The sequence below is a fragment of the Crotalus tigris genome, unplaced genomic scaffold, assembly GCF_016545835.1.
Source record: "Crotalus tigris isolate CLP2741 ecotype Arizona unplaced genomic scaffold, ASM1654583v1 scf7180000019189.1338056, whole genome shotgun sequence".
NCBI classification, from domain to species: Eukaryota; Metazoa; Chordata; class Lepidosauria; order Squamata; family Viperidae; genus Crotalus; species Crotalus tigris.
This window is the reverse complement of record NW_024097425.1, coordinates 407,854-550,684: the sequence shown is the minus strand read 5'-3', so window position 1 is coordinate 550,684 and position 142,831 is coordinate 407,854. Positions and strand designations below refer to the sequence as shown.

General features: G+C 40.5%; 8 protein-coding genes, 1 long non-coding RNA gene and 5 other non-coding genes across 22 annotated transcripts; 5 read left to right on the top strand and 9 right to left on the bottom strand.

Annotated features, from left to right (window-relative positions):
* The first annotated feature begins 4,446 nt into the window (after positions 1-4,446).
* TRNAL-CAA lies at positions 4,447-4,556 on the top strand. The gene is made up of 2 exons: positions 4,447-4,484; positions 4,511-4,556. It is a non-coding gene; the product is annotated as a tRNA-Leu (tRNA).
* Positions 4,557-11,830: 7,274 nt separating this feature from the next.
* LOC120315946 (L-amino-acid oxidase) lies at positions 11,831-36,887 on the top strand. Its single transcript, XM_039361015.1, has 7 exons — positions 11,831-12,306; positions 20,820-21,034; positions 24,703-24,815; positions 25,712-25,913; positions 30,558-30,626; positions 33,462-33,598; positions 34,960-36,887. Exons 1-7 carry the CDS (start codon positions 12,294-12,296, stop codon positions 35,759-35,761), a joined length of 1,551 nt encoding a protein of 516 aa, XP_039216949.1. The 5' UTR covers positions 11,831-12,293; the 3' UTR covers positions 35,762-36,887.
* Positions 36,888-41,247: 4,360 nt separating this feature from the next.
* LOC120315973 (histone H2B.2-like) lies at positions 41,248-42,108 on the bottom strand. Its single transcript, XM_039361063.1, has one exon. The coding sequence runs from the start codon at positions 42,058-42,060 to the stop codon at positions 41,611-41,613; it is 450 nt and encodes a 149-aa protein (XP_039216997.1). The 5' UTR covers positions 42,061-42,108; the 3' UTR covers positions 41,248-41,610.
* A 3,960-nt stretch (positions 42,109-46,068) lies between these two features.
* On the bottom strand, positions 46,069-46,140 carry TRNAE-CUC. The gene has a single exon. It is a non-coding gene; the product is annotated as a tRNA-Glu (tRNA).
* Positions 46,141-46,577: 437 nt separating this feature from the next.
* TRNAL-CAA lies at positions 46,578-46,687 on the bottom strand. Its single transcript has 2 exons — positions 46,650-46,687; positions 46,578-46,623 (listed from the first exon to the last, which is right to left on the bottom strand). It is a non-coding gene; the product is annotated as a tRNA-Leu (tRNA).
* A 1,173-nt stretch (positions 46,688-47,860) lies between these two features.
* Positions 47,861-48,708, bottom strand: LOC120315974 (histone H2B.2-like). The gene has a single exon (XM_039361064.1). It carries the CDS (start codon positions 48,675-48,677, stop codon positions 48,228-48,230), a length of 450 nt encoding a protein of 149 aa, XP_039216998.1. The 5' UTR covers positions 48,678-48,708; the 3' UTR covers positions 47,861-48,227.
* An 8,061-nt stretch (positions 48,709-56,769) lies between these two features.
* On the bottom strand, positions 56,770-56,841 carry TRNAE-CUC. The gene has a single exon. It is a non-coding gene; the product is annotated as a tRNA-Glu (tRNA).
* Positions 56,842-57,333: 492 nt separating this feature from the next.
* On the bottom strand, positions 57,334-57,443 carry TRNAL-CAA. The gene is made up of 2 exons: positions 57,406-57,443; positions 57,334-57,379 (listed from the first exon to the last, which is right to left on the bottom strand). It is a non-coding gene; the product is annotated as a tRNA-Leu (tRNA).
* A 573-nt stretch (positions 57,444-58,016) lies between these two features.
* On the bottom strand, positions 58,017-58,906 carry LOC120315975 (histone H2B.2-like). The gene has a single exon (XM_039361065.1). It carries the CDS (start codon positions 58,854-58,856, stop codon positions 58,407-58,409), a length of 450 nt encoding a protein of 149 aa, XP_039216999.1. The 5' UTR covers positions 58,857-58,906; the 3' UTR covers positions 58,017-58,406.
* Positions 58,907-61,664: 2,758 nt separating this feature from the next.
* On the top strand, positions 61,665-82,766 carry ZNF692 (zinc finger protein 692). Of its 3 annotated transcripts, none has more exons than XM_039361001.1 (11): positions 61,665-67,485; positions 68,603-68,797; positions 69,478-69,509; positions 70,641-71,168; positions 71,966-72,017; positions 74,951-75,091; positions 76,397-76,459; positions 77,651-77,729; positions 78,732-78,846; positions 80,324-80,423; positions 80,950-82,766. In XM_039361001.1, the coding sequence occupies exons 1-11, from the start codon at positions 67,424-67,426 to the stop codon at positions 81,266-81,268; spliced, it is 1,686 nt and encodes a 561-aa protein (XP_039216935.1). In that variant the 5' UTR covers positions 61,665-67,423; the 3' UTR covers positions 81,269-82,766. The 3 variants fall into 3 exon arrangements, with proteins under 3 accessions (XP_039216935.1, XP_039216934.1, XP_039216933.1); XM_039361000.1 differs by having other exon boundaries at positions 68,598-68,797; positions 71,969-72,017; XM_039360999.1 differs by having other exon boundaries at positions 68,598-68,797.
* A 74-nt stretch (positions 82,767-82,840) lies between these two features.
* On the bottom strand, positions 82,841-86,705 carry LOC120315977. Its single transcript, XR_005558833.1, has 2 exons — positions 86,603-86,705; positions 82,841-84,041 (listed from the first exon to the last, which is right to left on the bottom strand). It is a non-coding gene; the product is annotated as an uncharacterized LOC120315977 (long non-coding RNA).
* A 24-nt stretch (positions 86,706-86,729) lies between these two features.
* On the top strand, positions 86,730-95,272 carry LOC120315935. Its single transcript, XM_039360980.1, has 3 exons — positions 86,730-88,087; positions 91,226-91,352; positions 92,744-95,272. The coding sequence occupies exons 1-3, from the start codon at positions 87,242-87,244 to the stop codon at positions 94,438-94,440; spliced, it is 2,670 nt and encodes an 889-aa protein (XP_039216914.1). The 5' UTR covers positions 86,730-87,241; the 3' UTR covers positions 94,441-95,272.
* Positions 95,273-105,058: 9,786 nt separating this feature from the next.
* Positions 105,059-131,008, bottom strand: LOC120315942 (zinc finger protein CKR1-like). Of its 6 annotated transcripts, none has more exons than XM_039361005.1 (3): positions 130,991-131,008; positions 117,524-117,645; positions 105,059-108,946 (listed from the first exon to the last, which is right to left on the bottom strand). In XM_039361005.1, exons 2-3 carry the CDS (start codon positions 117,609-117,611, stop codon positions 107,379-107,381), a joined length of 1,656 nt encoding a protein of 551 aa, XP_039216939.1. In that variant the 5' UTR covers positions 117,612-117,645; positions 130,991-131,008; the 3' UTR covers positions 105,059-107,378. The 6 variants fall into 6 exon arrangements, with proteins under 6 accessions (XP_039216939.1, XP_039216937.1, XP_039216936.1 ...); XM_039361003.1 differs by lacking the exon at positions 130,991-131,008 and adding an exon at positions 122,760-122,774 and having other exon boundaries at positions 105,059-108,949; XM_039361002.1 differs by lacking the exon at positions 130,991-131,008 and adding an exon at positions 120,200-120,638 and having other exon boundaries at positions 105,059-108,949.
* Positions 131,009-135,924: 4,916 nt separating this feature from the next.
* On the top strand, positions 135,925-140,854 carry LOC120315954 (zinc finger protein 501-like). Of its 2 annotated transcripts, none has more exons than XM_039361032.1 (2): positions 135,925-136,247; positions 138,883-140,854. In XM_039361032.1, the coding sequence occupies exon 2, from the start codon at positions 138,890-138,892 to the stop codon at positions 140,078-140,080; it is 1,191 nt and encodes a 396-aa protein (XP_039216966.1). In that variant the 5' UTR covers positions 135,925-136,247; positions 138,883-138,889; the 3' UTR covers positions 140,081-140,854. The 2 variants fall into 2 exon arrangements, with proteins under 2 accessions (XP_039216966.1, XP_039216965.1); XM_039361031.1 differs by having other exon boundaries at positions 135,926-136,247; positions 138,863-140,854.
* The last annotated feature ends 1,977 nt before the right edge of the window (positions 140,855-142,831 follow it).

Genomic DNA, 142,831 nt, shown 5'->3' with positions numbered 1-142,831 from the left:
AAAGACAAAAAAGTGAAAAAACACCGGGACCAGATGGACTCCCAGCAGAGTTTTATAAATGTTTATAAGATATATTAAGTTCACCATTGAAAAATGTATGTAATTAACTTCTATTGGAGGCAAAACTCCAAATACCTGGACAGAAGCTAATATTACTTTGATACCAAAAGAGGACTCAGATCTGACACAGATCAAAAACTATAGACCGATATCACTACTGAATGTGGATTATAAAATCTTCACTTCAATAATAGCTGAGAGGCTGAAAAGATTTTTGACTGAATTTATACACCCAGATCAAAATGGATTTTTGTCAGAGACAAATAAAAAACAGTTTGAGGGTAATACTAGATACATTGGAATATTATGAACTTCATCTAGGGAAACAACTGGCACTAGTATTTTTAGATGCCCAAAAGGCATTTAATAATGTTTCTTGGCAATTTATGATTCAACAACTTAAAACAATGGACTTTGGTCAAAACTTTATAAATACGATTCATACAATATATCAGAAACAATCAGCAAAAGTAATTGTAAATGGGGATTACACAGAGAATTTTGATATACGAAAAGGCCCAAGACAAGGATGTCCATTATCCCCATTGCTATTTATCTTAACTTTGGAAATTTTAAATAGAAACATTAGGCAAGATCCAGAAATTATAGGATTGAAAATAAAAGGTGAAACCTACAAACTGCAAACATTTGCAGATGATTTGGTATTCATTCTAGAGGAAACTTCAGAGACGATTCCTAAACTGTTGGAAAAGATAGAACAATTTGAAGAGATAGCAGGATTAAAGATAAATAGAGAAAAAACTAAAGTGATAGTTAAAATTTTTACAGATAAACAAAAAAAGCAATTATCAGAAAAAATAGAATTGCAAATAGTCAAAAAGGTCAAATATTTGGGAATATATTTGACAGCAAGACGTTCAACAATAAAAGAAAATAATTACATTAAATTGTTAAACCAAATAAAGCTTGATTTGGAAAAATGAAAGAATCTTCAACTGTCAATTTTAGGAAGAATTGCTATGGTGAAAATGAATATATTACCAAAAATATTATTTTTATTTCAAACGATACCTATAAAACTGGAGAAAAAATTCTTTGAAGATATAAACTCTCTAATTCAAATGACAGGAAAGAAAGCTAGAATTAAACTGAAAATGTTACAAGAAGCCAAGGTGAATGGAGGCTTTGGCTTGCCAGATTGGGTTTTATATTATCAAGCATCAGTGTTAACATGGATGAAAGAATGGATAACTGTTAAAAATAAAAGATTGCTGTATTTGGAGGGACATGACCTGCAACTTGGTTGGCATGCTTTTCTATCATACAGAAAAAATAGAATACATAAATACTTCCAAAACCACTACATTAGAAATGCATTATTATTAACTTGGGAAAAAATAAAATGTAAAATTTATTTGAAAATTCCAGGATGGCTTTCAACAATGGAAGCATTCATACATCCAAATCTAGTCAGTTTCGGTAAAATATGGACATACAAAGATATTCTAAATTCTGAAGAGAACTTAAAATCCAGGCAAGAGATGGAAAATCAGGGCATCGATTTAACATGGTGGTCACATTTACAAATGCAAGTCATATATGATAAAGTTATTAAACAGTATGGATTTTACAAAAAACAGACTATGTTTGATTAGATATTATTAACTTCTGATGAAAAGTTAATCAAAAAAATGTACAATTTCTTATTAAATTTCAAAATGAAAGATGAACAAGTAAAAGAGACAATGATAGTATGGGCAAAGAATTTTTGATATAATATAGACTTAGAAAAGTGGCAAAGTTTGTGGGAAAGAAACTATAAATTGACAATGTCAGCTTCATATAAAGAAAACTTATATAAAATGTTTTATAGATGGCATTTACCACCAACAAGATTAGCGAAAATGTTTAAAAATATGTCAGAGAAATGTTGGAAATGTAATCACAAACAAGCTACTTATTATCATATGTGGTGGACATGTGTTAAAGCAAGGAGATATTGGACAATAATCCATACTTGGTTAGAAAAAATGTTAGAGAAACACATAGACTATAAACCTGAATTTTTTTTACTAGGTATAATGCCAGTAAAACTTGATAAGCAAAGTATATACTTGATTTTACATGTGATAACAATGACAAGAATTATATTTGCACAATACTGGAAGAATGAAGAAACACCACTAGAAGAGGAAATAATAAAAAATACTAATGAAAGAGCTTTAAATTTTACGTAATAAGGAGATTTTAAAAGATATTATATGATTTAATATTCAGGATTTATATCTATAAGAGAAATAAATTAGTTACTTAAATAATTATAAATAGAAGATGGATTTAGAGGATAAAAGTTATTTCATGAGTAAGCGATGATATTAGCATGAGAACTAGAATATGATTGTGAATAAACTAAGAATGTACTGGAACAAATAATGTGTATTTTAGACATGATATTATTTTGTATGAACTAAGGGAACTGTGGGCTATCCAAAACTTAAACATTATTGGACACTAAGCCAACTGGAATATTGTAATTGAAAACAGACAAAAGTTAAAAACAGGATCTGAAGACATATAATTTAAAAGTTGTTTATAAATGTTTTAAATGATTGAGTTATAACCAGCAATTTATTAATTTGAATTTGGTATAATATCTAAGGGAAACAGAGGAAAATATTGATGATGTAAACTGATATATGTATGGATAAACGTGTTCTTGGACTATGTATCACCCAACTACCATATTGCTTCCTTAAATATCTGAAGTTTTGTAAAAATGGAAAACTAATAAAACTTGTTTAAAAAAAATACTAACTAGACAGTGCGGAAATGGACAGACTTACTTTAAGGTTGAAAGAAAAAGAAGGAACAGAATATTTTCAAACTTGGGACCTATTTTATCAATGGTTAGAGAAAAGATTTAGGGATTAGGAATTTAATTTGTATTAGTGAATAAGATACTCAGACAACACGCTTTTGTTGAATATTATTGAATGTTAAAAAATAAAACTTCAAAAAATGTTTATAAAATAAAACACACACATCATATATATATATATATATATGTATATGTATATGTATATGTATATGTATATATATATAAAATAAAATGAGCACCAGGGTAGTTAAAACTATAAAAGTTTAATTAAACTGACCTTCCTCTATCTAACCCAGTGGTTCTCAACCTTTTTAATGCCGCGACCCCCAACCGGTCGTAAGTCGAGGACTACTCAACTGGTGCAGCACCGTTTGCAGAATGGGACTTTTGACGGGCTCAGCAGAGCAGAGACAGCCTGGACAATTCCTATTGGCTTTTGAAAGCCAATAGAATTAGACTCTATTCAAGAGAGTCTATTCTATTGGCTTTCAAAAGCCAATAGAATAAAAGGGAGTAGCACAGCTAAGGAAAAGGGGGGAAAAAATGGCGGACTGCGTTGTTTGGCGACCCCCGTGAAATGGTCGTTCGACCCCAAATGGGGTCCTGACCCACAGGTTGAGAACCACTGCTCTAACCCATGAGAGGGACACCTTCAGGTCATCCATACCTGTACTGAAATTGACATAGCCTTTTCCTCTTATCCCACATCTCAAGAAAGATGGAAAACATGCTAAGCTTCCTCACCCATTTCCTTGGGAAACAGATTGTCATCACTTTTTTTAAAAAGGACTCAATCAGAAAAAAGATTGGCAATGAGCACAGTGAGTTCATAGCAGCTTCTCCACCCATTCAAGGGTGTGTGACTATAATTTCAATTCCAACGAAGAATGACAAATATTTATGTAGATCAGCCTTTCTTTCTTTCTTTCTTTCTTTCTTTCTTTCTTTCTTTCTTTCTTTCCTTCCTTCCTTCCTTCCTTCCTTCCTTCCTTCCTTCCTTCCTTCCTTCCTTCCTTTCTTGAACCCTTCCCACTTTTAAAAATTATGGAGGATCCCAAAGGAACTTCTGTGTGCGTGGGTTATATTTATCGATATTTACTATATTAAAAATTAAAATTGACACATTCAGAGAAATTTGCATTGTGTAAAATCAATAACATTAAATCATAAGTTATTAACATAAATAAAACCGTACATCCTGTATTTTTAAACAAATAAGTCTAATAAGAAAACTGCCTTTGTTTTAAATTTTTGCAAGTATCTTCAATATCTAGCAAATAATTTTGATTTTGCAAATTTATATAATGGAGTAAGAGGAAAGAGCGGTTAGCCAGGCCGCGTTTTTTCCCCCTTTTGCTCACAAGGAAGCGACTAGATTTGTTTGTGCAACACAGACGCTGATATTTTTTTTCCCGTAATATGCCAAAGGCGACGCCTTGTAACATGAAAGGGGAGCGCCTCCAAATTACATGAAATCCGCAACACGTACACGAATGAATAGCAAGGGAACAATTAGAATCAAGTTTCAGAAGCCGATTCTCCCAGATGTCAGGATGGCCGAGTGGTCTAAGGCGCCAGACTCAAGGCTTCGCTCCTTCCCTGTGCTGGGTGTTCTGGTCTCCGAATGGAGGCGTGGGTTCAAATCCCACTTCTGACATAATTCTTTTTTTTTTCTTTTTTGGGGCAACTCCCCCTTTCAGGATTTGTTATAAACTTCCGCAGCAAACGCGAGTAACCATCTGACCCATTTCCCCTCTTCCGAATGGAAATGTTTAACATTAAAAGCTCAAATCTCTCGCCCCAGACTCAACTTCCTCGCAAACGCCATTGTAGAGGCTGGAATAGAGCAGCCTCTCCGTTTCCAAAGAAAGCTACAGTATTTTTATTTCCCGATCATACCTGCCGACTCTTACTCTCTTTTACCGGTATTTAGCAAAAAGCTCGAACGGAAAAGCGACTCTCGACTTATGAATGGCCAGTAGCCCCACAGCAGATGCCGCAGCTGAAGCTCTCGTTCAGACGAGGCTCGAGTTAACAAGCTGTAAATTCGCTCCTGTCTCAAGTGATCCCAGCGATGCTTTCGGGGGGGGGGGGGAACAGGTGATCCGGAGGCATTGGATCTCTGAACATGGATGGTTGAGTGAGCTTCATTACCTTCTTTTCCAAAGAGAGAGAAAAAGTGGGTTCAGGATCTAGGATCTTTTTGAAACAAAAGAAGTTAACGAACCCAATGCATTGCAACCGATGGCTCTCTAGCCCAGGGGTCTGCAACCTTGACAACTTTAAGACTTGTGGACTTCAGCTCCCAGAATTCCTCAGCCAGCTTAAAGTTGTCTTGAAGTCTTAAAGTTGTCAAGGTTGCAGACCCCACTCCCAATTCATTCCAACGATGGTTGGAAACTGACCAAAGAGAGAAGCAACCTGGAATTGAGGAGAAACTTCCTAACAGTGAGGACAGTTAACCAGTGGAACAGCTTGCCTCCAGGAATCGTGGTCACTCCATCACTGGAGAATTTTAAGAAGAGACTGGACAGTCACTTGTCTGAAATGGTATAGGTTCTCCTGCTCGAGCAGGGGGTAGGACTAGAAGACCTCCAAGATCCCTTCCAGCTCTATTCTATTCATTCCTCCGGAGAAATGATTTTACTGCTAGGGTGTTTGGTTCCCCACTCCACACCCCCACTTAATTTGCCTGCTTTCCTAAAGAAAATCAACCCTGACAGTCCTTTGGAAGAACAGATGCTGAAACTCAACTACTTTGGCCATCACATGAGAAGAGGGGACTCACTGGAAAAGAACCTGATCTTGGGAGAGATTGAAGGCAAAAGGAAAAAGAGACGGCAGAGGATGAGACGGTTACATCGTGTCACCAATATAATGAATATGAGTTTAAGCTAACTTCAGGAGACAGGGAAGGACAGAGGGGCCTGGTGTGCAATGGGCCATGTGGTTGTAAAGAGTTGGATGCAATGTAGTGACTGAACAACAACAAAATTTGCCTCCTTACATTTCAAACCCATCGTTCCATAGTCTGAACTCTCGGAAAAGAAAGTAGCTCTCCATCTGCTGTGGCTGTCATTGCAGAGATTGATGAATTGTTATAAGTGTATATTTGCAGTTCTGTCTCATCTCTTTTCCCAGGATTTAGTTTCTTGCAGTTTGGGATGCTTCAGATTGGAAAGAAAACGATGCTCTGGATTGCAGGTAGCCCTTGATTTATAACCATTCGTTTATTAACTGTTCAAAGTTACAGTAGCTAATGAAAAAAGGGACTAGTGATTGTTTTTCACGCTTACAACCATTGCCGCCTCCCCATAGCCATGTGATCAAAACTCAGATGCTTGGCAACTGACATGTATTTATGACGGTTGCAGTGTCCTGAGGTCACGTGATCACCTTTTGCAACCTTCTGACAAGCAAAGTCAATGGGGAAGCCAGATTCACTTAACAACCATGTTAACAACAGCAGTGATTCACTTAACCACCGTGGCAAGACAGGTTGTAAGATAGGGCAAAATTCACTTAACAACTGTCTTGCTTAGCAACAGAAATGTTGGGCTCGATTGTGGTCATGAGTTGAGCTCACACAGCACTTCTCAGCCCTCTTTGAAGCAGCCACCACCAGTCTTCTCAGGACATATTTTTTACTGTAAAGAGTTCCGAACTTATCCTTTCAAAGAACCTTTTTTATTTTTTTCATCCCACACTGCAAGGTGTAGTCAAAATGTCAAGATGATGTCCTCAACGGGGCAACTGAAGCTCTGCAAATAAAAACAGAGTTTTGCTAGCCACCAACTTGACTTTTTTTGACCGCACTTTGCTGCCCCCTCTCTGAGATCTACTTTCTAGTTCCCTGATTGTCCTGGGTGCCCTTTTTGTAATGTTTTCCAATCATCTGAATCCTTCTTAAAGAGCGATGCCAAATGGATCATAGTACTTGAGGTGGGAGTTGGACTATTAAAGTGAAGGAAGTTATTACCCATTGGGGGAAGCAAAAGAAAGGGAGAGGTACCAAGTCAACTGATATCGATTGCTTCAGCTACAAAGTTTCCAGGAACACCCTGGCCCAGTAAGATTTGGAAAGCAATCATGGAAAGACCTTTTACAAAAGAAACTGATGATGTTTTCCAGTTGGGAAATGCATACTAGGTAAACAACCAAGAATTCCCAAGGCCAAGTAGTCTATTTTCCCAGGTAGGGACAATAATAATTTATTAAATCTATAGGCTGCTTGATTCCCAGTTACTCTGAGGGTTATTTGGGAAATAACCCAGGTTATTTGAAACCTGCAATTACGGTCATAAGTTATGAAAGTCATTAAGTGGGTCACAACATGACTAGATCTGATTTTTACAACTCTTTTTGTAGCAGGTTTGAACACAATCATTAAGCAAACACAGTGGTTAAGTGAACACCGTGGTTGTTAAGCGAATCCATTGTGCACTATGGGGTGCTATTTGCCAGAAGCCAGAAGTAAATGCTGATTCCTGGCAAAAACAGTGTAAACTGTGGTCACGTGACCAGAGGATGCTGCAAATGCTGATAAATGACTGATCATAAGCAATTAGTCATAAGATGAGGACTCCTGGTATAATAAGGATACACAAAGGACTAGAGACTATCATTAGAATAATTGCCACAAAACAATCTTTCTTTTGCAAATGATCATAGTGTTAGGCACTGAGAGATGTATGATTTAGATAAAGTTTACTGAGTTGATCTTGGCTTTATTTCAAACAGCTAAGCAGCGTTAGGCCTGATGACTATTTGATGGGAAATTTCCAGGCAGTCCTAGGAGGTAGCATCATTAATAGTGCTATGGTGATAAGTAAATACCCACAGGGAAAAATACACAGAAGAATGATTCTGATCTGATGAATTGGCATTCTTTAATTGTCATACTTCACTTTATAATATTGAATCAAAGGTTATTGGAGAAGGCAATCACTTTCAAATAAGTTTTTTTTTAAGAATTACAGCTGACTATTTTCTATCTATTAAAACAGAACCACCCTTAGCCTGATTTTGATTGCTGACTTCTTAATTGCCATAAATCAAATGGTGAAGTTTTGTTCCAATATTGTTGGAATTTCATAATGATACTCCTTTGAATGAATGTTTTCTAGTTTCCTTTATGTTTGTGTATGTGTGTGTGTGTGCGTGTGTGTTTCTGATTCCTAGTGACTATCTGGGCTACTCCCTGCTCCTTTGGCAAGGTTTTTCAGAACTGGTTTGCCATTGCCTTCTTCCTAGGGCTGAAATAGTCTGGCCCAAAATCATCCAGCTGACTTTGTACCTAAGGTGGGACTGGGACTCTCAGTCTCCCACTTTCTAGCCTAATGTCTTATGAACTAAGCCAAAGTAGTTGTTCTTTACATGCATTAAAAACTGATTTGGAAAAATCATAGTGTAGTTTTAACTGCCTGGACAACTTTATCTCCTGATTTTCTTCTAAATGTAAACGCCAACATTTTGGCAAAGCTTTCTTTGTCCAACCTCTGCAGTCTAGTTTTAAAAAGTGAAACCAGCTTTTAATAATGATAGAATTTTGTTGTTGTTAATTGCGAAGTCATGTCCGACCCATCGCGACCCCATGGATAACGTTCCTCCAGGTCTTCCTGTCCTCTACCATTTTCTGGAGTCCATTTAAGTTCACACCTACTGCTTCAGTGACTCCATCCAGCCATCTCATTCTCTGTCGTCCCCTTCTTCTATTGCCCTCAATCTTTCCCAGCATTAGGCCCTTCTCCAGTGAGTCCTTCCTTCTCATTAGGTGGCCAAAGTATTTGAGTTTCAACTTCAGGATCTGGCCTTCTAAAGAGCAGTCGGGGTTGATCTCTAATTTTGAGACTCTTTCAGAAAAAAAATAAATTTATCAGTGGCCTTCTTAAATACATTGAAAATTTCTGGAACATGTTTCTGAACCAAATATAGAGATCTTTCTATTTTTGTCAATTGGATTAAAACATATTATTCTAATCCTTCAACCAAGATAATTTATTCACCAATTAAGATGTCTCATGGAATTTATCAAGGAAATCCTTAATCTCCTCTTACGTTTAATATGCTTATGTTAGGGAGCCAGTTTGGTCTAGGACAGACATGTCAAACACAAGGTCCGGGGGCCGGATGCGGCCCACAAAGTAGTTTCATGTGGCCTGCAAAGCCATCCTGGAAACAGTGAGGGAACGGCCCCCGCTGCCTTGGCCTGGCCCAGGCCAGCCAGGAGCCAATGTACAATTTTGTGGTGGCCATCTATGCTGAAATGCACTCAGTCTTAGCTCCACAAGGCCATCTGGAAACAGCGAGGAACCAGCCCCTGCAGTGTCGGCCCACCTCCTGAGTGCATGCTGGGGAGGTGTCACCCTTTATGAGGAATCAAGAAATGCACCATCGTCTGGAAGTGGCCAGCAAACGGCCCTCGCCTACTTCACATATCCGGCTTGATAGGCTCTGCCCTGGTCCCACCCCTTTCTGCCAGAGACCCTCAGATCTGTCCCACTCTGCCCAGGACCCCACAGGTACCCTTGACGTGAATGATGTAGAGCTGGCCACACCCACCCAGTAGGGCCTCCCCCCCACACACACACACATGAGGGCAACCGCAATCCTGATGTGGCCCTCAATGAAATTGAGTTTGACACCCTGGTCTAGGAGTTAAGATTGGAGTACTAGTTCTGCCTTAGGCATGAAAGCCAGCTGGGTGACTCTCTCTGTCAGCACAACCCACCTCACAGGGTTTTTATTGTGGGGAATATGTATTAGGTATGTTCTCTGACTTTAATTATTTATAAAAATATTAAAGGCAGAATATGTATAAACAAATAAATGTTCAATATAGCAGTGTTTATCAATGTTAAATTATGTTTAATTCAATATTGACTGGTTTTGTCTGATCAGACTATCAAAGCCCCCTTGAGCATAAACAAGGCTGAGGATTGTGGAGAAGAATTCCCCCTCTCACCATCCACAACCCGGGAGTACTCAGACAGAACGCAAACAACGATCAAGACCTCCCCCCACCCCCAGAACGGTTAGACATCTCCGAGCATCTGAAGGAGCGTCGGGAGACATAGGAGCACTAACGTGTGGACTAGGAATCTGCACGCACCCCCCAGGATACCCGGAGAGGAGAGCGTCGCCTGATAAGAGGTCCACATCTAAAATACCCTTGGCGGGGACACTGAATTGCCTGCCGTGTTTGGGAGAAGAAAGGGTAACTTCTCCAGCCCTACTGCCTGTAAGAACTCGATCACTCCATTCAGCAGCACCAACCCAAATGCGCCAACGGGAGATGTGGAATGAACCCGATGAAGATGCACGTGGGAGGAACACCGAGAGTGGAGGGGAGAGAGCAACGAAGACTGATACTCCTGATTGCCGTACAGAGAACATCCAGGGCGAGTTGGTTAAAACTAGGATGGAATGCACAAAGATCGGAGATAAGGAAAGGAGACACCTGGGAGCAACAACTACCAGATCGTACTCTAAAAGGGGAGAAACAGCCTCATTAGCATGTTTGGGGAATACGACCCGCCCACTCCACCTTGTAATGCCGATCCATCGTATCAACAGACAACACGGAAAAGCCCTCAAGGCGACACCGTGCAAGCAAGGAGTAAGGAGGAAACAAGGGGTGTGACAGTAATTAACTGGAATAACATCTGCGGAGACCATGACTGGGGAAAATACAAAGAAAATAAGAGACAGTGCGTTGCAACGGGGCAATCAGAACAGAGTGGGGAAAGGGGAGGAGGGAGGGGTGCAACTAAACAAAGTAGGTGTAGCAATAAAGCAGAAAAGGAGAGGGGGGATATTCTGTTAAACCCCGAATTTGGGAAAGAGAAAACACCTGATGACAGCTACACAAGCAAAAAATGCAGGAAAGCAATTATTGCTAATAAGAAACCAGCAACTGAGAAACAGCCTATTGCATCAGGCCCAATGACAAGATCTAGGAGCCGAGTGCAGACTCTGACCAATCTATAAAGAGGACTCTCCCACTGACCGGCATTTTGAGCCCTGATGATGTCAGCAGTTGCGGACGAAAGCTAAGCGTTTTATTGATTTTATTGTAATTTTATTGGTATTTTATTAAATTTTACTAAATTTTTAAGCATTCCCTGGTGCTCACATTTATTTGTTTGGTTTTAAATATGTGTGTGTGTGTGTGTGTGTGTGTGTGTGTGTGTGTGTGTGTGTGTGTATAGATTTGGAGGAATCCCCATATTGATTTATTGATTACGTGCCATCAATTTAATGGAAGGACAACCCATTACATTTTCTATATCTTAATTATAGCTAGAATACACTAAAAGGATTTCTTATCTTTATTGCTTTTATTTTTTCTGACCTCTATTTCTCTAAAGAATCCAAGCAATTAAGTTCAAAACCCACTATGGACACAATTAGAAATATATTGTATGATCTCTCTTGAATAACGTCAGAATTTAATCAAAATTGTTCTGTATTTTCTATATTAAAGTTTGCAAAGAATATTTGGAGGACATTGGAACAGAGGTACAATTTTGACCATTATCAATATACTAAATTTCCTTTTGGATAATCCCAATCTGAAAATTGAAGGGGGAGTTTGGAAGGAATTCATAAGGTATTAATAGTTCAGCCTTCCTCATCTGGGATTCTTCAGACCCAGAGATTTGGCAATAGATTGTGACAGAAAAAATACCGTAAATCTGATTTTTAAAAAACTTTATACATTGCACTATGCACCTGAGGGACATTTTTAAGTGTTAGCCTGTTGCTACGCTGGAGTTGTAAATCTTGTAAAACATGTATTATCTAGGTTAAAAATTAACTCTATTGTGATGTCTTTATATTTTTTATGATCTTTATGCAAGGGTTCCTCAAGACTTGAAATTTATTATAAGGGTTCCTCCAGAATAAAATGGTTGAGAAAGGTTCCTGTAGATCAGTGTTTTTCAACCTTGCCAACCTTTAAAATATGTAGACTTTAATTCTCAGAATTCCCCAGCCAGCTTGCTCAATCAAGTTTTTTGAACTATTTAGATTATTGCAAGAGGAATTTGGATGTGAAATGACAGGATGGTCAACTGAAACATCTTTTCATTTTACAATTAGATCCAGATGCATAAGCAGCATCTAAAATTCTTGGATAATTTTCAGAACTGATATGTTCCTTTCATGTGGGTTCCTCATGGGTGTAAATCCAAAAGAGTTGATTTCCTTGTTCCTTGTTTTATGTATAATAAGAATGGGAGGAGAGGATAAAAGTGTAGGCGAGAAGGTTAGGGTATAAAAGCCTTCTCCAGTGCATTTTCTCGACACGTGAATCAAAGTGTTTTGAGCACTTTGCTTAGCATCAGTAACTTTTCTTCCAAGCATTGCCATCCACAGTCTTCAAGCCAATAAGATGAATGTCTTCTGTAAGTATCTTTTTGCCTAAGATGCACTAACTGAATTATGGTTTGAAGGAAATGTATTATTTAATATATTATGGCTCGAAGCAGTCGGGCGAATGTTTAGACTGGATTAGACATTTTTTATTAAAGGTTTATCGCATAGTCAGATGTTCAGATTGGATTTGGCATTTTTGTCCTCCTGTCAAGTCCTTCCCAAGGACCTGGGATAGGCAGACGTGGATGTTTTATGATGTTAGAGGTATTGTCACAGGATGTAAGCTGTTCCCTGTAAAGCTGCCTGTTGCAATTGACTGATGGTGAATTTATCAATTATTATTGTTATTCTTTGTTCACCACAATGTGAAGTCACAGATGTATTATTATTATTCCATGATTAGATTTCAAGATTTCATAACATTTCATCCTTTAAAATTAGTTGCCATTTAGGGAATTATTATCAATCATTGCTGTAATATAGATGATTGCTTATACTTGTGGTGAGGATAGGGAAGAAGAGAAACTGCGTAGTCCAATATAACTAAATCTTGATGAAATTAATTACTGAAAGCCAATTTTGATCAAGTGGTCAAGTTCAAATTAATGAGATGGGTGATAGCCAATTTGCCTTGATACATTTCTAATATTTGTAGTAAATGAAAAGAGCATACTAAGAATTAGTAAGTTAAATTTGTCACAACGCAAGTTCATAAAAGGTACATACGTCCTGACTTAACCACCATTTGTTCAGTAACTGTTTGAAATGATGAAGGTGATGGATAAAGGGAGTTATGACCCATGCTGCCTAGAACTACGTAGAACTAAGGAGAAATTTCCTGATAGAACAATAAATCAGTGGAACGACGTGCTCCTAGAAGTTGTGGGTGCTCCAACACTGAAGGTTTTTAAGAAGAGGTTAAGCAACCATTTGTCTGAAATGTTATAGGGTTTCCTGCTTGAACAGAAAGTTGGACTAGAAGATCTCCAAGTCCCTTCCAATTCCGTTATTCTGCTCAGAGTTACGGTGTTGTAGCAACCCTGCAATCTTGTGATAAAAATAGGGCCCTTGAAGGTAGGCAGCGTGGAGCGGAGGCAATTATTAAGGTGACCAACTTTTTTACAATGAAAAGGAGGACACAAATAAATTGAAGGAAAAAAAATATCGTAAATAAAAGAAGCATTTTATTCATTGCAACAATAATACAGAATACACTATAATATGATAAATGCATAATAAAAAACATTTGTAACAATAACATTTTATATTGTAATTATGCCACACCCCCGCCTGCAGCCGTCCCGCCAGCACTGCTGCCCCACCATGTAGAGCGGGCCCCACGGCTCCCAAAGCACCAGCTGCGCCAGCTCCGGCCCCAGGGGGAGCCCACCATTGACACACCCCTCCTGCAGCCGCCCCGCCAGCACCACCGCCCCCCCTGCACATCCCCATGTAGAGCAGGCCCCACAGCTCCCACAGCACGGGGGACAGCCGACCACTGCTGTCCCTCACACCCCCACCCCGCAGCAGCCCCGCCACCCCTGCCTCTTGCGCCCGCAGCCATTATTGCCTTAGCAGGGCCGAAGATCAAGAGAAAGTTACCGTGGCATTGCCGCTCCAGTCTCCTCCAGGTATCTTTGGGACTAACTAGGAGATGATGTAGTTGGGTAGCAGGGAGGGGTGCAAAGTTCCTGCCAATTTGCCTTCGCTGCAGACAACTTACATGTGCAAAGTTTGCTGGCCAGGTGTTTTGGCGTGCTCAGCAGCAATTCCTATTGGCTTTCGAAAGCCAATAGGGGGAGTAGCACAGCTCATGCAGAAGTTGAAAAAAAAATTTAAAAAAAGGTGCTGGAATGCCGTTCCGAGCGTTCTATGAGAAAAAAAAAAGCCCTGCAGATTAGTCTTCAAATATCGAAAAGGAGGACATGTAGGAGGACATTTTTCGAAGGAGGACAGAAGTCACAAAAGGAGGACAGTCCTCCCTAAAGGAGGACGGTTGGTCACCTTAGCAATTATGCCATTCTCCATAAGCCTTTCAAAACTATGTGATTGCCCCCACTGCCCAGTACTCCCCAAGATCTGCTGGGCATTGCTTACCTCCAGGCAGTTTTCTCCTGCTGTTGAGATGCCCATGCAGTCTATCTGATGCTTTAGAAGACTTTCAAAGTCCTGTTGGAATTGGCTCCAAGGCGGATTTGGGAAAGAAGGCTTGGTGCAACCAGGAGCTGCATTGGATAGGCCACGTGGGCCTCTCAACAGCAGGAGAAAAGCACCTGAAGGTAAACTATGCGGAGCAGATTCTTAGGAGTGATGGGTGATGGGGCCAATCACACTATTCCCCAAGGGTCAAAGGCCTTGGAGAACAATGTGAGCTGGCATTCCTGAGTGGCAATGGTGATGCTAGGACTAATGTTGAGGCCTGGGTAGTGGCAGCAGGCTGAGACTGCAGCAGGCCCTAAAGCCAAGGACTTTTCTGCTGGGTGGCCTACATAGGAGAAACATAGGCAGATATGTGGAATTGGGCAGCGCTCCTTAGAGGCAATGGTGGTGCTAGAGCTGAAATCGAGGCCTGGGTGATGGCAGCTGAGTGAGACAGCCGAAGACCCCAGGCCCCTACTTCAGGCCTAGGCCCAGTGCTTCCACCAACAAGAACTGCATTGCAGAGCCAGGCTGGGGCAGCTGAAGCTTTGTACCACACTGCAGCACCTTTCCAGTTCATGCATGGTCTGCGCTGGGCCTCCCAGGGACTGGCCCACCCCTGAGGCACCCTGCGCAACCGCTTGCATGCTCGCTTACAAATGCTAGGAATGCAATTATTGAGCAAAGCAGTTGCCTGGGTGTCTCACTTAATGACCGCAACAACTCACAACTGCGGTTCCAATCTCAGTTGTGGTTGTAAATTGAGGACTACCAGTAAACAATTAGAAAGCCAATGACCAATTAACCAGGCATTCTTTGATGAGCATCAACTGAACAAGGGAGTCTTTAAAAGTAAAATGGCTTAGCAACCTGTTCACAAATTACATTTCAGACAATTAAATCAAATTTTTAGAGTAGTGCTTCAAGCTGAGCTAGAAAAACAATCAACAGAGAAAACATGTAGTCATCTGCACAACGTTGTACCAGCTGTTTTCAGATTCTCTTTCCCACATTTCTACTTTTATGCTGAAGAATCAAACCAGTCTTGCAGGAAGTCTTTTAATGCCCCCATAGCTTTACAGTTCTGTTTGTAGAGTAAAATACAGCTTAAAGGATGTTATTTATTTATTTTTATTCATTCATAGTCGTTTGAGGTCATTCATAGCCATTGGCATATCCATCCTCCAGTTTGGTCATGTATCTATTCCAGGATTTCTCAAGCTTGGCAACTTTAAGAAGTGTGGACGTCAACTCCCAGCATTCCCCAGCCAGCATGGAGTTCTGTGGTTGAAGTCCACACGTCTTAAAGTTGCTAAGTTAAAAAACTAGCTTATTCTGTTAAGTAGATTATTCAGTGAAAGACAGCATGGCCTAAAACAGGGGTGTCAAAGTGCCAGCCCGCGAGCCAGATGCGTCATGCCAAAACCACCCCACCCCATTGCCGGTAATGGGGAAAAAGTCGCAATACGTCTCGACAAGTCACATGACGTTGCGATTTTGTCACCCCTGGCCTAAAGCATCCATTAAGCTTCATGACTGGATGGCTATTAACCTCTAAGGGACAGCCACTTAAGTGTGAATTCTGCTTTTTTTTATTTCTTTTCTCTTTCTTTTTCTTTTTTCCTCATCCTCATTCTCAGCCTTTTGCCTATTCTTTGTGGCCAAAATCTGGAATCAAGCTATCCCTGCAGATCCTTTTCAAACATTGAATTGAAGTAAGATCTTATTTTAAATGGGATTTTTAAAGGTGGGTTTTTTTGTATCCAATTTGCCTTCCTGTAGGTTGAATCTCCAATTCTATTAATTAATTTTTATTTATGAATGTAGAAACTGGTTCAGTAAGGCAATTCTAATTGTTATGCAAAAGCAACTCTCAATGCAACAAAAGCGCAGTAAACTACTAATAAATATGATACAGAATTACAATTAAGCATGACTTAATTAATATGATCCCAGAAGCTGAGCAGACTTCAAATTCTAAAGACCTTTATCTTTTAGTTACATTCTGAGAATGTTTCTGTGCTTTGTCGAGGGACACTTTATCCAGACACGGGTGATTCCCATGGGTGCCCTTGGCTTTAGCATGTGTATCTCACAGGAGTTAATTTGATGATTAAAGTCAACAATCAGGAAAAGGATTTAGACAGCAGAACACGAGGAAACAGGGTGGGGAATGCAGTTTTAGAATTACAGACTATAAAAATTCTAAGTTGAAAAAAACCAGAAGTCATAAATATTCTTTAAAGAAATATCTTCCTCCGGGCTTTTGAAGTAACTTCTCCAGGTCTGGCATATTCCAGGCGCCTCTAATTAAATTCTTTTAAGAAAGCAGTTGAGTTAATCGGCATCAGCAGCAAGAGGGAATAGTCATCATTTCAGTTCACAGTCAGGTCACAAGTGGGAGCCTGCGGCGATTTTCTGGCAAAATTCAAAATTTTCTTTACATTTGTAGGCAAACGCCATCTAACTTTGCTTATAAAGCGAGTATATGACTGAAGAAGCTGCTTGGATAAGCAGTGAATTATTTCCAACCAAAAAGAAAAGAGGTCTAGCTGTTGTGATTCAACTTCCAAACTTAAAAAGTGAGATTTATTTAAAAAAAAAATGCAGAAAGCAATTCATCTCATGGAGAAGAAGAGATGGGATAATTCCCAGAACAACCATGGAGAAGAAATATAGTTATTTTTTTAACTTGGAAAATTTTGATAGAATTACCATGAACATAGAAGGAAACATTTCCAAGGAAACAGTGTGCATTCCACATTGGGATGCTTTGGAAAAACATTTGGAGCCATCAACAGGTCCAAAAGCTGCACCTCTATTTGTGATCTCAAGCTATATGTAGCAGACCTTTAAGAATCACATTAAGAGCGTGCTACTTTAAAGCAGAGCCTTCTTCTTTACACCCAGCAATAGACTGAAAAAGTAAAGTATAATTTAAGCAAGAGCCTAGCATATTTTAAGCCCAGAAGTAGCTAGAGGAGCCCTTTGGGATGCATGTATGTATATATAAAATGAATAATCTCATCCAGATAAAGATCAGCTTTCCAACTATAGCATGTTGACCAAAGACACTAAAGATCCTCATATCCAATGCTCAGTGCCCTGAGCAATTTCCAGGTAGAAAATGACTCTGTCTCCATTCCTTTAGATAGATCAAGGGGGAGGGGTACTCAGGAACTCTGAGGGCCTTATTGTTGCTACATCCCAGCATCCCAAATCAATGCCCCTCATTCAGCAATATTTGGAAGGCCATTGGTTCTCTTCTTCTATTTTAGGTACTGAGTCAGCAGCTTCTAATGGCATTCTTATTGCATTGTCTCACCTTTCCATGCCAGGCCAAGCCTAGCAGTACATTTGACCCTGTGTTTGTGTATTATGTGATATCAAGAATAAGGATATCACCAGATACTCATCATAATGGATAGATATTATCAGCCTCCGTGAAGCTTCAAAAAAAAAAAGGATTTGATTTCACCCCTTGGAATGGAGACTCCAGTAAGCCATAATCCTACAAGCTTTCAAAAAGGCAGACAAAACCTGGCTCTTTCCCCAGACTTTTCGGTCAGGATGAGCAGAATTTCCAATTTCCAGGAGCTATATAGATGGTCCTCAACTTATAAATGAAACTGAACTAGCAAATCTGGCCATAAGTCATGACAGTCATAAAATAGGTCACCACATGACTGAACCTAATTTTTGAGGTTTTTTTGCAGGAGCCATTAAGCAAATGCCATGGTCATTAAACAAACCCATTGTTTGCTATCAGGTGTCTTTTCCCAGAAACTGGAAATAAATGCCAGTTTCTGGGAAAAAATGTAAAGCACAGTCATGTGACCACATGACAGTGCAAATGATCCTAAATGCAGGCTGGTTGCCAAATGCCCAAAATGTGGGCATGTGGATGTTAAAACTTTGAATCCAAGTCACAAATCCCTTTTTCAGGGTCTATCATAACTTTGACAAGGACTATCTGTAATATATTTCAATTCTAATCAACATGTAATTGTTTCATTAGATTTTGATGTTGTGTGTTGTTTTCTTTTTTGTTTGCTGCTTGATACTTTTTGTACATCTCCCAGAATCTCAGCTCTGTCTGATATGACAGCCATGTATTTCAGTGCTTTAAATAAATGTAGTCTGAGGAATCACATCAAATCCAGATGCTTTTGAATCTTTTCTGAGAGATGTCAGCAAGTGTTCAGGGTAAGGAAAATTTTGGTGAACAGCTCAATGAAAATACCAGCCCAGCTGAACTGCATGTATGGGATTTGTTAGGAAAGGAACTGAAAATACAACTGCCTATATAATAATGCCATTGGCTAGATCTATGAAGAAAAAAAATGGCATATCATGTACAGGTTTGGCTAGCAACCCTTTAAAAGGTAGCATAGAGGTAGAAAATTGTCTACAAAATCAATTAATGTCAGTGCATGGGCAGTTTGAATGACAGTGTTGGAAGAGCATCGGGCTAGCCAAATATCCACTTGGTGAGAAATATTTGAAGAGAAAGATACTTTGAATGTTGTAATCTTTGCAAAAATCTGGGAATCAGGATTCTCCCACTAATCAACATTCAAGTATTATACACTAGATCCGTGGTGGCGGACCTATGGCACACGTGCCACAGGTGGCACGCAGACCCCTCTCTGTGGGCACACGCACCGTCGCCCTAGTCCTAGGCCTTCAGCTGGATTTTATAAAATGTTTTCACTTTAGGCTTTCGCCACCATGTGCAAAAAAAAAAAAGTTCAATCAATCAATCAATTTCAACTTGCACAAAAAAAAAAGATCACGCAAAGTTGGAATTTATTGATTGAACTTTTTAGCCCTACCCAAACTGCCATTACCATCACAGCCATGCCCACCCAATGGGCCACATCCACCCAATGGGCCACGCCCACCTGCCACCCAATGATACATAAGTGGGTTTTGGGTTGCAGTTTGGGCACTTGGTTTCTAAAAGGTTCGCCATCACTACACTAGATGGCACAACACCGTGAGACCTAGCCAACCAGAAAATCTCCAGATATAGCAGAATAATAGAGTTGGAAGGGACCTTAGAGGTCTTCTAATCCAACCCCCAGTTCAAGCAGGAACCCCTATGACATTTCAAGACAAACGATTGTCCAATCTCTTCTTAAAAACCTCCAGTTTTGGGAGCACACACAACTTTCAGAGGCAAGTTGTTCTGGAGGCAAGTTGTTAATTGTTCTATTAGGAAATGTCTCCTTAGTTCTAGGTTGGCTCTCTTCTTGATTAGCTTCTTGTTCTACGGTCAGATGCTTTGGAGAATATGTTGATCCCCTCTTCTTTGTGACAGCTCTTTAGACATTGGAACACTGCTATCATGTCACCCTTATTCCTTCTTTTCATTAAACTAGACATATCTAATTTCTGCAACCGTTCATCATATATTCTGGCTTCCACTCCCCTAATCATCTTTGTTGCTCTTTTCTGCACTCTTTCTAAAATCTCAACATCTTTTTTATATCATAGCAACCAAAACTGGATGCAATATTCCAAGGCATTATAAAGTGATATTAATATTTCACGTGATCTTGATTCTACCCCATTCAACCCATCCTGAAGGTACTAGGTGGCAGAAACCTGACATAGATCTATATACTTGGAGTTGTACTTTTTCTCTGCATTATTCCTTAACACTGCGGTAACATCCATGTCAACCTTCCTTAACCTGTTTCCTTCCTCCATAAGGATGATGGGAAATGCCTGGTCCTACAGCGTCTCAATGGATTTTGTTTCTGTAACAGAATTATTAACAAAATATTGTGTCTGAACACAAAGGGAAGTAATTTGGAAGCACGTTTTTCCTTACTGTCTCTTCTGTCTGCCAGTAAACCCCCCAAAAGATGACAGAGGTTCACATATGGAAGCATATTCTGTGAAGCACTAACATTTACTTGAGTATAATTTTCAGGCCAGATTAATTTCATTACAGGTATTATAACAGCTACTTGGAAGGATTATCTCAAAAAAGTAAGCAAGTAAGAATTTGAATAAGAGTCCACCAAGAAAATGCTTGGGACTGGGAAGCAAAACCTCTTCCAAGTGGCAACCCCTTTCCCACTGCTGCCAGGAAAAGAAGAGGGATGTTGAAATCAAAAGGAGTTAAGCTTGGGTTGAAGAGGACTTATTTGTGATGAGATCCTTTATGTGACCAGAGAAGCAGAAGGAAAGCCTCTTTGTCCATTTTTGGTCATTTTATTGCAGTTTAGATGTAGTGTAGGAGGCCTCAGTAACTCTGGTTAGAAGGTGGTTCAATGACACATATAAAAGAATGGAACAAATAAACAGAACCAGAGGCAACAAATCCAGAATAAGAAAAAACAGGAAAATGCCATCCTTATACATATTCCACTTTTGTATGTGTTTTATCCAGTTATGTTCTCACTGCTATTCTTGGCTGCCTTGGGAAGCTGTGCAGATGACAGAAACCCCATAAATGAATGCTTCCGAGAAACTGACTATGAAGAATTTCTAGAGATCGCCAGAAATGGTCTGAAAGCGACATCAAACCCAAAACATGTTGTGATTGTAGGTGCAGGAATGGCTGGGCTTAGTGCAGCCTATGTTCTTGCAGGGGCTGGACATCAGGTAAGCCACTGATTTTTGTCTATCAACAATTTGCTTGGACAACAACAGCACCGTTTAGCGAAAAGTCAAGTTGGCACCTACAATCATGCAGTTGAAGCCCCATCCTTTTTATGTCCATCATGATGCAAATAGAAAAGGACAGGTTTTCGCTGCACAGTTGTAGATGCCATCTTGACTTTTTTGGCCCCCAGTCCCATTGATGAGTGCCTCAGTGGAGAGAATATGTAGATGACATTGTATAGGCTGAGCAAGCCTTGGCATTTGCTCCCTCCATTCCATTCTTGTACCTAGCAGAATTTCTAACCCTTACCCTCACCTGCCTTCACAGATACTTCCTTGGGGTACAAGATCCTAGGAATCTGACAGCATCCACCCATTAAAAAAATGTATTCTGGACAGAGATATTAATCTAATTTGAAAAGCAGATCCTCACTTTTTTTGCACATGGCACCGGAGGTCTAAAGCGAAAAGGTTTTATAAAACCCAGCTGAAGGCCAAGGACTGGGGTGACGGCACATGTGCCCACAGAGAGGGCTCTGAGTGCCACCTCTGGCACCCGTCCCATAGGTTCACCACCACTGCTTTAGAGCAATCCAGTCTGTTTTTGTCACGAGCCTGAGCCTGGACCCCGGCTGAAAGGGAGCTAGATAATCCATTTTCTCTAGGATCCTATGTAACTAATCTCTTCCTCCTTTTAAACATCCTTCCTCACAATGTGAAGGTGGTAGACAGTGCAAAAGTCATCGCATATAGCCAAGTCAAGTGCGGGTTCAAAAGCACTCAGTCATCTCCACTTTTAGTTTTGTGCTATTTATACTCTTAAGTGTCTTCAGTTGCTTCATACCTATAGGAACCTGGGAAACCAAAGTGTTGCATGGCCTTAGAAAATAGAGAGTGATTGGAGGGGCAATCTTATCCATTGCCCTGCAATCTCCAGGAATTCACAAGTGCAAAACCAAGCTGTCCAACAGATTGTCAGGAAAATTCCCAAGCATCCTCTGGAAACCCTGTTGGACACTGAAATGGACATAGACCAGGGGTCTTCCAACTTGGCCCTTTTATGACTTGTGGACTTCAACTCCCAGAATTCCTCAGCTAGCATGCCTGGCTGAGGAATTCTAGGAGTTGAAGTTCACAAGTCATAAAAGGACCAAGTTTGAAGACCCCTGACATAGACCATTCGAATAGGACATCCTACCTAACAGAGATCCAGAATACCAAGGATAATACATTTTGACCAGAAAGTGATCTGAGCACAGCAAAAGGGTAGAGTCTGATGGCTGATTTTGAGGTGTTAACATAGAACTTTTTTTGTGGCTGCAGTGGTCCATCCTGATATGGGCCATGAACTTCACAGAAGGGAGAAACTCAGTTTGTATTGCACAGTGACTGCAACTGTCATCGTGCTGTTTAGAATACTTTTCAATAAATAAAGAAAATGTTACTAAACCAAGTTTAAACAGATTAAAACAAAGAAGACAAAGAAAAGAAAAAGTCCTGATTGCAAAGAATAGATCTCCTTTAGATTCTAAGACATATTCAGGTGAGACAGCTGAAGATCAAATGCTATTTCACACAAAATATTCACTGCACAAAAAAAGGGTGGGAAGCAAATCAATGGGATAGAACTTCCAATAATTGTCAAGCATAACACATTTCAACATTGCAATTCTGCTATTTGAACTGTTGGGACTCTATTGGGAGAAAGCAGAACTATTTAACTCGTTTTTTGCATCTGTCTTTACACAAAGGGAAAAAACAAGTCAACCTATCAAAAATAGTGCCATAAAAAACAGTATAGAAACACAAGTTAAGATAGGCAAGAAAATGATAAGTGAGCATCTGTCCAGCCTAGACGAGTTCAAATCACCAGGACCAGATGGATTACACCCCAAGGTTCTCAAGGAACTGGCAGATGGGATCTCAGAACCACTGAACTATATTTTTCAAAGATCTTGGAGCACTGGGGAACTACCAGAGGACTGGAAAAGAGCTGATGTAGTGCCCATCTTCAAAAAAGGGGAAAAAATGGATCCAGGAAATTACAGACCTATCAGCCTGACCTCAATACCTGGGATGATTCTGGAAAAGATAATCAAACAATGAATCAGCGAACATCTAGAGGCAAACAAAATCACTACTAAAAGCCAACATGGGTTTGTCAAAAACAGATGATGCCAGACAAACCTTACTGCATTCTTTGACCAAGTGACAAAATTAGTGGATCAGAGGAATGCTGTGGATATAATTTACTTGGACTTCAGTAAGGCATTTGATAAAGTAGATCACAACCTACTACTCAATAAGATAGAAAAATGTGGGTTAGACAGCATCATCACCAGTTGGATTCGTAGCTGGCTGACCAGCTGTACTCAGTGTGTGGTCCTCAATGGAATTGCATCTACATGGAGGGAAGTGTGTAATGGGGTGCCCCAAGGCTCTGTTCTGGGCTCAGTACTCTTCAACATCTTCATCAACGATTTGGACAAGGGGATAGATGGGGAACTCATCAAATTTGTGGATGATACCAAGCTGGCAGGAATAGCCAACACTCCAGTAGACAGGCTTAAGATACAGGAGGACCTGGACAGACTTGAACACTGGGTGCTATCTAACAAAATGAAATTCAGTGGTGAAAAAAGTAAGGTTCTACATTTAGGCAAGAAAAACCAAATGTACAGGTATAGTATAGGGGGTACCTTGCTCAATAGTAGTAACTGTGAGAGGGATCTCGGAGTCCTGGGGGACGATCACTTAGATATGAGCCAGCAGTGTGCTGCAGCTGCCAAAAAAAGCCAACACAGTGCTAGGCTGCATTAACAGAGGGACAGAATCAAGATCACGTGAAGTATTAATACCACTATACAATGCCTTGGTAAGGCCACACTTGGAATATGGCATCCAGTTTTGGTCACCACGATGTAAAAAAGATGCTGAGACTCTAGAAAGAGTACAGAGAAGAGCAACAAAGACTGGAGGCTAAAACATATAAGGAATGGTTGCTGGAATTGGGTATGTCTAGTTTAACGAAGAGAAGGACGAGGGGGGACATGAGAGCAGTGTTCCAATATCTCAGGGGCTGCCACAAAGAAGAGGGAGTCAAGCTATTTTCCAAGGCGCCTGAAGGCAGGACAAGAAGCAACTGATGGAAACTAATCAAGGAGAGAAGCAACCTAGAACTAAGGAGAAACTTCCTGACAGTTAGAACAATTAACCAGTGGAACAACCTGTCTCTAGAAGCGGTGAATGCTCCAATACTGGAAATCTTTAAGAAGAGACTGGACAGCCATTTGTCCGAAATGGTGTAGGGTTGCCTGCCTAAACAGGGGGTTGGACTCGATGATCTCCAGGGTTTCTTCCAACATCATCATCATCATCATTGTTATTATTATTGGGGAAGGTGCCTCAAGGAGCACTAACGAGAAAGGTCTCTTGAGTGTCAGAAGGGAAAGATGACACATGTTGAGAAGAGCAGTTACCATAGAAAAATGCCAACTTCTGGTAAGGAACCTTAGGGAAGGGAAGAGTGGCCACAACCATAAAATACTGACATCTCAAAGTCAATGCTATGAAGTCTCCCCAAAATAAGTCACAAAGCAGCCGAGCAGAGAAGTTTTAATAAGAAACCATTGTCAAAATGATGCAGTGACTTTCCTATTTGCCTTCAGGTGACAGTTCTTGAAGCCAGTGAATGTGCGGGAGGACGAGTGCAGACTTATCGAAATGACAGAGAAGGCTGGTATGCCAATCTCGGGCCCATGCGTTTACCTGAGAAACACAGGTGAGATATGAGATGATCATGTGTACTTGTCTCTTCTCCCTGCATACTAAGAAGACTGGAGGGTCGTGGAGGTATGTCCCGTAACAACATTGCTATTTTAGACTCTGGGAATGTCAGCCAGCATTAAATTCCACATATTTGTAAGGGTGGTTCAGTGGCTATTTAAAAGTTGGCAGCAGAGCTTACAGCAATTTATACTACATGGACAAACGTGATAAGGAATGGAATGGAGTATCGCTTTGGAGCATTCACAGGGTTGGTTAAGCTAATTTCCTTTAGAACTAAGAGGACAAATTAGGTGGAAACATCTAGCTTGGCTTTCAAAAAAGCTAAGCAGGCCCAACCTGATATTGCTTAGTACTTGGATGGGAGACTACTAGGAAATCCCAAGAGTGTAGGCTCCAGTGAGAAGTCAAAAAAAGTGTCCTAGAAGTCAGGGCAAATAATTGGGAATAAAATAAGTTTAATTTGGATTGGAATCATTCTCTTTGATCTTATCTTTCTTCCAAGTATCTATTCATATGAGAAAAATAAGCCCGAATCATTTTGGTAAGACAATGGTTTGTAAGGGTTTATCAAGCAATTTGAAAATTGTTGCTGTTTTTCTGTGCTGTTTTTTTTCTCTCTTCTCAGTTGGTAGCTCTTTCTTTTCTTTTTTTTTATGGAGGGGGAAAACTGTGTTGAAACTGGAAATTCTGGCTAAATGTGCGCAGTTTTTCTTTCTATGTGTAAAGCAAAGTGAGATAGTGATACTCCAGAAATGATGACAGAATAATTATTTGACCTTTACATTTGCCCCTTAATTCTCTCGATAATCAGATACAATCTTCTGCACAGAACTATACATCATTCTATTTATTTTTTTCTTTCACTGTTTTCTCCTTTTCTCTCCCCAGGATTGTCCGGGAATATATCAGAAAGTTTGGTCTGCAGTTGAATGAATTTTTTCAGGAAAATGAGAATGCATGGTATTTTATCAAAAACATCAGGAAGAGAGTATGGGAAGTCAAGAAAGACCCTGGCGTCTTAAAATATCCAGTGAAGCCTTCAGAAGAAGGCAAAAGCGCTGGACAGCTATATCGAGAGTCCCTCCAAAAGGTTCAGATAAGTCCTAAAATTTATTTTTAGTTAAGAAATTTACACTATGGCTTGTTTCAAGCAGTGAATCATAGAGACAGAAGATTCCAAAAGAACTCTCCAAAACTAGTTTATAATCCAGAGCTGTCCTCAGGGTATGGTCAAAAAAGTCAAGATGGAGGCCATCATAGAGTGATTGAGGTTCTGCCTGTTTTTTAATGTGCAGGGAGGGTTCCCATCTTGACAAAATGATAATTGTTGAATTCTTGATTGCTTTCCTGCAAGTGTTTTGTTATCAGCTTGGGTAACCTGATCTCTGCAAGGGGAGTGTGGAGTTTGTTGGCTGATTATAGATGGTAGTTAGCCCTACCAATCATGGTTGGGATGTGGTTTTTTTCCTTGATAGTTCCTTGATCAGGTTATTGTTTCTTCTTTGCTAAAGTTTATCTGGTCCTGTTTCGGTTTCTCTAGGTTCATTGCTAGGAAAGAATTATTCTGGGCTATTTATTTCACTTAAAATGCATAAACTAAAGTCAAGGAAGGCATAGTCTGTCTTCTTGATTTTGGCCCAACTCCTCTCTCTCAACCCATCCCATTTCACAAGGTGGTTGTGGGAAAATGGGAGTGTTGCATTAAATACCCTGCCTTGAGCTGTACAAAAATAAAGGTAGTATATAAATATAAGAATAAATAAAACTATTAATAAAATAATGATAAATTGGTTCCTATTTTAAAAAAATGCTACACTTGCTAGAATGCATGTATCAGTACTATGTCTTTTTAATAAATCTTGCTCAAGAAAGCTCGGAGAGCTCTTGCTTAAGAATAAACCGTTTTATTTCAGAGCAATTCCTAAAAATCAGCTTTTGAATGTGAAAAGAAAAATGGCCTTCAGAAACTAAGGCCTCTCAGCATCTGGAATTTCTACACCTCTTAAGATTGAAAAGGTTGGGAAACTCTGGTCTAGCCACTCCCTTCATCTGATAGATTTATGCCTTTTAATAAAATATGTCAGTCAGAAATGATGGTATCAGACTCCACCTGATTTTTAACATTAGCCCTAGGTGTTTCTTGACAACACAACCCCATCTACCATTTGAAGGCTTATGTCATCCTAAATACACCCTGAGCAATTGAGAACAATTAAAAAGGCAACTCCTAGACTCATCTCGCTTTTCTGGTCAGAATATTCCTACAACTGCTGGCCAGGCCAATCTCCAAGACTCACAGAGGAAAGTTAAGAGAGTTGACCAGTCAATGCCAATACAATCTGCTCTTTGAACCCTCAGCAGATTAAAAATGATCTGACGTGGATGAAGTTATTCAAGCAGACATCAGGGGTATTTGCGCAGCTCTCAACCCACTTGCTGAATTAACCCATTTTCTGAATGAGTTTCAGTTTGATACATTGAAAAGCAAGTTACCTTAATGAGCTATATTTACATAAATATGGAAAAAAATGAAATATGCCTGAATTTCCCACCTGTATGCATTGGCTCATGTGCAGCAACCATCATAAATGTGCATTGGTTGCTAAGTGTCCAGATCATGATCATGTGATTGCAAGGATGCTGTGGCCAGTATGAGGACCTATTGTAAACCATCTTTACATTTTAGTGACCATTCAAACTTTCACTGTAAGTTTGAATGATCACTAAACGGTGGAATTGTTAACTACAGACTACCTATAATAGCCATGTGGAATCTTTAACCTTTTCTAAGCTTGATTGTTTGCTTGCATCATTATCTGACTAGGTAATATCATCAGTTCTAATGAGTGTGTGGTTTGCTCCCTGTTTATATACAGAACTGTGTCCTGCCAGTATTTGTTCTTGGAATACTGGGTGTTTTGCTTTGTTTAGGATGTTTTGGAGGGCTTTATTTGGCTTATGGCAATGTCATGTGATTGGAACAGTCTTTTGGTTGTTTCTGAGATATTATTAGGGTGTGGTAGTGTTATCCTTTTCACAACCTTTTCACAGTTTATGTCGATTGTGTCAACATTGCTAATGTTGATATTCTTGCTTTGACAAAATATGCAGAACTGTCTGGTATTTTTAGAGTTAACTTAGAAGATACTGGGAGGGGAGGAGAAGGAATGTGTGTAGGGAGTAATTAAGATAAGGAATACTGCAGGTTGCAGAACGGAAGTGAACCTTTGCCCTTCGGGCTGATTGGAGAACGTGATTTATGACAGCAAAATAAGGGAGGGAAAATGCTAGCAAAATAACTGCTCAAGGGAGGAGATTTCAGATCTTGGCATCCCATTCATGGCGTGCCGATATTCTGTTACATGAATAAAGACTTTTTAGGATAAACAACGCTTGGAAGTTCTTTGAAGTGTTCCATTAGTTGGAACCTTGACATCATGCCAAGATCTGCAAACTTTTCAACACATCTGGAGTCCTGAACTCCCCCCCCCCCCTCGCTGTCTCTAGGTTTGAGAGAAGCTGGCAAAGATTCAGGAGAAGATTTTAAAAATGGAGAATGGGAAATTGCCTGAAGCAGACAGCCTGGCATCAGCTGCTACCCTGGGGGGGGGAGTGACAGCCAAGATGCCGGGGAAGGAAAAGCTTTGGCAGAATTCCCGGCTGGAGGAAAACCCCAAGCAGCTAGGAAAGCCTGTTTGGTTGTCAGGCTGGAACCAGCCCAGCGGAGACTCCAGACGCCTGGAGACTGCCTTGCCACCCTCAAAGACTCGCAAACAGCTTCAGAGCTTTTTACGTTTTGCCAACTTCTATCATCAATTGATCCCCCCTTTGCCAAAATTGCCCTACCCCTTATAAAACTACTCAAAACAGGCAAAGGAGGAGGAAAACCACAACCGGGCCAGCCACTTACATGGACTATGAACTGTCAAACAGCTTTTGAGAATTTAAAAAGACTATTTGCTGCTGAACCGGTCCTAAAGCACCCCTGCCCAGAGGAACCCTTTGTAATCCAAGCTGACGCCAGTGACGTGGCAGTCGGAGCTGTATTATTGCAAAAGAACAAAAGTGGAATTCTACAACCCTGTGCCTACACCTCTAAAAAAATTACTGAAAGTGAGAGGAGATTGCCTATCTCCTCTCACTTTCAGTAATTTTTTTAGAGGTGTAGGCACAGATAGGCAATCTGGGAGAAGGAGGCCTTCGCAATTAGGTGGGGGCTGTTAAACTGGCAAGTTGGGGAAAAAGTTTATCTGTCAACTAAATATTTATGCCTCAAATTGCCCAGCAAGAAATTGTGACCAAAATTCTTGGGGCCTTTCCCCATCATAAGAGTCATCAACCCCATCACAGTAGAATTAAAACTCTCTAGGCTTTTAGGGAGGATTCACCCTGTCTTCCATTGTAGCTTGTTAAAACCTTGTCGTGCTCCACTTTAAGATCTCCCCCTAAGAAGGCACCTGGGCCCCTCGTAGTAGCAGGCCAGACTCACTATGAAGTGAAACATATTTTTGACTCTAGAATTTTTAAAGGGAAATTGCAGTACCTAGTACAATGGAAGGGGTACTCATTGTCGAAAGCTACTTGGGTGAAATCTAGTGATGTGAAGGCTGACCGACTCATCAGAAAGTTTCATGAGAAAAACCCCAACAAACGAAGAAATAATCCCTGACATATGCTTTTGTTTACATACAGGACCTATCCTTTTTGTAAGAAGGTCCGGAAGTCAATGCTAATATTGGATATTTTTGCTTTGACAAAATATGCAGAACTGTCTGGTATTTTTAGAGTTAACTTAGATGATGCTGGGAGGGAGGAGAAAGAATGTGTGTAGGGAGTAATTAAGATAAGGAATATACGGGCTGCAGAACAGAAGTGAACCTTTGCCCTTCGGGCTGATTGGAGAACGTGATTTATGACAGCAAAATAAGGGAGGGAAAATGCTAGCAAAATAACTGCTCAAGGGAGGAGATTTCAGATCTTGGCATCCCATTCATGGCCTACCAACATACTGTTACATGAATAAAGACTTTTTAGGATAAACAATGCCTGGAAGTTCTTTGAAGTGTTTCATTAGTCGGAACCTTGACAGGTTGTGCCGTAGTGGATTGAGTGGTCAGGTACTTTTTGATAAAATTGCACAAGTATCCATTTCATTTTCCTGATGTTCAAGGTTGTTGCAGTGTGTTTGTGCTAATCTAAATAGTATTCTTACACAGCTTCTCTTGTGGGAATCACTTGTTTATTATAATAATGGATCACTTGTTTAGTGTAGGTTGTTTTTCAATAGACCTGCATTTTTAATTTGTCATCATTTCCTGTGCAGTTGAGGATATCCAGGAAGGGTAGCATTTTGTTGTTATTGTTCCCCATGTGAATTTTATTCCTTGGAATATGTTGTTGATTGTTTTGTGTGCATTCTCTAGTTGTTCCTTTTTTATTATGAAAAAGCTGTTATCTTCATATTGGATCCATACTTTTGGCTGTATGTATGGGAGTAGCTTAGTTTCAATATAGTGCTATAGTTCTATTATACCATACTGACTTTAATAATTTTTCCCATTTGTCATAAACTTAGTTCTAATCTATACATTATAATACTCTATCAATATTGATTCTGCATTTGTCCTTTTTATGTGTGTCTTTTTTCTTTTGTTTGATGTAATACCTTTTTATTGACAAACACTTGCTTTTCCTTTCTCCTATGTCTCCTTTATCTTTTCCAAATCATTCTCAGGTTGTAGAAGATTTAAAAAGGACTAACTGCAGCTACATACTAAATAAATATGACACCTACACAACGAAGGTATTTGGATTGTGCCTTGAAACCATGTCTCCAAACAGTACAGTTTGTGGCAGGGTGCGGTGGGGTGGAGTAATATTTAAGACATATTGTCATATTCTTCTTAGGGTATTATTAGAATATGAGACAAATTACTTACTGAATCATCTGAGAGTTTCAAATACTAAAATGAGCTGTGATCCAAAGAGCAAGATGGCAGTCAATGACAATGGTGACATTGAAGATCCACCTGTTTTTAATGAGGTTTTTATTTGCACATGCAACACAGTAAAACACAGGTTGGAGGGGTCTCCTTGTCATGCAGGATTCATGGCAATTGACTGTGTCCCCCCTAAAGCCATGCAATGGCCTTCTTAAACAGTATCCAGACCCAACTCAGATAACAGTCAGAGATACTGCCTGTTTGGCCTATTTTTTTTTATTGAAAATTTTTACAGTTTTACAATAAAATTCTCCCCCCCTCCCACCCCCCTCCTTCCCAGAGCTGAATACAGAGTTAGAAAAAACAAGAAAAAACATACAACTTAAATAAACATCAAACAATTAAAAATACATTCAAAAACAGAATTTTAAATACTTTAACTCCAATACATAAAAACAAAACAAAAATTCTAATCATTACCCTTAAACATAAATTATTCAAAAGCTAAATAATACTTTCTAATCTCATATTTCTTCTGTATAAAATTCACCCATTTTTTCCACACCAAAATATATTTCTCTTGCGATTGATCTTTCAGATTAGCCAAAATTTTTGCCATTTCAGATAAATAAGAAACTTTAAGAAACCATTCTTCTAAAGTAGGCAAAGAATCCTTCTTCCAGTATTGCCCTATCAGCAATCTTGCCGCTGTAATTAAATTCAACATTAAAATAATTTCTTTATCATTACAATCAACAATAATACCTAACAAAAACAATTGTGGTGTAAATTTTATCCTTCTGTTAAAAATTTTCTGAATATTCCACCAAATCTTAATCCAAAAAGCCTTTATGTTTTTACATGACCACCAAATATGATAGTACGTTGCATCCAAACAACCACATCTCCAACATTTAGGCTGCAAATTTGGAAACATACGAGACATCTTTTGTGGATCAAGGTGCCACCTATAAAACATTTTATAAAAATGTTCTCGTAAATTTTGAGCTTGAGTAAATTTAACATTCCTCACCCAAATTGTCTCCCATGTATCTAATAAAATCAGCTCATCAAAATTTTGAGCCCACTTAACCATACAATCTTTAACTAATTCTGTTTCTGAATCCAATTCCACTAAAACACTATAAACTCTTTTTATATGAGTAGGTCTTTGATCTTTAATTTGTTTCATCAGATTCTCATCCTCCCTAATCAAACCCACTTTTTGATCTATCCTCCACCTTTCTAATAATTGTCTATACTGAAACCAAGAATAATTAATATTTTCTTGCGCTAATTCATCCGTAGATTTTAATTGCCAATTTTTCCCATCCCAATTAAGCAATTGTTTATAGGAAATACTATCCATTTTCACTCCTATCCTTATTCCTTCTATTGCCTGCCCTGGAATTCCCCACAACGTTATTCTGGAGTCTGATCTATAATATTTCTTCCAAACACCTGTTTGGCCTATTTTAACTTAGTTCTTCGTGGTGAGTAAGAATTTGACACTCCCCAAATCAATCTGAATACTAATTGGACTGATTGCAACATGCTTGCCTGACCGTTGATGATAAATATAGGAAAGCACAATCAAAAAGTTATTAAGGGCATCACAGAAGTACCATATTTTCTTCTTAGGACATACAGATTGCACTACATGCTTAACTTTGTCCTATTCTGCACTCATGCTGATTTAACTCTAAGCTGGCTAACAAGCATTTTGTTTGGACTGAGACACTTGGACTACAGTCTGTAAAGGATTTGGTCTAATGGAGAAGGTGGCCATATTATATTTAATGAACGGGATGAAATGCAATTAGTTCAAACAGCAAGCTACCATGTTGTCCGACTGGACAACGCTTTCTTTCCTGTGGGTAGATCTTAATAGGCATGTACACTTTTATAAGTGTATCATTAAATGTATATGTGCAAAGTTAAAGCACTGAAATGCAGGTATATTCATGAATGCACAACGACAAACTTTAAAATTTGAAATCCCTTCCTATTATAACCTTGCTTGAGATTTTGCCAGGCATTGCTCGTATCATCTCAAGCTTTATCCTTTTTATTGAACATCATGTACAAGTAGTCCTCAACTTACAAGAGTTTGCTTAGTGACCGTTCGAAGTTACAACAGCAGTGAAAAAAGTGATTTATGACTATTTTTCACACTTATGACCATAGCATCTCTGTGCTCATGTGATGAAAATTCAGACACATGGTAACTGACTCATATTTATGACCTTTGCAGTGTCCCAGGGTCATGTAATCACCTTTTGTGACAATCAGTCAATGGGGAAGCCAGATTCATTTAACAACTGCAGTGATTCACTTAACAACTGTGGCAAGAAAGGTCTAAAATGGGGCAAAACTCACCTAACAATTGACTCGCTTAGCAACAGAAAATTTGGGTTCAGTTGTGGTTGTCAGTTGAGGACTACCTGTATATTGCTTTCAACAACATGGAAGTTATTTAAAAGACAGATTATTCCCCTGGAGGTCATTAAGTAGAACAATAACAGAATGATTCTGCTTTGTGCTTAAACCCCTAACTTAACACCTCCTCAAAATTAGAAGAATTTGTCCTATTTGCAGCCCACTGGTTACAATCTGAAATCAAGCTCCTTGCTCTGAAAGGATGTTCTTGGACAATACATTGGAGACAAATGTCAGAATTTCTCTCTCCAAAACAGGAATATCTACTTAAAGAAGGAAATCTGAGTCGTGGAGCTGTAGATATGATTGGAGACTTACTGAATAAAGATTCTGGCTATTATTTGTCTTTTATTGGGAGCCTGAAAAATGATTATGTCTCTTCTGATGAAAAAAGGTAAGCAAACCTGTATCACTTGGATTAAATGACTTCTCAACATTGTCCCATTTTAAAGATGAAATCCCTTGTTTATCCATTGAAGGATCCATGGGAATCTGCAAGGGTCTGGAGATAAAAATCTGCAAGAGGGCAGGCTCATAAAACAGTCAAATCCTCCCCTCATTGGTGTAGGAATGCATACAAACCCTTAACTCTTTGCTGCCAACTAAAATCCTGGCAGCAGCTAGGAAATCTGGCATGGCTAGGTTGGGTATCTGTTAACCCAAACCACAAGCTGGCAATTGAAACCAAATCTAACATAATATTGCAGTTGCAAGAAATGCCAGTTATCAATGATAGTAACATTATCGCTAGATATTAATTTTTATATCAGTTAGAAATGGCATATGAAGATTGCCATTTGTGCGGACTTGTTCTCTATGTAACATCTCCTCTGCTTTAATTAAATCATTAGGTTCACAGTTGCTAGATATTCTTTTTGAAGCATCCTGTAAAAAAAACCTTGGGATTAACGTTCTGGACTATAAAGATAGCATTTCATGTTAAACCATTCTACAAGGGACAAAGCACATTATGCTTTGTATTTCACAGTTAATTCTAAAAAAGTATCAGAATTTTGCAAACTTTGCTTAGCGTTGCAAATATTCACACAGTCAGTTTCTATATCAAGGCTTGTATAGTGTTTGCTTATCCAAGCTATGCACAACTAAATAGGAACTATGTTGTTCATTTCAGCTCAGGTATAAATGTCCCTTTTTACATTCTCCCTCAGCTCAGATTTACGTAGTCATATTTGACAGATATTTCTGAGTAGACAACTTGAGATAATGCCATCTTCTCTTTCAAACATAAAATATTTTTACATAAAATATGTTAAAAATGTAAAATTATTATATCAATGTATATTTTCCTGAGATAAATTTGTATAGATAAAATGATATTGCCAATAATTTTGAAAGGCATTCCTTAATCAAACTTATTTCATATTTCAGATATTTGCTTATCTAAGAATTAAACAAAAGCATTATGGCAGTAATATCTTTTGTTTAATGGCCCTTCCTGATGAGATCCCTGATATGGTATCACTAGATATTGTAACGCTGTAAGCCGCCCAGAGTCACCTCATGGTGAAATGGATGGCAAACAAATCTGATAAGCAAAAACAATAAATAATAGAGAGCGAAGTCAAAATAAGAATAAAGAATGTTTTTTGCTTTCTATCAAATCTGCTGCCAACTTCTTTCCAGAACTGTTTTCATTTCATCATCCTATGGCAAAATGTCTTTTTATTCACTAATATCATTATCCAATTTTAGCAGAGCAGGTTTTTACTTCCTCTGTCCCACTTGGTCTTCCAGATATGATGAAATTGTTGGTGGATTTGATCAGTTGCCTATATCCATGTATCGAGCCATTGAGGAAAAGGTGCATTTCAATGCCCGAGTAATCAAGATACAGCAGAATGCCAAGAAAGTCGCAGTGACATATCAAACCCCAGCAAAGAACTTGTCATATGTGATAGCTGATTATGTCATTGTGTGCTCAACGTCAAGGGCCACCCGTCGCATCAAGTTTGAACCACCCCTTCCGCCAAAGAAAGCGCATGCTTTGCGGTCTGTCCACTTCAAAAGTGGCACCAAGATCTTCCTCACTTGCACTAAGAAATTTTGGGAGGATGATGGCATTCATGGTGGGAAGTCCACAACTGATCTTCCATCCCGATTCATCTACTACCCTAACCATAACTTTACTAGTGGAGTTGGGGTTATTATAGCCTATGTCCTTGGTGATGATGCCAAATTCTTTCAAGCTCTTGATTTCAAGGACTGTGCTGATATTGTCATTAATGACCTTTCATTGATTCATCAGCTGCCCAAGAAAGATATCCAGGCATTCTGTTATCCCTCAATGATTAAAAAATGGAGCCTGGATAAGTATGCTATGGGTTCTATAACCAGCTTCACTCCCTACCAGTTTCAACAATTTAATGAAGTGCTCAGGACACCTGTAGGCAGAATCTTCTTTGCAGGGGAGCATACGGCCCAGTTTCATGGTTGGATAGACGGCACAATTAAGTCAGGGCTGACAGCAGCAAGAGATGTGAATCGTGCTTCTGAGAATCCATCAGGAATCCACTTGAGCAATGACAATGAACTTTAAGGAGGTCAGCAATATTTCAGACTAAAATTCCCAGAATACCAATTGGTAATTCTAGGAGCTATAGTCCGGGGAGGTTGGAGCCAGAAGGAAGTGGGGGAAGTAAGCTGGCTAAATTATCAAAAGTGATCTATATCAGCCAAAACATGTCAAAATATAGGAGAGCATTTTAGAGGAAACAGAAATAAACCACAGAATGAAAAGGATTATTAGCATGCCACCCCAATTTGGAAAGGAAGTCCTCTCAAGACAATCTATATATACTACTAAAACTCTCTTTTCTGTAACATTTTACTGGGCAAAACAGTGCATCATAGGGCAAGAAGTTTTGAACCAAAATACCTCTAATGGGCTACCTTACAAAATGCATCCAAACTCTAGAACCCATGACTTTCCTGGAATTAAAATTTAGCAATTTTTATGAAAGGTTTTATGACATTTGTCTGAAATGGTATAGAGTTTCCTTCTTGAGCAAGAGGTTAGATCAGAAGACCTCCAAGGTCCTTCTCAACTCTGTTATTCTTACAAAAAATATATCATAAAACAGTTTATGTTGTGTTATGTTATATATCATAAAACATTTCCTGGGCTGATGTTTTACTGTGCTGTATAGTTCGCCATGGGCTATTTTCAAGGCAGAAACATCTTTGAACATATCCCAACTTTTCAGGGAAGGTAGCACATTATTTTTGCTCTGCCATTGTTCAGGTGATTGAGGAATCTGGTAAAGAATTATCTCTGAAGTGATGACCAGAAAGTCATGGATTGTCTAGTGTTGCAATAAAGATAGGATCCTTCTGTTGCCCTTTCCAAAAAGTAATGGAAAAGAAACATGCAATTGTTGTTAACGTGGCTTTGTGAGTTTATTTTAAAGGGTCTCATATGTATGACCATATTTCTTTGGGACGTCAAGCATCTAGTGGTCCTAAGCTATGATTCTATATTTCCTATAACCATCAAAAATTGTCAGTACTACAGTGTCACTGATGGAGAAGAAAACACATTATGGCATCAAGCAGGCCTGTAGACAACCTTAATTTGTAATTTATCCAGTTTGCCACCCTCCTCTGACTAGTGTTCCGAAAAACCGGGGATACAGATAATTATAATAAAAGCACATATTATAATTTTTCTGCCTCTTCCATTTGTTTGTTTCTGTCTGCTTTAGCTTCGACCTGGAGATGGAGAAATCCCTGGGATTCTAAACTAGCTAAATCAATCTGGTTTTAAATTAAATTATTAAAATTATTTTTTAAAATTAAAACCACTATAACAAAAATGCAACATGCTTTGCATTTAGAACTGCTAATGAATAGTTTATGGGTGGGAAGAAATCTTAAATGAATGAAGACTACACTCTCAAAAAGATAAAGTTATCTGGTAGTAGTGCATTTTGTCAATTTTCACAATCTAATTGTGCAGACCAACTGTCAGAATTCCCAGGAATGGACAGAAGTGAACAGCCAAAATAGAAGAAGCTACTGTCTCCTTGAAGTTTCTCCACACAATCATGTATCTTCTTGTTAACTTTCAACCACAGAATCATGATGGTGACTGGAATAATCGTTTTTATTGGCACATAAACTTTAGCATATGAACAACTGAGAAATAATTTTGTAGAATTAACCTAACAGTACAGAGACATGAAGAGCTGCTTCATACCAAAGGAACTGCTTTATGAACAGTTCTTTGCCATTCTTCATATGGAAGATCATACAAAATATCTATGAAAATTACAAAGGTAGCCATATAAAAATTCTAATGCAGGGTACTTGTGAATGTAACCCTATACAGGTAGTCCTCGACTTAAGAGCATAACTGAGCTCAAAATGTCTGTTGTTAAGTGAGACATTTGTTAAGTGAGTTTTGCCCCATTTTACAGTCTTTCTTGCCACTGCTGTTAAGTGAATTACCTCAGTTGTTAGTAACCTGGTTGTTAAGTGAATCTGGCTTCCCCATTGACTTGGCTTGTGAGAAGGTCACAAAAGGTGATCACATGACCCCAGGACACTGCAACCGTCATAAATATGAACCAGTTGCCAAGCATCTGAATTTTAATCACACGATCATGGGGATGCTGCAAAGGTCATAACTGTGAACTATTGTAAGTTGAGGACTACCTATATTAGCAGCCCTTGGTTCTTCACATTAGCAAAAAGTCAGTTCTCCCTGAAGTCAATCTCAACTCCTGACGACAATACGGATAGCCCATGTAAATTTTTTAGTAGGTTTATGGAAGAGGTTTACCCCCTTTTTTTCTTAGATTTTTCAGTAGTCTCCCATTCAAACATTCATCAAGTCCCAGCTTTCTTAGCCTGTCTGAGATTAGCCAAGATTGGCTGGGGGCTGCTGTGCCTCATTTGACAGCAACGTGATACATAATTTATTGCCTGGACACCAGCTACTCCATTTTAAAAACTCCCCTCATGTTCTCCTGTCTTTGAATGGCTTGAGTTCAACACGTGGTTAAAAAGAAGTGGACAAACTTTGGACAGCTAATAGTGATCATTCGTTTATTCACTGCAAACGCAGGGACTATGATGAGCAGGCCTCGATAGTCCCATATTACACCTCTGCTTTGTGAGGTTCAGTGGTTGCCAATTTGCTTTCAAGTACAATTAAAGGCGTTGGTTGGTATCTATAAAGTCCTACATGGCCATTTGAGAGACCATTGGTCTCCCTTAGTACTGATCTGGTAGGGCTGGCACACTCCGAGTTTCTTCAATTAATCACCCTGTACAGTAAGATAGTTTGGGGCGAGGAGAGAGAGAGAGAGGGAGGGAGGGAGGGAGGGAGGGAGGGAGGGAGGGAGAGAGAGAGAGAGAGGGAGAGATTGCCCAAAGTGACCCATATACACCAGTGCATTGTTGTTGCCACTTTGCCATGCTGTTTGTAGTCAGTCTGTGTGATCCTGAAGCAGATAATTAGGTGGTCCACCGTTTCATCAACTTCTTTGCAGATTATTAATGTTATTCTTCATGCTTTGGGTGGCTAAAGACTGAATTAACAAATGGCATGAAGATAACTATTATACAGACCAAGTGTTTCAGCAGGTTTAAATTTACTTTAAAAAACTGCTGGCTAGATATCTTTACTAGATATCAAGGTTGATTGTATGTGGGTGGGTGGGAGTAGACACACACAGATATACATATATACATACACATACATTATGAATTGAAGGATGACTCTCAAAAATCTAATAGTTATACATAATTCTGAAATGCTTGTAGGTAAAAATGCTTATATTGGAGCAGAAAAACTAGAACTACTAACCAAGGGGAATTACTGCATTTGTATACTTTTGTTAGATCACCTGCTACAGGAAAAATGCCTGCATTGTATGCAAACCTAGCCATAGATTTAGCTCTCCTTTCTTTTTAGATATTAAGTGGCTATTAAGTACTGTTGCTTTGGTGTTGGATTCTTTATCTTGCTACTTCCTTTTGTGTGGTGAGTTCTGGCAGGAAGGAGTAATAAAATTGTAAAAAATAAATTCTGCTGATAAGGGAAAAGACAATCCATCGTAACCTAGCTGTATAAATTGTATACATTTAACAAATGAACTCTTCAGAAATCTGTTGAAGTAATTATTGATACTTGAAGAGAAAATGGAAAAGCAATTCTTACGTTTCTGAAAACAGCACCTCAGAGAATTACTTCATTTTATAAAACGTAGGTTCGCGCTGGGGGTCTTGAAGGATTATCTCTATTTCATAAAAATATAGCTTTCCAAAATGTATTCCCTGACAGGGAATCGAATCCAGGCCATGGCGGTGAGAATGGTGAAATCTAACCACGAGACCACCAGAGAAGTTATATAATTTTTTTCTTAAAGCTCTTAGCAGGCAATATTGCCATATTTTTAAACCTGCCTTTCAATAAATAGTATCCCTAAAATTCACTATCCCCTAAAACATGATTTTTCAACCTTTTCACCAATTGTACCACTTTTAGGATATGGCAACATCTGAATACCATCAGTCGCCTAGCAAGGTGTCAAAAACTTGATGATCCAAAAAAAAAAGAAAAAAGTGATAAAGTACAGGTAGTCCTTGACTTACAACAGTTCGCTTAGTGACTGTTCAAAGTCACAATGGCACTGAAAAAAGTGCCCCCCAAGCCACAGCCGAGCAAGACACCTGCCTGCCCATCCAGCGGCGCTCTTCCTCCTGTCCGAGGTTTTCATTGTTGTGAGCATTTCTGTTGAGGACTGGCAGCAGGGGTGTGGTGGGTGTGTGTGGTTTTTATTCCCCCCATCTGCTGGGTGGTTGCAGCAGGTTTTGGTCACCTCACATGACCCTGGGACATTGTGACTATCATAAATATGAATCAGTTGCCAAACATCTGAATGTAAATCACAAGACCCTGGAGATGCTGCAACATTCCAGCTGATGGTGCTTCTTCAGGGCTCAACAGGATTAGCGCCGAAGTCCAGCTGGAGCCTGGCACTGATCCTGGCACTTCCACTGAGCTCTGACAGCCCCAAAGAAGCGCCAATCAGCTGGAAAGCAGCACTGATCCTGGTGCTTCCGCTGAGCCCTGACAGCCCTGCAGCTCCAGCCATCTCTCGCTCAGGCTTATGTGGTGCTGCTACCGGTTCAGCTCATTCCCCTCCCCTGCTACCACTTTTCTAGGATGGTCGCGTACCACCTGCCAGGTGCCAATGTACCACAGGTGGTACCCGTACCACTGGTTGAAAAGCCCTGCACTAGACTACCAGAGAAGATATATAAATTTCTTCTTAAAGCTCTTATCAGGCAATATTGCCATTTTTTTAACCTGCCATTCAATAAATAGTATCCCTTTTTATAGCAACATTCCTCTAAAATTCACTATCTCCTAAAACATTTCTTTTATAGTATAAGTACGTAACAAAATAAATTTCTAACCAAGGCCTTGCCGGTTTAATAAATTCACCAGATTAACTACTAACACTGTATCTTTCGTTCTGGGAATATTACGTTAACCTACAAATTAATGGAAAGAGATGCTTTTTTTTATCCATCCAGGAGATTCTTGCTGATTTTTGCGAAGGCGGCTACGTCCATTCCCTCATGGATCGACTGAAAAAAAAATCGATCAGGAAAGACGTGGGCCCTATAGAGGTGGCGATTATCTTTGCCAAATAAGTTTCAAAAGTAAATATTTTTTAGAACCCCCATTTCTCAGTATAACATGTTGAGAGTATTTTAAGACTTGAATTTGTGATTCCCATTTCAAACCTTTCCTATATTTCCTATTCTCATTTTTTTTTTAAAATTATACGTTTATGCCTCAATATGAGAACACCAAAGAGGCCGCCAGAAGGACCACCTGAACGAGTCCATGCCGTCTCTAGGAATCGAGGACACTTTGAAACAGGCTTTTATTTGTAATTAAATTTTAGTCGTCCTGCTCCTATTTATGATCAATCAGCAGTCATCTTTATCTTTCAGCATGAAGTATAGATTTCCAGTAATTAAGGAAGAAAAACCAAACACAATAAATTAAAGCTGCTAAAAGCCCGATTTATTTGGAAGACATGAATAAAGTCACTCGAATCCTGTTGACCAGAAAACCCATACTACAACTCCTTTCTCTCATCTTCTACGTCGGTTTTTCCAGAGCAGCAGTCTCTCTGCTCAGCTGATTCCATTCAACAACAGGGAGTATTTGCTGGCATCACCTTAAATGTGGCATTTGTATTGTCTATGAAGATGATTGAAGATGGGCATCTTAGGCAGTGATGGTTACAGGATTCAGTGGATTTCCTAAGGCAGCAAAATATTTTAAAGTCTCTAAGATATTTTTTAAGGTCTTTCTTTGGTCTTCTCCCTTCGGCTCCCTGCAGGAAAAGGGAGAATGCTTCTCTAAGCACATTCAGTGCTGGTGGGTTCGGCTGAGTGCTTGGCCAGCTCCTTTGTCATGGCTTCCTTCAAGGCAGCTTGCACATCTGTGCCACTGAGGTCGGACAGCTCGTTCTTCTGGCTCAAAGTCTCCACCTCTGTGGCCACATGGTCGTAGACATCGGTCAGCAAGGTCTTCATCAGGCTCCTGGCCTTGGCCTCCATCCTCACCTTGGGCATCTGCCGAAGGACCTTGGAGGCAAACAGCCTTGGGGAGCAGACCCTCTCTGGACCACTGTCCGCTGACTTGGTGGCGGAGGCCTGCTTGACCCGACGCTTAGGACGAGCCTGGTGCTTCTTTTGTTTCCTAGGCTGCCGTTTCTTCTGCTTCCGCTTAGCTGGCTGATGCTTCTTTTGGATTTTCTTTCTCTTTGCATCTCTGACTTTCCTTTTGCCTTGCTGTCTGGCAGCCATTGTTCTTTTCTCTTGAAGCCCTGCCTGAAATGTCACCAGGCTTTTGCCAGACAAAGTCACTCATAGACAATAACATGCAAATGAGGGGTCTGTAGAGAGTATGCTGATTGGGTAGCCCTACCTCCATTGTATCCATGAAACCATTGTTACACCGGACAGGATTGTGACCTAATTTTTGTAATCTTCAAGAAATGAAGTTAATTCTGCCACCATTTTCTGGTTCAAGGATTTCCTGACCGTATTTAAATTTTGCAATGAAAATTCATATTTATCTCTTTCACTGACTACCTCAGCTCCCAGATTGTTATCCTCACCCTCAAATCTTGCTCTTATTCCCCAAAACCTTTTGATTATCTTTAAACGCAAAATAATATTTTGAGTTTATGGGGTCTTTATCATTTGTTTACCATTTTCTTGGCCTGGTAGAAATGGAGTCTGCAGTAACCTAATATTGGGTTGAATGCCATTTTACCATGGGTCTCTGCTATATTTCAGTAGTTTTCAACAGACAAAGCATCTTCTTAGAAATAAATTAGAGATAAAATCCATAGAAAACAATTTTTCATATGGGAAAATTCCAAGAAAGGTATTTGTTCTTCCTTCATGAGGAACTGAAAATGAGAGACAGGAGCTGACCCCAGTGTTTATCCTAGATTTCATATACCTTTAATTCCATTTTTGAAGATAATTTTGTTCTTTTGATAGCTATACCATGAATGTGTGACATAATTAGATTTGTGACCACAATCTGCCTGCCCACAATTTCTTAGATCCTATTGTTTTAATAGAATATTTTAATCTCTAGTGATCACGTCAAGATTTTGAAACTGGAAATGGTACATCAGATTTTAAACTAGAAATAGCATAAGAGACGTTAAATAATAATAAATAAATAAATAAGAACATTCAGATTCAGCCAGTTTCATTCCATACCGCATTAACCTTGCAAACTCTCAAGCTTCCTCCTTCCATTATATATTCAAGATGGGCAATATTTAATATTTATTTGCTACGTATATGTAGGGATGTAGGTCTATACATATGTTGTTCATAGTATGTTTAGGTGTGTGTCATGTATGTGTTTCACTGTGAAAGCGGGCAATAAATTTCATTTTTGATGTGTGCCATTGTGCCCACAGTATAAAAATGACAATAAAGGTTATCTTATCTTATCTTAAATGCAATATACACATGAGAGTAATTAATGCTGCTAAAATCCTGATTTATTGGAAAAACAAGATACATAATATACGATGTTCCTTTTCTTTTTTAAAAAAATATATTTTATTGGTTTTATAATTTTAACAAAAAGTGTTTGAGACACACCGTGGTATTTGGGTACACAAAGATTCCAACATAAAATCACAAAATAACAGCTCAACTTAATACATTCACTATCATCTCTCTATTTCCCTCAAATAACATAATAAATTTAATATATTTCATTTCTATCCTAAATTTCTATTACTACTAAACCTGTTTATTAAAAGCTTATCAATTTCAATTACCATAATCAAATAATTTTACAACAACATATTACCCCTTCAAATATCTCTTGCAAATATATTCAAGTTCTTAATCTCTCTCATCCCTTTTATTTATTTCTTCTTTCAATAATAGCTAATTTAATTAAAAAAAACAATATTATCATATCTTATCAAATTGTATTATTATACACAAATATCTCTTAATTAAACACTACACATATATATAGTTATAATTTTCTTACTTCTAATCTAGATTATTATCTCTAACCTTTCAGCCAGTAATTGCTTATCATAATCATTGACTTAATTCATTTCCATTCATTAAACAAACCAAATTCCATCCATTTAATTACCATATCGAAACATATTATTATACACAAAAATCTCCTAATTAATTAAACATTTCAAAATTCCAGTCTAAATCAATCTATTACTCAAAGAAATGCATTCTTAGTCTCTGTAAAGCCAAGTTTCTTTTTTCATTCCACATTTAACTTTTATATTTCCATACCAAACAAACTTCCATAAAACAACAAAGTCATCAAACTAATTTAAACACACATGAATATAGTTGTAAAACAATCCATAGACCCAACATTGCCTTTTAATCCATTCAAGAATTTTTATTAATTTAAACACGCATGTGTATAATTGCATTTTTCAGCTTTGTATTTTGAAGTCTTAGTGTTTGCTTCTTCTGGATTTCTTAAATTGCTGGAAAAGGGATTGTCAGATGAAATAAAATCCACATCTATCTCTGTAAATTCCTCTTCTGGCACATTTTGATTTATGCCATAATCAGTTGCATCCTGGACATCAGTTTGGGCAAATATAGTAGAATCTCTAGATCAGCAGTTCTCAACCTGTGGGTTGGGACCCCATTTGGGGTTGAACGACCATTTCACGGGGATCGCCAAACAACACAGTCCACCATTTTTTCCCCCTTTTCCTTAGCTGTGCTACTCCCTTTTATTCTATTGGCTTTTGAAAGCCAATAGAATAGACTCTCTTGAATAGAGTCTAATTCTATTGGCTTTCAAAAGCAATAGGAATTGTCCAGGCTGTCTCTGCCCTGCTGAGCCCGCCAAAAGTCCCATTCTGCAAATGGTGCTGCAAGTTGTCTGCAGCGAAGGCGAGCTGTCTGGAAGTTTCCACCCCTCCCTGCTGAGCAACTACTAAAAATGTAAGTAAAAGAGGGCCAGGGTGGGAGGTGGGAGGCCGGCGGGCGCAGGGAGGGTTGCTGGCGTGCATGGGGCCCAGCGGGTGCCTTATCTCCCTTGGGCTGGGCCAGCTGGTGGCCCAGCCGGTGGTCAGCCTGTGCCATCTCTGCCACTTGCCAGCTACGCCTCGGCCGGCGCAGGGGGCGGCACCATGCATGCGCGGCGCTCCCAGGCAGGGAAAGTCCTCGATTTACGACCAATTGGGTTTTCCTTGACTTACAACCGGTTGGGTAGTCCTCAACTTACGACCGGTTGGGGTCGCAGCATTAAAAAGGTTGAGAACCACTGCTCTAGATCTTAATTCCGAAGTACAGCTTTTAAATGTAGCACAAATTTCTGCAGTGGCCTCATAAATCTTTTCCAATATAAGTGCACAATTCAGTTGTATCTGAGGTTTCTCCATTTTAGTAATGCTTAAAAGGAGATCTCTTTTTCTTTTTTGTAGAGGCTTTGTTTAATGTAGAAACATCCACCCCCACAGCTTCACAGGTGCACAGCTTATCTTTAGTGTTTTAAAGTTCATAAGAAATAATAAGCAAAGTTGCAGTATTAACTTCTCGCCACTAGATGTCCTCAGTAAAGAAAGCCCTTTCCAAAAATCAATTCTTTTTTTTTCTTTTTTTCCTAATAAATTTCTTAAAAAGGAAGGAGAGAGAAACCTTTTCCTTTTTCTTTTTTCTTTTTAGTGTCCCAATAAAAATAGATTATAGCCTTTCAGTGTATGTGAAATGCCTTTCTTCCCATAAAAAAGCAGAAGCCGCCTTTCCAAACCAGGGAAATAATTTCAAAAGCTCTTTACAGGCACGATGTTCCTTTTCTGATCAGAAGCCACTTCACAAATAATTGAAGTCAGGTTGAGTGTTCTGATTCCTCTTTGTAGCATGGGATATCTCTAGTGCAGGCAGCACAGTCCAACCTTTGCTTCATCACCAGGGAGTTCAGTTGAGTTTGAATATGCACAGTGGTGTTTACCACATCCCACAAACTGCATTTCCTAAGCTGCTGTTGCAAGTGAAGCCGGAAGTTTAGCAAATGGGAGATCACAGGATTTCTTGGGTATAATAAGGCAGCAAATATTTTAATGTTTCTTAGGTCTTTCTTGAAATGATTCTCTTCCTTTCTTCCCCTACATGGGGCCCTTCCAAGGAGAGGAGAGGGCTGTTCCTTCTAAGCACTGCTGATGGGCTCAGCCGTGTGGCTGGCCAGTTTTTTTAGAAATGTCAACTATGAAAATAGCTTTTTAAAAATAATATAAAAGAGATTTCTCGTTAATGAACTATTTGATTCGGGAGGAAAAAATATTCCCTGACCGGGAATCGAACCCGGGCCGCGGCGGTGAGAGCGCCGAATCCTAACCACTAGACCACCAGGGAACTTGCAACATTTCCTTTCCTTAGTCTTAACATAGTCAAAAGTGAACTTTCTGTATTTTGTACTGATAAATGTAATGATCTTCCGTCAAATCACAAGGAGACCCAATGAAATATATTATAATGATTCAGAAATTTTAAATTGAGGTTTTTACCAGCAGTCAGAAAAATAACCTGAAGTTTATTTTCTATGAAACGCTATGATAAAGCATTCAGGAAGAGCCGGCGGTTTTCATTTCTAAAATTCAGAGATCAGGATCTTAAAAGGAAAGGGGGAACGAACGGAGAGCGGGAGTCTCTTCTATGCATCCGGCCTTAAATTATCTACCCCGCAAAATGCTTCTTCGGTAGCAGAGGGAAATTGAAAGTGAAATAAAACGTGAACGCGTCCATAAAATAACCAGGATGAAAAAATGTTTAAAATCTAAGAAAAAAGGATGTGTCAGAAGTGGGATTTGAACCCACGCCTCCATTCGGAGACCAGAACACCCAGCACAGGGAAGGAGCGAAGCCTTGAGTCTGGCGCCTTAGACCACTCGGCCATCCTGACACTCGCGAGAAAAGCCTCCGAAAAGACGCCCTTTATACTTCCATTGCGTCCCATCAGCACCACGAGCTAACATTTCGTTTTGCAAAGCAATTTTTACGCAAGAAACTTCTTTCACGTTTCCTCGGGAAATTAATGCGCCGGGGTAAATAGCGAACTATTGAACTCCAGCAAGCCACAAAGTGTAACTGCACCACAATTGGAAAGCTAAACATCCACTCAAGCCAACAGACGTTTGGATGATGTTTATACTTCTTGGGACCAAATAGTTCCAGTTCCAACTGGGTTCATATAATAATAATGATGATGATGATGATGATGATGATGATGATGATGATGATGATGATGATGATGATGATGATAAAGTTGGAAGGTACCTTGGAGGTCATCTAGTCCAACCCCCTGCTCAGGCAGGAAACCCTATACTATTTCAGACAAATGGTGTCCAGTCTCTTCTTAAAAACCTCCAGTGTTGGAGCATTCACCGCTCTGGAGGCAGGTTGTTCCACTGGTTAATTGTTCTAACTTAGTTCTAGCTTGCTTCTCTCCTTGATTAGTTTCCATCCGTTGCTTCTTGTCCTGCCTTCAGGTGCTTTGGAGAATAGCTTGACTCCCTCTTCTTTGTGGCAGCCCCTGAGATATTGGAACACTGCTCTCATGTCCTCCCTCATCCTTCTCTTCGTTAAACTAGACATACCCAATTCCAGAAACCTGTTTTAGCCTCCAGTCCCCGAATCATCTTTGTTGCTCTTCTCTGTACTCTTTCTAGAGTCTCAACATCTTGTATACATCGTGGTGACCAAAACTGGATGCAGTATTCCAAGTGTGGCCTTACCAAGGCATTGTAAAGTAGTATTAATACTTCACGTGATCTTGATTCTATCCCTCTGTTAATGCAGCCTAGCACTGTGTTGGCTTTTTTGGCAGCTGCAGCACACTTAATTTTTTGTAAAATTAACTGACTCCTTTTTTAAAAGAATACTTACTGCTGCCACCTCCTAATTTGCTGATATTTATTATTATGTGTAGTCGGTCACAGCCCTAGTTTAATAGGCAGTAGGACAAACTCAATGAAAATTCATTTTTGATACAACTGTAAGTCAAAATTTTAGATAACCCAGAGATAAATCCCCTCTAAAAAAACTACATCCAATTCATTGAATATAGTTGCTAAAATCCTGATTTATTGGAGAGACATATATACATACTGTACATATGATGTTCCTTTTCCTTTTTGCAAATACCTCACAAACAATTATGTCAAACATTTAATCATGGCTCATCTTTCTTAGCCTTGACCTTGAAGTTCTGGCTTAGATGCTGATGAAATTGTCTTCAAAAATACAGTCTTCACTTTAACTTCCTTCCTATTGTTTGGGAATAACAGTTGTGGAGGTGAAAGTTGGTGCCTTCTTAGGAAAGGTAGACCACAGGATTTTTTATGCTTAAAAGGGCAGGAAAATATCTTAAAGTTTCTTGGATATTTTTTAAGGTCTTTGGTCTTCTCCCTTCGGCTCCCTGCAGGAGAAAGGAGAATGCTTCTCTAAGCACATTCAGTGCTGGTGGGTTCGGCCGAGTGCTTGGCCAGCTCCTTTGTCATGGCTTCCTTCAAGGCGGCTTGCACATCTGTGCCACTGAGGTCGGACAGCTCGTTCTTCTGGCTCAAATTCTCCACCTCTGTAGCCACATGGTCGTAGACATCGGTCAGCAAGGTCTTCATCAGGCTCCTGGCCTTGGCCTCCATCCTCACCTTGGGCATCTGCCGAAGGACCTTGGAGGCAAACAGCCTTGGGGAGCAGACCCTCTCTGGACCACTGTCCGCTGACTTGGTGGCGGAGGCCTGCTTGACCCGACGCTTAGGACGAGCCTGGTGCTTCTTTTGTTTCCTAGGCTGCCGTTTCTTCTGCTTCCGCTTAGCTGGCTGATGCTTCTTTTGGATTTTCTTTCTCTTTGCATCTCTGACTTTCCTTTTGCCTTGCTGTCTGGCAGCCATTGTTCTTTTCTCTTGAAGCTCCTGCCTGAAATGTCACCAGGCTTTTGCCAGACAGTCACTCATAGACAATAACATGCAAATGAGGGGTCTGTAGAGAGTATGCTGATTGGGTAGTCCTACCTCCATTGTATCCATGAAACCATTGTTACACCGGACAGGATTGTGACCTAATTTTTGTAATCTTCACGAAATGAAGTTTAACTCTGCCATCATTTTCTGCTTCAAAGATTTCCTGACAGTATTTAAATTTTGCAATGAAAATTTATATTTATCTCTTTCACTGAATATCCTAGCTCCCAGATCGTTATCCTCACCCTCAAATCTTGCTCTTATTCCCCAAAACCTTTTGATTATATTTAAACGCAAAATAATATTTTGAGTTTATGGGGACTTTATAATTTGTATACCATTTTCTTGGCCCGGTAGAAATGGAGTCTGCAGTAGCCTAATGTTGGGGTGAATGCTATTTTACCAAGTGCCTCTGCTATTTCAGTAGCTGTTCAGCAGACAAAGCATCTTCTTAGAAATAAATTAAGAGATAAAATCCACAGAAAACAATTTTTCACATGGGAAAATTCCAAGAAAGGTATTTGTTCTTCCTTCATGAGGAACTGAAAATGATAGGAGCTGCTATGTTTATTCTGATATATTTAAAATAAACAAAAAGCAATAATTGCAAGACAATTTATATGCCAGACTTTGAAAAATTGCTGTCCTTATTTGCTTTAGAACAGCGTTTATTTGCTTCAGAACAGGCTGTTCTTCTTTCCAATTGTTAATTGCTATGAAGAGCAAGTTTATACCTCAATTAAGTATTTGAAATATGCTAATTTGTAAATGAGCAACAGCTATAATGAGATTCTAAATAACTACATCAAAGATCTGATCAAGCATTCCATTCTTGATAAATATTCCAAAAGCACCAGGTAATTTATATGAAAGTGCAATTACAACTTTCATTATACCATCTATAATCGTCAGCTTTATCACTAACTATACACATTAGCTTCCTGGAGAATTTTGGCAAATATTGTGATTGTATCATTTTGAAGAAGTGTACACCCAATTTGTATATCTAGCAAAGCTTTGTTGATTCTAAGTAAGACCCCAGTGTTATCCTAGATAGAATTGCTTGTGTATGGATGTTCCTTTACATTTCATGACCCAGGCAAAAGAACTACAAGACTTCACATACCTTTAATTCCATTTTTCAAGATATTTTTGCTCTTTCGATAGCTTTACCATGAATGTGTGACATAATTAGATTTATGACCACTATCTGCCTGCCCAAAATTTTTTAGATCCTATTGTTTTAATTGAATATTTTAATCTTTAGTGATCATGTCAAGATTTTGAAACTGGAAATGGTACATAAGATTTTAAGCATGAGATATTAAATAAATGCAATATACACAGAGTAATTAAAGCTGCTAAAATCCAGATTTATTGAAAAAACAAGATACATAATATACAGTGTTCTTTTTCTGATCAGAAGCCACTTCACAAATAATTGAAGTCAGGTTGAGTGTTCTGATTCTTCTTTGTAGCATGGGGTATCTCTAGTGCAGGCAGCACAGTCCAACCTTTGCTTCATCACCAGGGAGTTCAGTTGATTTTGAATATGCATAGTGGTGTTTACCACATCCCACAAACTGCATTTCCTAAGCTACTGTTGGAAGTGAAGCTGGAAGTTTAGCAAATGGGAGATCACAGGATTTCTTGGATTTAATAAGGCAGCAAATATTTTAATGTTTCTTTGGTCTTTCTTGAAATGATCCTCTTCCTTTCTGCCCTTACATGGGGCCCTTCCAAGGAGAGGAGAGGGCTGTTTCTTCTAAGCACTGCTGATGGGGTCAGCCGTGTGGCTGGCCAGCTCCTTCGTCATGGCTTCCCTCAAAGCAGCCTGAACATCTGTGCAGCTGATGCTGAAGGGTTGGGTTTTCTGGCTCAGGTCCTGCATTTCTGTGGTTACATGATTGTACACATCTGTTAGTAAGGTTTTGACCAGCCCCTTGGTTTTTGCTTCAATGTAAGCCTTGAGCATCTGTCGAACCATCTTGGAGGCAAACAGCTTAGGGGAACTGAATCTCATCACCTTGCTGCTGACAGTGTTGGTGGCATACGCATGCTTGGCCCCGTGTTCTAGATGAGAGTGGGGTTTCTTCTGATTTCGAGTCCTCTGACTTTGCCAGGTGTGTTTATATTTGCCCCGGAGCTGGATTCTCTTCACAGTTTTGACCCTTCTTTTCACTTGCTGTTTGGCAGCCATTGTTCTTTTTTTACGTTATTGTTTTGGTCCAACTCTCATCAAGCTCCTGCCTTCAAATGTCACCAGCCCATTGTGAACAAGGCCATTTATAGCCAACATTATGCAAATGAAGGAATTAAACTGAAAGTGCTGATTGGACAGCACAAGACTTTGCTGTAACAAAGAACTCATTATCACTCCAGATGTGGTTATGATCTGGGCGGTTATGAGGTCTTGTGATGTCACAACTGAGTGATTCATAGCAATACTTAGTTCCAACTAAGTCAAATTAGCACCAAAATTAAAGGTATAAGTCACGAATTCAATTTTTTTAACAATCATACACATGTACAAACTCACTCACATAGATATATCCAACAAAATATACTCCTCAAATAATCACCAATATACACGACAGTAATTAATGCTGCTAAAATCCTGATTTATTGGAAAAACAAGATACATAATATACAATGTTCCTTTTCTGATCAGAAGCCATTTCACAAATAATTGAAGTCAGGTTGATTCTGATTCTTTTTTGTAGCATGGGATATCTCTAGTGCAGGCAGCACAGTTCAACCTTTGCTTCATCACCAAATAGTTCAGTTGATTTTGAATATGCACAGTGGTGTTTACCACATCCCACAAATTGCATTTTCTAAGCTACTGTTGGAAGTGAAGCTGGAAGTTTAGCAAATGGGAGATCACAGGATTTCTTGGATTTAATAAGGCAGCAAATATTTTAATGTTTCTTAGGTCTTTCTCGAAATGATCCTCTTCCTTTCTGCCCTTACATGGGGCCCTTCCAAGGAGAGGAGAGGGCTGTTTCTTCTAAGCACTGCTGATGGGCTCAGCCGTGTGGCTGGCCAGCTCCTTCGTCATGGCTTCCCTCTGTGCAGCTGATGCTGAAAGGTTGGGTTTCCTGACACAGGCCCTGCCCTTGTGTGGTTATGTTATTGTACACGTCTGTTGGTAAGGTTTTGGCCAGGTCTTCATGGCAAGCCTTGAGCATCTGTCGGACCATCTTGGAGGCAAACAGCTTAGGGGACCTGAGTCTCTCCACCTTGCTGCTGACAGTGTTGGTGGCATACGCATGCTTGGCCCCATGGTGGGGTTTCCTCTGATTTCAAGTCCTCCAACATTTCCAGATGTACTGACATTTCTTCCGGAGCTGGATTCTCTTCACAGTTTTGCTGTTTCTTTTCACTTGTTGTTTAGCAACCAAATATATTCCTCAAATAATCTATCACTATTACAAATCAATCAATATTTAAATAGATTAATCTTCCCATAATTCGCTCCAGAAGATAATTCATGGGACCTCTGCTTTCTGTTTCAGAAATCACTGAAGTCTTTAATACTATTTGAAATGTCAATGGAGATTCTCAGTCATCCAGGACATAGTTGTCCCGAAGGTGTTTTTTCAAAAAGCATCTGGACTTTCTTTACTTTTTCTTGAAAATGTGAGCGTGCAAACAACCAAATACCCACAAGGAATATAAATCCTTCCATTCTCCACCGTTCAGTCAGAACTGAAGAAACATCTTGCATGGGAAGTGAAACATCTTCAAGCAGAAACAAAGAAAGTCCAGCTGCCTTTTGAAAAAGCACCTTTGGGACTATTCATAATGGGAAATCACCTGGGTCTGATGGAGTGTCAGGAACAATATGGTTTTACTCCAAGCAATAATATATCTATCCCATCAGGAAACTATTAAATATTATAGAAATTAGTAAAATTAATATATCGTCATGTGCCTTATGTTCTTTAGATATATTTAAAGCCATTCACTCTCTTGAAATACAATATTCAAAGCAAATACCAAATAAATTAAAACTTGAATTTACTTCTGTAAGATGATTGAACATATCTATAGAGACCAATGAAAGCTCAGATAAGGCTTAACAGTTATGATTCCAATCCAGTGGTGGGATTAAGCTGGTTTGCACCAGTTCGGCAGAACCAGTAGCTAAATTTTGTTCAATTCAGAGAACAGGCTGAATACACACTGCTTCTGGAGGCCTCAAAGTCCTAAAGAAGGCCTCTCAGGCCTAGAATGGCCCGCCGGAAGTGCATGGATGCCACTTCCAGAAGTCCTTTCTAGGCCTCGGAGGCCCAGGTCTGCACCCACACAGAGAATCATTTGTTAAGGTATTTAAATCCCACCACTCTTCCAATCCCATTATGATTTTAAGACGTACTAAAAAGTGTTGTCCATTATCAGTTTTACTATTCATCTTAACTATAAATGTGTTGACAACAGTTCCAAAAAGCAGACTAATGGGATAAAAATGGAAGTTAAGACATATCTTTTAAATCTCTTTGCAGATCATATTATTTTGATTCTCACAAATGCTTCTTATTCAGCCAGCTATTTTAAGGTTAGTGGAATTTGCAGGGGTGTTAGTAGGAATATCAATTAATTTTCATAATATCACAATTTAAAAAAAATTCATACACCATCCCCCAAAATTTAAGAGGAAAATTCCACAGTTTTAGGGGTTCCAATAACATACAAATCTTTAAAATATTACTATAAGTAAAGATTCACTGGTTGAGATAGGTGGCTATAGAAATTAAATAAATCAATAAAATGTTAATAAAATCTTCACGCATAATTCTGTACCAACTTGGAAGAAATTAAATAAAGAAATAAAAACTGGGCTTCAAAATATTTCAATATTTTAGGGCAAATTACAGGGGTTAAAGTGAAAATTCTTGGCCAGCTTAATTTTTTTATCTCAGCGTCTCTTAGGGGTAATTTAAGATCAGGTTTGCGCAAATACTGGAATACTGCTATCATGTCCCCCCTAGTCTTTTTTTTCTCTAGACTAGTCAAACCCAAATCCTGCAACCATTCTTCATATGTTTTTGTCTCCAGGCCTTTAATCATAAGGTGACCAACCGTCCTCCTTTAGGGAGGACAGTCCTCCTTTTGTAAGTTCTGCCTCCCTCGAAAAGTGTCCTCCTACATGTCCTCCTTTTCGATATTTGAAGACTAATCTGCAGGGCTTTTTTTTTTTTCTCATAGAACTCTCAGAACGGCGTTCAGGCACCTTTTTTTTTGATTTTTTTTTTTTCAACTTTTGCATGAGCTGTGCTACTCCCCCTATTGGCTTTCGAAAGCCAATAGGAATTGCTGCTAAGCGCGCCAAAACACCCAGCCAGAAAACTTTGCACATGTAAGTTGTCTGCAGCCGAAGGCGAATTGGCAGGAATTTTGCACCCCTCCCTGCTACCCAACTACACCATCTCCTAGTTAGTCCCGAAGATACCTGAAGGAGACTAACTTCCATTTAGGGATGGAAAAATCAAAAAAGAGGAAATGCCATTTCAACAATAAATTGAATAAGGAATTTCCATTCAGCACATCAAAGAAGGATAACATTGTTTTCTGCAATATTTGCAGCGGAGAATTTTGTATTGCAGTTGGGGGCAGAGCAGCTATTACGAAACACTTGACCACCAAGAAACATAAGCAATCATCAGATGCATCTGCTTCCAGTTGTAAAGTAACAAGTTTTTTTAAAACTTCAAAGTATTCTGAAGATGAAAAACAGTTAGCTGCAATGGAGGGAACATTTGCATTCCATACCATACCATAATTCATAATCAAAGTTTTCATAGTATGGATTGTACAACTAAATTATTGAAAAAGTTTCACAATGCTAAATTTTCATGCGCCAGGACAAAATGTGAGGCTATTATTAAATCAGTACTTAAAAATTACTGTGACAAAATACTTACAGAAGACTTGGAAACTGCAGCATTTGTAACGGTTTTATCTGATGCATCCAATCATAATGAAACTAAATTGTATCCAATACTAGTAAGATATTTTAATGTCACCAAGGACATTCAAGTAAAAATTTTAAATTTATAATCCATTGAGGGCGAAACTGCTGAAATTTTGTCAAACCATCTATACAAAGTAATAAATGAAAACAATTTGAAATCCAAAGTTGTTGCACTAATAGCTGATAATACAAACACAAATTTTGGTAGCTGAAGACGCAAAGGGGTGAATAATATGTATGTAAAATTACAAGATTTACTCCAAAAGAAAATACAAGGAATAGGTTGTAATACACATATTTTGTCAAATGCAATCAACACGGTATCATGTGCCATGCCAGTTGATGTAGAAGTAATAATAACTACAATTTATTTGTATTTTAGTTGTTTTACTGTTCATGTGGCTACTTTAAAACAATTTCGTGAAGAAGCGAATGTTCAATTCAAAAAACTTTTAGGATATTCAAAAGTTAGATGGCTTGCTATAACACCTGCTATAGAGCGTGTTCTACAATTATTTGAGCCTCTCCGTTCAGATTTTTTAAGTTTAGACAAATGTCCTAAAATCCTGGAATCGTTTTTCAATAATGAAATATCTGAGATATTAATGTATTTTGTTTATAATCAAGCATCTATTTTTCACAAAACGATTCAAAAGGTTTAAAGTGAACATATTTCAGCTACAGAAGTTAGTCTTATTTTGAATGACTTTATCCTTCAATATAAAACTTGATTTGAAAAAAAAATTCTTCCTTTAGTTATAAACAGAAAATTGTCAGACTTAGAGGAATCAAATCCAGGCATAAAGGAAAAGTTTATCAAAGAGTGCAGAATTTTTACCAAATATGTTTTCAATATATCGAAGAATGGTCTGAAAGAAACATCGCAGGAAATAACAGTTTTCAATGGTCTTTTTTGACTTCATTGCAAGTATATTGGACAGATATTGAATATTGTGTTGAGTTTTTATCTAAAGAAATGCCAGACATTAAAATAGACGACAATTGTCTCTTTGAAGAAATTAGAAGACTGAATGTATTTTTAAATTCTGAAAAATTAATACAGTGGGAAAATAAACACGTTGAAATTGATAAAAGATGGGTGGAAATATTCAGCCATTTCAAAAATGAACATATTCCATGTGAAAACGTATTTATTCTTGTTCAATTTACGCTGAATGTTGATACTCTAGCTGCAGCACTTGCCGTAAAATTCAATATGAAGGATATTTCTTGTTCAGATATTTCCAATATATTGTTAGAAGATGATACATTGACAAAAAATATTCATTCAATGTAAAAGTACTCATTTAAATAATAATTAATAGGCATGTAAGCATAATTACAATATAAAATGTTATTGTTACAAATGTTTTTATTACGCATTTATCATATTATAGTGTATTCTGTATTATTGTTGCAATGAATAAAATGTTTCTTTTATTTACGATATTTTTTCTTCAATTTATTTGTGTCCTCCTTTTCATTGTAAAAAAGTTGGTCACCTTATAATTAATCACCTTAGTTGCTCTTCTTTGTCCTTTTTCCAAAGTCTCAACAGCTTTAATTTAATTCTATTAAATAGTGTTATTTTTTTCTTCTTTAATGATGTTTAAAATATTTTCTTACTAAAACATTTATTTGTGTCTATTTCCATCTTAGTATGCACACAGACATCCATTCATTTCATATTTAATTTTAATTTGCTTCATTTTAAAATATGTATGCTTATTCCTGAGGTTCAAAATGTAAATACAAAGTTTTAAATACAAATCTGAGGACTTTTCAAACATTATCGTTCTTCATTCGTCTTAAAAAAAAACTTTTGATCAGTCTTCTCATGGATAGTTCTGGTTAAAAAGATAGCTAAGCTACCATTTCTAGAAAGACAAGAAGTCTTGTGATGGTTTTTGTTTTGTTTTGTTTGGCTGAAATTGAGGCAACTGCTACAGCAGTTTTTTTAGAAATGTCAACTATGAAAATAGCTTTTTAAAAATAAAATAAAAGAGGTTTCTCATTAATGAACAATTGATTCGGAAGGAAAAGATATTCCCTGACCGGGAATCGAACCCGGGCCGCGGCGGTGAGAGCGCCGAATCCTAACCACTAGACCACCAGGGAACTTGCAACATTTCCTTTCCTTAGTCTTAACATAGTCAAAAGTGAACCTTCTGTATTTTGTACTGATAAATGTAATGATCTTCCGTCAAATCACAAGGAGACCCAATGAAATATATTATAATGATTCAGAAATTTTAAATTGAGGTTTTTACCAGCAGTCAGAAAAATAACCTGAAGTTTATTTTCTATGAAACGCTATGATAAAGCATTCAGGAAGAGCCGGCGGTTTTCATTTCTAAAATTCAGAGATCAGGATCTTAAAAGGAAAGGGGGAACGAACGGAGAGCGGGAGTCTCTTCTATGCATCCGGCCTTAAATTATCTACCCCGCAAAATGCTTCTTCGGTAGCAGAGGGAAATTGAAAGTGAAATAAAACGTGAACGCGTCCATAAAATAACCAGGATGAAAAAATGTTTAAAATCTATCTTCCACTTGTTTTCTAGATACATGTTGGCACATTTTGGGAGAAATAAAGATTAAGAAAAAGAGATGTGTCAGAAGTGGGATTTGAACCCACGCCTCCATTCGGAGACCAGAACACCCAGCACAGGGAAGGAGCGAAGCCTTGAGTCTGGCGCCTTAGACCACTCGGCCATCCTGACACTCGCGAGAAAAGCCTCCGAAAAGACGCCCTTTACACTTCCATTGCGTCCCATCAGCACCACGAGCTAACATTTCGTTTTGCAAAGCAATTTTTACGCAAGAAACTTCTTTCACGTTTCCTCGGGAAATTAATGCGCCAGGGTAAATAGCGAACTATTGAACTCCAGCAAGCCACAAAGTGTAACTGCACCACAATTGGAAAGCTAAACGTCCACTCAAGCCAACAGACGTTTGGACGATGTTTATACTTCTTGGGGCCAAATAGTTCCAGTTCCAACTGGGTTCTTTTTTTTGTAAAATTAACTGACTCCTTTTTTAAAAGAATACTTACTGCTGCCGCCTCCTAATTTGCTGATATTTATTATTATGTATAGTCGGTCGCAGCCCTAGTTTGATAGGCAGTAGGACAAACTCAATGAAAATTCATTTTCATGGCATAACTATTGCAAATTATCCAGTTTCTTCCTAATGTTATCTTTTTGAACAGCTGTCAAATTTTTAGATAGCTGTTTAAAATAAAAACCCAGAGACAAATCCCCTAAAAAAAGAAAACACTAGAAAAACACATCCAATTCATTGACTGTAATTGCTAAAATCCTGATTTATTGGAGAGACATATATACATACTGTACATATGATGTTCCTTTTCCTTTTTGCAAATACCTCACAAACAATTATGTCAAACATTTAATCATGGCTCATCTTTCTTAGCCTTGACCTTGAAGTTCTGGCTTAGATGCTGATGAAATTGTCTTCAAAAATACAGTCTTCACTTTAACTTCCTTCCTATTGTTTGGGAATAACAATTGTGGAGGTGAAAGTTGGTGCCTTCTTAGGAAAGGTAGACCACAGGATTTTTTATGCTTAAAAGGGCAGGAAAATACCTTAAAGTTTCTTGGATATTTTTTAAGATCTTTGGTCTTCTCCCTTCGGCTTCCTGCAGTAGAAGGGAGAATGCTTCTCTAAGCACATTCGGTGCTGGTGGGTTCGGCCGAGTGCTTGGCCAGCTCCTTTGTCATGGCTTCCTTCAAGGCGGCTTGCACATCTGTGCCACTGAGGTCGGACAGCTCGTTCTTCTGGCTCAAATTCTCCACCTCTGTGGCCACATGGTCGTAGACATCGGTCAGCAAGGTCTTCATCAGGCTCCTGGCCTTGGCCTCCATCCTCACCTTGGGCATCTGCCGAAGGACCTTGGAGGCAAACAGCCTTGGGGAGCAGACCCTCTCTGGACCACTGTCCGCTGACTTGGTGGCGGAGGCCTGCTTGACCCGACGCTTAGGACGAGCCTGGTGCTTCTTTTGTTTCCTAGGCTGCCGTTTCTTCTGCTTCCGCTTAGCTGGCTGATGCTTCTTTTGGATTTTCTTTCTCTTTGCATCTCTGACTTTCCTTTTGCCTTGCTGTCTGGCAGCCATTGTTCTTTTCTCTTGAAGCCCCTGCCTGAAATGTAATCAGATTTTTGAGGCAATGTCACTGATAGACAGCATCATGAAAATGGAGATACACCTGATTGGTTGACCATCTTTGCCTTTATTACAGCTGATGTGTCATTGTTACATTAAAATGGTCTATGATCACCAGCTTGATGACCATTTCTGTAGACAATATAATGCCAAGCAGTTTCACCCCTTCATCAGCTATCCTAAAATACATTCTAAACTACAACATACTTTGCTATTTATTCAAGAATTACTACCCTTATGTTCTTTAGCTCTCAAAAAAGGAAGCATTGAATTGACAATGACACTGGGAAATTATTACAGTATTGGCAAGCTTCCTGTTTTCTGGGTATTGCGAGATCCTGCCCCAATCCTAACTATTTTTGATAAAGTTTTGCTATTTTTTCAAACCCAGATTGCACAACTTAACTTGGAAATCTGGTCTGGGTGCAGGGTCTGAATAGATATGTTGACTATGCAATGGTAACTAATGTAGACTTATGTAAGTATAATATAAAATATGAGATAAACATATTAGCAGTTAATTATAGTTTCAGGATAAGTTCAAGTTCATGGTGGTATGAATTTGGATTTAAAGAAGATAAGATCAATTTAGTAAATGGATTGTGATCAAGATGGCCTCCGTCTCGGAGCTGAGGTATCCTCATTTTCCACCCATCCCATAAACCGGCTGAATATAGATGTTTTTACATGTAACACATATACAATGTTCATATAAAAGGCAAGGGCTTCACCATCTTGACTTTTTTGAATCCCCTGCAGACGCCCCTAGTTCTCAATGCAATATACTGTATAATTTGCAAGTCTCAATTAGTTTGTTTCAAGAAGCCATTTAAGATTGTAATCTGCTGTAGCATAGCTTTAATACCAGCCATCAGTACCCCATTCTTTTCTGGAAATTTCATCATCCTGCTTAATGAAGTATTCTTGAAAATACAAAAGTGTATACAGAATGTTTTAGCTGGCTTAAAATTATTGACTCAATACATGTTATTGATTACATGTTCATTGTCTTTTACCTCATGGTCCACACTGCTAATTTTGCTATCTATAGATATAATCATGCTTAAAGTTATAAAATTTTGACAGAAGCCATTTCTTCAAAAGTATCTTTTCTTATTTTGTTCATCAGAACTGAAACTGTCTTATTTTATCTTTGTTTATGTGGTCACCTCAACTTTAGATTGATTGGGTTTTACTCAAAAATCTTTCTGTATATATTTGGGGATGTTTTCTCTGAATTCCTATCTTTTTATTGTGTTTAAATGTTTATACAATGTGCATGCATGTTATAAAAATAAAGTTAAGACAAATATTCCCATACTTAGAAATACATTTTGGTTGGAAGCTGCATGAAGTTGGTTATGAGATGGCAACTATATAAAAGTTTTACATAAGGAAGAGAGGGTCAAGTTATTCTCCAAAGCACCTGAAGGTAGGACAAGAAGCAATGGATAGAAACTAATCAAGGAGAAAGCCAATCTAGAACTAAGGAGAAATTTCCTGACAGTGAAGACAATCAACCAGTGGAATGGCTTGGCTCCAGAAGTTATGGGTGCTCCATCAGTGAAGATTTTTTAAAAAGAGATTGGACAATCATTTGTCTGAAATGGTAGGGTTTCCTGCTTAAGCAAGTCTCCTGCTTGAGCAGGGGGTTGAACTAGGACAGTGATGGCGAACCTCTTAGAGACTGAGTGCCCCAAACCCACCCCACCTCCCAGCCCACCCGCCCGCTCCGCCACCTGCTCCACCCCTGCTCCACCCCCAGCTCTGTCCCGCCCACTCGCAGGACCCACACCGCCTCCTTGGCCCACCGCAGATTGCCCAGGCGGCCCTGCAACGCCATGGCGGCCACGCCCTCCACCCATGCTCAGCAGCAGGATCTGGGCACATCGGGCACAAAGGCAGAATCTTGTCCCTGCTGCCTGGCTGCCATGTCCTTAGCTGGCACTGTTCTGTGCAGGCCGCACCCGGGGGCAACTCTCCAGGGGGAGGCAGAGCTGGAGCAATGGCACGTGTGCCCACAGAGAGGGCTCTAAGTGCCACCTCCGGCATGCGTGCCGTAGGTTCGCCACTACTGAACTAGGAGATCTCTAAGGTCCCTTCAACTGCATTATTCTGTAATCCTATAAATAAACAAATAAATTATTCCCCTTGAAGTGAGGTCGATGCCAGCCCTGCTAAGCCACAATCTACTTCAACAAAGTTTACTGAATGGAATTGGCTAAGATTGTACATCAGGATAAGCCACCCCAATCGCATAGCATGATATGTAAAGCTAGCCTAAGGATGAATAAGCTTGAACCCCAGTCCTATATCCAGTATTTTCAAGAGTTCAGGGGCACTCAGCTGTGTCCTCTAGCTCTTTTTGTGAGTGAAATGTTTCATTAGGGCTGGCACTGACCTGGGATTGTTTCCTAGAAAGAACATTGGCCTTTCTGAGATACACCAACCATTTTCATTCACAAACAGGCTGTGTTTGAAGGGCTCAAAGCAGTAATTACCTAGTAACCCCATTCCTGTTTCTAAATAAACCGATATCCAAGTTATGTTGCAAGTATGAAATCTTCCATTTGGGTAACCATCCTAAACTCCTTAGGGGGTGACTGTAACTAAACCTCCAAATCTCATAACAACTCTCAGGTGTGCTACATCCAACTTTTTCTCCCTGCTCTCTAATGTTCAGTGTGCAAGAGGGTTTGGGTTCAAGTCACACTGTAGCAACCCCAGCAGCCAACATAATTTAAAAGGAAAGAAAACCATATGAGAATTAAGTGACCTGATAAAACCCCATTTTATTATACTCCTAAGAATAAGATGTTTCTTTTCCAAAGATTTTTTTTTTCCAGTGATGTGAGGAGTTTACTGCAGGTCAGAAGGTTGTTGATTCCTGTGCTTATGTGAGATGTTCCTTAAAACGGAAGAGATTCTCAGTATCTTTAGAGTATTGTCAGGACTTTTCATCAGGTGGAAACCAGATTTGGGGGGGGGCGCGTTGTTTTGAAGGCTGGCTCACTCTCCCCTCCTTTTGTTTGTAGATGTCACAAGGGCCAACCAAAGGAGATAGGAAGAGCAGTTCTATTAGCGTCGCGGCTCTTTGCGTACAGTTTGGACCAAATCCATGGCTTGTTTTTTGCGCATCACTTTCTTTAATGCATTTTGTAGTTCCTTGGAGCCGATGATACAGTTGTGCTTGGCTCTCTTGCTGCACGTGGCCTTCTCAGACACATTGTTGTAGAACTTCCTTATGAAGGAGATCATTTTTCCCTTCGCTTTGGTTGATATAGGTATTCTGTCCCGATGCAGCCGACGCAAGACTTTAGAAATAAACTCATCATAAGGTCGCTTCAGACCTGACTTTTGAGGCCCACCTAGTTTTCTCACCACCATTGTTCCCTGCTTGCCTTGTTTTCTACGTTGCTTTCTGCACTTCGGCAGCAGCTTCCCTTGTGTTCTCTTCCTGCCTCTGGTCTGCTTCTTTCTCCTTGAAAATCGAGTCCTACGCCTTGGTCTGCGAGCAGCAGCCATTTCCCCTGTGTCTCCAAGTTATTTCAGTTTTTTCCACCTGAGAAAGCCACTGTGGCTTTGAGTTTGGGTTTCATTGAGCTCTAGTGCTCTTCATCCCACTGATGGTCTGCTCGGGTACTAAGAGATGCAAGTTCTGATGTAGGAAGGATGTCCAATCAGGTTCCAGCACCTCACAATGTACCTCCTGAGCTTTCTCTTTGCCAAGGGCCAACAGAAGACTTTGTGACACCTTACTTGCTCATTGGCCCTGGGCAGGATCAAGATGAAACTCAAACAGGACCATGACAAGTGTTAATCAATCTTCACAGATCATAAAGGAATGTTAATTTTTAGTTTCCAGAGCAATCCTCTAGGAATAAATAACTAAATTATTATGGTACAATGTTAGACATTTTTAAAAAGACACTCAAGTGGTAAAATATAAATGTTAAGTTTCTAAGAGGGTTGTACTTTCTATTTGAATCGAGAATGACTTGCAAGCAGAACATGAGTTTGATTACTGAATGATCGTCTTACCCTAGACTTCTTTCGAAGTTCCTGCTGCAAATTTCATTCTACTTCAGAACTGACCTAGAAATCCAAATTGCAGGCTAATACTTGAAAACAGAATAAAACATCCTTTATTTTACTGACAAGCAGCATTGTTTAATGCTGGTTTCCCTGATTCTAAGACTTCCTGAGCATATTCAATGAAAAAAGTGAAATTACTATATTTCTAAGAACATCCATGCAGCTCTGGAAAGACTGAGTGGAAAGATATTTCTATGAAAGTACCGTATTTTTCTGTATAAGACGCTGTTTTTTCCTGCAAACATCCTGTTCAAAAATCAGGTGCATCTTATAGAAGTGCAGCGTATTATACACGGAAAAATAATGGTAACCTCCGCAGCCCAGGGCATGCCCATGTGGGTTGCCATGCCGCCAGGTGCAGATGTCAAGCCCTTGTGGGCTTGCCATTAACCAGAGGGGGGAGGGGGCAAGATCGTCGGCCGGCCAAACTTTCAGATATGCCGGTTCAGCTGTTTGGCACTCTGCCGAACAGCTGATCGGCACAGTGAAACCCGCATGCCAGAGCATCTTATACAAGGATGCATCCTATAGACGGAAAAATACGATATCCCTGTACACTATACAAAGTTTTTACTTGAGTTAAACTTTGTGTGAGACCCCTCCCATCTTTGTTGTTTAGAAGAGCCGGGAAGACCTGCCTTTTTACTCCGGCCTCTGGTGTGGGAGAATAAGACCCCTTATTTCATCATGCTTGCCATCTTTTGTCTTTACTTTTTTATTTTATTCAACTTTATTTTACTGTACCGTGTTTCCCCGAAAATAAGACCTGGACTTATATATATTTTTTTTGCCTCCAAAAGAGGCAGCAAGTCTCATTTTCGGGGGATGTCTTACCCAGTTATCTTAGGACCGCCGCAGCCAGGCCTCCCATGCCCCAACACCTGCCTCACCTCGCTGGCCCATTTCTGTGGCCGCTTGCACGCATTGCCCCCAGGTTCTGTTTTGCTAGCAGAGGCTTTAGGGAAAGGCCTCTGCAGCCAAGAAACAAGCTTTGGATTGACATGCGCGTCGCCCCTGGCCTCTGCTTTGCTGGCAGAGGCCTTCAGGAAACAAGCTTCAGATTGACACGAGCTGCTCACCTCGGCCTCCATTTCATCATCAGAAAGGCCTCTGCCAGTGAAATGGAGGCCAGGGGTGCCACATGTGTCAATCCAGAGCTCGTTTCTCGGCTGCAGAAGCCTTTCCTGAAGGCCTCTGCCAGCAAAACAGAAGCAACGCATGCAAGCAGCAGCAAGCGGCCTCAAATGTGAGCCAGTGAAGCAAGGCAGGTGTCAGGGCGTGGAAGTCCTGGCTGCAACTGTCCTGAGGTAAGTGGGTGTAGGGCACATGGGGCAGGTCCACCCCCAATCCCCACCCTAGCTTGATTTTTATCTGTGCACCTTGCCCCACCCCGTGCAACCAGGTGCAATGAGTGAGCAGTGTCTTAAGTAGGGCTTATTTTGTGGGTAGGACCTATATTGGGTGCACATGTAAAAATCAAATTGGGGCTTATTTTCAGGGAAACACAGTAGAGTCATTGAGTCATGCAGCATACTTGTTTAATAAATTATTGTTTGTCACACCCAGTCAGCCAGATATTCAGACTGCATTTGGAATTTTTGTCCACCTATTGAGTCCTTCACAAGGACCTGGGATAGGCAGATATGAATGTTTGATTAAATTAAGGGTATTGTCACAGAATGTAAGCTGTTTCAAGTAAAGCTGCCTTTTGCAATTAACTGGCGGTGAAGTTGTCAATGCTGATGGTGTTCAATTGGTGGTCCAGTTGTTTTGGGTGCGTATTACTATTGGTACTTCCGTTGCTTTTTTTTTTGCCACCATCGTTCTATTTTTATTTGCAGGTCTTTGTATTTTGTTATCTTCAATAGTTCTTTCTCTTCTATTCTGCTGTTTCCAAGTAATGCCCCATCCACTATTCAGATTTTTTTGTCTTTCTTATCAACAATTATTATTATGACAAAGGAATGTTTCCACACTTCCAAAAATTACAATGAGCAGCAGAAATCATAATCTTTCTACATCTTGCTTATCATCCATCTGAAATTATGGATCTTGAAAAGGCATTGTCCCATGGCCAGATAGAGAACAAAGCTATGGGACACACATCAGTTATTTACAAGTAACATACTTACCTCAATTTATACAAGTAAAAAGAAACACGAGGCAATAAAATTGTGGAAACTTTTGGATTAAAAAATATCTGGAAATTTAGCACTGAATCTGTTTCAGATGCAAATAGTTCTTGACTTACTACTAGTTATTTGACGACCATTCAAAGTTCCTACCTTAGGGCTAGTTAAAACTTGGATTTGAATTTCCAATGGCCATCCTCCCTCCGGCCATGTGACCAAACTTTGGGTACTAGGCAACACGGCTGCATTTACAGCCGTTTGCAGCATTCATGACTACATAATTACGTTTTACAACGGTTTGGGCTAAAACTGGCACTTACGTCTGGTTTTCGGCAAAACTAAACCCATAGCAAATCATTGCTTTGCTTAACAACTACTGCAAAAAAAGATTGTAAAATTGGGTCAGATATGCAGGCTCCATTATGATCATAAGTCAGAATTCTTAAAACTAACAGTATGGAAAGAAAGTAATAAAAGTGTTCAAACTATATAGGAAAAAATCCCTGTCCATCAATCTAAGCAGTAGTTTCCCCACACAGTGAAAAGCATCTAGTCAAGCTGAATATTTGTACATATCAGCTCTGTTGTATGGCTGAGCATCTCCAGACTTCTAAAACTAGATAGAATTGTTTTGTTGCAAATGACACTGTGCAGAATGATTACAAGACAATACTTAAAGGATCCACAGATAGTCCTGAACTTACAACTTTTCATTTAGTGACAATTCAAAGTCACAACAGCACTTGTGACTTCTGACTGGTCCTCACACGACCATCACACGACCATGGTCACGTGATAAAAATCCAGGCACTTGGCAACCGGCTTGTATTCATGATAATTACATCGTTCTGGGTCATGTGATCACTGTTTGCTTCCCAGCCAGCTTCCAACAAGCAAAGTCAATAGGTGAAGCTGGAGTCACTTAGTAACTGCATGATTCACTTATCTGCAGTCATTCACTTAACAACCATAGCAAAAGAAGTGGTAAAATCTGTGCCAGCAGTGGCTGGAATGCAGTATTTCAGGCTAATTTTGCCAACTGCCAACAGTTCAATCCTGACCAGTTCAAGGTTGACTCAGCCTTCCATCCTTCTGAGGTTGGTAAACTGAGGACCCAGATTGTTGGAATATGCTCATTCTATAAACCACTTAGTGAGGGCTAAGCATTATGAAGCGGTATATAAGTCTAAATGCTAAAATCAAGTATGACTCACTTAACAACTGCCCTGCTTAGCAATGTAAGTTCTGGTGCCGGTTGTGGTTGTAAGTTGAGGACTATGAGGCAATGTTTTCCCCTAAATTGCTACTTTTCATACATGCCACCATGTATGAAAGGCTGTGAATATAAACAGTGAACTAACTCTTTGAAATGTGAGGTTCTGATACATTCATTTAAATAATGAAAGCAGAGCTTGGTGGACATATTGATAGTTACAATTGTTAAAAATAAGACCGTTATCTTGATTTCAAAAATGGATTCAGTGACTTTATACTTCAAGGCATCAAAGTTAGCCTGATTTAAAAAAAATACAGAAATATTATTTGAAGGACTAGCCTTTTTCTTCTCTTTTTTGCACCAAGACACTACCAAGAAAGTCCTAATGATTGTGGTCTTTTCCACCTGAAAGGATATTACAGTTTACACAAAGGATGTCCTTGTCAGAGCAAAGTTCCGACTTTTATGTCTTTCCTCCTTTCTAAATGATAACTTCGAGTGAGTGGCTGTCACGACTTAGTTGGAGTGTTGAAACAATCCAAACCTAGTCCAGGATGCGGAAGTTTTCACTCTGGTCGGGCTCGCGGTTGAAAACTGCCAATCGGACCCTCCGGAGGAAATGTACTTGAGCGACTGAACCTCTCCAGTGGAATAAATTAACGCTGAATTAAACGCACCCACAGCTCAATTTACCGCGGCCCTCCTTTTGCCGCTTCTTCCGATTCGCCCGCCGAGGCAGGCCACGCACAGCCCTTAACCGAGAGCTGATCCAGCCCCTTCCTGTGCCGTTGCCGTTTCCAAGCCGGGCAGCAACTGTCTCCGCTTCAGCGGTGTAGCGGCTTTTCAAGTCTATCCGGGATTTGCAACCTGATCCTCAAGGAGCTGCACGGTGGACGGACATCCTCGAGGTTGCCATAAGTGAAACCTGGGATCACTCCTGGGGACGCTCGTTTCATTCAGCGGCAAAGGAGCCACGCGCCCGCCAGGTATTTTGAAACTATCCAGAAGAGAGGAAAGCTCGCCTGGGCAGGCGCTGGAGAGTCTTGAGTCAACGTAGGATTTCCGCCTGTAAATGCATGGAAACGTGTGGAACGAAGTGGAAAGCCAAAACTGCTCGTGCATCTCCGGTTTTACTATCGTAAGAACTGCCGTCTTTTCCCTCTTTCTCTTTTTTTTTTCTCCTCCTCTACTTCTGCGCACGACTTGCTTATTCTGCAAATTCCTCTTGGAAGGCGAGACGGGAGGACTGGAATGACCGCCGAGATTTGAAACGAACAAGCGCGGAATTGGTATTCATTGCTTGTGTTAGTACCGTAGCTCTTGGTACAAGTTAAAATCTTGTCTCCTGATTAGGATCGCGAGTTTAACCACGTCGACCTTATCCCCGAGTTAAATACGCCTCTGACGGTGGAAAAAATAAAAGAATTATGGATTCAGTAGAACCTGGTCCTCCATAAATAAAAAAAACCCTCATCTCCCTGTTTATTGCAAATATCTAGTATACCTTATTTTAAGACTAACAAAAAGATTTTGAAGCTTTTCTACTATACACTGGAACATCCTTTTCAACTTCATCTTGTCTTTTGTTTTAGCTCACTCTTAATAAAAAATAATAAAAAAGAGGCCGCTGATGATTATCATTAGGCACTTCTTGAAGATTCATCTCCCTTGCAAAAAAGGAGGGTCAGATAAATTTATAGAAGTGATATTGCTGACTTTGAAAAAATATTCAATTTTGCTGCCATATCTGTCTAGCACATAACTCCAAAGGTTTCCATTTTGCTTGCTGCAAGTGAATTTTATACATACATGTGCAACCCAAAAAGGAACACGTTTTATGTACTGATATTATAAATAGTTCTCTTCCATGATCATGGAGTGCTCTTAAATCAGTTTATAAAAAATTATTACAGGGACAAAATTCCAAAATTGGGGTCTGCAATATGGAACAGAGATCTTGATGTTGATGTGTGGCCAGGAACACGGGATAACATCTTGTCCTCTTCCTCAGCTAAGGGTTGCCCACTGATCACCTTTTTCTAGGCCGTGGTGCCATCTAAAATTGTCTAATATTGGAATCACAGCTGGAATATCTACAACCCCTGAAGCAGAAGGCAGAGCTGTCCATGCTGGCCAGAGCCACTGGACCCTTCAACTATGGCTGGAGACAAATCCCACTTTGTGGGCATGTAATGTACTTATGATCCAGTGGCTGTTCTATGCGGATTCCTAATCTGCCAATCTGTCTAGTTCAGTGAGATGATGGAGCATGGACGCCAGAGCCGACAACGGGCTTCCGAGATTATTCGCAAGCAGAAACGTAAAGAACTGGATGCCCGACGCAGCAAGTGCCGAATCCGTATTGGAAGCCACCTGGAGCAGTGGTGTCAGCTCAAAGAGCAGCTGGGTTTTTCTCTCCATTCCCAGCTGGCCAAATACCTGCTTGACAGGTGAGATTTTGTGCGCAATGACTATTTCTATCTCTGTTAGTTTTGTCCAAATATGAAGTAAACATTCAACATTAGACTGTATGAATTTAAGTGAAGGGCTGTGTGACAGGTCTCATGCTACTTTAATGGGAGGTTGAACTGCTTGATTTTGGACAAATGTTGCAACCTTTCTGCTATTTTAGAGGAAGAGAATATCAAGCTGAGATTTCACAGTGTAGAAAATAAAATGGCATGTTAATAAGCATGCTTACCTCCTTCTCACAAGAGATTTCGCTCCCATCATCAGCTACTGTACTCCCATCATCATTTTGGGTTATTCTAATGCCTTTCTCCCTATTCTTATTTTGGCCCAATCTTTAATTGGCCAGGAGAACCTTAAAAGAGAAGCTGGCAGAAACAGTAGAAAATGTTTGGTGTAGTGCAGTGTTTCCTAAACTTGGCAGCTGTCAGATAAATGGACTTCAACTCCCAGAATTCCACAGGTAGTATAGTCACTCCTCAGAATTCTGACAATTGAAGTCCATACCCATGGAAGTTCCACATTTGAGAAGGTTCTGATCCTGCTCTTTTTATTATTAAAATTATCTTGTATGCTGGATGCCGCTTACAGATTATTCTTGCTCATGTGCGAGCACAATTTAGTCTGTCTGCTCACTCTACCTCTTATCTTTCTTTTGTAGGTACAGTTCACATGCCTCAGTATTGAAAACAGGTAAACACCCTTACAGGTTATCTATCGTCTAGGTTAGAAGAGGCTTATACTGGTGGTCCTTGGCTTACGACTGCAATTGAGCCCAAAATTTACGTTATTAAGCGAGAGAGTTGTTAAGCGAGTTTTGCTCCATTTTACGCCCTTTCTTGCCAGAATTTTTAAAAGAATCACTGCAGTTGTTAAGTTAGTAACACGGCTGTTAAGTGAATCTGGCTTCTCCATTGCATGTCAGAAGGTCACAGAAGGGGATCACATGATCCCAGGACACTGCGGCTGTCGTAAATAGTTGCCAAACCTCTGAAATTTGATCACGTGACCATGGAGAGAGTGCAACGGTCATAAGTGAAAAATGGTCATTAGTCACTTTTTTCAGTGCTATTGTAACATCAAATAGTCACTGAATGTTATAAGTCAAGGACTACCTGTAATTATATAGACCCTTGAAGTGAAATTCAGTTTCTCCTTTTGAGATGCTGGGCTGCATTAACAGAGGGATAGAATCAAGATCACGTGAAGTATTAATACCACTTTACAATGCCTTGGTAAGGCCACACTTGGAATACTGCATCCAGCTTTGGTCACCGCAATGTAAAAAAGATGTCAAAACTCTAGAAAGAGTACAGAGAAGAGCAACAAAGATGATTAGGGGACTGGAGGCTAAAGCATATAAAGAATGGCTGCTGGAATTGGGTATGTCTAGTTTAATGAAGAGAAGGACGAGGGGGGACATGATAGCAGTGTTCCAGTATCTCAGGGGCTGCCACAAAGAAGAGGGGGCCAAGCTATTCTCCAAAGCCCCTGAAGGCAGGACAAGAAGCAACGGATGGAAACTAACCAAAGAGAGAAGCAACCTAGAACTAAGGAGAAACTTGCTGACAGAACAATTAACCAGTGGAACAACCTGCCTCCAGAAGCAGTGAATGCTCCAACACGGGAAGTTTTTAAGAAGAGACTGGACAGCCATTTGTTTGAAATGATATAGGGTTTCCTATATCGGGGTTGGACTAGATGACCTCCAAGATCCCTTCCAACATTATTATAGGGTTGAGAACTTGGAGTGGGGAATTTCACACTGAAGTTTTGCTTCCCTGTTAAAGCCGAGTCTCTTTTCTTCTCTCCTCCTTTCTTCAGGATCAGACAGCTTCAGTGCTGAGCCCATCGCTTTTCCTTCTGAGGCATTGCAGCATCTGGTTGTCCTTTCTCACAACCACAGCCAGGAATGTGCTTTCATCCCCAATGTGAAGCCTGCTTTGCTGGAGCAGGAGACAGTCTGCAGCCAGCTGGAATGGGAGTGTCTAGCTGGCCATACTTTTGCCTGGAGTCCCCCTGCCTCAAACATCAGCCTGCCACCCTTTGGCCAAAAAGCCTCTAGTGACAGGCAAGAGCAAGAGGAGGAAGCAATCACTTCCAAGCTCAGCCCCCCACCCTCCCCGGTCATCAGATGCCGGCGCTCCCTTCGCAAGGCAGCAGCAGCCCATGCCATTTCGTTAGCACTTGCTTCCAGCTCGCCCTGTCCTGTGGACGAGCCGGAGTCGTCTTCCCAAGAAGATGAGGAATGTGGTATGGACAGAGAGAGGACCACATGTAGGTCTCCTGCCAATGGCACAGGTCTGGACAAGGAGACAGAATTATTGTGCAATACAAACTCGGATGAGACAGGTGAGGGGGAGAGGCTGGAGGAGCCATGGATAGAATTGGGAGGGCAAAGGTGGCAAATTGGTAGGATATGCAAAACACTTGGGGGGGGGTGAGAGGCTATGGGGCAGAAGTGGGCCAGGGTAGGGTTTTTCTTGTGGGCTATCTGGATTGTGGCTAGAAGTTTATTTCAAGTTTTTGAGCCTTGATATATTTCAAGGTTTTGAGCCTGTCAATAACACTTTTACTATGTATCTGGTAATCCTGAATAATCTTAGTCCAAAATTCTAAGAAAGAAAAAACTCGGCAAAATAGCAATGAGGAAGCTAGATCTTTCTCCTTCCCTCACTAAAATTAATTTTACAATAATGAGGGCAAGGGAACGTACATTTTGCAAAAGAAAGGCAGCCTGAAGATGGAAGTGAGATATATTGAAACCAGAAGGAATGTCACTGCTCTTGAATAAAAAAAACAAATAAATGAACTTACAGGTAAAACTAACCTGTCAAGGCTTACTAGCCTCACTCACCAAAATATATATTCTGGGGGAACAAGAAAGAAAGGGAGTCCTTTGTAGTTTTCAAAAACACCTGTCTGATCCCCTGAATGAGACTCTAACCAGGCAAGAGACTATTAAAAGCGAACCAAGTAGAGGCCTATATTTTTTAAAAAAGAAATAAACATGATCTGGGGAAATGGTCTTGGGAGTGATTTATGTCTACCGTTGAGCTTCAGGGTCCAGAGTCCTTTTAAATGGCTACCTTAAAAAGTCTTGCTGATCCACGTCTCTCAATCCGACACTGCCATGTTTTCTCTTGCAGCAGCTGTAACAGATGAGATTCCAGGTAGCACCGAAGTTCCAAGGCCTGAAAGGTACATTTCTTCTCTCGTGCCATCATAGCAGGGTCCAAACGGACCTTGCTTGCTACGTACTGAGGGCAAATGGCTTTCAGATTCACTTGATTGATGGTATCTTTTGTTAACAGTGACATTTGTCAAAGAAACCTGGTGCAAAAGACAGCTTGGAAAGTCATTGAGGAAAATAATGATCCCAGAGATTTGTTCTGAGCCTCAGTAGTGAAGGGAGATCACCATTTTATACTAAAATCTATTCCTGGTTTTCCTGTGTGTGTGTGTGTATGCGCGCGCATGTGTTGGGCTGGTAGAATAAATTCCTGAAATTTTCTGATGTCCTTAAATTATTGGGGTTTGGGCATTTTTAATGATTGATGAAGTGGCTATGTGCTATCTAATTGATATCAGCTTTTAGCGACCACATACATAGACCTTTCCAGAATGATCTGTCCTCAGCCTGATTTTTCAGAAAGTCCAGGCATTCATTACTACAGTAATCAATAAGCCGATATGTCCAACCTCAGTTTGGACATCTTTTTTTCCTTGTTTTACTGTGCTTAATTCCATCTTCTATGTCTACAGATGTTGTTGTAATATGGTTTCATGCCTCTTCTAACAGCAATATAAAATTCTTTCAATTTTTTTAATGAGATCTTTATTTTCTTGGTTTGGACATCTTTTCTCGGCAATTTCCACCATTTGTTCTGACACACAGTGTTCTTATTTGGTCACTGACTGCACTGCTGTATCCTCCCTGCCTCTGAAAGCTATGCCAGGCCTTCTTTGGTTTCAAGCCCTGAGTGACAAGCAGTGTAATTTTCTGACTGAAAGTGTCCAATTCTGGTCCATTTCAATCTGCTGGTGTCAATCTATAGTCAATTTGTTTCAGTGTTCACTTCATTGAGCTTTTCCATGTTCATGGTTCTTTTGTTCCATATGCTCACCATTAACTCTCTTTGCAACTTCAGATTTTCTTTTTTTGTACAGCAACATCTGCAACTAGATGTCCTGAAGGCTTTAATCTAGCCCAGGGGTAGGCAACCTTGGCTCTTTTGTGATGTGTGGACTTCAACTCCCAGAATTCCTGAGCCAGCCATGCTGAGGGGAAAGGGAGAGGTTTCCAAGCTGAGCCATGCTGGCTCAGGAATTCTGGGAGTTGAAGTCCACGAGTCCTAAAAGAGCCAAGGTTGCCTACCCCTGGGCTAGTCACATCATAAATACCATTAGTACTTAGAAAGATATACTGAGTGCCGTCTGACCTGAGAGACCCATCATCAATCATGTTATCTTGCTGCCATGTGATTTTCTTTGTAGAACACCATTGCCTTCTCCCACGCAGTACCACCTTATGCCAGGGGTGTCAAATTCGCCACGTCACATGATGTGCCGCAACATATCGCGACTTTTTTCCCATTGCCAGAGCTGGGGTGGGTGCAGTTTCGGCATGACGCATCTGGCCCGTGGGCCGGCAGTTTGACACCCCTGCCTTATGCCATTGTCACTAAAGTGATCATCTGCCTGCTGCATTTTATCATATTATAACTTCCTATACAGGTAGTCCTCGCCTTACAACAGTTCATTTAGTGACCATTCGAAGTTACAGCGGCACTAAAAAAAGTGACTTGTGACCATTTTTCACCCTTATGACTGTGGCGACAGCATCCCCCTAGTCACGTGATTTACATTTGGATGCTTGACAGCTGATTCACGTTTATGACGGTCGCGGTATCCTGGGATCATGTGATCACCTTTTGCTACCTTCTGATAAGCAAAGAGAATGGGGAAGCCAGATTCACTTAACAACCGTGTTACTAATTTAACAACTTCAGTGACTCACTTAACAATTGTGGCAAGAAAAGTCATAAAATGGGCCAAAACTCACTTAACAACATAAATTTTGAGCTCAATTGGGGTCGTAAGTTGAGGACTACCTGTCTTGCTTGTTTTACCTGGAAGCTAGGATGACCTTCATGTCTTGAATAATCCTGCGGAGAATATATTCTTTCGGCAAATAGTCTCAGTGTTCTTTGTTCATCCTTCCAAAAACGCACACAGACCCACCACCCCTTGCCATAAGGAGGCAGCATAGCAGGATTTCAGTTCTCCCAGATTTTCCACACACACCCCATTTACCATCAACAGGAGAAGGTAGGAGTGCAACTAATTTAATAACTCTTAATTGCTAGTGCAAGAAATCAGAACTACTCCTCCAGCATTGTGCTTGCAGCATCTCTGACCAGCTGCACAGAGGAATTCCAGATTTAGTTTTTAACTCAGACTTTCCAAATTTCTTGTTCTCTAGATATTCCAGAAAGTTCAGCAGTGACAACATATTGGCAGAGGAATTCTGGGAGTTGAAGTCCATATATCTGAAGGAAGACCACTAGGGGAAAGCTGCTTCAGATCTCTTAATTAAAATAGTGTGAGGCTTGACTTGACTTACAACTCCTACCATTCTTGATCAATAGCCACATCAGCTGAAAAAGGAGGAATGTACCAAACTAAACAAGCCAAGATTAATCCAGAACAGTGGTTCTCAACCTTTCTAATGCCGTGACCCCCCAACCGGTCGTAAGTCGAGGACTACTCAACCGGTCGTAAGTCGAGGACTACTCAACTGGTGCAGCACCGTTTGCAGAATGGGACTTTTGGCGGGCTCAGCAGGGCAGAGACAGCCTGGACAATTCCTATTGGCTTTTGAAAGCCAATAGAATTAGACTCTATTCAAGAGAGTCTATTCTATTGGCTTTCAAAAGCCAATAGAATAAAAGGGAGTAGCACAGCTAAGGAAAAGGGGGAAAAAATGGTGGACTGCGTTGTTTGGCAACCCCCGTGAAATGGTCGTTCGACCCCAAATGGGGTCCCGACCCACAGGTTGAGAACCACTGATCCAGGATGAAGGATCTTTGTGGACTGAATCTTGGCCTTTCGTTTTTTTGTACTTTCTTTAGGATTTTAACCCTACCAGGGGAGACACCAGAATCAGTGTCTGGTCCACCAGAGGAGGAAGAAGCAGAAGATTTCACAGAGGAGGATAATATGATGTACATGGATGACCTGCGAGATGAAAATTATCAGCCTTCCTTGGATAGGTAATGAAATTAGAAGATTTTAAATTCAGCAGAGTCCAGTTCAGTATGGATAATGAGAGATCAACAAGGAAGTATTTTCTGTAATCATTTGTATACCACTTCACATGCAACTCCTACCAGGTGACATATGGAATAAAAGGGTTCTTCCCAGTCTTAGCAACCTAATGGCATGTGGACTTCAACTCCCAGAATTCTTGGAGGCAATGTCCACATATCTTAAAGTTGTCAAGGTTGGGAAACATTGGAAGAGAACACCTCAAATGAACCCTCAAGCTAGGTGATTTTAACAATACACACTGTACCAGTTAAAATTAAATAAATCAATAGCAAGGCAGAAAGTGGCTTAGCATTGCCTGCATTTGGGATATTTCACAACTTCCCATTTTATTTACACTCCTGAAGTTTCTTGATAGACTTCTATCCAAATATAACCAGGTGTTTCAAAAATAGTCAAGATCAAATTGGTACTGTCATCCTATAGCAGTGTTTCTCAACCTTGACAATTTTAAGGCATGTGGACTTCAACTCCCAGAATTCCACAGCCAGCAACGCTGGCTGTGGAATTCTGGGAGTTGAAGTCCACATGCCTTAAAATTGTCAAGGTTGAGAAACGCTGTCCTATAGGAAATCCTTTGACACTTACCTGGAATATAACAGGGTTACGATAAGACACTTGCATTACAAATGTCATTGGAGTCAAATAGTTATCTGAAATGCTCTGGATGTGTGTCTTTTCAGTTGTTAGGCACTAAAGATGGCCCTAATACTACTACTTTATACTTATACTTTATGCTGCAACATTTTTTTCAGATTAAGGACTCTGTGGCCCTTTATAGCATAACCATTACACCAAACTGACTCTTAAAAATATAATTATACTTTTCAACACAATATGATTACCTTTCACATAGTTAATAGTTTTCTACCATTATTGTCTTAAGAATTATAGTGTGGTATCAAGGAAAAGTCTGGGCTATAACCAAAGCATTTAGAACCATGTTCTGTCCTAAGGTTCAGGTTTTGCACCTCTGTCTTAAAGAATAGAGTACCCTAAAAGTAGAAATGCAGACTAGTCTACAGTATGGTTTAACCCATCCAGGGTTAAACCTAAAAAGGTTTAATCAGTTCCTTCATTTTTCTATCAGCTCTCCAGGCATTTCCTTTCCCCATATTTGTCAGCCCAAAACCTTGTGTAGAAATGTTTGTTTTTATTATTGACTGATTTGAGTCATTGATTGATTCTATGTTTTTTATTGCCATTTTAGCCCAGTTTTCATGAAAAGCAATCCCAATCTCTCTTTCTAGCTGCAAGAAGCAGGTACAGCCAGGAGATGAAGATATGTCCCAAATTGGTCCTAAGAGAATCAGGTAAGTTCAGGTCCATGGTTGCTCATGATATCCTCAGCCTATGTGGACCAAAAGAAAAAGGAAACCTTATAGGGAAGTTTAGGTAGGTTGGTTAAAGCTGCAAGACTCGCAGAGATTACCGGCTTGCCTATTTATTGCCTCTCTATTTATCTATTTATCCATCCATCCATCCATCCTGCTTGCAAACTGCAATTTATATGCTGCTTAGTCCAACAAGCTCAAAGCAGCATACAACAATGAAAATAATGCATCATTAAATTAAAAAAACATCATTAGCAATAGCACTTAGACTTCTATACCGCTTCATAGTGCTTCACAGCCCTCTCTAAGTGGTTTACAAAGGCAGCATATTGCCTCCAACAATTTGGGTCTTCATTTTACTGACCTTGGAAAGATGGAAGGCTGAGTCCACCTTGAACCGGTCAAGCTCAAACTACTGGCAGTTGGCAGAGTTAGCCTGCAATACTGCATTCTAACCATTGCACTACCGAGGCTCTTGCTCATTAGAAAAAGAAGGAGCAGCTGGACCCCAAGGAACAGCTACAGCATTCAAAGAGGGAGAAGAGCAGCTAGCAAGGCTCACCATAGCTTTTCAGGATTAGCAAAGCCAGAAATTATAAAAAAAAATCATATGCATGAAACCTTTATCTGATAATCAAAAAGTTATTAAAAACCTAATGGATTGTTTTGATTACCTTTTCTTTGGAATCATGGAGACTTCAAGAGTTACAGACGTATTTTGGGAAAAGCTGCTTCCCCAAAACTGTTAATTAATCTATTTTTCTATCAGATGAATTGGATTAAAATCACACTGGTTGCAATTTAAGTCAAATTATTTTTGACCCATCAAGATCTCTAAACAATCCAGGTTTGTTTACTTTGAGGTGGGAGAGATGTCTATAAAATACTTCTGTATGTTGACCTAGAGTACCCAAAAATTGTGTTAGATCAGGGGTCTGCAAACCTGGCCACTTTAAGACTTGTGGACTTCAACTCCCAGAATTCCCCAGCCACCCATGCTGGCTGGGGAATTCTGGGAGTGGAAGTCCATAAGTCTTAAAGTGGCCAAGTTTGAAGACCCCTATTTTAGATAGTTCTATAAATCGGTTGTGTATCTTCAGCCTGGAGATTTGATATGTTTCCTCTTCCTTTTGGCTTTCCTGTCTGTTCTGTTTTTGCCTTTCTTCACAGGAAGGCAGCCAAGCGAGAGATTCTCCTTTGTGACTATGATGGTTGTGGGAAGATTTTCTCCAATCGCCAATACTTGAATGTAAGTGAAGGAGGACCAGCAGTGGCCACCAGTCTCTTGGGTTGCATACAAGTGACTGACAAAACTTCTATCTTTCATTTAAATTTTCCCAAGTGTCAGTACTTTAGAGTCAAGCAACAGGGTGACGCTTTCTATAAGGCCCTGTTTGTTGGCATCTGGTTGGACCAGAAGCACCGAAGTTAATAGAAAACTACAAATCTTAGATTTTATACCAGAAAAGGTTCCCCCCTTTACTTTAGAACAGGGGTGTCAAACTCAATTTCATTGAGGGCCGCATCAGCATTGCGGTTGCCCTGGGGTGTGTGTGGCTAAAGTGGGTGCAGCCTAATGAGTGGGCGTGGATGGAGTGGGTGTGGCCTGCTGGGTGGGCGTGGCCAGGTCTACATCATTCGCGTCAAGGGTGCCTATGGGGGTCTGGACAGGAGTGGGACAGATCTGAGGGTCTCTGGCAGAAGGGGGTGGGACTGGGCAAGTGCCAAGGCATGGTCCACTGGGGCAAGTGCCAAGATGACCACCAGAAAATTGTACATTGGCTCCCGGCTGGCCTAGACCAGGGCCAAGGCAGCGGGGGCCGTTCCCTCACTGTTTCCAGGATGGCTTTGCGGGCCACATGAAACCACTTTGCGGACCGCATCCAGCCCCCGGGCCTTGAGTTTGACATGTCTGCTTTAGAAGCATCATCCAGAGAAATAGAAGGGATGCAAGGTCCAGCTACTACAGAATCTCATCATTGCGTACCCCTTATGTTACTAAAAAAAAATCTTCCTTTGGATTATCTAAGCCAGCGGTTCTCACCCTGTGATTCGCACATCCCTGGGAGCCATGATGTCGTTACAGGGGGTCCACAAAGGCTTGAAGAAATGTTATGATTTAAATCTTGAGTGAAGTCTTGGGGGTCTGTGGTGAAGAAAAGGTTGAGAACCACTGATCTAAGCTAAGGAGCGATACAGATTTTAGAGCCTGATATTCTCTCTCTGGGTTATTTTTTTCCTCATCTTCCAGCACCACAAGAAATACCAGCATGTTCACCAAAAGACCTTTACCTGCTCTGATCCCGGCTGCGGCAAATCCTTCAACTTCAAGAAACATCTCAAAGAACATGAGAAACTGCACAGTGGTGAGAGAGTCTAACAATATGCTTTTGTTCCATTTGGTGCCTGCTAAACGTTTTGAGCCACAACTTTCATTGTCCTGGCAGTCTGTCTAACCCAGGGGTGTCAAAATTGCCGGCCCACAGGCCAGATGCGTCACGAGGAAACCGCACCCACCCCATTGCCGGCAATGGGGAAAAAGTTCCGATACGTTCCGTGACGTCACGTGACGTCGCGAGTTTGACATGTCTGGTCTAACCAATGGTCAAGGCATTCTGAGAGTTGTGCTCCTGAGCACATAGAGAGCACCAGATTGTCCTTTCACCAGTGATAATGTTGGATGTTGATAGGTTCCCATTCTTTCCAGACAGAAAAGTTGTTTAATGGCCTTTGACAGGTTGTCATACCTTATAAAACAATTTAATGATACAAAAGGCCACTGGGTGACAAAAAGGAATTATCCTGGAAAATTTTCAGGAGAGAAGAGGTTAAAACAGGCCATAATTATGAATCATCTGTCCTTCAGCCTCTGATGAGAAGCCAGTGGTTGTGGGGACAAGACCATCACATTAGTCCCTCACATGAATGATTTTGGGTGATAAAGCATGTCATGCGACTGTAGTAATTGTATTTGGTTATTCTGGTCTGTGATTTAGCATGTCGTGCAACCTCTGCAAAAAAATAGTAATAATAATAATATCCAGCAATTCTGCTGCACTTCTAAAACTAACATGGTATATTCATTTGGAGAGAATCCCCTGTTTATAATCCAAAGTTGATTTTATTTTTTCATAGTGGAAAGCTACAAGTTCCTTTTCAAGAGCTGATCAGAAAATACCCACAAAAGACATGGTGCTACCAGTGTTTCCCAAACTTGACAATTTTAAGGCATGAGGACTGTGGAATTCTGGGAGTTGAAGTCCACATGCCTTAAAATTGTCAAGTTTGGGAAACACTGTGCTACACCAAAAGAAATCATTAGATACATCAAATCTTACCAACAAAGGCAAAACCCACACCAGGAACAGATACAGAACATCCCCTTTAGATTCACCCCACTGCCACTTTTTCCTGCCAATCCTTACTTCTCTTGTCCTCTTATTTGACTCAAACTCAAGTTATCTTTCCATGAGAAAAAATCAAACTCATGGAGCAACTTGGGTTGAGCACTAGAGAGCTGGTTGGTGTGATTTTGCATTGTTTTTTTTTCTGTGCAAATTGTCAATTATTTGTTAATTAAGTTTCTTGTGACCTGTTTAAAAATCAGGTTTCATTATGATGTGGTCCTGTCCTCAGCATAGAAATCGGATTCAGGAACTAAGTTGGATAACTTCTGAGCTTGGAATAAAAAGGGAAAAGAGAAGGCCATAAAAAAACATTTTGGATCAACCCTAAGTGTAGTATTGGGGGGAGGGGAAAGATTTATAGATTGCCCATATCTATAATGAAGGCTGTGCCTTTAGGATCAGGCTGGCCAGTGACTTATTGTGCCCTTACTTGCAGATAAAAGGGACTATATATGTGAATTCTGCGCCCGCTCCTTCCGAACGAGCAGTAATTTGATTATCCACAGGCGGATCCACACTGGAGAAAAACCCCTACAGTGAGTATGCCCCACAAGGCAGAAATGAGTAAGCACAATCGGAGGGCTCTGCTGGATCAAGATCATCAAATCCAGCATCCTTCTTCTCACAATCAACAACTGAGAAGCCTTCCCAGTAAGGCAGGGGTTCTCAACCTTGGCAACTTTAAGACTTGTGGACTTCAACTCCCAGAATTCCTCAGCCAGCAAAGCTGGCTGAGGAATTCTGGGAGTTGAAGTCCACAAGTCTTAAAGTTGTCAAGGTTGAGAACCCCTGCAGTAAGGCATAAAGCAGGGTGTTTTGTCAATCCCACTTTGTGTGAGGTAACCTGGGTAATCTCACATTGTATTGATTTTCTACCCTGCTTCACCAACAACTTGGTCATTCAGCCAGAGGCAGCAAAAGAATTGCCCAGCCCTGTTGTACAAAAACGACCCTTCCCTTTGGTGAGGAGGGTCATTGGGAGAGTCAAGGCTGGATTTGTATCACCTATTTCCAGCGGCCCTCTTTCCTCTTTGGTGAATCTCCCCCTTCCTTTTCACCTAGGTGTGAGATCTGTGGTTTTACCTGCCGCCAAAAAGCGTCCTTGAACTGGCACATGAAGAAGCATGATGCCGACTCCTTCTACCAGTTCTCCTGCGACCTTTGTGGCAAGAAGTTTGAGAAGAAGGACAACGTCACTGCGCACAAGAGCAAGAGCCATCCCGAGGGGGCCACCGGGCCTCTCCCGCCAGCACAGGAGCCGCCCCCTCCGAGCTCTCCACTTGCAGCAGAGCCAATGGCAAACCCGGTTCAGACTCAGCAGTGTGACATAGGGAAAGGGGTGGAGCCTCCTGCCCTTGCAATTACCGTCATCATTGAATAATGGACCGAGCAGAAGGAGGAAAAGCAACAGTGGAGAGAATTCCCGACATCTCCTGCAGGTGGATTGCATTACGTCAGCAGATTACAAAATCAGCAAAGACACATGGGCCCCAGCCTCTAAAACAAGATCCCACCAATCGCAGTCTTTCACTCGGCTCCTCTGGGCTCAGTTCTGGAATAAAAGGACAATCTTGGGGTTCTGCCTCGCCTGGTTCCAGGATGTCTAGTGGTGGGGCATGTCATCCCGAGAGCCAGTTTGGTGTGTTTTCCTTCCATCTATGGGTGAACCAAAGTACACTGGCCTAATTCGTTCTGTCTGCATAGCTGCTGTCTGCTTTCTCGAATGAGGCTGGTGAATGGTGCTGTCCTAACTGTTTACTGCAGGGCAAGTTAAGCTGCAAGAATTGGTGGATTTCTCAGCCGGTGGGAAAAGCATTGGCTGTGTTAATTATACCCTTTAACGTAGGATGGTACTAGAAGGGGCAGGAGACCAGCTTGGACAAATGGGTATAGCAGTGAGTTTAGCCATCTATCCGAACTTCGATTCTAGAGGTCTTAAGTCAATCTGTTTGTCAGACAGTAGCAGAGCCATCTCCATGTCTGGATATTTGTTTTACATAGTCTGACAGGTGAGCTGCTCCCCAAAGTCCTCTGGTCAGTAGATTTGAGAGTCTGTATGGTGACTTACCTGTCAGAATTCTAAAAATAAACATCCTGGCCTGGAGGCCATTGCAACATCTCTCAGAAGGATATGGGTGTGGTGGCATTTGCTTCTCCCCAGATCTGGTCAGTAGTTTGGTCCTGTCATCATGTCAATTGACTAGCACAAAATGAAATGGCCATGGAGGGATGTTGGCAGGGAAAGAGATATGTCACAGCAACCAAAAATCAGTCAACAGGAGCAGGGGACACAAAGTGTGACATTGAAGCAAGGTTCAGAGATGAGAACAAAGCTGCATCACCCAGTCTGGTCAAAGAGGAGGAATATCTCTTTGAGCCAAAGTAGGGAATGTTGGTGGATATGTCTGTAGCCCAATCAGAATCTTTCTGTTGTAAATGGCTACTAAACCTTTATGTAGATTGTGAGTGTAGCGGGAGGGGCTAAGGCAGGGATAGCTCAGCTCAAGCATGGGTGGCTCAGGAATTCTGGGAGTTGAAGTCCACGAGTCATAAAAGAGCCAAGGTTGCCTACCCCTGGGCTAAGGAGACATGGGGAACAGCTAACTGACATAAACACAGGTGCAGTCCCGACTTTACCTGGCCTGGTCAGGCAGTGATCATGGAAGATATGAAGGGATCTGCTGTAGCTTTTAGGAACTACTTTGCAGTCTGCATAAATGATGCAATTTTTATATACAGGGCAATGTAGATATGCATATTTTATGCCATTATGTTTTGCTAACCACAGTGATTGACTTTGCAAGGGGCAAAATACGTGTTGAGTATTTAAGTCTTAGCCCCAGCTACTTGAAATGGTGGGTATGAACTTCTGACAACCACATAGCATTGTTCACAAACATTGAAGCTTAAAATCGTCAGGATTTTATGGCTGTATAAAAAAGGTTACAAGGGATTTTTTTAATGTACTTTTTAAGTGGAAATGGAGTTTCTTGGAAGGCCGTATTCCACTGACAATTTCATACGCTACTATTTTTCTATTTGTATGTCACTATTAAATGCACATTATTCTGATTAACTTTCCACTCCTATCTAGCCGGCCCAGATTTTAAATTGTAATAACAGCCATTCATAGGAATAGTTTTTGCTGTTGTGCTCCACAGAGCCAGAAAGATGTGTCATATTTGCCAAGCAGAGCTGCACTTCCCTGCTTCACCCTCTGGAAACAGGATGTTGCAATTCAGAATTTTTTTAAGTCAAACCAGGAGCCAGAAAAATAGTTTACAAGTCAAAAATGGAGGGACGGAAGCTGCAATTTAAAGATGTAATCTAGCATTTGTGCCAACCTTGATTCTTCCTTCCCGATAAAGTGTATTTTTGGACTGTTTATGCCTCATCAGCCTCAATTCCTACCTGTTTTGGATATTCGTACCCCAAGGTTTAGGGTGAAGTCAGCTTCCAGTACATGGAACTTTGCCATCAAAAGATGAATAAGAATTGTATTGAGTTGTGATAATTGAAAGACAGCTTTCTTCATACTCTCAGGATTATATAAACACTGAAAAGCAAAACATTTTGTGATGAGGACTTCAAGTTTAACCCTTGAATAACACGGGATCTAGATTTCTCCTTTTTCAGGAGACCCAGAAGACATGTATACTAGGCTTAGGAAAGCTCATATGTCCAATATATTACTCCTTTGACTCATTTCTAGGATGTTGAGAGAAATATATGTATTAAAAGGCTGTGGTTGGAGGGCTGTGAGCATTCCTCATGTAATGGTGCCATCTCTGCAGCATTTACCTCTCCTGTCATTAAAGAAATACTTCTGCTGCTTCTCTGCATGAGGTCCTACTCTGTCTCGTTTGGAGTGTTAAGAGGGAGTGATTCCTCACAGTCACATTTTTCTTAAAATAAAAAACCTCGGCATTCATGACTTTAGGAAATGAGTTTGGGAAATGCTCCAGTGTATCTATAAGTGCAGTGTTTTAATTTCATAAAGTTTTGGACAGTTATGCCCAGTTTTATGTCAAGCCATGCCAAACACAGCCATACTGGAGTCCTAGAAATGTAGAGATTTAAATCCAAGGAATTTTCTTACCTGGCAGCTAAAGTGAGACTTCACACCAAGAGTTCTCAGTCCATACAGTTGTGTTCTATATGTTTCGGGAAACAAATAAATGATCAGAGGGTTAAAACCAAATTTACTGAATCTGTTTTATTTTGACAAACTTCAGTTTAGCTTTCTGTGGCTGCTTCCCTTGGAGATTTCAGACACTGCATAAGTATTATGTCTTATAACCTAGTGAAGATTTCAAAGTTGTGTTGTTTGATAAGAAGACTGACGTTCTTAGGGAATTGAATTTAGCTGTTTACATTCCAAGATTTTTCTTCATTTACACCAGTGGTTCTCAACCTGTGGGTCGGGACCCCATTTGGGGTCGGATGACCATTTCACGGGGGTCGCCAAACAATGCAGTCCGCCATTTTTTTCCCCTTTTCCTTAGCTGTGCTACTCCCTTTTATTCTATTGGCTTTTGAAAGCCAATAGAATAGACTCTCTTGAATAGAGTCTAATTCTATTGGCTTTCAAAAGCCAATAGGAATTGTCCAGGCTGTCTCTGCCCTGCTGAGCCGCCAAAAGTCCCATTCTGCAAACGATGCTGCACCAGTTGAGTAGTCCTCGACTTACGACCGGTTGAGTAGTCCTCGACTTACGACCAGTTGGGGGTCGCAGCATTAAAAAGGTTGAGAACCACTGATTTACACGGAGGTGGAACAAATGCTAAAAGTTCTGAATGTCTAAATTTTGCAATGCCAAAAGGCGATGGTTGCTGTGGTTTTGATTTCTTTTGGAGATGGATATGAAATCTTTTAAGTTTGATGGAAGGTTGGAAAAAAATAAATGAATCTTCCCCTATAAGAATGAAGCAAAACAGTGAGAGATACTTGCAAATAAACTAATGATCGAAATCCCTGTTTAGTTACCTACTGGTCTTAAGTGTATGTCTGGTATTAAATCACTATATATGTTTATTTATCTTAAGAATTAAAGGAAAAGAATAAAAAAATGAAAAAATATAATTAGTCATATGTCACATAATAACCACATTTTGACATGCAACTATTTTTTTTTCAGTGATCTCCAGGCCAGGAAAACTGAGACATAAAATATGGTTCTTAAAAAGGAGGTCCTTTGCCAACTTTACAATGCAAGCCTCCATAGCTGCATTAACACAGTGTTTTAGCTGGGTTCATACATAGTACTAAGACAAAATCCGACATATTTGCTTCTGACGTTTTTTTCCTTGAATCCAATCCTTGTGGTTTGTAAACTCTCAGCTTATACAGCTTAAACTGTACTGTAAAGTTGATGATAACTTTTGGCAGCCATATAGATCAGAGGTGTCAAACTGCCTGGAATGCATCATAGCAAAACCGCGCCCAGCCCATTGCCGGTAATGACAAAAAAAGTTGCGATACGTCGTGACACATCACGTGAGGTTGCGAGTTTGACACCCCTGGTATAGATACATCTTTTCCAGGATGATCTGTGTCCTTTTTTTCTTTCCCTCTATTAGCTTCTTCAAAAAGCTAAGTCTTCATATAATGAGTTCCTTAAAGCTTTGAATATTCTAGATCAGGGGTGTCAAACTCAATTTCATTGAGGGCTGCATCAGCATTGTGATTGCCCTCAGGGGGCTGGGTGGGTGTGGCCAGGGTGGGTGCAGCCTACTGGGTGGGTGTGGATGGAGTGGGTGTGGCCAGCTCTACATCGTTCATGTCAAGGGTGCCTGTGGGGGCCTGGGCAGGAGTGGGACAGATCTGAGGGTCTCTGGCAGAAGAGGGGTGGGACCAGGGCAAGTGCCAAAGCATGGTCCACTGGAGGAGCCTCACTGTTCCTCAGGCCATGCGGGGGGGGGCTTATGGAGCTAAGACTGAATGCGTTTCAGCATAGATCGCCACCACAAAATTGTACATTGGCTCCCAGCTGGCTTGGGCCAGGGCCAAGGCAGAGGGGGCCGTTCCCTCAGTTTCCAGGATGGCTTCGTGGGCCACATCTGGCCTCTGGGCCTTGTGTTTGACATGTCTGTTCTAGATAGATATGATTTTTCTTTGTTCATTTTCTTGGCTATTCTTGGGAATCTTCTCCAACATTATGTAGAGTAGAGTAGAGTAGAATAGAATAGAATAGAATAGAATAGAATAGAATAGAATAGAATAGAATAGAATAGAATAGAATACAATACAATACAATAGAATAGGAAGGGACCTTGGAGGCCTAGTCCAGCTCAAGCAGGAGAACCTATACCATCTCAGACATTTAAGGTAAGTTATTTTAAAAAATGAGCAACTCAGGTACTCTCCAATCTAAAACTCAGGATCCTGTAAAGATTCAAATGAAAGGTGCTAGAAAGTTATTTACATGTTGCATTAGACCTTATTGGTTTAATTAAAATTTATTTAATAAACCAAGAATTAGCTGATTTTGCACAAAAGTGTAAGTCAGAAATTATGGTTTACTAACCACAGTCACTAAACCAAAAAAGCAAATAAACTTTTGGGTTTGGACAATATGTGATCCTAACCGGGTTTATGCCATAATCCAATATAATCCTTCCCCAAAATTAAAGCTTTGAAGTTCAAAAGATCTGTTCAAAGGTAAATTTGTACAATTACAGAGTATCCCCACAAGGGGGCTCTTTTAACAAAATACCCTGGCAAATTTTCCTTCGCACAAGATTACTTCCAGTCGCTCACATACAGTATTCACGGCTGGATAGACAACACCCTGGCCTATAATATGATGGGACTTCCGCCTTTATTCCTTTAAAGTGGAAAGGCGTGGCTAAATAGGGGTATCTCCGGTTATTCAGCTAATAACGGTAGAATCGGACCGGAATGAAAACTATAGTAGGAGTATCGCTGTAGGTTCTAGGCGCTTCATTCCCAAATAGAATTTAAAGCGCCAGACTCATCACATTAAGTAACATCACGGAGAAAAAGAACAGACACGTAACGAGGAAGACTGCGTCGGAAGGTCGTGGCAACTTCTTTTGTGCTCTGGAAGGAGTAGGAGCCAATTTACAGATCTGTTTCTGCAGCACGATTTACATTCGCCTCCGAGGCGGAGTCGGGAAAGCCAGAGCGGACCAGAAGGAAGCCTTTCCTTCTTTGGTAACTATTAAACAAATCTTCCCTAATATCTGAATTTTTCCGATCCGAAAGAGCCATCTGTGCACATCATTATAACAAGGGATTTCTTTCAATACATGTCTGGTTTCCTCTGTTTTATCTTTTACCTTGTAAATCCATTGTCTCTGCTCCTCTACATATACACGGTGTCATTGTGAAAATGTCGTTGCAGTTTATCAAGGATGACAAAGGTAAGGATCAGCTGCTTTATAAAGGATATCTGTATAAGAAAGTGCGTGCAAGCGGGAACAAAACGTTCTGGAAGTGTGCTGAATACCACAAATACTGTTGTACAGGAAGGGCTCACACAAGCCACGACCAAGTTATAAAGGCTTTACCACATCTTCATCCTCCCACCAGGATGCCAACAGAAGCTGACCAAGTGCCATATAGCGTGAAAAAAATCACCACGGGCCCAGAATCAAACCCTAAAATGAATACAGCAAGTTGTGATGCATTGTCAGAAGTTCGTACCAAGAAATGGTGTACACACCATCCAAGCCAGACAATCCAACGTTTGAGAGCATGTTTGAAGGCAAGCCGCCAACCTTCGCCCAATTTACGGGAATCTATCGCTGCTGTTGAAACAACTGTTAAAGAGCCAATTGTGCCATCAGCTTTAACATCTCCTGGCTTTCATGAGTTCACCGACAGCTCTGTGGAAATGCCAAACCCTGGTCTTTGTAAAGAGAAGTGTGCTCTGAACTCGCCTTCAATCCAGGCTAATCGAGAAGCTGGTCGACAGAGATTCCGCCTATCCACCCTTCTCCCTGGAGAAACTCTGCAGGAGATTCTGTCCCGGCTGAGTACTGCAGCCCTGCAATGGCTCTGTCCTCAGGAGCACAGCAAAGACCAGATTGTGGACATGGTCATCCTGGAGCAATTTCTTAGTGTGCTTCCAGTGGACCTGCAGACATGGTTGAAAGCCCAGCAGCCAGGCAGCAGCAAGGAAGCCGTTCAGTTGGCTATGGCCTATCATAAACAGGAACCTGCCAAGCCCATTCAGGTGCTGGGGAATGGGGTATAATAAGGATGTATTGGAATGACATTATCTTTAGAATGGAAACCTGTCAATGTAGCTGATACTTAAACATGCTAGAAGTTCTAGTGATGCCCTTGGTGCTCCTGAATTCACAGGAAGCAGTGCAGGCAGTTGTCAATGGAGAAAAATGTCTGTTTGGCCTCTTTGGTTAGAAAGCTTCTAATGCTGTAATCCTTTACTTACAGCTAGAACATCCATAAGGAAGTATTTTGTAAAGGAGGGGAGGGGTCTGGTGGATATAAGGAATTTATTTGAGGTCTGCAGCTTAAAGGAAGGAAAAAGCTTTATCCGGAGTAAGATATTCAGAACAACAAGGGATGACTCATTTCCTATCCTCTAAAATAGCCAGCTTTAATTTCCTGGCAGACTCTGTGTGCTTTCCTTGTTTAGAAATTGGGGAGAGTGAAAGCTGGTCTAGAATCCATATATTGTAAAGGAAAATTTTTATCCTGCTTCTCTTACTGCTCTCGAAGGCCCATGTATTTTGGACAAAGAAAATACTTCCTGTCTTTGTGTTGATACAGGCTAATTGGTAGTTAGTAGATTCATGCACAGATTGTGCTGCTTACATGTAATCTGGTTATATAACCAACATGGATGCTATGGATTTGGAATCTTTGCTGATGCACAAAAGGAGGGGTCTTTTAGCAAAGACATATATCTTCTTAATCCTCAGCTTTTCAGTAAATGTAGTTCCACAGTAATTGTCATCAGGCATTCAGAATTTTTGCAAAGAAATATGGATGTGGCTGCAAGATGCAAAAATTTGGAATAGTGGAGGAAGTTCTGGAGCTAAAATAAAATTAAAACTTAGCAAAATAAGTATTGGAATAAATACATGTCTAATAAATATGTATAAATGGCAAATTGCCAGGCTGCAGGAAAATATTTGGGCAGGGATAGAAAAAAATTTTTAGTGTATTCTTTTTTTTAATATATATTAAGTTTTATCAACAGGAATAAAATGCAAAACAGAAAAACATACATCCAACAACAAACAATAATTGTGTACAAAAAAGAAAATAATGACACAAACATCAAATAAGTCTAACATTGAACATACACAAAAAAAATCCATCCTGGCTGAATGTTGAAAAGAAAATTTACAAACCCTGATAATTTCTTCTCTTATATAATGGATCTACAAATAATTATAAGTTTTCTCATTCTTATTTAGCAAGAAAAATATATAAACAAATATTTCAGATGAGGAAATCTCTAATAATCAAATCCACCCAACATCTAATTATAATATATATTTTTTAAAAAATAATAATCAACAGGTTAGTCCAAACATTACACTATTCAAATCCCTCTGTTAACCATCTGTTATTGTAGAAACCCCACAAACGGCCTCCAGTCTCTTATAAAACTGTCTAGTCCATTGTTTGATTATTGATTTGATCATGTTCATAATTTGTTAAGAATACACTAGAAATTTTTCTTCTAATGTATTGTCATCAAATTATGAACATGATCGAGTCAATAATCCTGATGAAGAATTCTAAAGTCAGACTGGCTGTTTCTGCTCATTTGTGCATCTGGTCCAGAACTGCCTTTTCCAGATAGCACTAATTCTCTAGCAACATGGAGATGTGAGTTTTTCTGGGATCCTTTAAGTAGAGATGCTTATGATTAAATGGGAAATCTCCATGCAGATCATGTGCTCTACTTCAGAAGCAGGGTATGAAGGAAACACTGATCCACTTCTGATTGTTCAAACAAAAGGGATACAGGTAGTTCTCAACTTACAATCATTCATTTAGCAACTATTGGAGGTTACAATGAAAAAAGTAATTCATGATGGTCCTCACAACCACTGCAGCATCTTCATGGTCATGTCATCAAAATTCGGGCACTTGGCAACTGGCATATGTTTATGACAATTGCAGCATCCTGGGGTCATGTGATTGTCATCTGTTGACTTTCCGAGCTGTTTTCTGACAAGCAAAGTCAATGGGGGAAGCCAGATTCGCTTAACAATCATGTGATTCAAATAACAACTGCAGTGATTCACTCAACCGTGACAAAAAAAGATCATAAAATTGGGCATAACTTGCTTGACAATCAATGGAAATACTGGTCCCAAGTGTGTCATAAGTCAAGGACTACCTGTATTCAGTGTCATATAGCGCCTCTAAAATTTAAAACAGGGGTGTCAAACTGCTGGTCTGTGGGCCGGATGCGTCACGTGGAAGCCGCGCCCACCCCATTGCCGGCAATGGCAAAACTGGCCCGATACATTGCACGACGTCACATAACATCGCAAGTTTGACATGCCTGATTTAGAGCAATGCTTGCCAAACCTTTTCCTTCATTACCCAAAACCACTTATCAAAAAGTCTTAACCAACTACAAGGACCCATCATGACTTAAAATGGTCACCAAGCAAATGATCATAACTGAGTGACTATCTGTATTATAAAACAATATTATTGAATGGCTTTGTCATTTCAACAAATTACCATAGCAATTTCATCTAAATATGAATACTTTTAAAGATGTTTGAATATATTTTAGTATACATGGCAAAGGCAATTTAAATATCCCTATTATAGTAATGGATTGATGTGTCATTATCCAAAGAAAAACTTTTGACCCATTTTGGGTAATTTACTCAGATTTGGGAAGTTCTGACTTAGAGAATCCATTTAGCTGTTATGGTTACTATATGTTGCTAGATTTGTAACCCATAAATGGTTAAATCTTTTCTTGGAGCCATTCAAACCAGTTTCCATTTATGGCAAATTGTTCTGAAACAAAGCAATGGTTGGAGAATAGAGTTTATGTGTGAGTTACATCAGTGAAATGCATAATTGTCTAGTTGGCAGCAGAGTCAATTTGGAGAATACGAAATTTTCACTTTCTATATTGATAATTTTTCATTGCTTTCTTATTTTCAGTTTGCATTTCATATCTAGCCATCCAGTAATCATGTGTGATACATTGCTTATTCCCCTCTTACAAATTGGGAATAAAACTAGATTTGACCTGGATAGTCAAAGGAATTAGGGATAGTGCTGATATTTGATCAGTAACTCCATCTCAAAGTCTTTGCAAAATTCCATGCAATTAATAAATTAACCCCTCTGATTATTTTAGGATACGATAACCTTTGAAGATGTATCTATTCATTTCACTGAGGAAGAATGGACTCTACTCAACCATAAAGAAAAAAACCTTTACTGGAATGTCATGCATCAAAATTATGATAATGTAGCCTGTCTGGGTAAGAATTCTGGGGAAACCCTAGAACAGAAGTCTTCTGTAGACTAGAAAACTAAGGCAACTTGTTACTTTTTAGACATTTTGATCTACAATTCCTATAGCTTACAAGGGTCGAATATTTGGAACCAAAGGCCAAAGTACCATATATTCCGGCGTATAAGATGACTTTTGAGAGCGTTGAAACAGGCGCTGAACTCGGGGGTTGTCTTATACACCGAATCGTCTTATACGCTGGAAATAAGGTAGTTTCTGGCGTATAAGATGACTTTCTAGGCATGCGACTTGGCGTCGATCGTCTTATATGCCGAAATAACGAAGTTTCCAGTGTATAAGACTTTCTAGGCATGCAACTCGGCGTCAATCATCTTATACGCCGGAAATACCGGTAGTTTCTGGCGTATAAGACGACTTTCTAGGCATGCGATTCGGCGTTGATCGTCTTGTGACGGCGTCAATCGTCTTGCAACTCGGCGTCAAACTCAGGGGTCGTCTTATACGCCAGGTCGCCCTATATGCCGGAATATACGGGTATTTGAAAGGCTCAGATTAATTTACCTTGGAACTAAGCTAAATTCTGAGTGATGTAAAAAGATGTTATCAGAGTTTATCCAAAATGTTTTGATTAGCTGGTGGCTTCACAAATCTTGGCATGCTGTCCAGAGCTCCTTGGATTAAAGACAGGCTCCAAGTAGTCCTGACTACTGGTGCTGAACTTCAGAGGTATAACAGACCTCCCCAGCAGTATTTATGACCTGGTTCTAACAGCCACCCGCACTCCCACAGTCATGTGACCATATTTTAGGCATTTGGCAACCAGCCCACATTTAGAGCCATTTGCAACATTACATGGACACATGATCACATTTTTTTAACAATTTTGCCAAAAACCAGCATTTACATCCAAACCAGCCCATAGCAAACAACTGGTTCACTAATTGCTGTGGCGGTTGCTTTATGATTGCCATGTTTGCTAAATGGCTGCTGCAAAAAAAGGACATATATCGGGTCACTCACATGGGTAACCCGCTTTATGACCATCATGACTTACAACCGTAATGGGCAGGCTCTATTATGGTCATAAGTTGAAGATTACCTGTACACAGAATATTAAAAAGTAAGCTGAAATATTATTTGGTTGCACACAAAGAGCAAGTATAACCATCTAGAATAACTGAGAAGAAGTTATGATGGTATATAATAAATAAATAATTATTATTTAATAAAATAATAAAGAAATTCTACACATGGGTAGAATTTTTAATCTACTTAGAGTACAGAGCTTTTATAAAATTATTATATTTAACATTATGATTAATTTATTGAAACAAGAGTTTTCACTGCAAACAAATATTGGTGGACTTAAGGGATGTTTTGATTGTTTCTTTCTTTTAGCAAGAGATCAGATCAAAGGAAAAAGCCAAGAGGAAGACCTTCTGCAGGAAGTCTTTGATCCAGCAGTGGAGTGGCTGGAAAAATCCAAGGAGACAATTTTACAACATTCTGAACAAGAGTTGAATAAAAACTGTCTGAAGAACCAGCAAAAGAGAACCTTGGAGAAGGAAGAAATATTCATTTGTTCTGAAAGAAATATGATGGGACCAGACAGAGACATAATTCTTCTAGACACCGAAGTAGGGCTGCGGAGTCAATGCCTACATATTGATTATGGAGAAAGTGGTACTCTTGCAATACCTATCAATGATCAGAAAACCCTGAATGAGGAAGATCTAACAGGCTCATATGGAATATCCAATAAGATACATCTCCAGAATCTTAAGCAAAATTTAATCAAAGAGGAACAAAATAATACTGAAAGACAACAGGCAGAAAAAGAGAAATTTTATGGAGGCCATTGGAGGAATCCAGTCCATCATGAAACTCGAACAAGTTGGAAAGCTGTGTGCGCAGCCATTGATGATACAGAACAAACTGAGCCACTAATACTTGACAATCGGGGAGATTTTAGATATGTAGATAAATCATTGGAAACAATTGTGGAAAGAATTTCTCCAAGCCCTGATCCAGATCCAATGCTCATTTGCTCAAAAATATGTTCTGCTGAGTTGAATGAAAGTACGGATTTGACCAGTGAAAACCAGAATATTCTGGAAAGTGGTCTGGTTAATAGTTCAGAAAATGTAGGAGTACTGGAGAAACTCAGTTATTTTGGAAGTGTTTTACAGGAACCTGCAACACAAATTCCTCATTCAGATGTTCAACAAGATTCAGAAACCCAGTACAGATACACCAGTCATAGTAATGAAGATGACGCTTCCAAAATCAGCCTTGGCAGTCAGTTGATTACATGTCCTAAGTATAAATGTATTAATTCTTTCAAAAAGTATGCCTGTTCCAATCCTGAGGAAATCATCAGTAGTCTTTCAGCTTTAATAAAACACAGAAGAGCTGACCGAAAATATTTCAGTAGAAGAAGTTTGAAATTCCAGTCTGGAACACATCATAGAACTCACACAAGAAATAATCTCCAGAAACGCTTGATTAGGCATAACTGGTGGTACTTGAAACAAAATAGAAGCTGGCTTCTTGAATTGGGAGTTACTCTAAAGCAGTTTCCAAAGTTTGATTCCATAACACTTAACACCCAAATAGGTGAAGCTTTGTACCTGGCTGTGCAAATCATAAGGAGGTTTTCTGCAACTGGGTTTTTCTCTTCAAGTTCCCCCCAAATGGAACAACAGGAGAGATCTTTTCCTCTTCCCTTTCTAGACAAAATGGCTACTGAGCCTACCTTAAGCCAGGTAATGACTGTGCTACAGCAGCTGGCTGCTAATATTGCAGAAATCAAGGCAGCCATCTCCAGCCTGCATTCCACTGTAACTAGCCTCCAGAATGGGTATTTCCCTGAGTGCACAGGTGAAGCTGAAGGTGGGATTTCTGATTTGGAAGACCCCTCCCAAAAGACCAAAGCTCAGTCTGGGCAGCCTTGTAATTATATTAAAACCACTGAAGTCAAACAGGTGGGAAAATCCACACAGACCAATGTAAGAGCTGAATTGTGGTCATCTCTGAATGTTGAAAAAGGCGCAAATTCTCATCTCTCCCCAATTCATGAATCAGGAGAGTCATGAAGAAAAGATTAAATTCCCAAACTGGCAAAATATAGAATTATAGAATTGGAAGCATCCATTGCTGGAAGTAACATTTATTTATAGTATAATTTGTAGAAAACTTTTCAAAACTACAAAAAGAAGCAGTAGTGATCATAGTAATAAAATAAAGTGTTTCATGTGTCCGTGCATTGATGGCTGAGCGTGGAAAAAGGTTTAAAGCAGTTTGCTGTAATCCCCATGTTCAGAAACAAACAAGACTGCCTCTCATTGATCTATCACACAAAATATGGTGAGGAATATCTGTTAGAAAAATTTCCTCTGGGGAAAGATTACGCAAGTAGAGAGAAGCAAAATAGTGATTTAAAAAGGCTGACCCTTTTTAGACAGAAGGAAAGAAAGAAGAGGGAGCTTTTAAAATACGCATTATCTAATGTGAGGGAATTGTCTACCTTCTTAGTTCACTCCATATAACTTTCTTTTAAGCATAATGTTCCTGCAGCCTAGATGTTCACCAAAATGCTTTTGAAAATAGGATTCTGTCTCTTTATGTGGATGCACACAAATACATAGTTTTGAGTGTGCACTTCTATGCACTCTTGGGTGCTTTTCTTGGGAAGAGTATCAAGTGGTTTGCTCCTGATTTCTTCTATGATATTTGTTTCACTTCTCAACCTAGATTAGATCCCTGGAATCTTTGATAGTCTTCCATCCAAGTACCATCAGCCAAAGTTAGTTAAATGCTGCCATTTTATAATAATAATAATAAAGTTGGAAGGGATCTTGGAGGTCATCTAGTCCAACCACCTGCTCAGGCAGGAAACCCTATATCATTTCAGACAGATGGCTGTCCAGTCTCTTCTTAAAAACTTCCAGTGTTGGAGCATTCACCACTTCTGGAGGCAGGTTGTTCCACCGGTTAATTGTTCTGTCAGGAAGTTTCTCCTTAGTTTTAGGTTGCTTCTCTCCTTGGTTAGTTTCCACCCATTGCTTCTTGTCCTGCCTTCAGGCGCTTTTGCTAAAAGAATAAGCTGTATGGGCTAACGTGACATGTAATCCAGTTCCAACAGTGACCAAGTAAATCCACCTCTTTATGGGACTCCTACAAGCAGGCCAAGGCTTAAAGAAGAGAGTCCTCTCTCAGAATTTGTCTCCATAACTTGAAAGAACTGCCTTTGACCACAATCGTTCCATTTAGGAAACGTATCTTTATAGGTTTCTCTTCATAAATGTGTCAAAACTTCTTTGAATTCCAGTTAAACGGCCTGGGAGCAAGCACATCGTAGAGCAGTTGAACAATGTAAGGCTGCATTTTGCTGTGCTTGGCTCTTGGGTCAGTGTTTTTCATTTAGTAATCTGAATGCCTGGAGAAAGTAAGAGGGATGTTTTATAGATTGTGCCTTCCCACCTACGTACCCACAGTAGATGCTGCCTCCAGAGAAATAGCCCTGGCTCTGATTCTTCTCAGTGCCAGCCAGAAAAGGGTTTATTACTCCAGGAATTTTGAATGATTAATGTGTTAATTTTAAGCTTTCTTGACTGGGGGGGGGGCTGCTGCTTTTATTGTATTACTATTTTATGTCACTTTATTGTTATGCATTTTAGCTAGTCCTTTCTTAATATATATTTTGATGGCTCAGAATTTAATTTGGTGATTTTAAAGTAAACAGTAAGGTATCCAAGCTGGCATACTTTGGCTGACCAAATCTGAGTTTGAAAGCTAAGTATTATCTGCCTGGATAATAACATGGATGACAGGATGACAGGCTAGAAGGGAAAATCAAACACATCTCAGTGGTAAACTGTTTCTTTATTACTCCCCCCCCCCCAAAAAAAAACCCCTCTATGAACATATCTATTAACTCAATTGCTGGGAAAAGTAGGTTTTCAACAATGGGATACACATTTCAAAAATGAAATTAAAAAATATATTGACATTTTTCCCCTCTGCCCTTTGAAATTATCTCCCATTTCTTAAAAAAAAAAATCAGTCTCAGACAAGATGATTCAGGTAGTTGTCATTTAGAGTAGTGTTTCTCAGCCTTGACAATTTTAAGGCATGTGGACTTCAACTCCCAGAATTCCACAGCCAGCAATGCTGTGGAATTCTGGGAGTTGAAGTCCACATGCCTTAAAATTGTCAAGGTTGAGAAACACTGATTTAGAGGCTGCCTCATTCAGCAACTGTTTGCAATTGCAATGGAAATGAAAAATGTTGCAACCAAACCTCGCATGTATGTCTTTCGCAGGTATGTAAAGCAAAGGCAAGCTGAAGAAAGATCATAAGCACAGTCACAGTTTCACTTCACAACCGCATTGCTTAATGACCAAGTTGCCATTCCCAATTGTGGCTGCTAAGGACCTCCCATACTTAGCACTTTATTAATAACTAGCTGTACCCAGCCACGCGTTGCTGTGGCTCAAGAAAGAAAAGAGAAAGTGCACGTTTGTAATATGTTTAATTTCACAATGCTTGTGGGTATACAATATTTTTTGTTGTTCCATTGTGTGTGCAGATATAGAGATTACGTCCAACAGATGGCGCTGTTTTTCAAAAAAAGCATGTTTTTACCTGTCACAAGTGTGACATCTATATAATATAGGTATATAAAAACATGCACATATTCGAATGCAACGTTGTGTCAAAATTTCAAAGCAATCGGTGAAGAACTTTCGGAGATTTAAGATTTTGAACAAATGAACATTTACATTTTAATTTATATATTTAGAAGATATAAGTACAAGAGTTGCTACCTAGCAAATCCCCAAAGTAGCAGCCAGATCTCTTGATTGAGAGTCTTGGGAGCGTCTGGGAGGAATGCTGAGCCAAGTACTGTTGCAGCAGTGCTGAATCATGTCTAGCTGTCATTGCACCATTTAGTAATTATTCTTATTGGGAAAAGCTGGTACTGTAGCTCAGGAAAATATTTTTTTATTACCTCCAAAATTTCTCTGCATTTTTTCCTGATTCATTTAATGATTCCTTATTTTCTTTGACCACATACTTTGTAATTATCTTTGTTTCTCTTAACACATTAAAAACGTATTTTTCTGAGCCTGATGATCTGTCCAACACTCAAACCCCACTTTTGTATCCTTCGCTAGCTATCTTAGTCTTTCATTTTAAACCATCAAATTAATCATTTTAATCATATCTATTTGATATGCGAATGCATGCATTTGCTTACCTGAAATGAACAGAGCCTTTTCTAAACACATTCACCCACCAGTAATGATTCTCATTCATTTGGGGAGTCTCTGAACAGCCCAATTGCTTTCTCTGTAATCCCATTTCATTCTCATCTATCCATTCGTGTCAGTTAGCAAAACACAATTCCCAAATTCCTGCTTGTTTCCATGCACATTGCTAACAACCTTGATTGATTATGTGCCATTAAGTCAGTGTCAGGTCTTCGTGACCACATAGATCAGGGGTGTCAAACTGCTGGCCCACGGGCCGGACACGTCATCTGGAAGCCGCGCCCACCCCATTGCCGGTAATGGCAAAACTGTCCCGATACATCTGGCGACGTCACGTGATATCACGAGTTTGACATGTCTGACATAGATAGATGTTCTCCAGGATGATCTGTCCCAATGTTGTCCTTCTGGTCCAGCAATTCATAATCCTCTTACATATTTTAGCCTTTTCCTTCATAATTAAATTCAAATCTTCAGTCCCTTGTATATATTCATCAATGCCCGACACACTTCTTTCATATGTATTTCATCCTTCAATAAACAACATATTATCTTCCTTTCAGTTGTTTAATTTCACTTGTTAATTGAACCTCCTTATTTCTCTTACATTCCACGTCTCAATCTTCCATACGCCATGGTTGTCATTGGAACATACTGATCTCCATGACCCATCATGGCTTTGGGCAACCAAAGCTTTATAATATGTTTTTCAGAAGAGAGAAAAATGCAGACCAGGTAACAGCCTTAGTCCCACCTGTTCCACATGCAGCATTCCCTAATGATGATAAGAACAGTATCAGCCAGTTCACACTGTGGCCAGATTATCTCAAAGCCAGCCAAAGCCCAGTTTCATCCCACACATGTTCATGCTGTCCTAGGCCAGAAAAAGTCTCTAATCTAGGGTGTTCTACAAAATATTAGGTTAAAGATACCAATAATTATGTCCATGCCATTTTTATTTGTTTCATTATTTACAAGAATAAATTGTCATACATCAAAAGCAAGGTGTCTCCTCTCTGGACTATGGAATAAAAAATGGTGGATACCATTTTAGTATGTCAGATTGAATTTAATTCAAGTCGAGATTCATTGGGGAAAAGTGGAGATGTACTTTTGGGCCACATCTATTCCAGCACTGTCTGTATCCAGACTTACTTTCCAGTTTAGACTTTTGCTAGGCAGAATCCAGCAAGAAGCTATTGTTCGTCTACAGATTTTGGGAGAACAAAATGACTTTTCAGGTGAGGTAAGAAGTTGCCCAAAGTAACGTGAAGAATACAGACTTATTGAGTGCTCTCATTATCGATTTAGAAAAGGCTGGTTTTTGCATATCCAAGAAAATTACTTTGGCTCAAAGAAAAACATGATTTTCTAAACTTCAAAAAGAGGCATAAACACCATGCTAAAATTTTAGTATCACCTTTATTTAGATTTTAATTATAAAACCTAAAATTCTACATACATACAGCAACTTCATCATAGTAACTGTGAGTGAGGGAAGCATAAATTATCCCATCAACATTCAGTCAAGAGATTTATTGCCTCATTGATTTTTTAAATTTCTGAACAGAAATTGGGTTAGATGATATTTGTTTTTATTTTAATTATTCGCTGTTCAACTCCAATGGATTTATCACAATGACATCAAAAAGCATCGTTATCTAACCTCAGAGAAGATGCACCCGCAACAACCACCACCAGAGGGCCTTGGCTACTAAAACAGCCTGTTTCCTACAAAGTGAACCTCTATTCTAACCAGGATATCAGGAGGCTGAACTTCCTAGATCAACCAGGCTCTTTGCCATTGTGGGATGCTCTCTGCAATCTAATAGCTACTTCTGCTATGAAATTCTGCATCTGAAAGAGAATTATTTGTATTTATTAGCCATCCAACTCCAATAGCGTCAATTTCTTTTAATAAGGTGACCAACTTTTTTACAATGAAAAGGAGGACACAAATAAATTGAAGAAAAAAAAATATCGTAAATAAAAGAAACATTTTATTCATCGTAACAATAATACAGAATACACTATAATATGATAAATGCATAATAAAAAACATTTGTAACAATAACATTTTATATTGTAATTATGCCGCGCCCCCGCCTGCAGCCGCCCCGCCAGTGCTGCTGCCCCGCCGTGTAGAGCAGGCCCCGCAGCTCCCAAAGCACCAGCTGCGCCAGCTCTGGCCCCAGGGGGAGCCCGCCATTGACACACTCCTCCTGCAACCGCCCCGCCAGCACCACCGCCCACCCTGCACATCCCCGTGTAGAGCAGGCCCCACACCTCCCACAGCACGGGGGGCAGCCGGCCACCGCCGTCCCTCACACCCCCACCCCGCAGCAGCCCCGCCACCCCTGCCTCTTGTGCCCACAGCCATTATTGCCCTAGTAGGGCCGAAGATCAAGAGAAAGTTACCGTGGCATCGCCGCCCCAGTCTCCTCCAGGTATCTTTGGGACTAACTAGGAGATGGTGTAGTTGGGTAGCAGGGAGGGGTGCAAAGTTCCTGCCAATTCGCCTTTGCTGCAGACAACTTGCATGTGCAAAGTTTGCCGGCCGCGCTCAGCAGCAATTTGGCGCGCTCAGCAACAATTCCTATTGGCTTTCGAAAACCAATAGGGGGAGTAGCACAGCTCATGCAAAAGTTGAAAAAAAACCATCAAAAAAAGGTGCCAGAAGGCCATTCTGAGCATTCTATGAGAAAAAAAAAGCCCTGCAGATTAGTCTTCAAATATCGAAAAGGAGGATATGTAGGAGGACACTTTTCAAGGGAGGACAGAACTCACAAAAGGAGTACTGTCCTCCCTAAAGGAGGACGGTTGGTCACCTTTTAAGCACCAAACCGGAGTGAGAACTCCGACCTCACCTGCCACAAGTACTACCACAACAAGCAAGCAATCAACCTGAGCCTCTTGGTACTGTAATTGGAAACTGTCTAGGCCAGGGGTCTCCAAACTCGGCCACTTTAAGACTTCAATTCCCAGAATTCCTCAGCCAGCCAGTTTTAGCCTGGATACCAAGGCTCGGTCCGAGATGCTGATTTAGGACAGAGAGGTTTATTCTAACATTCAAAGGGACCATTCTAAACTGAAAAACAAACATAGATATGTATGTATATGCTTTTTTTTAAAGAAAGAAACCAATTAGAAAACATTCATTTCTTATATGATTTGCCCTCAGAAATAGATATTTCAAAATGGATTTGTTTTATTGTGGCCTTCAAATACCAATGTGGGAAGTCAGCCCCCCAGAGAAGAAATATTAAAAGGTCAGAAAAATATATTTCCTCAAAGGATCTGAAAGAGGCAGAAAAGCATGCCCAGTTTTTTTCTTAATATCCCCACGTCTCCCTCCCCAAGCAGAAACCAGCTGTGTAGAAATGCAGATGTAAACCATTCAGGAAAGTTGAAGCTAGAAGATTAAGAAAACAGATACCTAAAATCTAAATACCCCACCCAAACTCTAAGACAGGACATAATAGGATTAACCCACAGATGCCAAAGGGCACACCCAGACTCAGGTCAAAATACGTGAAATAGGAAATACAAAGCCTCAAACAGGAACAGGAAACAACCTCAAGAGCCCCAGAAGGTATAAAAACCCACTCCCTACATGTGCTCTTTCTCTTTTCTTCCTGTCTGGCTCTCCTCTTCAATAAACTGCAGCCTTCTTTCTAAAGCAGTCGCCATGTTGTTTATTCCCGGCTTGGACTGAATGATAATGAAAACTTTTCCTTCAACACCAACCACAGAGGTGCAGGAGGAGGTGAGGGGGCTAGTCATACAATATATGCCACCCACCACATTTAAAAAAGGTCTGGAAAGGACTGCAGATAAACTTGGATGGGGACAGTTTAATTTACATTTAGATCTGACAGTTGCATTTCAGATGAGAACATTGCACCCTTTCCCCCGACTGAGCTTTTAAAACAGGGGTCTTTAAACTTGGCCCTTTTATGACTTGTGGATTTCAACTTCCAGAATTCCTCAGCCAGCATGCCTGGCTGAGGAATTCTGGGAGTTGAAGTCCACAAGTCATAAAAGGGCCGAGTTTGAAGACTTCTGTTTTAAAAGCTACATGATAGGACCGCTGTCTTTGTAGCAGGCAAACATTCAGTGGATCTTCCTCTTTAAGATCTGCTTCCAGGGAATGAAGGGCTGTGGGAAGAAATTCTAATAACTTTTTGGATGTCATGTGGTTCTTAAATACATTAAGAGTTCTGTCAAGGAAGGGCCAGGAAGATGAAATTTTCGGCAGGTATAGTTTTGGTGATTTTTAACTGAAAAAAAGAGAGGATATCTATATGTATTTGTGTGTGTGTTATTTTGGAAAATAGAATGGGAAAATGCACAAGTGACCTTCACCTTTAAAGATAATCGTGCACTGTAGACTGAAGATGCAGCTCTGGTATTGCTGGACACTGCTCAGCTCTTCCTTGCCTTGGAATTGAGCCTAAACACCTGGTGCTTCTTGATCCAGAAACTGTGACCTGCAGAACAGTGGCTGCTGCTTCTAATGGGCGTTATTCCCCACAGAGTAGCTTGCATATCGTGAAAAGGCTCCTAAATCAGAGTGCTGTTTTCAGAAAAAAGAGAACCCCCTTTTCACATAAACTAGTCATGGAGGATGAGAGTCTACAGACAAGAGCGACATAGTTCTCAAGCCAGAAATCCTATCCCACCTACCATAATAATGTCCCATCACAGGTTTAATTTTGCCTCTAGAAGTTGTGGGTGCTCCAACACTAGAGGTTTTTAAGAAGAGATTGGATAACAATTTGTCTGAAATGGTATAAGGTAGGGGTGTCAAACTGCCGGCCCGCAGGCCGGATGCCTCACGCGGAAGCTGCGCCCACCCCATTACCGGCAATGACAAAACACTCCTGATACATCACGCGACATCACTCCCGATACGTCATGCGACATGTGAGTTTGACATGTCTGGTTCTAAGGCAAGGGTCTTCAAACTTGGCAACTTTTAAGACTTGTGGACTTCAACTCCCAGAATTCCTCAGCCAGCAAGAGTGGATAAAGTACTTCCTTGCAGTCATATTTTAAATTCTTGTGATCTGAAAATTAACCTTATTTTAACTTTTTCTAGGATTGTTCATTTTCACTCAGACTTAGTCACTCAGATGCAGCATCGCTTAATACACACGTAGAAGACCCATAGAATAGCAGCCCAAATAAATGTCAGAATGAAATCTTCAAGAGTGTCACTTTTTATGTGGATGCACATCGCATTTCCAAAGGAACCAGTATTTCAGCAAGAACAGCCATCAGCTCCTACAGCCCCAAACACGTATCGCTTTCTTTCCATATGCTGAGACAGCTTGATTTTGGGACCCAGCTCAAGTTGCTTTCAATAGACCCTCTCTATTAGGACATGTTGTTTTTTGATATTGTTCTTATAGACTTCATTCTTTTAAGATGTTTATATACTTTTGCTTGGAAGATTGCAAGCCATCCTTTATCATGTGTGTGTGTGTATTTAAGAAAAACTATTCAAGAAATGGGGTCGCGATGGGTCGGACACGACTTCGCAATTAACAACAACAATTCAAGAAATTGGCCACCCTTTGCCTCAGAATCATAATTTTTCTCTTTGAAAAGAAAATCAACCAACCCAAAAGTAAATAGTCTGTAAATGCTGCAATCCAGAGTTTTAGAGTCCAAACTGCAGCAGTTCATAGCCTACCAATCAATAAGGTAAGGTCAGTGGTGGGATTCAAATATGCAAACAACTGGTTCTCCGTGTGGATGCCGCTTCCGGAAGTCCATTCTGGGCCTGGGCAACAAAAAATTAGCTACCGGTTCTGCGAAGTGGTGTGAACTGGCTGAATCCCACCACTGAATCCTCAACTTGGTGGAAATATCTAGGACAGGGGTAGGCAACCCCGGCTCTTTTATGACTCATGGACTTCAACTCCCAGAATTCCTGAGTCAGCTGTGCTGACTCAGGACTTCTGGGAGTTGAAGTCCATGAGTCATAAAAGAGCCGAGGTTGCCTACTCCTGATCTAGGATAATAGCCCCAACCCACCTGGAGAGTGCCAGGCTGAGGAAATAGACAGAAGGGTAGATTAAAACTCAGTTGGTTACAATGCTCCAGTCAGCCCCCAAGCTTAATCTTAACAGAAGTTCTAAGGTTGAAGGTTAGCTTTTAGAACTTCTAGTCTCTACTTTAACTACTAAAAACTGCCTGGAAATGAATGGGTTAGCAGATCAGTTCAGCAAGGTCTGGACCCTGTAAAGTAGATATATTTTCCATTCTGTTGTCCTTTTCAGGGTTTTGAGTTATTTTTAGTGCTTGCAATGTGATCCTGCAAACTTCAGAAGAAACCACTGTCTAGGTGAGGCATTGTCTCTAACCAAACGTATTGTTTGAGTCTAAAAGATTTTTTTCTAAGGTTCCTCTACCATCTAGCCTCAAATGACTGACCCAACCCAGTTCACTTCCCCACCACTGCTAAGACCGCCCCAACCCTACTTTTCCCCCCACCTTCAAGTGCTTTTTTTAGTCAACTTGGTTGGGAATGTACTTAAGACTCCCAACCTGCCCTATGATTGAGCACTAGGTCCCTGCTGGATCAGACCATAGTTCTAGCTACACTAATTCCTTCATTCCCACAATGGACACACAGAAGCTTCTGGAAAGCCCTGATATGAAAGGCAAGACAACACCAGCCCACACCCAATTCCCTCAGTAACTTTGAGATTCAGCAAGATAAATGAGATAGTTTGCGATTTCCAATCTTCACTGAAGTATTCTAGATTATTTTAAAGCCACCAAACGCTAGAAACCATCACACTGAATGGCAGTTGGTCTTGATTTTGCCAGTCTTAAATCTACAATCCATTGGTTTCACTGGGTAATGGCCACATTGGCTGTTGGGGGGAGGGGGGCAAACATCTGAGGAAGGGCAACTTTCTTCCCATCCTAATCTTACAAATCTCTTTCCATACTCCCAATTAATTGTTTTCCTTTTCAATTAAAAAGCCATAAATGCTTTAGCCCAGCTGTTTGGACCTGGTGCCTTCCATAAATATCGGGACTACAGATCCATGAATAGGCCCAAGCAACATTTTGGCTGGGATTTCTGGAAGTCAGAATTCCAGAAAGTCAGTCCAATTTAACTCAAGTGAGCATTTTGGAGCTGCCTTCTAAACCAGTGGTCCCCAACCTTTGCGGCCTGACTGGGGGTGGGGATGGGGGTGGGAGAGGGCTCCGCCACTCATGCACCCTGGTTCCAAACAGGCCATGGCCCAGAGGTTGGGGAACCCTGTCCTAAACAATCTGCATGGGTGTTATATAAATGTGATAGACAAGCGATACTATTCCTGTCCCAAATTTCCTCTGAAAACATTCAGCAGAGTTTGCTGAAATGATAGAAGTAAACCCCGGAGCATAGCGCACAGTATGAAAAACCAGACTTACATATGCTACAGTTGTTTTACTTGATTACTCCTAATCATCAACAAAAAAAAATCAGAGATTAGAAACATTTTCATCTCTATTAGTCAGTTCAGGAAAGGGGTCCTAAAACAGAAAAAAAAAGACTTGCTTTAGACAAAAACAAATGGGGGGGGGGGCGAAGAGAATAAGAGCAAAATCAAGAGAGGCATATGGTGTCAAACAGTTACCCCAAAAGCAATAAAGCAAATGAACTTCTGAAGGAAACATGACAGTAAAGCAAATGATATTGGTCGGGAAGCATAGGCAGATAGGATGAGAAAAGAGCAGGGTTACAGAGACCGTTTACTAATACATTGTCCATCTATATTAATCCTCTGATTTGGTGTTTCAAAGAGTGTTGTGGACGTGCAGAATCACAGCACATTTACAGTAATTCCAAACTCTTCCCAACACCAAGCTTCCAGTCCTCTGTGGGCATCTCTTCGGTAAGCATGCCACGGAGAGTGAAGGGCAAGATGGATTCTTCCAGCTGGTCATCTGGAACCTGAATCTGAGGTAGGATTTGGGGAAAGTACAGCAGCTGGATAAAGCAACAATTCACAACCTCAGCAACTGGGAAGACAAACCTCCATTTTCATCATAGCCTTACAGACTTCACTGGCCATCAGGGCTCAAAAGAGTGGCTTTGCTTAAGGACCATCCCATCTATACCCCAGGCCTACAATTCTCCCTGATGAAGAGTTTCACTTTCCATGGCCTCAGTCAGCAAACGTTATGACTCACCTATCCTCTCAAGCAAGCTCTCTCAAACCCCAAGCTTCTTCAGGTTTCTCCAACGCTTTTTTCCATCTCTCCTCCGCAAGTCTAGGAACATCGTGTTCCAGTGATAAATCCCAGAGCTTAACGTTGCAGAGCCAGGAGGCTCCTCCCTCCCTCCCATTGAGTTTTTGTGCTTTTTCATCACATTCCTAACCTGCTCTTCTCGAGATTAAGTTCATGTTCTGCTTCTTTTCCCCCTTACACTCGCACCAATCCAAAAATCTCGTTGAGTATCCTTGTCCCTTTCCTTTTTACAGCACAAGTTGCTTTTGTCAACCTCTCCTCAATAGGCTCTTCATAAATGTCACTCATAATTCTGAAACAAAAAAAGTTACGCAGCCGACCCAGGATCAACGCCTGAAACGGCTTCTAATTTTCTTGGTAAAACAAAAGGCTGGCCCCTCTGACTTCCTCCGTCATCCGTAGACTGTCCACAAATGTGTTCCCCATTCCCATATCTGGATTCTTCTGGAACCTATCTATTATCTATCCTCCATACATTACTCCTTTTGGCCTTCCCAACCCAACTGCACCCATTTTCCTCTTCATTCTCTTGGTACAGCAGACCCCACTTCCCTGCATCAAGAACCACTGTGACCAATTTATCAAGACCTCCCAAGGTTAAAGCACCAAAACCGAGTGTACCTGGTGGACTGGGACTCATTAAACCAACACTCCCAATAGCCACAGGAGAGTCAAGTGTTTCCATTCTCTAGTTAATGCTGGAAAAGAAATCCAGATATTTCTCAGTGCAGGTAACATCTCTCCAAACTAATTAAGCAGAAACTAAACAGCTAGGGTTTCAAGAACCAAGAAAAAATAGGGAGGATTTTTCTCCATGTAGCCCCCCCCCTCCCCCAGTGTATCAAGGATGCAATAGTTTGATATTAAGATATCTAGATACTCAGGTACTACAGTACCATCTAATTATGATATTCACTAATATTGGCCAGCACAAGGCCTTGGATGTTTAAGTTCTTTAAGGTAAGTCAATAAAGCTTTTGCTCCACATTCAAGAGGCTTAAAAATGCTCAGTTTTTCAGGCCCCCGTGCAGATTTCCACAGCATTTACTAAAGTCTCAGTCAGGCATATTAAGGTCTGGAGGTCAGTCTTCAGCATTTGTTAAAGCTTCATTATCCAGAGTTTCAAAATAATAAAAAAAAGGATTGTGAGGGGAGAGAATTGGTCTATCCAAGGCAAGGCTACCAATCTACAACATAAAGATGAACAGTAAATAAAGCTTTTCCCCCAACCCTGGGGCACGTTCATATGTACAGTGTCAACTAAATGTGAAATAAAGTCATCCACGTGGACTCTAAATTAGGATCCTCATCACCAATGGACGTGGTTATTATTGTCTTCTTGACAAATCTTCTTTCATGTGCTGGTAACAGCCCTACCTCTCCACCCAGACTTTTCTGTGAGCTTCCCATTGTCCTAGACATCTCCTCCTCTCTCACACCATGTTCGTAGCATCGGATCCTGTTGAAAGAGCTGAACAAGTACCAGAGTCTCCACAACCTCAGAACATCGCCATGCCCTTCTCTTGCAGGGATTCTCGACTGTTCAGTACTGGAGAACCCCTGCCTTCACATTTCATTTCAATTAAATGATCCTTAGGGGACTCCTTAAGGTGGCACCTTTGGTGCTTGAGCAGGTTGGCTCGGCGGGTGAACCCCTTCCCACAGCTGGAACACCGGAAGGGCTTGGTCCCAAAGTGGGTCCGCTGATGGATGATGACTTCCAAGGTGGTGCTGAAGCTGCGCCCACACTCACTGCACTTGTAGGGCCTCTTGCCCAGGTGGCTGCGCTGATGCTTGAAGAGTTGGGAAGTCTGGCTAAAGTGCTCAGGGCAATTGGGGCATTTGTAGGGCTTCTCCCCCGTGTGGATACGCTGATGCCTTTCCAAGTGGGAGCTCCAGGCAAAGCTTTTGGAGCAATACTGGCACTTGTGGTTCTTCTCCATGGCATGACCGCGCTGATGAGCTAGGAAAGCAGAACTGTCCCCAAAGCATTTGTCGCAGTCCGCACATTTATAGGGCCGGGCATGAGAGTGAGTCTTGTTGTGATGAAGGAGGTGGACCTTCTGGGCAAATTTCTCCCCACAGATAGGGCAGGGGAACGGGCGCTCCCCAGTGTGCACCCGACGGTGGCGCTCAAGATGGGAGGCCCACACAAACCCTTTCCCGCATTCTTCGCAGAGATGGGTGCGCTCACGGTGGTGTCCCCGCTGGTGCCTCATCAGCGTCTGACGACTGCGGTAGACCTTGCCACAGTCCTCACAGCCCAGATGGGTCTTCTTGTGTTCCTCCAGCTCAGAGATCTGAGCAAAGCTTCTCCAGCAGGCAGGGCAGTTGTAAGGGCGCTCGCCCATGTGGTTACGCCGGTGCTTGGCCAAATGGGCACTCTGGCTGTACGACTCCCCACATTCAGGGCACTTGAAAGGCCTCTCCCCGGTATGGACCCGCCGGTGCCTCTCCAGATGGGAAGCCCAGATGAAGCATTTCCCACAGTCCAAGCACTTATGGGGCTTCTCTGCGGTGTGGCCCTTCTGATGGTTCTCCAGGGCTGAGCTCTGGGCAAAGCGTTTCCCGCACTCGGGACACTTGAAGGGCTTTTCGATCAGCTGGGCGCAGCTGTGCTGCAAGAGGTGGAAGTTCTGGCTGTAGGCTTCCCCACAGTTGAGGCATTTGAAGGGCTTCTCTCCCGTGTGCATCCTCCGATGGCGCTCTAGGTGGGAGCTCCATATAAAGCACTTCCCACAGTCGGTACACTGGAAGGGCTTCTCCCGAGCGGCGTTGACTTCGCTCCGCTGGCGGCCTCTGCCGGCAGAATGAAGGGTCCTCGTGCAATCTGAGCAGCGTCTCTCGAGGCTTTTTTTCAAGGCGTGTCCACGCTGGGTTGCTTTGTCCTTCTTCACCACTGGAATGATCTTTGGCTGCTTCGGAGTTTCCCGTCTCGCCAAGGGCTTGACCTTTCTGGGCGCACTTTGAGAGGTACCTGGCCGCAGTTCCTCCACGCCTTCAGGTTCTTCTTCGTCCTCCTCTTCCTCCTCATCGTCATGGTTACTGTTGTTTAGCAATTGATTAGCTGCTAAGACAAAGGCAGGCAATTAAACTCCTGGCCAACATCACACTCAGCCCATGTTATTCCAACTCCTTTAATTTGGCGTTTCATCACTGAAATAACCAACTTCCTGGCAAATGTCATAAGGGTCACTTCATTTTTTAAAGTTGTTTACACTATCTTATTTGCTCTGTTTCCTTATAGGCAACTTCACTACTTCTGAAAGGAATGCATACATCTAAAAATGAGCAACTCGCAATATTTAAAATAAGCCTATAGAAGACTTTTACTTCCCCACCCACCCAGCAATCATTTGTAAATTACAAAAGCAAAATAATTTTATTTTCATTTTTGCTTATCATGTACTGATTTACTAGTGCTTTAGGAGCAGCAACAAAAAAGGAAAAGGGGCTATATAAATATTTTAAATAGACTAAATAAATTTGGCAAATGTATTTGCAGTCTTCCCCAACCTGATGGTCTTCAGATGTGTTAAACCACAATTTCTATCATATACTTTAGCAATTCTCCCAAACTGGCAAAAGTATTACTGCTGTTATAGCCTAGTGCACTAGAGGGCACTAAAGTGGAGGCGGTTACCATAAGAATAGACCACCATTCCAATGTTATGCTGGGCCAACTAGCTTAATCCCTAATTACAATAGCCACCAATTAGAGATTACAATTACAATTATATTCTGCCTCTCACCCTTATACTCTCACCCACCCTTTTATCCTTTTTTGCAGCATCTGGTGTGTTTTTCCTGGACCCTCTGAGTAAAAGTAAAATTTCCACCTTCTCCAATCCATTCCCATCAAGCAGGAGATACACCAAACAGAGTAAGAGAATCAAGGTCCACGTTCTTGGGATACTCTAAAGGCTAAAGGAATTAAAAAGGCTTGAAACCAGGTGACCAACATGGGGTTTGCAAGGAAAAAAAGAATGGGGAGAAATAAACTGAGAAGGAAATAGAGTTGGGCAAACTCCAAGAATGAATGCATAAACATAAGGGGTGGGCAAATATGTCCCTGTTACAACCTGTAGATTTTATGTTGGCTGGCAAAGGAATTCTGGGAAATACTATTAGTAATAATAAAGTTGGGAGGGACCTTGGAGGTCATCTAGTCCAACCCCCTGCTCAGGCAGGAAACCCTATACCATTTCAGATAAATGGCTGTCCAGTCTCTTCTTAAAAACTTCCAGTGTTGGAGCATTCACCCTTCTGGAGGCAGGTTGTTCTACTGGTTACTTGTTCTAACTGTCAGGAAGTTTCTTCTTAGTTCTAGGTTGCTTGAAGTCCACAGTTTTAAAGAGGTCATAGTTGTCCACCCCTGCTTAATGTGGAGGGCAAAAGAGGGGAAGGTGATTCACCATAAAAGGTGATTTACCATAAAAGCAGAAAAAGAAAAGAGGCTCCTGGAGAAAGAAAGGTAAAAGATACAAGGAAGGAAGATGGAAGTGCAGGGCACAGGGAAAATAACTTCAGTCTGTCCTAATGAGGGCATCCATCTTGGGACAGAAGTGTAGCTAAGAACACAGAACTGGAGTAGCAAGCAGCTAATAGGATGCAGAAAGTTAAAGTCCAGACAGAAAACCAAGAAGTAGCCTTTCCAAGAAAAAGGAACACCTCAGCTCTCCCACCTGTCCTACTTCTCATCTTCTTTCTTTCTCTGACCAGGGATACTAACCAGGATCAGTAAGCAGCCGGAAGAGAGCTTCCTGGGCAGCTATTCTTGCTCGCCTGCTCTCTGCCATCAGATGAGGCTTTAGTCTCCTCTCTCCTGCAGGAAGGCAGCCAGGGAAAGACTGAAGGGCCTTTAGGCCTGGGAATGGCTATTTGTCTAGTAGGTGGAGCCCACCTGGTTTTTTTTTTTTTAAAAAAAGCACCTCACACAGAGGAAATGGGAGGAGTCAAAACTCAAAGAGGGAGGGAGGATACAGGGGTGGAATGGAAGAGCTTTTGAGTAGCCTGTCCCATCTGGACAAGTTTTCCAAAACATCTATGGCTTTTTTCAAAGGACATCTGAGAGGATTCCAAGAATTTAAACTCTGTTTTTTGATGGGGGGGGGAATCAAGATCTTTGCACTGCACATCTAAAGCAGAATACTATCCTGGCTCCGGAATTCTGGGAGTTAAGATCCACAGGTCTTAAAATAAGCCATAGTTGCCCAATCCTGGTCTAAAGGAAAACAAGCCTGACTTTTCAGAAATGAGGTTTCCTCAGGTGCTCTCTGAACTTGCTTGTTTTCTTGCAGAGGTTTCATTATCCTAACTGGGTAACATCATCAGTGCTAGTTTTCAGAAATGAGCCCAGCATTCAACTACAATGAGAAACTTGCTTTCATACTATGAGACAAGGTTGAAAAGTGACACAACAACAAAAAAATGAAGCAGGCATATAAGCAGAGAGGACAAAAAGCCAGGAATCTTGTCTAAAAGATCCCTTCAGGGAGGTGGATAAGAAGGAAACCAGTCCTTAAGGAAACAAAGGGGGGGAAATCCACCTGAATCAGACAAATGATCTTGGGCTGTTAATACATGAGTGAGTGAGGGGCCATAAGGCTAACCTGTGACTGCCTGTCACAAATGCCATCATAAGAAAAACTCATTGACTCCAGGTCCAACCAGCTCCAGCCAAGAAGTTCCCATAAAGGGTTAAATGACATATTTTTTTTCTCTAGCTTTCAACCCCAAGGAATAGCTCTACTTTTCTGTATAAAGGTAAGTAAAGAATGCTTAGGTTAGTGGATAAGTACTCAAAATAAATTCACTGAGTGATAAAACTTTTTTCAGTGACTTCCATATCTAATTAGGACAAAAATCACTATTAAAGTCTGCATGAAAGCCAGCACACTACAAAAGTTAAAATCCACTCCACTTTCAGCCAGTGCTTAAGTGGAAAGTCTGTCTAATTCACAGCTAGCCAATCAGATTTCTGCCTAGTGTGTGGTCAGAACCCAGCTTGTGGTTCAATGTTAATTGAGTAAATCATGGTTTCTTTTCACCATGAATGAATCTGCCACATAGATCTTACTATGTAGGCTCTTTTTTAAAAAAAAAAAAAAATAGAACAAGTTCACAGCAACAGTTTTAGGTAGTGTTTTTTTTTTTTTTTTTTTTTTGTTACTTGATCTGAAAGCAAGTTCCTAAACCTGTAAGCCAGCTTTCATCCTCATTTCATAGGCTATCTGGAGGATACCATGTTGAGAAAAGACTAGCCTCTCAGCCATGTAGGATACTTTGGCCTAGCTTTTGATTCCCTCGTATCAATGTTGGAAGGGACCTTGGAGGTCATCTAGTCCAACTCCATGCTCAGGCAGGAAACCCTATACCATTTCAGACAAATGGCTGTCCAGTCTCTTCTTTAAAACTTCCAGTGTTGGAGCATTCACCGCTTCTGGAGGCAGATTGTTCCACTGATTAATTGTTCTAACTGTCAGGAAATTCTCCTTAGTTCTAGGTTGCTTCTCTCTTTGGTTAGTTTCTATCCATTGCTTCTTTAGCCTTCAGGTGCTTTGGAGAATAGCTTGACTCCCTCTTCTTTGTGGCAACCCCTGAGATATTGGAACACTGCTATCATATCACCCCTAGTCCTTCTCTTCATTAAACTAGACATACCCAATTCCACCAACCGTTCCTCATATGTTTTAGCCTCCAGTCCCTAATCATCTTTGTTACTCTTCTCTGTACTCTCAACATCTTTTTTACATCGTGGTGACCAAAACTGGATACAGCATTCCAAGTGTGACCTTACCATTGTAAAGTGGTATTAACACTTCATGTGATCTTGATTCTATTCCTCTGTTAATGCAGCCTAGCACTGTGTTGGCTTTTTTGGCAGCTGCAACACACTGCTGGCTCATATTTAAGCGATTATCCACTAAGACTCAAGGATCCCTCGTACAGTTACTACTATTGAGCAAGGCACCACCTATACTGTACCTGTGCATTTGGTTTTTCTTGCCTAAATGTAGAACCTTTTTTCACCATTGAATTTCGTCTTGTTAGATCAGTGGTTCTCAACCTGTGGGTCGGGACCCCATTTGGGGTCAAACGACCATTTCACGGGGGTCGCCAAACAACGCAGTCCGCCATTTTCTTTTCCCCTTTTCCTTAGCTGGGCTACTCCCTTTTATTCTATTGGCTTTTGAAAGCCAATAGAATAGACTCTCTTGAATAGAGTCTAATTCTATTGGCTTTCAAAAGCCAATAGGAATTGTCCAGGCTGTCTCTGCCCTGCTGAGCCCACCAAAAGTCCCATTCTGAAAACGGTGCTGCACCAGTTGAGTAGTCCTCGACTTACGACCGGTTGAGTAGTCCTTGACTTACGACCGGTTGGGGTTGCGGCATTAAAAAGGTTGAGAACCACTGTGTTAGATAGTGCCCAATGTTCAAGACTATCCAGATCCTCCTATATCTTAAGCCTATCTTCGGGAGTGTTGGCTATTCCTGCCAGCTGGGTGTCATCTGCAAATTTGATGAGTTCCCCATCTATCCCCTCATCCAAATCATTGATTAAGATGTTGAAGAGTACTGGGCCCAGAACCGAGCCCTGGGCACCCCGCTACACACTTCCCTCCATGTAGATGCAGCTCCATTGATGACCACATGCTGAGTACGGCCAGTTAGCCAGCTATGAATCCATCTGCTGGTGATGCTGTCTAACCTGCATTTTTCTATCTTATCAAGTAGTAGGTTGTGGCCTACTTTATAAAATGCCTTATTGAAGTCCAAATAAATTATATCCACAGCATTCCTCTGGTCCACTAATTTCATCACCTGGTCAAAGAATGCAGTAAGATTTGTCTGGCATAATCTTTTTTGACAAACCCATGTTGGCTTTTAGTAATGATTTTGTTTGTCTCTAGGTGTTCGCTGATTCGTTGTTTGATTATCTTTTCCAGAATCTTCTGAGGTATTGAGGTCAGGCTGATAGGTCTGTAATTTCCTGGATCCATTTTCCCCCCTTTTTTGAAGATGGGAACTACATCAGCTTTTTTCCAGTCCTCTGGTAGTTCCCCAGTGCTCCAGGATCTTTATTACGATTACTTGGGTGAGTTGTTCAAATCTGTATGATCTATCGCATCCAATTTGCATTCATGTAGATCTTGCAAGAAATTTTTGTGCAGTCTGAAATTTCAATCAAAGGTTCTAGTATTTGCAGATGTGAATTTTGCACAAAACAGGATTAGAAGTTTCCAGGGCTATGAGTGAGATTGTGTGATTGCAATCCAGAAAGATGTCTTGATCTCTCTAAAATGAGATGTTAGATGGAATTGAATGAAGGGAACCAAGATCCATTTGGCTTTTGGAACAATTCAACTCTGGAAATAACCAGGCAGGGAATGGGCTGCACTCCAAACAATTAAGCTCCTCAACCTCCTTCCTTCCTACTAAAAAAACTGACGATTGCAGCTATAGAAGCTAAAATCTTGCATTTGGAATGAAGGAACACAACCACATATGGCCAACTACACATAGCTATTCAAGAAGACCACTTTTAGACTTCAGCAAGGCATTCAACAAAGTAGACCACAATCTACTTCTTGGAAAGCTAAAAAAAAGTGGGATAGACAGCATCACTGTCAGATGGATTTTTAACTGGCTGACAAACCGTACTCAACAAGTAGCCCTTAATGGTACTACGTCTACATAGAGGGAAGTAAGCAGTGGGGTACCACAAGGTTCTGTCCTAGGCCCACGACTCTTCAACATCTCCACAAATGACTTAGATGAAGGAACAGAAGGGGAACGTATCAAATTTGCAGATGATACTAAACTGGCAGAATAGCCAAAACCCTAGATGACAGGCTCAAGATCCAGATGGATCTTGACAAATTTGAACACTGGGCCCTATCTAACAAAATGAAACTGGGTAAAACCAAGCTTAATAGCAGTGAGAGGGATCTTGGAGTCTTAGTGGACAATCAATTGAATATCAGCCAACAGTGTGCTGCGGCAACCAAAAAAGCCGATGCAATCCTAAGTTGCATTAAGAGAGGGATTCAATCAAGATCATGTGAGATACTAATACCACTCCATAAAGCCATAGTAAGACAACACCTAGAATACTGCAACCAATTTTGGTCTCCACACTATTAAAAAGATGTTGAGACTCTAGAAAAAGTGCAGAGAAGAGTAACAAAGATGATTAGATGACTGGAGACTAAAGCATATGAAGAACGGCTACAGGAACTGAGCATGGCTAGTCTAGTGAAGAGAAGGGCCAGGGGAGACATGATAGCAGTGTTCCAATATTTGAGGGGCTGTCACAGAGAGGAGGGGATCAACCTATTTTCCAAAGCACCTGAAGGCAGGACAAGGAATAATGGATGGAAACTGATCAAGGAGAGATTCAGCCTAGAGCATGGGTGTCAAATTGCTGGCCCGCAGGCCGGACACGTCACAAGGAAACTGCACCCACCCCATTGCCAGCAATGAGGAAACAGCTCCGATACATCACGCGACGTCACAAGTTTGATATGTCTGGCCTAGAGATAAGGAGAAATTTTCTGACAGTGAGAACAATCAACCAGTGGAACAGTTTGCCTTCAGATGTGGGAGTTGTGGGAGTTTCATCACTGGAAGCTTTCAAGAAGAGACTGGACTGCCACCGGTCAGAAATGGTGTAGGCAGGGTCTCCTATTTGGGTGCGGGGTTGGACTAAATGACCTACAAGGTCCCTTCCAACTCTGTTATTTTGCTTCTGATTTATTTACTAACTGCAAATTATGCAGACGAGGCAGGATTATGAGGCAGGACCAGAACCTGCTAGTAAGATTCAAGGAACTTACTGAACTGTGCAGCTTCATTAGAAAAGTTAAAGTAGCATGTTCTGAATCAATGAAGTGGTCTACTTTTTCCCTAATTCACAATCAACTTTTCTATTCTGTTCTTGCCACCTTCTCATTGAAATGAGCAAAGAGCAGTCAATATGGAGTTCCATACAGTATATAGACACACACTACTGTCACCAACGCCACAGCCTCCATACAACTTGTTTGCTATTGCCGAATTCATTTGGCACAAGGAGGCATCAGATATGTCTTCCAACAGGGCATCTAAGAATGCTGGCATTCATAGACATCTGATACAAATCACAGGGACAAAACAGACCTTGTGACCTCAAGATGCACATTCTAACCTTTCCTACTTGCATCCTGACATAACGACAGAAGTCCATGGCATGTATCACAGCAAACATTTCATCATTCCTTAGCCGGCACGATCACATCTGAAGACCAACACAGTGAGGAAGATGATCTAAGTGGGGGAATGAAAGGACTACTGGATGTAAAGAGCTAACAAGCTCCAATCTGAATCAGGAAAGGTACAAATTATTTATTCTTCCTACACACTATCCCCAAGCAAACCAAATAAATAATGCAGAGGCAATGTACACATTTTGGACTTGGGTTTCTGGCTGAACAAGTCTGAGAACTGCTTGGAGTAAAGCCTGTTCAGCATGTCTCTCCTAAGATGCAATGATGTACACAATGCTTTATGCATCCAAAAAACGTGCCCAAATATTGGCCAAAGCCCTCAAACAAGACTGGAAAAAAAATCTGTCAAAAAATCACTCCAAAATGTAGCTCTCCCATCACTCAAAGCATTCCTATTTAGAACACTGAGACACTGAATTGAATAAAATCAGTGTGTTCTTAAGAAAGACCCATTGTGGTAGAGAGAAGTTCCCCAAGGATGGGCTCCAGCACAAGTCCAAGAGCTCGGAAGACTAAACCTCTGGTCCCAGTGACTGACACAGACTAGATCCTGCAACATTACCCTGGGACACATATATTTGCCTTCATATCTAAGAAAGCTTAAGAAGAACTTCAATAATGTATTACTATGATAGCTATGGGATCAACTACTACTTTTCCAACTGCAAAAGAGGTAGAGATGATCTCTTACATTAGTAATCTCCAACTTTTCCAGCTCGGCAGACTGATGGAGATGGGAGAGGGGATGGTTTCATGTGCGCACACGTACCACTTTCGCAAGTGTAGCTTCATGTGCGCACACCCCATCCACCACTTCCACATTCTGGTCCCAAATGGGCTGTGGCCCAGATGTTGGGGACCCATCTTACATCACACTCTCAATATAAGAAGTCACACTCCCTTCTGCACACTCCTGAAGCAAAGGAAGCAACGTTCAGCCTGAAGCATTCTGATACACAGAAGGGGCTTGGAGCCAGGAATAATTTGTATGTTAAAAGCTATGTCATCCTTCAACACAAGTATTAGGGCCTCTACCAAATCCCAAACAATTTCTACTCATCCCTTTTATTCTTGTAACATCCTTATGAGACTAAACTGAGAAAGATGCAATATTGCCCAGTTCACTTTATATTGAGTAGAGATCTGGAGATGGTGGGGGAGAGGTGAGAGAGATTGTTTATTTAAATATTTCTTTAGGGAGACCCATACCCCTTTTTTCATTTTAAGTACAGTGAAAAGACTCAGCCCTTTCCTCACATGTCTCATCAGTTAAATGCTACTGGTGGCAGATGGCGAGACTGTCTTTATTAGACCTATGAAATCAAAAAAATGAACAAACAATGACTCCAAAATAGAAGAAAAAGGTGTATTCTTACCAAGAGACATTAGGGTCTCATAGCTTTCTTGCATAACATCTCGATACAGAGCCTTCTGACGCTGGTCTAGATACACCCATGGCTCCATGATACAAATAGTCTTCTCAGAGGCTTACCAGCACCTGTCAAAAACAAATTAAATGCAGTGAATTTCACTGAAGTAGACTTCCCTTACTTCCAGCCCTCCAGTTGTACTTTGCAGCCCAGCTGTATTTTTTCGCATCTTTGATCCAGTCTCTCATTCTTGTAGCAATCATTGCATCTGATCAGATCAGCGTTAACAAAATACTGTATTCCACAAGCATAAAGCATATTTTATCTGACGGTGCAAAAGCTTCCAGCTTGTTTGATTGAAAAACAACAACAACAAAGGGGAACAACAATGTACTGCAGTAGCCACTTAAAACAGTGACAGCTGCCCTTGCCACAGAGGGATTTCAGGCAGGACAGAAGGAGCAATTGCCTCTCCACGCCAATAAAACTCACTACCATAAATATACAGAGCGCTTCCTCTTACACCAAAAGGAGAATTTCCCACACAAGGCCCCAGGGCAAAAGCCCATCTGAAGTGCTTTTCATGCATCAGACTCTTGTAGGCATCTGGGGACCAGGCCGCTACTTTTGGTTTCCATGGCTTCCAGTTTCAATACAGAAAAGGTTTCACAGGCCTTTAAGCACTTTTGCATCGTAGGCTTACATTGATTCCATAATGGTGTTTCCTCTCTCAGAAAGAGACTCTGGATGTTATCCTTCCAAGGACACGTGTGTGTTTGTGTGTATGTTTGTGTAAAAAAAAAAAAGACTTCCAAGAATATCCAGCATTTTTGCAAAAGCAGGATCTGCCAGACTTTTCCAAAAGGGGGGAAGTGTCCTCAATCCTCTCAATTTCCCCAAGCAGTTTAGTGTAGTGGTTAAGGCATTAAGCTACAAACCAAGAGACCATGAGTTCTAGTCCTATCTTAGATACGTCAGCTGGGTGACCTTGGGCCAGTCCCTCCCAGACCTAGAAGGAAGGGGGGGGGGGGCAAACTATTTCTGAAAAAATAATGCCAATCTGCAGATTTTTTTTTAACATTCATCATAGCTTTCCTTTTCCAGCTTGGCTTATTTCATCTCTTGCCCTCAGAGACAGCTTAAAAAAAATATTTTTTTTTTAAAAAAAACCTGCCTAACTGTCCAGTAGCAGCAGAATCTTTATCTCCCTCCAGGAAGAAAAGGTGCTCCACTAACAATATATGTGAACCTGATGGCTATTTTGAACTACCCTTCCGTCCTTGCAGATTCCTGCAGCCCCCTGCAGCAAAGAGGCTGGCTTTGTGAGTCTTTTTAGCAAATAGCCTGTCTAGCTGCAGTCAGCAGGTTCCTAAGAAAATGCCGTGCTCTGAACTTAAATTCTCTCATATCAAAGTTCATTCCCAGCACCGCAGCAAGTCCTGATCCAGTGCTAAATAATGGGTAACTCAGCTTGCCCAGTTTGATGTGCCCTGAATCAGGTGGGAAAGAGACAAAATCTACACAGGCATTCTGACTTTGAAATTTTATGTCTGGGCTTTTATAATCCTCTTGGTACTGAACAGATCTGCCTTTATATCATAAGCTACAGTGAGAAAACACGTACTTTTGCAAAGAAGCTAAAAATACATTTAAAAAGAAAGAAATTCATTCAGCCCTGGAAGGAAATTTTAAGCCATTCTGTATGATCTTACACAGATCTCTTCAGAGATTAATCCTATTGAATCCAGCTGTACTTAACCTCCAGATAAAATGCACGCAGAAATACAACCTCCTTGCAAGATTTCTTTTATTATTTAAACACGAAAGTTTTTTTTCAATGACCACATCTTACTGTGCAAGTGTAACTGTTACCATTTCATCAACAAATCAAATGTACACAACAGTATCAATAATCATTTTCAGGTCAGTTTATTGATTTGATGAGCCACCAGGAGATTTAGGTGGCAAGATGCAATATCTTGATACAGGAGTTGGACACCCCCAGAAGTGGCAGGAAGATAACAAGAGAGAAAATAAATGCAATTATCTTTCCTCTTCTGATTGCTATTACTGTAGTTCAAAAACTGGCCAATGCTGTTTTTTTTTTTTAAATAAATCACACTAAATAACGGATAAAATAACCTAAGCTCCTGAATACACATTTAAATATGCCACCTGCTCCTTAATCAATACGCGACTAGAATACCGACGCCCCGAAAATTAATTAGGGGTGTATGGCACTGCAACATATGACCCCATCCGGGAGCAGCAAATTGGACCCCAAATCTGATCGGCCTACGCCTAAAAGCTCTTGAATCCGGTACTTTAAATTGGAGGGGGAGACGGCAGTGCAATGCAGTAAGGACAGAAAAAGATATCTCCCGTCTAAGTGCAGCTCCCCGCCTCAAGGGCTCATGTCATATACACCCCCTCCCTCACTCCCATCCCACCGTCCCCTGCAGCCCGAGAACGTCCCACCACCGAGACTCAATTGGGGCTCTCTCCAACCCACCCCCCCAACGGCATTGATTTTATTTTGATCGATGACTTCCCTCCCATTCCACAAAAAAAAAAAAAAAAACACGCGAGGCGAGGGGCATCGGGGCCAATCCTGCAAAAAAAATCCTCCAGGCCCGGATGCCGACGGCCCCACCCCCTCCTCCAGGATTTGCCTTTAATCACCTGCAATCAGCCTGCGGTGCGGCTCCAGCAAGTTTGCAGGTGGGGCGAGGGGGGGGAGTCCCTCTATTGCGGGGGGGGAGGATCGGCGTCGGACACAGCAGCAACCACTTAAGATTAATCCGGATGTGCAGCGGTGACTGAGTCGGGAAACTCCGCCTCTGTAGTGAGGTTGCCGAGCGGCGGCCACGGCCGAGAAAGGAGCAGCTTCCCCTTCTAGACAGGAAGAGGAGCCCTCTGGCGGGCACAGCCCACATCGGGGACCCCCGAAAGACGAGTCCCGGTCGGGGGTCTGGAAGGGGCGGGAGCCCGGACTCGGATTAATTGGGTGGGGTTAGGTATACGGCCAGATACCTTGAACCCTCAACTTCATCAAATACTGGATGAGCGCAACTCGCTGCATCCTCCTCTGATCCTCCTTGTTCGGCGTGTAACGCTTTCCAGCCTAAAATGTGGCTGCTTTGGGATCCGGCGGGCTCAGCCAGTTCAGCCTTTGTGAATCTGCATCCTTTCTTGGCAGTAAATGAAACTGATGTCAGCAGAATTGCTGTTTAGGCATACTAAAAGGACGGTCACAGTTATTACAACAAAGGACGTTCGGTGTCCCTATTGTGCTAGACTGCGCTGCTGGACTGGGACTGCGGAGCAACCTCCGTGTCCACAGATGAACTGCACAACAGTGTGTGTTCTTTGAAGGCAAAGGCCAGCCAAGTATACATAAAAGATCAGCAAGCGCAACTATATGTAAATTTTATCCCACATATGCTGTTTCCAAAAGACATAAAAACTCGGGGGCGCACAGTGGTGTCAGCCTCATACCCCATGTGCGCCATGCCTACCCAAAGGATAAGGTATACAGAGGTGTTCCTTTGGATATATTTGATTGCAAGAACCAGAGTCTCCACAGGGAGGACGTAAAACCCCAAGATGGTGACCACAATGATGCATTCAAGGCCGTCCTTTTTAAAATGTGTTGTTATCTTAATATTTTTTGACAGAGACACCTTTTGATAGGAGGATCCTTATACAGGTAGACTTCAACTTACGACTAGTCGCTTAGCGACTGTTTCAAGTTATGACCACCTGGAAAAGGGGATTTACAACCAGGATTTGAAGTTCTGACAGTCAGCCCCCCTCTGTAATCACACGCCCAAGCTTTGGGTGCATGGCTGCATTTATGACCGTGTTTAATAATAGTTTTTCATTTTCAGTTTTGGCAAAAGCACACTCATGGCAAGCCTTTGGTTTGTTTGATGAGTGCTACAGCTGCTTTACGAATGCCCGGTTTGCTTCGTGATTGCCACAAAAAAGGATCCATTAAGATCATTTGTTGACACTACCTATAAAGCAGAATTCCTGATTGTGTAGAGTGGTAGTTCTTAAACTGGGGTATTTACCTGCAGGAAAAACAGGATGATGATGATTTATCCTGAGGGTAATGGAGCAATATAATTACTGGTTTATGAGTTGAGAATCCAGTTGCAACTGCCACTGCCAAGGTGCTGGTGTATAACAACTGCATCTGGACATTTTTGTGGTGATAACAACATTACTTAAAGACTGGAGAAATATAATCTGGACAACAGTTTAAGAAACACTGAAAGTAGAGATTTAGAGGGCTGTGGATGTTGTCTGTTTTAAGTGTGTTGCAAGACACTATTACCTATTTTACCAGAAAATGTTTTGGCAATTGCAAACTATTAAAAAACATACATCGTTAATTACCTGGACAAGAAATGTTAAATTTACACAAGCTCAAAATTTGAAAGAAAATTTTTATAAAATGTTTTATAGATGGCATTTAGATCCTAAAAAGTTATCTTGTATGTATTCCAATATACAGCCCAAATGTTGGAGATGTGGCAATAATGATGCGACATACTTTCATATTTGGTGGAATTGCAAAAAAGTAAAGGCTTTTTGGATTATGATTTGGTGGAACATTCAAAAGATTTTTAGAAGAAAGATAAAGTTCACTCCTCAACTATTTTTACGTGGTATTTTCGTTGACTTAAATGAAAAAGAAACTACTTTGATGTTGAATTTATTAACTGCAGCAAGGTTATTAGTAGGTTTATACTGGAAGAAAGATTCTTTGCCTACTCTAGAAGAATGGATATTTAAAGTATCTAGTTTTGCAGAAATGGAAAAAATTTCTGCTTATTTAAAGGATCATACACAAGAAAGATATATTATTGTATGGAGAAGATGGATAGATTATATTCAGAAAAAGTATGGAATTAAAAAGTTTCATTTATTTTATGAATGAATATTAAATATTATAGAGAATTGCTTTATAGGTTATGGAGTTAAAGGTTAATTATGATATTTTTTTCTTTTTTTCTTTTCTTTTTTTATTATTATAAATTTTGTTATTATTAACCCTGTATTCTGCTCTGGGAAGTGAAGGGAGGGGGGTTGGGGGTGGGAGGGAGGGTAAGGGGGGGTAAAGGTAGTATAGACAATGATTGCTTATGAATTTATTTTACTTTAAAATTTTATTGTATTTTTATAATGTTTGTATGTTAAAAAATAAAAATTTTCAATAATAAAAAAAAATTACCTGCTTGAATGCTTCTGCAAATTCCGCAATAGAAGGGAGAGAAATTCAGATCTAAAAAATATAAGTTGTCAATTTACAGCCTTCTTTTACTGCTTAATGACAAACCCAGTGCTTTTTTTCTAAAAAAAAAAAAAAGTGCCGGAACTCACACGTCATACAACACGCCTTACCTACCCTGCAAGGTTCCATCCAAAAAAGGTGCCGGAACTCCATTCTGGGCATTCTATGAGAAAAAAAGCCCTGGACAAACCCCCTTTTTCATTTATCTGGAATTAGCCAGTGTAATAAAAGTTATTTAGGTTAGGTATATTAAACCCAAATTCAAGTGCTCACTTCACCATGGAAATCAATGGAACTCTCTCAGTCAACCTGCCTCACACAGTTGTTGTGGGGACAAAATGGAAGAATCCCCCTCCTACTTGTAACACTATATATATCAAATTCACACAAATCTTGCAATAATAGTGTCTTTATTACTTTTAATGAATGCAGGGTTTAAAAAATTAAAACCCAATTTTAGTTCTGTCAGTCTTCATGGTTCTTTTTATGTAGTCTTCACCTTCTCTTAGCTCTTTTTATCAAGCTGGGTGAGTGCATTCTATCATTTTTCAGTCTGCAGCATGCCTCTGGCTGACTCTTTAGGAGACCTAATTATCTTTAATGAAGTAGTAGGAAAACATTAAGTACCATGGAACATATGCGGAGAATTATCATTATGCTTTCCTTTCTGAAAAAAGAATCCTCTTCTAACTCTTCAGATTAGAAAGGCAAATTTTGGCGTCCAGTAAAAATATTTCTACTCAATCTGAAGGATTTTATTGCAAAAAAGTGACTTTTATTTTCCTGAAAATCACAGTATTCCATCAAAAACCTGACTGAGTAAAAGGAAAAGTGGAGACAATTTAGTCCAGCATGCTTTTTTAAACAGAAATTGCACACTTTGAGATGGAAGTCATCTTAAAACAGGATCATATTCAAGTCAATTTCCAGATGAAAATGTTTCAGAATAAAGACAGGTGGGAGGAAAGTTCCATTAATGAACTAACCAATTAGCTAACTAAATAAATAAATGTGGGATATAAATAAATAATTCACAAATGGCAGTGTCAGCTCACAAATGGCACTGTCAGCATGATGCCTTAACTCATGCTGGAATTCAGTGCCCAGTATCCACATGAAATTTAGCAAAAGATAGAAGGGGGGGAAACCAGCATTATTCCCTCACTTTTCATTTTTGTTTGGCACCTGCTCTAATTTTCACAAATCCCCAACTTTTTTTTATAATCAACTGAATTTTAGTACAAAATCTATAAAGTGTGCAAACCTGTATTGGAAAAATGTGATACTTTTTATACTGGCTAGCAACATAGGAACATTTCTTCATGCATACTCTACAGCAGGGGTCTTCAAACTTGGCCCTTTTATGACTTGTAGACTTCAACTCCCAGAATTCCTCAACCAGCATGCCTGGCTGAGGAATTCTGGGAGTTGAAGTCCACAAGTCATAAAAGGGCCAAGTTTGAAGACCCCTGCTCTACAGGCTTGCTTGAATGTGCAAGAGTTAATAGCTTCCTGCACCCTGTTTGTAATTATTAGCAGTTCAAACACAGTGGAAGTACTGCTGCACCTTGCTATTCACCCCAGACCCCACTGTGATTTTTCACAATTTGTAGCAAGGCGCATGTCTGTAGAGATTCTCAATCATCCAGGTCATGGTTGTTTCAAAGGTGTCTTTTCAAGAGACAACTGGACTTTCTTGTTTTTCTTTGAAGATGTTTCATTTCTCATCCAAGAAGCTTCTTCAGCTCTGACTGGATGGTGGGGAATGGATGGATTTATATTCCTTGCAGACAGCTGAAGGTCTGTCCACCAGCAAGGTGGGAAAGAAAAAGAACTAAAACACAACAGAGAAGCCCTCAGAACATGTGGCTATCCCAACTGGGCTTTCATCAAATCTCTCAAAAGACCCAGCAGGAGCTCCTCCATAACAGAGAACAATAAATGAAGCAATGTTGTTTTTCCATACATTGCAGGAATGTCTGAAAAGCTCAGGAGGTTCTTCAGCCAAAAGAACATACATCAGTGTTTCTCAACCTTGACAATTTTAAGGCATGTGGATTTCAACTCCCAGAATTCCACAGCCAGCATTGCTGGCTGTGGAATTCTGGGAGTTGAAGTCCACATGCCTTAAAATTGTCAAGGTTGAGAAACACTGACATACATGCACACTTTAAATCCAAGAATGCACTAAGGCAGAAGCCTGTCCACCCCAAGGATAAAACACCCAGACACAAACTAAGCAATGTGGTATATGCAGTACAATATAGTGATACATGTGCCAATTTGTAGATTGGGAAACCAAACAACCACTTCATGAACACATGGCACAACATAGGAGAACAAACCCATCAGGACCAGATTCAGCAGTCCATCTGCATCTACAAGAAAAAAGCCACTCTTTCGAAGACAGCAAAGTCCATATTTTGGACAGAGAGGACTGCTTGTTTGAAAGAGGGGTCAAAGAGGCCATCTATGTCAAAATTGAATAGGCCTCTTTCAACAGAGGGGGAGGGATACAACATCATCTCTCTCCAGTCTACAACATAGTCCTTTCAACAGCTCCAAGAAGGCTCCACACCCATTTGCACCACTCAGGTGACCTTAAGGACACAGATAAACCTCCAGGCCTCAAAAACTCTCTAAAAGAATGCAGATGACCATAAATCCTTTCATTCCCCACCATCCAGCCAGAGCTGAAGAAGCTTCTTGGATGAGAAGCAAAACATCTTCAAAGAAAAAACAAGAAAGTCCAATTGTCTCTTGATGTAGCAAGATACACTTTTCTGCCAGTAAATGATGGAACTGGAGTAGTAATAGCCAAGAGAGTGATAAAAGACTTGAAACACTGGTGAAAAGGTGAAAGAGATGTCAGAATAGAAATGGAGCTCCATGTAACTGACTGCAGTCAGGAAAAGAACATTTGCAAAGACCCTAAAACCAGAGACCTGAATTGATGGTATTTCTGCCTCTCTAGCACAATCAGTAGTTAAAAAATAATATTAATAATGTATTCCCCACCACTACAACCCCAGTTGATAAAACTGAACTGCTGCTTTCATCTGATACGCTGTCTTCAATAAAACCATATTGTGGTTTAATGTGATTGGTCCAGTTTGTATAATATTCAGAAACAATGTCAGGATTCCCACAGCACACCAAACCAGGAACAGCTCAGCTCATTTTAATCTGAATGCTAATTGAATGTTAATTCCTGTGCAATATTGAATAATAATTAAGGCCCAAATGTGCAGACTTGTAAAACTTCAATCACAACTAAGGGTAACTATATATGTTTGATGGAGTCCCTTCAGGAAGATGAAAGAAATCTGTTGGAGGAAAAACATTAGAATGGGAATAAATAGCAAGGGAAAAAAATCAATTCCCCAGATTTCCCTATATAATATTAGTTTTTTTTACAGATTACTTTATTTTTTACTTGAATAGTTTTCTTTCTTCAGCATATGGTGGCTTCCATGCTGACTCCAAGAGATAGAAAATATAAAACAGTAGAATAATAATGATGAAGTGGTCCATGAAATTTAAAAGGACTGTAAAAGTATCTTTAGTTTAAAAACATGGTGGTAGCAATGAACAGTGAGAAGAAAAATCACCTGCTTGGGATATTCTTGGAAAAGCTTCTTGATTCTAAGATTTCTATCAGTGTCTTAAGGCAGGGGTCTTCAAACTTGGCCCTTTTATGACTTGTTGTTGTTAATTGCGAAGTCATGTCCGACCCATCGCGACCCCATGGACAACGTTCCTCCAGGTCTTCCTGTCCTCTACCATCTTCTGGAGTCCATTTAAGTTCACACCTACTGCTTCAGTGACTCCATCCAGCCATCTCATTCTCTGTCGTCCCCTTCTTCTATTGCCCTCAATCTTTCCCAGCATTAGGCCCTTCTCCAGTGAGTCCTTCCTTCTCATTAGGTGGCCAAAGTATTTGAGTTTCAACTTCAGGATCTGGCCTTCTAAAGAGCAGTCGGGGTTGATCTCTTCTAGGACTGACCGGTTTGAACGCCTTGCAGTCCAAGGGACTCGCAGGAGTCTTCTCCAGCACCATAGTTCAAAGGCCTCAATTCTTTGGCGCTCAGCCTTTCTTATGGTCCAACTTTCACAGCCATACATTGCAACTGGGAAAACCATGGCCTGGACTATACGCACTTTTGTTGGCAGGGTGATGTCTCTGCTTTTTAGTATGCTGTCTAGATTTGCCATAGCTTTCCTCCCCAGGAGCAAGCGTCTTTTAATTTCTTGGCTGCAGTCCCCATCTGAGGTGATCTTGGAGCCCAGAAAAATAAAATCTGTCACTACCTCCATTTCTTCCCCATCTATTTGCCAGGAATTGAGAGGGCCGGATGCCATGATTTTGGTTTTCTTAATGTTGAGTTTCAAGCCAACTTTTGCACTCTCCTTCTTCACCCGCATCAAGAGGCTCTTTAGTTCCTCTTCACTTTCTGCCATTACAGTGGTATCATCTGCATATCTTAGGTTGCTGATATTTCTCCCGGCAATCTTAATTCCAACTTTTGATTCATCTAGCCCTGCCTTTCTCATGATGTGCTCTGCATATAAGTTAAATAGGCAGGGCGACAGTATACAGCCTTGCCGGACTCCTTTTCCAATTTTGAACCAATCAGTGGTTCCGTGTCCAGTTCTCACTGTTGCTTCTTGACCCGCATATAGGTTTCTCAAGAGACAAATGAGATGGTCTGGTACTCCCATCTCTTTAAGAACTTGCCACAATTTGTTGTGATCCACACAATCAAAGGCTTTTGCATAGTCAATGAAGCAGAAGTAGATGTTTTTCTGGAACTCCCTAGCTTTCTCCATGATCCAGCGTATGTTGGCAATTTGATCTCTAGTTCCTCTGCCTCTTCGAAATCCTGCCTGTACTTCTGGTAGTTCTCGATCCACATACTGCTGGAGTCTAGCTTGTAGGATTTTAAGCATAACTTTACTAGCATGTGAAATGAGTGCAATGGTGCGATAGTTTGAACATTCTTTGGCATTGCCTTTCTTTGGAATTGGAATGTAAACTGACCTTTTCCAATCCTGTGGCCACTGCTGAGTTTTCCAAATTTGCTGGCAAATTGAGTGTAGCACTTTTACTGCATCGTCTTTTAAGATTTTGAATAGTTCAGCTGGAATACTGTCACCTCCACTAGCTTTGTTGTTGCTCAGATTTTCTAAGGCCCATTTCACTTCACATTCTAGGATGTCTGGTTCGAGGTCAGTGACCATCTCATTGTGGTTATCTGGGATGTTAAGCTCATTCTTGTATAGTTCTTCTGTGTAGTTTTGCCATCTCTTCTTAATCTCTTCTGCCTCTGTTAGGTCCCTGCCATTTTGGTCCTTTATCATGCCCATCTTTGCATGAAACGTTCCCTTCATATCTCCAATTTTCTTGAAGAGATCTCTGGTCCTCCCTATTCTGTTGTTTTCTTCTATTTCTTTGCACTGTTCATTTAAGAAGGCATTCTTATCTCTTCTAGCTACTCTCTGGAATTCTGCATTCAATTGGGTGTATCTTTCTCTTTCTCCTTTGCCTTTTGCTTCCCTTCTTTCCTCAGCTATTTGCAAAGCTTCCTCAGACAGCCATTTTGCTTTCTTGCATTTCTTTTTCTTTGGGATGGTTTTAGTTGCTACCTCTTGTACAATGTTGCGAACTTCCATCCATAGTTCTTCAGGCACTCTGTCTATCAGATCTAATTTCTTAAATCTATTTGTCACCTCTACTGTATATTCATCAGGAATATGATTTAGTTCATACCTGAGTGGCCTAGTGCTTTTCCCTACTTTTTTCAATTTAAGCCTAAATTTTGCAACGAGAAGCTCATGATCTGAGCCACAGTCAGCTCCTGGTCTTGTTTTTACTGACTGTATAGAACTTCTCCATCTTTGGATGCAGAGCACATAGTCAATCTGATTTCTATGTTGACCGTCTGGTGATGTCCATGTGTAGAGCCGTCTCTTGGGTTGTTGGAAAAGAGTGTTTGTTATGACCATTGTATTCTCTTGACAAAATTCTATCAGCCTGTGCCCTGCTTCATTTTGTACTCCAAGGCCAAACTTGCCTGTTATTCCAGTTATCTTTTGGCTTCCTACCTTAGCATTCCAATCCCCCATGATGATAAGGACATCATTTTTTGGTGTTAATTCTATAAGGTACTGTAGGGCTTCATAGAACCGGTCAATTTCATCCTCTTCAGCACCAGTGGTTGGGGCATAGATTTGGACTATTGTGATATTGAATGGTTTGCCTTGGATTCGAATTGAGATCATTCTGTCATTTTGGGGATTGTATCCCAGTATTGCTTTTCCTATTCTTTTATTGACTATGAAGGCTACTCCATTTCTTCTGAGGGATTCTTGCCCACAGTAGTATACCTGATGGTCATCTGAGTTAAATTCACCCATTCCTGTCCATTTTAGTTCGCTGATTCCTAAGATGTCGATGTTCAGTCTTGTCATCTCTTTTTTGACTACGTCTAGCTTGCCTTGATTCATGGATCTTACATTCCAGGTTCCTATGGAGAAAAAATCTTTACAGCATTGGACTTTCCTTTCACCACCAGATATATCCACAGCTGAGCGTCCTTTCGGCTTTGGCCCAGTCGCTTCATTCTTTCTGGCGCTACTAGTACTAGCCCTCTGCTCTTCCCCAGTAGCATATTGGACACCTTCCAACCTGAGGGTCTCATCTTCCAGCGTCATATTTTTTTGCCTTTTAGTACTGTCCATGGGGTTTTATGACTGGTGGACTTCAACTCCCAGAATTCCTCAGCCAGCGTCATAAAAGAGCCAAGTTTGAGGACCCCATCTTAAGGTTTTCACGGGAATGGCTGTGCCTTAGTAAGATATTCGTATATCCATCCAAAGCATCACACTGATCCTTTGAATTGGGGATGAATGTGGGATCTTCTACTTGCAAATCATGTAATGTGTTATCAGTGTTTCTTAATTTTTTGCTCTCAAGACACTTTCCCATTTTTAAAACATTATGGAGAACCCCCAAAACGTTTCTTGAATGCCTTATATTTATCAATATTTTCAGTATTGAAAATTTATTATGAAAAAATCACATTAAACCCATTAGATATTTTTATAAATATTTTTCATAAAAAATCTATAACAAAAATATTAAGTAGGGTACAGTTTTTTTAAAAAAATGCAAATATCTTCAATATTTGGCAAATAACTTTGATTTCACCTACCTGAGCATGGGGGACCTCCAGGGTCCTTGTACCACACTTTTAGAAACAATGATATACACTTCATGAGATGGCCCATGAAGAACGGGATGAACATTGAATGTATTGCTTATTAGAAAAGAAAATGACATGAATGAGCTGCATCTCTATTGTAATAATTTTGCATTTTGTTTCTTTCATGGTAACAGATTATCAAGAATCTGCCACCAGATTTTGCCCTAAAGCCTGCTGAAAGAGAAAGGTTATATATAGCCAAATTATGTCAAGTAGGTGGTAGTCTTGAAATACAATCTCTACTGAGATTAAGATAAATTAATCACTTGTGATGTACAATAGAAATAAGCCTCTTATTTCTACATATATTTAAACATTTAGTAAGACCTACACACATACGTAATGTGCCTCTGGGAAGAAGCAATGTTTTTAAAGCACAGGAAAGAAATAATATCCAATTTGTAAACAGTTTCTTGCAAAACTTTGGGACGGTCAAGAGCAGTACAAGCAATTATAGTTTCAGTCTCGCCCCAATTTATTCTCTCCAAACATGTTGGGAAGACAGTTCTTATCCTCTACGCCAGTCCCGTATTGTGTGCCTTTATTAGAAATCATTGTAATAGCAACAGCATTTAAACTTATATACTGCTTCATAGTGCTTTACAGCCTTCTCTAAGTGGTTTTACAGAGTCAGCATTTTGCCCCGAACAATCTGCTCATTTTACCGACCTCGGAAGGATGGAAGGCTGAGTCAACCTTGAGCCGGTGAGAATCGGCTGCCAGCAGAAGTAGCCTGCAATACTGCATTCTAACCACTGCGCAAACACGGTTCTAATCCCGCACATCTGGAGGGCCTGTGCTGGAAAGGGCGGCAATTTAACATCAGAACCAAATCCTTAAGGGCAGCGCCCTCTTCTCTTGCGACAGGGCAAATTATTGTAATTTTATGTCTGGAGAACTTTTCACCTGTAGAACGGAGATTACAACTCTCCCTGCGGATGCCTCGAAAAATTGCCGAGAGCGAAATCAACGGAGCTCGGATTCCTAGAAAAGCCCGGAAATTGAGAAGGAAATAGGCTGTCTTCCTGTCCTTTTCTTTTTTCTTTCCCCGGCTCTCGATTTCCCTAAAAGACTCTGCTGCCTTACAAAGGGGGAGTGGAGGGTGGCGAGGGGACTTGATTTCATAGGCTTGTCTGTTCACATCCGGCTGAGCTGGAGGCAGGCAAAGACTTCTGCAGCTCTCCACAGCTTTGCTCTGCTTCGGAGCCAGGATTGGGCTCAGGTCGTTCATGCAAGTTCCAGTCCTGGCTGCAGTTCAGAAAGGGACATAGAAAGAAAAGAATATACCATTTGTCTAAAATGGCATAGGGTTTCCTGCCTGAGCAAGGATTTGGACTAGGAGACTCCAAGGTCCCTTTCAATTCTTTTATTCTGTTAAGAAACTACACTCCCTCCCTACAAACCATCTCAAGGTGCTTTATACTGTAAAGACGCTCCTCACCGATGCATAGCAATCTTGCAGTAGACTACTATACAAATGTATACAGTAGCTCTGTCTGGTCAATTCAAATAAGCAGCAGAGCACTTCACTGTCTTCTGTCTGAACAGAAGCCAGCAGAAAACAAGCTCCAGATTTACTGTATGCAGAAAAATAAGAGTCATGACTGACATAAAAAATTAATAAATATAAAGTACAGGAAACTACAGACCTATCAGCCTGACCTCAATACCTGGGAAGATTCTGGAAGAGATAAACAATGAATCAGCGAACATCTAGAGGCAAACAAAGTCACAACCAAAAGCCAACATGGGTTTGTCAAAAACAGATCATGCCAGACAAATCTTATTGCATTCTTTGAGCAGGTGACCAAATTAGTGGACCAGAGGAATGCTATGGATATAATTTACTTGGACTTCAGTAAAGCATTTGATACAGTAGACCACAACCTACTACTTGATAAGATAGAAAAATGTAGGTTAGACAGCATCATCACCAGATGTATTTGTAGCTAGCTGATTGGCCATACTCAGCATTTGGTCCTCAATGGAGCTGCATCTACATGGAGGGAAATGTGTAGTGGGGTGCCCCAGGGCTCTGTTCTAGGTCCAGTGCTCTTCAACATCTTCATCAATGATTTGAACATTGGGCTCTAACTAAACGAAATTCAATGGTGAAAAAAGGAAAGTTCTATATTTAGGCAAGAAAAACCAAATGCACAGGTACAGTATACAGTAGGTGGTACTTTGTTCATTAGTAGTAACTGTGAGAGGGATCTTGGAGTCCTACTGAACAATTACTTAACTATGAGCCAACAGTGTGCTGCAGCTGCCAAAAAAGCCAACACAGTGCTAGGCTGCATTAACAAAGAGATAGAATCAAGGTCACGTGAAGTGTCAATATCACTTTACAATGCCTTGGTAAGACCACACTTGGAATACTGCATCCAGTTTTGGTCACCACAATGTAAGAAAGATGTTGAGACTCTAGAAAGAATACAGAGAAAAGCAACAAAGATGATTAGGGGACTGGAGTCTAAAACATAAAGACCGATTGCTGGAATTGGGTATGTCTAGTTTAATGAAGAGAAGGACGAGGGGAGACATGATAGCACTGTTCCAATATCTCAGGGGTTGCCATAAAGAAGAGGGAGTCAAGCTACTCTCCAAAGCAATTGAAGGCAGGACAAGAAGCAATGGATGGAAACTAATCAAAGAGAAAAACAACCTAGAAGTAAGAAGAAATTCCTGACAGATAGAACAATTAATCAGTGGAACAACCTGCTTCCAGAAGTTGTGAATGCTCCAACACTGGAAGTTTTTAAGAAGAGACTGGACAGCCATTTGTCTGAAATGGTATAGGGTTTCCTGCCTGAGTAGGGGGTTGGACTAGAAGACCTCCAAGGTTGCTTCCAACTCTATTACCGGTACTACTACTATTATTATGCCCATGTTAAAAGATGGCTGTAAACATGTTGAGCTGTTTTGGGCTATCAAGAGGAGTGGTGTGCTGAACCAACCCCTTGTTTAACCTGTCCATTATGATGGAATGCAAACCCTTATTCAGAAGCTGTGCTCAGGAGTGCATCACCAGCTTTCTTCAACTTGGTGGCTTCCATGTGAGTTGGTACCAGAACACCCAGAATTGCCAGCATAGCCATGGCAGAATTTTTTAAAGATCTTACAGCCCCAGAACCAATTTTCATTTAAGTGACCTCCCCTTTGTTCTGATTTGTACCCTCTTGTCAACATAAACATTTCTTTTGGTTTTTGTGTATTGAAATCAATGGCCCAGTAAATAGGAATGTGGGGGTAGATATCAAAATATTGAAAAAATGTTTGGGATTATATCCGATATTCTTATTTGAAGGATTTGGTTGCCCAGCGAGCTTCATGTCTGAACAGGGATTTAGAACCATTCATCTGTACTCTTTTTGGAATGGTGAAATTGACAATAGGGTTTAGGTAAGAATGCTGCTGATTTAGGAATGACTGGTTATTTGTACATCTTTCCCTGTGCCATGGTGGTAATAGCTATACAGATATTTTGAACACAGAGTTCACATTTCTACCCAAAAAAATGGATATTTTTGTATGGCGTGTGCTTTTTATGCTAATTAAAACAGGGTTTTGCTGGCAGCTGTAGGAAAACAGATGGGAATAAAAATACGAGAGTCAACAGAGCTCATCACAAATTAGATATTGGAATAGGTTGAAAAGGACCACCCTGTTGTTCCAACTGAGATAACTCAAGAGGCTACGCAGAGACTAGAAGTGGCCACAGAGCCCTGGTGTCACTGTCCAAAAGGGATTAGGCAAAGAATTCATGAACAATTACAGCAGCCAAGTTTTCATAAAGCAGTGAAGTTTTGAAAGGCTTCCATTGCTTCCCTTCACACTGGGAAAGAGTAGAAACACTACTTTAGCCAGCACCTCTCACACAAAAGCTTCCCTCCCTATGAATAAAGTGCCCCCTCGTCATGAGTAGCCAGGAAAAGGGAAGAAAAGTGGCAATGGACAGCAGCTCCTTTAGCACCAATTCTGCAATCCCTTCTGAGTAGATATGCACAGGATTGTGCTGTAACAAGCTACTCCAAGAACTCGTGACATCCAAACTTAAAAGTCAGCTTCTGATATTTTAAAAATAGCAGGCTAAGTTGATGTGGAAGTTGCCTCTTGAGCAGCATGTAGATTTTTGGTGCACATATGTGCAACCACTTCACAAATGCTTAGAGAACAGAACATGGCAGAAATAACAAAAGCCTCTGCAAAGCAGTTCCTAGAAATCTTAAGCTTGCAATACTCGGTTTAAATAAAATTTATTCTCTAAAATGAAACTGGATTCTTCCATACATACATGCAAATCGTAAGCAGGAAGTATGTTGCCTTTTGCTCCCCTGCCTCTTCCCTAACCCAAGAACTGCAACGGCAGTGAGTCCTAAGAACAGGAGCAGACTTCATTTTCATAATAAAAGACACATTTAGTACAGTTTAAGCTTTTCCCATCAGGTCTGCCCTATCCAGCCAGACTGCCTGGGGAGATGCAGTAATTATAATCTTCAGCTGGCATTTATTGTACTTTCTTTTCATCTCTTCAATGGGAAACGTTTATTTACTGCTGCCCAGATATGGTAGCCCTAACCTGAATATCTGAAAAGGTAATGGCTCAAGAAATGGCACCAAGTAATTAGACTCTCTTGATAATGCCAGATTTTTCCTTGCAAGAACAATACTCAAGTATGAGACCATTGCCTGAAAGAATGGGAGACAGAAAAGAATGAAGATTCTTTTCTTGTTTTCAAGACTGATAAATTGAAGGACCTATTGTTTTATGTCATCCATTAATCCACTTTATTTTTTGTTGAAGTTAACTTTTATAAAGTAGCAAAGAAAAAAAAATCTGCTAAAAATTAGAAGTGGAGAGAAACAGATAATAAACTTATTTTCTATATATCAAGAATAACACTGATAATAGGTCATTATAATTAGGATAATGCCCAGATTTGATAGACTTGCACAGGCTGTCCATTAAGTAATCTGGAAATCATTTGCAAAGAATATGAAAAGCACAAAATGAAATATTAGAAATTACTGGAAGCTGTTTACCACACAGAAATCCTTCGAAATATTTATTATGCAGGGGAATTGGGAGGAGAGTTAATTTGTCCAAGACTCTTTATTAATAATTTCTCATTTCAAGTCTTAAAATTATGAAGTCTCTCTACTGATTTTCCCTACATCATGCAAAACTTTAAAAAGCCTTTATAATCTCTATGTATCTGTAGAACTAAACGCTGGAAGTAACCATCACATCTCTACTCTGTTTATGAACTTCCCAGAAGGATCCTGTGATATATAGATAAAAATTTAATTGGCGTTGTGGATTCCCTAATTTATTTTGGAATGGTGGAAATTCTGATAGTCAGTTGTTTCACACGATGAATTAAGTTTTTCTCTCCTCAAGTGAAGACGGGCGATCTGAAAGTTGACAAGAAGAGTCGCCAAAAACAAGGAGAGGTAACTTGAGAACCCTTACAACGGAAAATCATTTGCCTCCCTTCTTTAACCTGATTCTACCACAGCGTTTTAATGACTGGATTCATACACTGCGCTAAACCTAAACACGGCTTGTCTTCGGTTTCGTGCGATATGCGAAGCCCGTCTTTTGCTTAACCAACCACAATTTTAAAAGGCACGCGAACCTTGTCCTCTATTCACACACACGTGTCTGATAAAGAAACCTGCTGACACGTGAAGCGGCAACCCGCTCCAGGACTTCTGTCCAGCTCCTTAAAAATCAGTTCGTTTGTTTTTTTCACGGGAGACTCGAGGAGCGGTTCAGCTGCGGAAGCGTAGATGGTTGCAGTCCGGCTTAGAAACTGTAACGGCACAGGAAGGGGTTGGCTCAAGATCGCGGGGCTGTGCGTGGCCAGCAACGGCGGACGAATCCGGAGGAATAGATCCGGGGTGGGGAAAAAGAAAGAACAAAAGGAGAGAGGCGGCCCGCGGTCCCACTCGTGTATTCATTTGTGTGTGTTCTCATTTAGTCCCCTGAGTTACTTTAACGTCGAAAGTGCATCGCGAAGCACTTGCAGAATCGCGCCCATTGAGATTTAGGCCCACCCAGCCCCGAATGATCTGGGCCGGGAGTAGACGCTGATCGCAGGTTTTGGGATCGGTTCGCTTTCCCGGGGCGCTGCAGCTATTAACTCTTGAGCACCCACAGGTAACCATTTGGTAATGATGTGGTGGTGGGGGAAATCCAATAAATATAACTATATTTTATTTTAGGCGCGGAGAGAAAGGGATGGGAGTGCATTGTTCGTGACGAAGGCTGCACCGAGCCCTCTTCGTTTGCTGTCCTCACACGTTTTCTGAGGGCAATTTTCATTGAATTTAAGGGAATAAGCCGAACGAAGTGGCAGATAGGTTACCTTGAATGTCAGGGCTCAACCCCTGAATATGAAAGAAGGGGGGGAGGGGAAATAGAGTACATCTTTCCTCCACCGTTATGTCGTCAATAGATAGGTTGCATGAAATACTTCCAATCTTCATAGATATTTGTTTGGAATCAAAATCTTTTAAAAATAAATAGAACGAACATAAATAGGACCCAAGAATGCAGGATGAGTCATTATACAAATGGATGAATGAAAATATTGAAAAGCCAATTTTCTTGAAAAGCCAAACTTTTTTTTCCCTTTTTTTTCTTTTTATTATTATTATTTTCTTCTTTCCTCTTTTCTATTTTTCTTTTTATATATATATATATATATATTACCTTTAATTATTTTATAACTTGTTTAAGTAATGTATTTAGATTTGTTTATAGTTTTATAACTTATATTGAAAAGTTAATTTTCTTTTCATATTTTTTATGTATTTCTTTTTTTTTTCCTGGTATTTATGTTTTTCTTTTTTTTACATATATATTGTTGTTAATTATTTAGCAATTTGTTTAAGTAATGTATCTAGATTTATTTATATTTTATACTTTTCTTAAGATTTTTTGAAGAAATTCTAATTAAGCCTATATCCAGCTCTGGGATAGTGGGGGGGGGGAGGGAAGGGGAGGGTTGGGGAGGGATGGGGAAAACTGTTTTGTTTTTGTATTGTAAAATCTTATAAATTTTCAATAAAAAAAATAAAAAAAAATGGATGAATGAAAGTTCTACCATCCTAAGCCAGCCACTTCTTTTCTTCTAGGAGTTGTATAACAGAAGCTTCCAGATTTCCCAGCCAGAATAGTCTAGGTAGGATCATGTTAGCTGTGAGCTACAATAACATTTCTGAAGGGCAGCAGATTGAAAAAGGTTAACCCATATTTATACTTTAAGGCGGGAAAAAGGATTCTCTAACAATGGTTCCATTTTATGGGATTGTTTAAATTGCCCCTAAATGGCAATTAGTGAGTTCAAATAGGTTGGGCTATACAATTTCCCTTTGATGTGGCATGCTTCAAGTCAATTTTGACAGAAGCACTCAGTGAGATTTCTTTTAGATTTCTTTCAAGGTCAAGGGACTGAAACACATGAGTTTCCTGCAAATGACCTTGTCAAGACAATGAAGAACTAGATGTCTGAGGGCTGTATTCCTATAGCATGTATCTTAAAATTCAGAACAGACAGCTTTAGAGATTGGGGACCCAAGTCCATCAACCCAGCCAGCTAAGGGGTCAAGGAGGTTTTTGACATCATTTGGAAGTAGAGAACTGAACATTTTTAGATCATAATTTTCTTTATATTTGATCTTTTGAAAGTTTTTAAGAATGAGAATGGGAATCTTTCACCTTCTTATTTCCTAAAAAATGTATTTCCATTTTTAAGTCAAATATCATGTCTTGGAAATCAGGTAATTTTGTGGCCAAATTTCAGCAGCATAATTTCAGTTTGCTCTGGGATGACCCTAGCTGTAAATAATAATATAGTAATGATAATAATGTAATAATAATAATATTATAATAAATATACACTTATGATCTGTGTGATCACTCTGATCCTTAGAATAATCCTATAAATTCATCAGATATTTCATTAGATATTTCCATATTTACTTATTTGGAAAGAGAAGGTCTTGAGCATACTTAAGGCCAAGTACAATACAATCCTGAATATGCTTCCTTAGAAATAAGTCCTACTATTTTTTACGCAATTTACAACCACATTTAAGTGATTACAAGGCTATGAGTTTATGGCTTGTTTATATTTGACTCAGGAACTTCCTAGCACATTCTGAAATGTTGTGCTTCACAATATTGCCTTAGTTAAATTTTCTTTGATCAGCCATTGGTCACCCTGTAATAGTACAAAAACACACTCTTGAGCTCAAGAAAGTTCAGCCAGCTTTTCTAGTCAGTTTTTGATCTTAGGCAAAATATTACTTGTTGGTTGCATAATTTGCAACAAAAGATCCATCTTACAGGGCTGTTGTACAAATTACTGAGATAATAGGGTTTTTTAAAGTACAATATAATGCTATTGAATCATGGGACCGAGTCATAGAATTTTACCCATTTTTAAGAAGGAAATAGACTTGAAAGGTGCCAAATCCTGCTTTAGATAGTAAGGGTTGATTGAATAAAAGCTTATAGGAGTGATTTCTTTAATCTGTTTCCTCTCGCTTAATTTTTTTATCTTTTGTTTGGCTACTCCAGGGGTAGGCAACCTTGGCTCTTTTATGACTCATGGACTTCAATTGGCTGGCTCAGGAATTCTGGGAATTGAAGTCCACGAGTCATAAAAAAGCCAAGATTGCCTACCCTGGCCTACTCCCATCCCCCACCCCCTTATGCTCCTGATTTCCTAACTTCAGCTTGCTGATGCTCTGGCTTGTATATTTCAGGAATCCTTTTGTTCAAACAGGTTCAAGATGATGAGCGAAGAAGATAACTTGGTGAAAGAGGAGGAAATTCTATCAGAGGAGGAGGATAACTTGGTAAAAGAGGAGGAAATGTTCCCAGTTGGAGAGGATGAAGAATACCTGGTGAAAGAAGAGAAAATATTTGAGGAGGAGGAGGAAGAGGAGGAGGAAGAAGAGGATGAGGAAAATCTGGTGAAAATAGAGGTGATTCTCCCAGAGGAAGAAGAAAATCTAATAAAAGAGGAGATACTTCTTCCAGAAGAAACTTCCCTGTTGGAAGAATATGAAATCAATGTTTTTCAAATCCAAGGGGATGAAATACCCTGTGACAATGAACTTGGTCCCGAGATCCCAAGTTATATTCCAAGAAAGAGACATTGTAAAACCATGCCACGGGCAGGAGCTGTCGGGGAACCCAACCAAGCCACAGCCCGGAAGGGTGGAAGAATCTATAAGTGCCCCGACTGTGGAAAAATCTTTAAGCGGTGTTCGCCTCTTATCAGACACCGAAGAACCCACACTGGAGAAAAACCTTACGTTTGCCGTGAATGCTTGAAACGTTTCAGTGACAGCTCAGCCCTTGTGAAGCACCAAAGGATTCATGCAGGAGAGAAACCTTACACGTGTCCCGAGTGTGGAAAGAGCTTTTCCCAGAGCTCAACCCTGATTGCACATCAGAGAATACACACTGGAGAGAAACCGTATAAATGCCCTGACTGTGGGAAGAGTTTTAGTGTGAGCTCTAATCTTGTTGCTCATCAAAGAATCCACACAGGAGAAAAGCCTTTTGGCTGTCCTGTCTGTTTAAAAGGTTTTCTGGTCAGCTCCCACCTTATCAGACACTTGAGAATACACACTGCAGAGAAACCTTATATTTGCAGAGAATGTGGCGAATGCTTTACCCAAAGCTCTCATCTTGTTGTTCATAAGAGAATCCACACAGGAGAAAAACCTTATCTGTGTTCTGAGTGTGGGAAAAATTACCGTGGGATCTCTGATCTGATCCAGCATCAAAGGATTCATACAGGAGAGAAGCCCTACAAATGCTCAGAGTGCGGCAAATGCTTCAGCCAAAGCTCATGTCTCAAGAAGCACCAGCGAATCCACACGGGCGAGAAACCTTACATGTGCCTCAGGTGTGGGAAGAGATTTAACCGGAATTCACATCTGACTAGGCATCAAAAAACCCACATCGGGTAATTTCTAAAGAAGAATTGCCTGCAAGTTCCTCTCTTATTACAGCCCCTAAAGAATTTAGTGATAGATGTCTCAAACAGTGATCTGTTCCTCATCTCCTGAAGGATCATTTGTCCAAATCCCTTGAACTTAACCTGCAAGAGTATAAAAAGATTTGGATATGTTGCCAGGATGCCTTTGCAATTTTTACTTCTCTGGCACTGGTTAAGATCCTCTTTCTAGATTCCCTCCTTTCCATCCAAGACTCTAATACCGGTAGGATCTTAGAATCTTCCCTGGATAATTCATATCTTTCCTTGTTATGATTTTGAAAATGACATCCTATTTCAAACACCTTTAGGCATATCAGCCCTTCCTTCTTCCTGGATTCTGAGAATATCTTAACCTTCTAGTATCCCTCAGGTTTCCACAGTGAAAGAATTGGAAGCTGTGAAGTTGTGTTGATAGCAGTGAAGGGAAAACAATTAACACTCGTATCAAACTCTGTGAAGACAGCAACCTCTCTTACTTGTAATGCATATAAAAATATATTGCCACATGAAATTGGCATACATCCTCCAGTAGACTGCTTCGTGGTTTCATGCTTGCCACTATTTAAAGCCAATGGAAATTTGCATGTGAGAAAAACCTGCTTTACTTTGTCCATTTGGGGGTGTCATATGGCAGAGAAGCCATCTGGATTTAGTCTACTTCCTTGACCCACCTTTATTTTTTTTAACAGCAGACTATGGAAACTTCACGGCTTGGGATCTGAGTTATAAACTTGATCACCCTGTGCTTGGTGACTCTTCATTGTGGCTGTTCCCAAAGCTGGCGGGTGGGTGGATGGGTGTGTGGGGGGGTGGGAAGTCATAGAATACTTGCTGGGAGCACATTCTTGTATGCAGCAGGTCCTGGATTTAATCCTTTGCTTTTTCAGCTTAAAACATCTTGGGTAACATGAGTGAGAAAGACTGTTGCTATAGAGCAGTACTGCTAATCGGAATAAAAGTGCTGGGTGAAACAGCTGAACTGATATAAGCTCCAGTTCTTGGCACCTGTCTCCACGGATGTCATGTTACGCCCTCAGAAGCACAAAAAGCAGATGGTCTTTCTTGGTATTAGTGAAGAGCAATCTGGCATCTTACGTAGCCTGGTCACTGCCACGCGTTTGTAGGCTTGTAGGACAATATCAGAGGTTTAAATTATCAGTGCAATTATTTTTCTATTCCTTTTTTTTTTTTTTTTACTTTTTAGTGGAGTTTATGGAACATTTTGGAGTAGATTTCTCTGTTTCTCAAGTGACAATAGGACAGTGGCTAAAAGACTGAACTATGCATCGGAAAGGCTTCGGTTTCAGTCCCGCCACTGCTTGGTGGCCTTCGGCAAGTATTCTCTTGGTATAAGTCAGCCCTGTGAAATTTGCAATATGGGGTTTATAAAGTTGTGACAAGGGTAATACAACTTGAACAGTTGAAATGTGCTCCATAAGCAAACTATTACTGTGTTTCTCCTTGGGTTTGGGATAATTTTCACACCCCTTAATGGGAAAATGCAAGGGACTTCTTCTAATACAGGTAGTCCTTGAGGTATGACAGGTCGACCATTTGAAGTTACAGCAGACCCCCCCCCCCAAAAAAAAAGTTACATACAGCCTCGTTCCAAAGTTACGGTGCCTGCAGTGCCCCCACGGACTGACCAACCAGAGATGTTGCAGTGTGTCCACCCACCTATTTCTCTCCCCCCACCCCCCATCCTGCCCTGCCAAGTCCCCTCAGGTGCTGGGCCTGCTTTGCCATCTTTCCAAGAGATTCAGAAGTCAGGGTGGGGAAGGAGGACAGGCGCTCTGTTGCTGGGCCTTTGCTAGGCCATGAGCACAATTGAGGAAAAGAAATCCTGACAAGTTTTCATTTTATCACTGGTCTTACCTCCCCCAGTGTTAGCTACACTAGTTTGATGCTAGTGCAGCTAATGTTGGGGGAAGCGAACAATAAAAGGAAAGCTGGCAGAATTTCTTCTTGATTCTGCCACGTGGATCAGGAACGGATTCAGCCTGTCCTCCTTCCCTACCTTGACCTCCTTAGCTCTGAGGGTTTTTGAAAGGCAAGTGTGCAATTGTGATGGGCTGAGATGAGGAGGAGGCCCATAGGGCTGTGGGGGACCCTAAAGGTGGAAAGTGGAGCATGGGGTATCGGGGTAGAGAGAGCCCTTGGGAGGTCCAATGCAGGTGGGGTTTTGCCTGCATTAGGCCTCCCAAAGTCTCCCCCACTTCTGAGACACCCCACTTAATGACCTGTGCATTCATTTAATGAATGTATTGGGAAAAGCAGAGATAGGGGGTCGTTAATGAGGCCGTTCATTTAGAGATCATATTGACTTCTGACAGTGATGGGCAACCTCCATTACAGTTGTAACTCAAGGACTACCTATATTTCTTTGTGAGTATTGCCCTATTTAGAAAGGTCTTTACAAAATAAAGATGCCCCTAGATGATTAGAACCTGCATAAGGAAGGCAGCTATCCACATACTGGAGGGATAACTTTAGCAGCAGAAAATTTTCAGTTATTTTCCTGAAAGAAACTTATTAGAATAAGAGAGGGCTTCTGACTATGGAAATCTTCCTTGGCACTGACAGAACTATGGTAATTGGGGAGTGAGAAGCCAGGAAAGGGGATGGCCGTAATAGGCTTGTCACCTATCTCCTCTTTACCTGAGGAAAATCACAGGGAAGGAGTAAAACCTTCAGAACAGTATACAAGTCTGTTATGAACAGG

Bases quoted from the DNA above. Each gene is read 5' to 3' on its own strand.
- LOC120315946 (XM_039361015.1), top strand. The intron at 21,035-24,702 runs GTAAGCCACTGA...ATTTGCCTTCAG, and splicing joins TTGCAGGGGCTGGACATCAG to GTGACAGTTCTTGAAGCCAG. The intron at 33,599-34,959 runs GTAAGCAAACCT...TTGGTCTTCCAG, and splicing joins GTCTCTTCTGATGAAAAAAG to ATATGATGAAATTGTTGGTG.
- LOC120315973 (XM_039361063.1), bottom strand. From the start codon at position 42,060: ATGGCTGCCAGACAGCAAGGCAAAAGGAAAGTCAGAGATGCAAAGAGA.
- LOC120315974 (XM_039361064.1), bottom strand. From the start codon at position 48,677: ATGGCTGCCAGACAGCAAGGCAAAAGGAAAGTCAGAGATGCAAAGAGA.
- LOC120315975 (XM_039361065.1), bottom strand. From the start codon at position 58,856: ATGGCTGCCAGACAGCAAGGCAAAAGGAAAGTCAGAGATGCAAAGAGA.
- ZNF692 (XM_039360999.1), top strand. From the start codon at position 67,420: ATGCATGGAAACGTGTGGAACGAAGTGGAAAGCCAAAACTGCTCGTGC. The intron at 68,798-69,477 runs GTGAGATTTTGT...TTTCTTTTGTAG, and splicing joins GCCAAATACCTGCTTGACAG to GTACAGTTCACATGCCTCAG. The intron at 71,169-71,965 runs GTGAGGGGGAGA...TTTCTCTTGCAG, and splicing joins TACAAACTCGGATGAGACAG to CAGCTGTAACAGATGAGATT.
- LOC120315935 (XM_039360980.1), top strand. From the start codon at position 87,242: ATGTCGTTGCAGTTTATCAAGGATGACAAAGGTAAGGATCAGCTGCTT. The intron at 88,088-91,225 runs GTGCTGGGGAAT...TGATTATTTTAG, and splicing joins AACCTGCCAAGCCCATTCAG to GATACGATAACCTTTGAAGA. The intron at 91,353-92,743 runs GTAAGAATTCTG...TCTTTCTTTTAG, and splicing joins TGATAATGTAGCCTGTCTGG to CAAGAGATCAGATCAAAGGA.
- LOC120315942 (XM_039361003.1), bottom strand. From the start codon at position 117,611: ATGGAGCCATGGGTGTATCTAGACCAGCGTCAGAAGGCTCTGTATCGA. The intron at 108,950-117,523 runs GTAAGAATACAC...CCTTTGTCTTAG, and splicing joins TGAGACCCTAATGTCTCTTG to CAGCTAATCAATTGCTAAAC.
- LOC120315954 (XM_039361032.1), top strand. From the start codon at position 138,890: ATGATGAGCGAAGAAGATAACTTGGTGAAAGAGGAGGAAATTCTATCA.